Raw genomic sequence first — 143,755 nt, forward strand, 5'->3', positions numbered from 1 at the left:
GGCTGATACAAAGAAAATAAAGATAGCAAAATTTCTTGGACACCTAGAAATGATGGGTTATGGTAGAATCTGTTCCATGCATAAATAACTGGGACAGAAAGGCAGAATATGACAAGGGCTTTAGTGAGAGCTAAACAATGAAGTATACCTTTACTAAATCATGACATATTTTTTTGCTTTTTGGGAACATTCCATTCTCTTTTACACAACCTTTTTTCTGATTTTGACTGAGGGTAAGAACTGAAGGGCAGTTAATTAGAGAAGGTAGAAGGAATGGTTTTTCCTCTTTCTCTTCTTACTTTCTTCCATTTCAGAGTAGAAAAGCACAGCAACAAATAATTATACATGTAGTAAATACTTATGTACTACTTGATATTAAGACCATCTGTTACTTCCTTCTATCTTCTCTAGTCATTTGTTGTACTTGGGCGTACTCTGTGCAATCCATATTGACCATCTTCTGGATTGTGGAGACAGAAGAATATGGCCAGGTCTGCATGGCACATGACTCAGATTCTTTTGCTTACTTTCTCCAACTGACTGATACCTTCATTGACCAGCAACTTTCCCTTAGTTATTCCATAGGTGTCATAATAGAGACCTTTATGCAATTTCTGTTCTTTTCTGGAAAAAAATTATGGCAAACAATTAGCTAGGCTTAGAGACATTTTCTACATGCAGTCTTTGTTTCCTTGATTTTAAAACATTTGAAGAAAACAGAGTTTTAATGTTTTGGACTTCAGAATGTCTTATAATCTATGTCTAAAGAAATCTATCCATTTCCAGAGAATCTTAAATTATTCTGTTTGTTATTGTACACAAGCATGTTTAGTATTTCATGGAAGATCTTTTTACATCTGATTTCCAGTACACATGTTATTTGTTACGTTACTCGATACAGGTGAATTTTAATTTTTCTAAACTCTGGCTTGCTTTTAAAGTCTTTTTAAAGATTACAAGATAATTCAACAAAAACTAAACTATTTTTTAATGTGGAAGATTTTCTACTATATGCCAAGCAATGAATTTTAAAACAATAGAAATTATCATATACTTTGGACTGCATTGGAAAATTTTTAGTTTCAAGAGACTATGACCAATTCATGTGCTTAGAAAAGGTTTTACTGGAGAATGGTATACCTATCAAAAGATTCTGACTGAACTTTTTTCCTAAAAAAAATTTTTAATATGATTAATGTTTAGTAGAAACATAAAAATATAAAGAAAATGTTTATGAATCCTTTCCCACCCCTCCATTTGCATTCTCTTGCTCCTTTAAAGAAGATTCTTACCCATCCTCTTTAATGCTCATGCATGAAGTGCACATATAGGTTTTTGTTGAAAAGATAGCAATGATATTATACTAATTACAAGGCTACCTATCACAAATTTGTCAGTGCTGCATCTGCACCTCCCAGATCTCTTTATTGTGACTGTGAATATTATTTCCTGGTGTAGTTGCCCTCCTAGTAACCTGACTCTGAATCACTTTGTGAGCACATTGTCCCTCAAGTTACTGGAACATGTTTTACTTTTGCATACAGGGGACCAGATGCCTGAGAATTTATGCTCCCAGCCTCCATCTCTTGACCAATGACTGATAAGAAAAAAATATAAACTTCCGCTCTCTTCATGCCCACCCCTGTATAATTTAATTAGCCATTCCAGGTAATTTCCTGACTTTATTGTGTTTTTGACACTAAAAACAATGCTGTGTATGCAACTTTGTGGATATATCCCATGCATTTACCAAAAATGGTGTTTCTGCATGAAAGATATCATCTACTTGAGTCTACTGAAGTCAAACTAAGTCACTTTTTATAATATTCAGATAAAGTGGTGGATCAAGAAATATAAAATGGGACTTAAGAAAGGGACTAGGTGAAATAATTTGGTTCTTTATTTCCACAAATATTTATGATCTCCAATGTACAGGTTCTGTGTAGGATTTAGTTCTCAATGGAGAATAGAACAGAAGTGGTTCCTGTTTTCAGAACCCCACTTATCTAGTGGGGAATAGGATTTTAAGCCATGATCTCATAAGTGAATCTTTGTAAACTGGATAAGTGCTGTGTAGAACAAATAGAGGGCTCTCTGCAAGGGTTGCCTAGTTTGAAAATGAAACAACTTTTCTGGAGAAAGTGATAGTTATTAGGAAATAAAAATCTAAGAAAATTTCTGGTGTTAAGATTGTGTATATAATCCTAAAAGTCTGAAGAATTTTATTTTGTGTTATTGGAATTCAATAGACATGAAATTGAGTTTTATTCAAACTCATAATGACAGAACATCATTTTTTTGTTGTTGAATTTCTGACCCTTTTCTCTATCTTGTCCTTCTTCTTCTCCCTTATCTCATTTAAAAAACTTGTGATGACATTTTTTGACCTCCCAGCCTCACCTCTTTCCTGGCCCCATGTCCAGTCTAAGGTGCTAGGAGGTGGTCTTAGGTCTGGTAATGACAAAGTGATGAGGACTCTTTGGATAAAACAACAGGAGATCTGTGGGAGCTGGTCATGTAGGTCATCGAGAGAAATGTTCAACTTATAAGTGTGTCATGCTGAAGTATCTGAATCCCACCACCATCACCATTCTGTAAAAGGAAGATCTGGTGGAAATAATTAAAAGTGGGCCAGCACTTCTAGGGTAAGGTCAAAGGGAAGAGAGGGAAAAGGAAGGAGACTAGGAGTCGGTCCTTACCCAGAAAAGTCCTAGGCCATGGTAGATGTTCAGTAAATGTTTGTTAGGTTAATGAATGCCTGAATGATGCTCAACAGGGGAAGCTTGCACAGAGAGAAAAACATGGCGTTTTTTTGCATCAGCCCCTGAGATCTCTGTGTAACCCTGGTAGTCTAATGATTGAAATTTTTTTCTGGTCATGTCCTGTGCCTTCCTAGATTTCCAGATACTAAGGGATCAGCTTAGATTACATACCACCCTTACCCAAGATGGGGGAAGTTCAGAAAGTATGAACGTAGGCAAACCCAGGACCAAAACAGAGATAAAGAAAACCAAGGCTGGGGTTGAGCATGTAGGACTGGGCAGCATGTGCTTGACCAGAAGTTATTTTCAGAGGTTTAGATACCATCACTTTCCTGCATCAAAGTAAGAAGCAGCAAGCAGTCAGATGGGAGCCAAAGAGTTGTGTATTACCAGTGTCAAGAAAGGCAAAATTGGTTGGGAACATGCACAACTCTGTGAGTGAAAGGGATAATACCTATTTATTCTCATCTCCAACCAAGACTCACTATACGTGGACTTGACATAATCATGATGAGTAGTTAGCCAGAAGAGTAAGATCTGATTTATATTTAATTATTCTTAATGGCAATTTCAGGGAGGTCACAATAGCCAATAAAGACCAGATGTTTATTAAGTACATATATAAAACACTGAGATAGGTGCTGTGGAATAGGGGAGGGCTTGGGTGAGGAGGAGAGAAAAAGAATTTGCACTCTAATGCAAGAATTTCAAGTTACTCTCTGAATTGTATAAATGGCACATATACTTATAAGAAGCTAGCGACACAAGGCATTGGGCTGGTTCCAAGTTGTTGACACCTGAGAGAAGCTAAGTATGCTTTTAGAATTTGAAGGATACTTGGGATAATTTTAAAGATTTAAGGTTTGAACCAGACCTTGAAGGATAAATTGGGAGAACCATGTAGGCTAAGTAATAAGAGGTCTGAAAGTCTATAGGCTAAATCTTAAAAGTCAGAAATTATATAATATTTTCTTGCTCCCCTGTTTCTTCAGGCTCTACTGGTCAGCAGTGCACAAAGGGCCTCATGTACAGAAGAATAGGAGGCCTGATTTTGGCATTGTCTCAATGGTTTGTCACCCCTGGCTGCAAGGTGGAGACATTAACAGTAACATACAAGCTTCCTGCTATAGACTGGTCTGGGATTATGGGATACTATTGTCTTCAGAATCTGGGTGTGTGAACCAAGCTGTTAAGGTCATCAGCATATAAGACTCTAGGGACCATGTGTTCCTCAAAAATTTCCACTACCTCCTAGGACCAGGACTGTTCAGAAATAGAAGACAAATCTCTACCCTTTGGAATCTTGATTACTTTGAAAGGACAATTCCAGAGGCAATTAGGGTCAGTTAGTGTGGCAAACTTTGCTTAGCAGGATTTTTCTCTGAGAGAGCTACTTTAAATTCTCTGGCAATGTTCCTATATAAGGGTGGCCCTGTCTAGAGAAGCCTAGGCCTTTTCCTTCCTTTTGTTATTTTTTTTTTTCAAGTGTTGGAACCAGCAGTCTCTACTTCTTCCTGCCCTCCCCTGGCCCCACAGTTTCTGACTTCTCTACAGTAATACTCATTTGGAAACTTTTTTTGAGTCAGTGGAGAATCAACTTTGAAACTTTTTTCTTCTTTTTTTTCCCTGACCAATGGAAATATTACATGTCATGATGGAAAAGATTTGAAAAGATATGCTACTATCAAACCCAGTATAACAAGGCTATTTGAGTGTGGAGTGTGTTGGCACACAGCCCAAGTTAACTTTGCTTTGCTGAATATGGTTACAGTGAATTCTGTTTAAGCAAGAAATCATGTATAACCAATGCTTTCGTAAAACCATGTTGATTTTGCAGTTTAATAAAGATGTATTTAAACAAAGGATTTCAATACAACAGCTACATTTAAACACCTCTACAATGTTAAATTCAATGTATTTTTAAAAATAAACATTTCATTTTAGAATAGTTTTCAATTTACAGAAATATTGACCCAGAGTAAGGGACTGCCACAGAGTTGAAGCAGCCAAGGCAGTTGTCATATCATGCCAGAAAGATTGCAGATAGGTCACTCAGAAGTAGCAGGCATGAGTTTTTTAGAAAGGACAGGAAAGGGGGAAAGGGGAAACTTTCAAAGGAGAGAGAGGATCTTCTCAGAGAGAACAGTATGCCCCTCCTGACCTCCAGTTTTATTGGGGAACCCAGGAAGTTTCCAGAGTCCTGCCCAGGTCCACCTCTTGACTTTTGACTAATCCAGGATTGCTTCAGACTTTCACGTCCCCAGTACATAAGGTGGTCCAACTCTGGGTTACTTTGACCCATGTTGACCAGTTCTAATTGGAACATTTTCTTACAAATTTTATGGTTGGGGGAATTATCCTTATCTCCCTGAGTTCTGGAATCTAGTCAGTGTAAAGGTCACAAAAGTCCCCCACTTTGAGGTAACTTGTGTTTTTCTTATCAGTCTTTTGGACCTTCATTTCTCCTAAAGATAATAGACTGTTACTGAGGAATATATCCTATGATTTAAGCCAGGCAGGGCTGTAGGTATATTGCTTTTTTTTTTTTTTTTTTTGATGCTGGGGATCGAACCCAGGGCCTTGTGCTTACAAGGCAAGCACTCTACTGACTGAGCTATCTCCCCAGCCCCGGTATATTGCTTTTTAAAAGAAAACTTATGGGCTCAACAAAGTGGGCCCAGTTATAGAATTATGCCCTTAACCTCATGTTCCCACCACTTTACCTCTGTTACCTATCATTGTGAGAATTGTATAGCAAATTCTCATATACTTTATACCCATGCCTCCTATTATTAATATCTTACATTAGTATATTTGGTAAAATTAATGAACCAATATTGGTACATCATTATTAACTACAGTTCATTACTTTCTTGAGATTTCCTTACTTTTTACCTAATGTCCTTTTCTTTTCCAAGATACCACATTGCATTTAATTCTCATAATATCCTGAGCCTCCTCTTGGCTGTGACAATTTCTCAGACTTTATTTTTGATTACCTGGATAATGCTGAGAAATACTAGTCAGAATATTTTATAGAATGTCCCTCAGTTGAAATTTATCTGATATCTCTCTCTTCTCTCTCTCTCTCTCTCTCTCTCTTTCTTTTGTACTGGAGATTGAACCCAGGGGCTCTTAACCACTGACCTACATCTCCAGCCCTTTTTATATTTTATTTTGCGACAGGGTCTTGCTAAATTTAGATTCTTGCTAAGTCACTGAGGCTGGCTTTGAACTTGTCTTTCTCATGATTAAGCCAAGGATAATTTATTTTTTGGAGGAAGATCACAGAGGTAAAGTGCCATTTTCATTACATTATACCATGAGTATGCATTATAAACATGATTTATCACTGCTGATGTTGATCTTGGTCACCTTGTTGAGGTGGTATTTGTCAGATTTTTTCACTCTAAAGTCCTGCTTTCTTATTTCCTTTCTATATTGTACTTCTTGGAAAGAAGTTAGGGTTGCAGGCTGCACTTAAGGATTGGGGAGTTGTGCTTCATCTCCTAGAGGGCAGAGTATCTACACAAAGTATTTGGCATTCTTCTGTATAAGAATTTATTATCTTCCATGTATTTATTTGACAATTAGCCTATTTAATAAATTAATAGTCTACATCTGCATATATTCATAGTTTTTTTTAATACCCTGGGGTTGGGTTATATGTTTACCTGTAGCTCAAGATCTTCATTTCAATTCTGCAAATTCTTATTTCAGTTCAGTATTGCTTAAAGTCACTGTACTGTGTGTGGCTTTCTTCTGGGGCTACTGTTTAGTCACAGGGTTTCCTGTAGGGGTTCTGCAACATGTGAGGGGTTCTCCTAGTTGAGAGTTCAAGGGAACTCAACACTTGCTGTGTGCTTGCTGTATGTCAGGGCCTCTGCTGGGATTTCTCACATATTATCTCCCCATATGCAGTGGCTCTGTGAGGTAAATTTTTAAAAATCTTTATAGATAAAGAACTTGAGGTTCATAGGAACTTACTAGCTTGTTTAAAATCACATTAATGACTTGAATCTAGATCTCCCTAACTCTAAAGCCCTGGCACTGCATTAAAACTATCTTGACCCTTAAAAAAAAAAGAAAAGAAAAGAAAAGAAAAGCTGTGGGACTACTACCCCCATTTGAATGTAACACCAATCTCTGAAGGTGATGAATATTTGCATTTTTTGGTAAGTATTTCCAGTGATTATAATGTGCAGCCATGGCTGAGAACTATGGCTCTACTCTAAGAGAGAATGCCTTTCTTTCTACTATGCAAGGAAAGGATGGGCATTTTCTAAACCAGTGTGCATTCTAACTACCCTCAGAGCAGTTTTAGGTCCACCCCATTGCTTATTTCCTACCCCGCCCCACAGGGGTCCTTATCATCTCTGAATACCTGTCAGCAGGCAGGCAGAGTGAAGGAATAGGTTAGGATGGTAAACAAGTAGAGATTAAATTGAATTAATTAATTAGTGCTTCTTTTTGGGGAAAAAAATGTGTATTTAGTGTTGATATACTATCAAAGCATGGTGTCCAGTAGTGTCAAAATTGTATACAATTTTCAAAGTATGTTGGCAAATTTGTTTTGTTGAGTGTTCATATACCTACACCAAATGGTGCTGACTTGGTATATAGGGAGTATAAGAAGATGGAACTTGGGTCTATTGCTGGTGGGAAAAAATTATGAATTCCTGAAATTAGATTGGTTGATTATTATACTACATATAATATCACTCTCAAGATTCTGGAAGTGCTGGAATTTAAAAATCTATCTTTAAATTCTTTTAACTTTGAAACCGATCATGCTGTTTAAAAAATATCAAAAGGACATAACAGTTTGAATATTGTGTCAAATATTATGAAGAACATTTGGTATATTCACTTGTCATAAAAGCTGAATGGAAAAGTACAACTGAATAGATGGATTTTTGGAATTGGCAAAGCATGTCATTTTGTACAGTAGTTACCTTGGCATTTATTATACATAAAAACATTTTTATCTATAGCCTTTCATGAGTGTTATCAATAGACTTATTTATTTATTTCCTTTTGAAATGGGGTCTTGTCATGTTTTCCAGGTTCGACTGCAACTCACAATCCTATTTCAACTTCCCTAGCTGGGATAACAGGCCTGGGGCCAGGCACCTGGCTAGACTTGTTTTAATTAAGAATTAGAAAAAATGTGGTGACCGGAGTGCCTGCCCTCCACTCCATCTAACCAGCTGCCCTCCTGTTAGAAATAACTAGATGCTGCAGGAAACCAAACACATGCTTGAAAGTGGGTGGACATGGCAGACCTTCACTTCTGTTAGAAGGGCTTCCTACCAGAAATTGGCTAACAAGCTCACCTCTGCGGGCAGTCTGTATGCTTCTCTCTCTAAACTAACACAGTGATGCCCTTCACTCTGATTGGAGAGCTCAAGTTACAATCTACATAATTGGCTAATTTTAGAATTAGGGTGGGCAAAAGGGAAGGGCTACTACAATTAGATCCAATTAAGACTGAATACTATATTTTGAAAATGGACTACCAAACTTTTTATTTCTCACACTCTCTCTTCTGGTCTCCAGTGATGGAGACTATCATCACTACTAAGTCTGTATGGTTCCTGCTTGTTCACTATTGGGTGTATGTAATGTTCCTTAAACTGTCAAGTCATGCTGTGGCATATTGAACACTGGACAGAGTATATGATCGTTCCTGATTCTTACACCACCAGATGTTAGGTTTCACAAAGAAATCCAAGGAAATTTTAATGTTGCTGCTTGGTTATTACACTACAGACAAACTGCACAGTAAATATAATTTCTTGCTTATGCTGATGCAAGAGTTCCTTAGCTTTGATCAGTTTTTTTGCTCGATTACTTTCATTTTTCTTGCAAATGACCTCCTTAATCTATTTGCTCCTACAATGAAATACTTAGCTTATTTTGTGATGTTCATCTTGCCTGATTACAACAATTTTTTAAACTGAAACTTATCATCCATCAACCCTAGTCAGTTTTGCATATGACTACTGGCTCAGTAAATAGTGGGATTCCCAAAATTCCTGTAATTATTCTCCCATTAAGGCACTGCATGTCACCAGATCATCTCCTACTTTTTCATCTAAAGTTTTTTTACCCTTTTACTGCAGAAAATTTCAAACATATAGATTAGAATAATAAAACAAACTCCCATGTACTTATCGCCCAACTTCAATTGTTATTAATTTATCCCTAATCTGGTTAAATCTATACCTCACCCACTCCTCCTTTTCTGAAGCTAAGTCAGATTTTGTCTGTACATATTTCCGCATATATCTCCAAAAGATAAGGACTTCTAAAAAATTATAGCCTTAATAACATTCCCTCACCTTAAAAATGAAGTTCCTTATTTTATAAAATATTTTGTTAGTGTTTACATTTCTTTGATTTTCTTCAAATTTCTTTTAAACTGGTTTGAATTCAAATTTCAAGATTATGATATTGAATTTCAAGATTATGATATTTAATTGTTTTATCTTCTTGAATCTCTTTTTTAATTTATAGGTACCTCATTCTCAGTTTTCTTCTCTAAATTAAGTTGTTTTATGTATCTTCTACAGTAGTTGAGATTTACTGATTGCATTTCTATACTGTCTTTTAACATGTTCATCTCTGTCCTGTATTATTGCCTATAAACTGACAGATTTAGAAACTTACTTTCTTTCCTTCTTTCTTTCTTTTTCTTTTTTCTTTTTTGCCAAACAACTTCAGAGGTTTGTGTATGCTTCTTTTTTTAATTTTTTTAATTTTTTTAAATTTATTTTTATTGTAAACAAATGGGATACATGTTGTTTCTGTTTGTACATGGAGTAACAACATACCATTTGCATAATCATACATTCACATAGGGTAATGAGGTTTGAATCATTGTTATTTTTTTCCTTCCCCCCCACCCCTCCCACCCCTCTTTTCCCTCTATACAGTCCCTCCTTCCTCCATTCTTGCCCCTCTCCCACCCCCCATTATGTGTCATCATCCGCTTATCAGTGGGATCATTCGTCTTCTGAATTTTTGAGATTGGCTTATCTCACTTAGCATGATATTCTCCAATTTTATCCATTTGCCTGCAAATGCCATAATTTTATTATTCTTTATAGCTGAGTAATATTCCATTGTATATATATACCACGTTTCTTTATCCATTCATCAATTGAAGGACATCTAGGTTGGTTCCACAGTCTGGCTATTGTGAATTGAGCAGCTATGAACATTGATGTGGCTGCATCTCGGTAGTATGCTGATTTTAAGTCCTTTGGGTATAGGCCAAGGAGTGGGATAGCTGGGTCAAATGGTGGTTCCATTCCAAGTTTTCTAAGGAATCTCCACACTGCTTTCCAGAGTGGCTGCACTAATTTGCAGCCCCACCAGCAATGTATGAGTGTACCTTTTTCCCCACATCCTCTCCAACACCTGTTGTTGCTTGTGTTCTTGATAATCGCCGTTCTAATTGGGGTGAGATGGAATCTTAGTGTAGTTTTGATTTGCATTTCTCTTATTACTAAAGATGTTGAACATTTTTCCATATGTTTGTTGATTGCTTGTAGATCTTCTGTGAAGTGTCTGTTCATATCCTTAGCCCATTTGTTGATTGGGTTATTCGTATTCTTCATGTAGAGTTTTTTGAGTTCTTTATATATTCTGGAAATTAGCGCTCTATCTGAAGTATGAGTGGCAAAGATATTCTCCCACTCTGTAGGCTCTCTTCGCATTGCTGATAGTTTCCTTTGCTGAGAGAAAACTATTTAGTTTGAATCTATCCCAGTTATTGATTCTTGCTTTTATTTCTTGTGCTATGGGAGTCCTGTTAAGGAAGTCTGATCCTAAGCCAACAAGTTGAAAATTTGGACCTACTTTTTCTTCTATAAGATGCAGGGTCTCTGGTCTGATTTCAAGGTCCTTAATCCATTGTGAGTTGAGTTTTGTGCAGGGTAAGAGATAGGGGTTTAGTTTCATTCTGTTGCATATGGATTTCCAGTTTTCCCAGCACCATTTGTTGAAGAGGCTATCTTTTCTCCATTGAATATTTTTGGCACCTTTGTCTAGTATTAGAAAATTGTATTTATTTGGGTTTATGTCCATGTCCGCTATTCTGTACCATTGATTCTACCTGCCTATTTTGGTGCCAATACCATGCCTTGTGTATGCTTCTATCAGAAGTCACATAATGAATATTTAGACCTTCTTTGTAATATAAACAGTCACTGTTTATATTATTACTTAGATTTATTACTTTTTTCGGTGTTTGCAAAATGACAATGCTCAAATTCTACCAATTTTATTCTTTTATTATCTGGAATATTTTAAAGTGAACTTTTCCTCATGAACCATTTAGTTCTTGCAGTACAATTGGGATAGCAAAGGCAGGTGGAATGTTGATATTCCTCCCCCTCCTCATTTACTTGTTTTCAGAATAATGAATTAGTTGCAAAGGTGAAAAGTGATTTCTACATAGTATTATATTAACATATGGATATCAGGTTATCTGATGTGTTTCAAACCATTGTGTTTATTATTTTAATTATGGCTTATATAATTACTACTTTGACTAGTGGGATTCACTTGAGATTGGCTCTTGAGGCCTTTTAATATGACCCTAGCTGTTTTAAATAGTGTCCCTTGTGTCTTGTATAACAAAATATTTCAAGCTTATTTTATACATTTCCTGCTTCAGTCTTGGAATCAGTCATTTTCCCAAAGAGCCCTGGTTGATTTTAGTGGAAAAGAGTAGTGGGAAATCACAATCTAGGTACTAGAGTAGACAGTAATTATTCAGTAAAAACCTATGGGGGATGAGAGAATGAGCCATGTAGATATTTGGGAGAACAGTATTCCAGGCAGAAGGAATAGCAGGTACAAAGAGTCCAAGCCTGGAGTAATAGGAAGGAAAGTCAGGTGGTAGAGTATAGGCCAGGTAGGGCCCAGTAGGACTTTGGATTTTCTTGGAGTAAGATGGAGCCATTGGAGGGTTTCAAGCAGAGAAGTAGAATAAAAAGAGGTAATAAAAAGAAGTCAGGTTCTGGATATGTTTTGAAGGCAGAAACAACAGAATTTGCTAAAGGATGAGATTTGGGTTGTGAGAAAAGAGGATTCAAATCAAAGTTTATGACCTGAGATATAAATGAAATTATAAATCACCATGACAATACAAGTCACATCTCTCTGTGGGTCAGTGCAGTGTTTGTGTGCATGTGAGGGTGGGTAAATATTCACAGGGAGCTACACAGTTGAATCTACATAGTTGAACAAAATGTGAGAGTGGGCCACGTGGGCAAGAGGGAAAAGTGAATTCTGAGCAGAGGGAACAATAGCTTATATATATGCAGAGTTGTGAAAAGATAATAGGTAGAATTGTAGTTTTTGAAATATAGAAGCCTATGGTAGGAAATGAGACCAGAGAGGTAGAGACTCCTTACATATTCCATGGTAAGAATTTGATTTTTTTTTTTTTTTATAGATGACAAGGAGTTTGGAATTTTTTTTAAAGTCTGGGAATGACATTATCAGATATTCATTTTAGAAAGATCAACTGGGTGTGTACAATCAGAAGAATGGAGTTATGTATGATGTGTCAAAATGCATTCTACTGTCATGTACAACTAATTAGAACAAATAAAAAAAAGAAAGATCGTCTGGGTGGTGGTGTGAAAAATAATTTAAAGGGAAAAATTTGACAGTCTCAACCTGTTGATACTACTGAAAGGTAACCAGGGAACAAGTCTGAAGCATGTAGTGTTATGGACAAACACAAACGTACTGAAGTCAGGCTAACTTGGGTTTGACTACCAGTTCTACAACTTACTGGCTGTGTAAATTTGGCCAAACTACTTAATGTTTCTGAGCTTCTTTTTCCTCATCTGTAAATTGAGGATAATAATAGTACCTAATTCATTGGGTTAGTGTGATGCTTGTGGGAAACCACCCATGACTTGTATGAGAACCAAGCATAGCTGAGCCATTAACCAGGAGGATCTGGCCTCAGAAACTCACAGCTCCTAATGACTGTTCGAGAACACCTGAGTTAAGTGGTTATTCTGCGTTAGTTCACTGCTGAAGTTCAAATATAAACATTGGATGAGGGAGTGACCTGCTAGAGCCAAATGGCTTGCTTACCTCCACCCTCCATCCTGTTTTCACAGAAGCAGCTCCTACTGGTCCCTTTTGATCTGTACTGATATAAATAAAGCAAGTGCAGGCTCCTTCCCTTGTTAGAGCCAGGCCCTTCTGGACAGCTCCATTGGTTATGCCCCTGCTCTTAAGATAATTCTGTCTTATGTCGTTATTTCTGATAAATACATTTCATAGCTTTTATTTTGCAGCCAGCCCATTCCTCCTACAGGAACCATTTCCCACACCCATGCAGGATGCGTGCGTGGTGAGAGATCATAAATGAATATGTGTTAAAATTTTGTTCATTATAAATTTTAGTTATTTAAGCTTCATTTTAAAATTATTTATTTTTTTATTTATACAAATTGCATTTTGATTCATTGTACACAAATGGGGTACATCTTTTCGTTTCTATGGTTGTAATCATACATGTACATAGGGTAATGATGTCAGTCTCATTCCACCATCTTTCATACCCCCGCCCACTCCTCCCTCTCATTTCCCTCTACGTAAAGTGCCTAAATTCTTCTCTTACCCCCATCCCCGACCCCCATTATGTATCATCATCCACTTAAGCTTCATTTTTTAAAAAATATTTTTTACTTGTACATGTATACAAATGCCTCTTTTTTTTTATTTATGTGTTTTTATGTGGTGCTGAGGATCAAATCCAATGCCTCAAATGTGTTAGGCAAGCGCAGTACTACTGAGCCACAACCACAGCCCCTAAGCTTCATTTTTTTATTTTATTGAGAGATCAGCCATTAGGAGAGTTATAGCTCCCACTCACTTGGGGGATGCTATTTAACATGGATACAATTTTATAGGCTTGAAATGTTGTATAGACTCTATCAGGGCATAACAGGAAATAGAAGATACCTTTGAAATAAGGTATGTCAAGCAGAGTTTTTTTTTTTTTTAATAAAAGGACTATTTAAAATGATGTGGGTGTAGGGGAACCATGAAACACTGTAGAAATGAGAAATGTAGTGGGGAGATTGCTAGTAGCAGCTTAGATATTTTTACCTCTAGGCTTAAAGGGACAAGAAGAGAAAAATTACCAGATCTTGAGGGGAAGGATTAATTAAAGTCAGGGGCTTTGAGAGTAGCAGATGTCTTCCATGGAGGGACTTAGCCAACTCAAGGTGATCTAAGAAGAGTAAAGAACCTAGCCTTCTTGTCCTCTACTCCCCATCTCCTGCCAAACTCCCCACTCCTGAACACCAGAAGTCAGAGGAGCTGGAAAACCTATGTATGATCCAGAGAGAAGCCTTCTGGTGTAGAGAGCAGGTAGAAGGGAAGAGAGTAGATCTGGAGGGGCAAACCAAAGTTGTCCAGCACAACGACTATCATGATTGCTTTGTTGACTGAACTCAGCCTGTAGTTAGATTTTGGAGATTTAAGGAGCAAAGTTATACTCACTTGGGGTAAATCTGTAGAAGAAGATAGATTCTGAGAACAGTGAGAGGCAGATTTCTGAAACTCTCCTGATCCTGTGCCCTGAAGCAGTAATAGCTGCTGAGATTGTGGCTAACTCATTTGAATTAAGTAAGATCATAGGGTTCTTGAGCTCATTTTTGGAAAGGCACCCAGCTGGAAAAGACATCTCTGCAGAAGGGTGAATGGGTTGTCTGAGTCATATTTAATTTAAAGATTAAAAGACTTAAAACCTTGTTTCCCACTTGGGGATAATAGGACTTATTAATTAAGGGAGATCGTTGCTGTAAACCAGGCAAAGATGAGGAGAGTATGTACTATGGCAGAACTCATGGAAATGGAGAGGAGGAGATGGATTTGAAAGATCTTAAGGTACAGAAGCAACAAGATTTGATAAACATTATGATGTCGAGGTAGGGAAGGGGTCTAAGAGAGTCCTGAGGTGACTGGGTTGTGTGACTAAGAGGTTGGTGGTGTCATTAACTCATGTAGGGGAGCAGATTCAGAAGTAAAGATAAAAAGTTCAGTTTGAATACTGAGTTTGAGCTCTTGTGGGATATTCTGGTGATGGTAATTCCCCAAAATGACATGGTCTGGATGGAGCTTATGTGAGTGACTGAACAGGAATGTAAAGGCATTAATAGGAGTTATGAACTAGGTAGAATAAGTGAAGTAAGGAAATAAACTAAGGGAAGTTGTAGGAATACCAAAAACTTATAAAGTATACAAGTTGACTGAGAAGGAGCAATCATATACAATTGGAGGAAGAAAAACAGACATGTGATAGTTTCTGGAAAATAAGGATAGAGAAAATGTCAAGAAAGAAGGCAAAACAACAGTGGTTCTTGCTATACAGATAAAAAAAAGATGATAAGACACAAAAATTAATCTTTGGTTAGAGGTCAGTGGTGATCTTGGAAAGTGTAATTTCCCTGGAGTGCTAGATGAGAAACTGGAATGCAATGGAATGAGGAGTGAAAGGAGGCAGTGAAGGGAAGGCAAAGTGTATTCCATGGTTTAAGTAGGTTGTGAAGGAAAGAGAGGCATAGACTGATGGAATGCATTTGTTGATTTTTAAAATTCTTTTAAATTTTAAAAAATTGTGGTAGAAATATACATAACATAAAATTTACCCTATGAATTATTTTTGACTATATAGTTTGTGCAACCAATCTCCAGAACATTTCCATCTTGCAAAACTGAAACGCTATACTCATTAAACACCAGAATTTGTTTTTAAGAATGATAATTATTTAAGTATTTTATATGCTAGGGGGAAGAATCAGTACAGTGAGAGAGGCTGAAGATACAAGAAAAATGAAATTTCTATCATCCTAAGAATTTACAAAATTCATCCTATGAATTTTCACTTCATCATGAAAAAAAGATAAATATCCTTTTGTAACCCTAACAACTCCTTCTATCCTCCTTGAGTGCAATTTTTATTTTCTATAATAAAATTGATGATGATAATAATCATTTGTTCAGAAACAAGATTTATTTTTTAAGACAAATTCTCAGCTTTTTAAACAGACTCACACAACCAACATCTCTTTTGTAATTACTCTCATATGAATGGGAGATAATAGATACTTAACAGTAATAGTTTCATGATGGTGTACACTAGACAATATGATTAAATTGTAGCATAGAGCACATTACCATAAAGGCATTAAATTATGTCAGAAGGTTCATGTAATACAAGTTGGCACTAAAACTATATTTCTATTTTCTGTATATTCAGTTCAGATAAACTTTAATTTCTCTATGAAGTACTAGTTATTATAGTCATATTTTACCCTTACTGGTTGAAACAGAAGTCAGGTACTTAAACGCTTTACTTTCAAAAAAATTTTTTTTCGTAGTTGTAGATGAACAGCATGTCTTTATTTTATTTGCTTATTTTTGTATGCCCGTGATAAGGATTGAACCCAGTGCCTCACACATGCTAGGCAAGTGCTCTGCCACTGAACCCTAGCCCCAGCCCTAGAACACTTTACTTTTGATTCTCTCTCTTTCTTCTGATAAAATCAAAGGAGACTGAAAGAGAATCAATTACTGAAGTAAGCTTTATTTGACAGTTTCCAAGTAGAATAGGATAGGAGGGGTTTTGAATTTTAATTTTTTAAAAAACTTTAATTTTTGTTTGAAATACAGAACTGTTGCCATAGTGCCCAAAGTGGGGCAGTCATTGACAGGTTCAGGTAGGTGCCTGACCCCTCACTCATTCTGGATCGTCCCTTAGAACAGTCTTTTCTCTTTCTAGCTCTGATAGTTTGGTTTCCATTCTGTTTTGCACAGACTCTTTTGTGGGCATGCTCTTTTCTAATTTTCCCCAAACAGTAGTACAAAAGCAGTCATCATTAGATACAGTCTTAACTCGCTTTGGAGAAGACATTCATTGGATTTTCATTTAGTATAATTAGTTATTGTAAATGCAAAATTCTGTAACTATGTGCCATTTAGTGAGGTAAAGAAAGCCCCAGATTTATTAAGCATCCAAAATTTACTGAGCCCATATGATGTGCCAGGCACTGTGCAAGGTAACAGATAACGCTATACTAAAAAAAAAAAAAAAATTCTTGTCCTTAAAGAATGAACAAAAGTTTAATGGAGAATTATTTTCTTTGTAGATTCAAAAACAATCCTTAGTGGTTAGAAACTTAATGGTTTATACGCAAAAAAAAAAATGCCTTATGGTATAATTAACTTTAAACACAAATTCTTGTACTGAAAAGACAATGTAGAAAAAGCATGACTGAGGAATCAGGAAACCATATTCAGTGCTATTCATTCACTAATTCAACCATTCATCAAATATTTACTGAATGCCCACACTGGGGAGAAGCTGTACTGGTGGTCGGGAGCATGATGGCAAATAACAAAGGCCAGCTGCCTGCTGGCGGGATGAATAGGAGCAGGTGGCTTCCCTTCTCTAACCTTGGGTTAGGCTAGATGTCTGAGGTCTGTTTCAAACCTCAAATGCAAAAGTAAGGTTTGCAATAGCCTCCTGGAGGAACAAGCTGCCAAGTAACTTTGGCGCTTGAGGACTTACCTTCCTCTCAGAGGGTTAGCTCTTCTCTTGATTTTAGATTAATTTCATGTACACAGTTCAAAAATAATTTGGTCAGTCTCTTTTTATTTGCATTTGGGTTATTTGGCAAGTTGGGGTGTAGCAACCCATGCTTATTTATAGGACTTTGGAGGGCAGAAGTCAAAGTTGGGAAAAGGTGAATGACTTAGTCATAGCTAGACAGAGGTTCCCAGTGAGCAGCTTCCTCTGCAGTCCTATCTGGCCTTCCAGCCAATAACACAGCTTCTGCAGTGGCACCCATTGCTTGGGTGACCCAATTGCTCTTCTGCTCTAGTGAGCCTTGAAAAGGACTGTTGATCACAAGACCAGACACGATCAGCTTTATGAAGCAGGAAGGACTGTTCTTACCTCTCACAGGTTTTCCAGTTGGTATTAAAGTAACAAGTTTCTTGTTATCTGACTTCATAATTGAAATACATAACTCGCTTTTTTGCTTGCAGCCAATATGACTTTTCAAGGGAGAAAAATAGACTTGTAACAGAGAGGGAGAGAACGTGGAAGGAGGGAAAGAAGGAAGGAGGGAGAGACGGAGAGAATTTTCAACATACATTGTTTCAAGAATAGAGTAAGTTACAACCCAGGGAAGCCTTCGAGTAACTGTAGGTAAATGAGCTGCTGGACTCCTCAGCCAATCTGTCCTCTCTAGTCTACAAAAAAGACATAGTTTGAGGTTGAGGTTCCTTCCGAAATGGGGCTGGCTAACTTAGCCCCTCCCACAAGCCCAAGGGTCTGTTATATCTCTGATCCTTGAGTACCTCTCTCACTGAGACGGACCACAGCAAGCAGACTGGGAAAACAAAAAACAAACACATACAAAAAAAACAAAACGAGGAAAGAGGAAGAAAACAAAAGCTGCTACTTATGGAAGATATAAAGGGTAAGACCCGAACTGATTTGATCTGAATCCTTAGGAAAAAACAAAAGCCCCTACGAAAAGCAAATACTTGAAAGAGCAAGAAGCGAAAAGCCCCAAATGAACTTTCCCACCCTCTTCCTTCTGAGAGGAGGCAGAGAAAGAACTTTGGAAAACTTTTTTAGGAAGCAGAGCTCAGTGTTGTCGTCAAGGGTGGCTCTTGAGCAAGCTGGAGGAGCTCATGAATATTAATTATCAATTTGTATGCAGATCTGGTTTTTTAGAGGCAAATGACATTTTTCAGCCCCCTTGCTGTTTAAGAGACAGCTGCTTCATCTGCAGTCGGGAGTCATCTAGCCTCAGTCTGTACCTCACGGTGTGTGCTTGAAGATGCTGGGCTTTGTGTGTAGATTTGTTTTGTTCTCGAATTTCCTGTGTACTTACCCGTTGTGAAACTAGCAAAGGCTTCTCTGCTGGAAGTTAGACAAGTTAATGTGGCAAGAGGCTGTCACAACAGGACCCTGGAGTATGTCTTGCAAAAGGCTGGAAGTGTCTTGAGATGCGTGGGAGAGTGTGCATGTGGGTGGTGAGGGGCCCCGGGGGAGTGGGGGCGGTGCGGAGGGAGCGATAAGAGTTCTGTCTTAAAGTAGCAGATCATATCTGACTGACTACATTTAGATGTTGTCTGAAAACTACAAGAGCAGCCTGGTTTGCACGAATGGTGTGCAGTCTCTGTCTTTTTCCTCTTTTGGGCATTTTCTGCCAAGACAGAGAGCCAGCTGCTTGCCAGCCCTTGGGAGTCAGGAAGAATTTCTGCAACACCGAGGGAATGTAGGGTCCCAAACCTTCTTCATCATCTTTAACTTCTAATATCCCCATTTGCTTTGATCACAAAGAACACAGAGGAGTAGGATAAGTAGGCAGTGGATTTCTTAATAATTATAAGATAGCTATTAAGGTTTGTTAAATCTTTATGCTGTGCTGGGAACTGTTCTAACCTTATTATGTATGCTATTTATTCTTCACATCAACCATATAAGGTAAGTACTATCATTGTCATCCCCATTTTCCAGATGACAAAGTTGAGGGGCTGAGAGGGTAACTTGCCTTGGGATAATATAGTTAGGTAGTGATGAATGTGGACTCAGATAGACAGAGGCAGGGCCTGAGGGTTTGTCCACCACCCCACCCCCTACACCTCCCCCTGTACTGTTCTGCTCAGAAGACACTCTCTGGTGCTTGATGCTTTGGATTCTGGGTTTGCAAATCCCTGGAGCTATTGGGGAAATGATTCTAATGAAATCTCAAGTCTGTGAAGGAACTTGTACTTTGCAATCCAACTCATATACATTTTTCTCATTTGGTGTTTACGGCCATTCTTTATGGTAGAAAAGCAGGTATTGTTATTGTGGTATTTTTATAAAAGGGAGAAACTGAGGCTTTGAGGAGTTAGGTGACATGAATCATGAAGCTAGCTGTCAAAAGTTCAGACCAGACCAGAAATCCCCAGCTTCTGGTTTCTTTTCTAACCTGCACAGTGAGTCCAGTCATCTCTGAACTTGTGTCTCCACCCCCAGCTAGTCCTCACTGAGCCACTTTCAGTTCCCCAAGGAAACTGCTCCTTTCCTCCTTCTCATACTGTTGCAAGGTACTTTCTTCTACTGTGAAGGCCTATCTGAACCTCTTTCCTTATTTTGTAGCCATCTCGCGTGTATTTGAATCCTTGTTCCACCATTTACTGTGTGCCTCAGTTTACTCATCTGTAAAACGAGAATAATAATGTCTGCCTTCAGAGGGTTGTTGTAAGGATTGAATGAGGCCATGCAAGGTTTTTAGAATTTACCTGATGTATAGTATATGCTTAATAAATATTAGCTGTTGCTATTACTCCTTCCAGTCTCATGTTAAGCATTACTCTCCCCTTTAAGCCTTCTCCAACTCTTTGAGCCTAGATTATTACCCACTTTGGATATTTCTATAATACATCACTTTTTTTTTTTTTTTTTTCTTTTCAGTACCAGGGATTGAACTCAGGGACACTCAGTCCACATCCCCAGCCCTATTTTGTATTTTATTTAGATACAGGGTCTCATTGAGTTGCTTAGAGTCTCAGTTTTGCTGAGGCTGGCTTTGAATTTACGATCCTCCTATCTCAGCCTCCTGAGCCTCTGGGATTACAGACATATGCCACTGCGCCCAGCTAATCCCTCACTCTTCATGTCTAAGGCAGCCCTCATCATATTATTTATGTTATTGCCCTCTGTATCACATTCCTCCTTCCCCAGTTTATAATTTTATTGTTAATCTCTGAATACACAGTGTCTAATATTTTTTTTTTTCAGTCTCCAAACTCATGGCAGGATTGTTGTTATTGTGGGCAGGGTTGTGGGAGAGAGGCCTGTTATGACAGAGACACAGGAGGCAGCTATAGGGGGTGCCCATGTAGTTGTCCTAAAGGGCTTTGTGTCAAAAGTCATCTAGGAAGTGGGTAGATGCTGAATACCTAAGTGTGTCATATTGGTACACAAAGTTTAATGGCCAGTGGTTGGAATGGCAGTTCCCCAAACTTCTGTATGAGGTCCACAGCTGACCTTTGACATTCGTATTGTATCAACATGATGGTCACATTCACCAGTGCTCAGGACAGATTGTAGAAGTTGATATCCATCTCAGAAAAAAAAATGCTAAGTTTTTCCAGAGAGTTGTGCACACCAGGCTCTTATACAAGTATAGGAAGTCATTGCCAGCCACTAGCACCTTAAGCTCTTTAATGGGCACTCAATAAGGAGCTAATAAACTATATTATTATTTTAGCTGATATTCACTCAAGAGTTAGGAGACCAGTTTAAAATGGGATTTCAAGTTTGTAATAGGGTTTCTTCCCTGCTGGTGCATACAACTATTCTACATGATCAGTGGACATCCCTCTAGGTGAATATTTTGAAAAACAAAATGTGACCCTTTGAGGTGGATGATATTATTTGTGGATGTACCCCATGCCAGGACATCCAGTTGGCCAGTGCAGCTCTGGCTGAACTTAAATCCCCACTCCCCACTCAGCCAGCAGCTAAACTGGGGATTTCAGATGTCCCATAGCACAACTCTGTTATCTCTGAAAGAACATCTAGTTCTGTAAATGGTGGCTCCCCAACCCCACTTTATAACAACCTTGCTTCTGAGACAATGAACTCTGGTAATGAAAGAAAAACAAATACTACAGAAATTGGCTCTGAGTAAAATCATAAAGTACAGTAAGTTTGTTTCCAGTATCCTCCCTTTCCTTTTCCTGGAATAACTTCAAATCAATCTACAGATATGATTGTATGTTCACCATTTGTAAGTTTCTATGCCAGCTGCTTAGTATATAAACAATTTGCTCATGATTTAGTAGGGGAGGGGGATACTTATACATCCAACTCTAATCAAAGCCAGACTCTGAAGTACCAATAGTCAACTAACATTGATTATTTATTATGTGCCCAACAGTATAATATTGTATGTTACAATAATTCTGTGGTACAGGTTTCTGTATTTTACAGTTGTAGAAGGGGGTTATATGGCCAAGGTCACACAGCTAGTAGTAGGTAGAGTGGGAATTTTGATCCAAGTGGTTAGGCTGCAAAGCCTGGGTTCCTAAGTTTCACCTTCCTTGAAGCCATAATAGAAGCCTAAAGAGTACGCCATGAGAAACAGAATTTGAAGAAGAACCTCTCAAGAATGGGACACTTCAGTTGAACCTAGATCCATGAGTAGAGTCTGGTGCCCTCAACAGGAACCCCCACTCACAGCAATGCTTAAAGAATTCTCTTACCAAAACTGCAACCTAGACTGAAGAGTAGAATCTCCTTTCCAAGTTCTGAGCAGGCATCTATTCTGGAGATTTAAAGGCAGAAGTTCAGATGGTTAGCCTTGAACATGAATTTGGGATTATTAGTCATGTAATCAAATACACCTTTACAAAGTATTTGGCTGCACATTAAATGATTTCCTTAATCATGATTTTCTTGCATGTTAATGAGGGACATCTGTCAAACTGTATTTACAAATGATTATGATTGGTGTTGCCTTTACTTGGCCAAACCGCATTTTCAGTATTTTTTCCCTTGTGTCATCTTTCTGTTTACTTTTCTACCCTCTTTAACCAGTAACTATGTCTAAGGACAGTAGTGTTTAATCCCACGTGCTATTGTTTAGATGTGTTGGACTCAGCTTATGTAGACTAAAGGTGAGGCCTGGGGAAAATCACATAGAGTTTATTCTTTGAAACATTTTGGAGGGAGACCAAAATCAAGGGCAGGCCCCATGGTAAAGAATCATCAAACATTTAAAAAAAATTTTTTTGTAGTTATAGATGGACAGCATGCCTTTTATCTGTCTATTTATCTATATTTTTTATGCAGTGCTAAGGATCAAACCCAGTGCCTCACAGATGCTAGGCAAGTGCTCTGCCAGTGAGCTACAGCCCCATCCCTTCATTAAACATTTTGATGGTTTGATGGAAGTGCAGAAGAGAGGAGGCACTAGCTTTGTTTTGGTGGTTGTGTTTGTGTGTTTTTGAAACTTAATATGCATGTATCTCATTGGAGATCTTAAAATGCAAAATTTGATCCAAAAGAATTTGGGATGGGTTCAGAGGTTCTGCATTTCTGGCAAACTCCCAGGTGACGATAATGCTGACCTCCAAAGGCCACACTTCAACTAGCAATGTTATGGCATCATTATGTACCTTAGTTTCAGGGTTTATTTTGGTAGCAACTGATCAAGCCCTCCCCAACCCTCATCCCTATCTGAGATACTTCTTTGAGTAACTGATCAGCTATGCAATTGGAGGATGATGGGAAGCATAGTTCATGGGTTCCCTCAGCTAATATATGCACTAGGACAAGAAATCAAGGCCCCCATTTTGCCATATCCTAGAAACAAGTCTGAATCTTCAGTGTGCAAACTATTGTTAACCAAAAGAACTTGTTGGATTTCCTAAATATTTCCACCTTCTCCCCATGGTCTCAAGATCCCCTAAGCTTCTCTTTTTCTCTGCCTCCCACTTGAGAAATACTGAAGTAGAATGTGTGGTTGCCTCCAGAACCCTGTTGTGGGTGTTGGAGTCCCAAGGAACTGGGGTCTCAGGATTCTGAAGTTGGGAGTAGTGAGTTGGGGCATATTCTGCTCCTGCAGAATCAAGGTGGGAATAATCCTAGGTTTTAAGGTAGGAAAGTGAATGCAGAAAGGACTGCTGGAATGTTCTTCAGGTTTGCAAAATTGAGGGTATTGTGAAAAGAAAAGAAGTTGTTGGAGAAAAGAAACGAGGGGAGATGTTGTCTTAGGGGCATGCAAATTGAAGTTTTTTGCTTGAATATCAAAGTGACTTTAGAGAATCAGGAACAATGGGAGGACATACCCTCCATAAAGAGGTATTTTCTTTTCTAAAATTTAATTTCATTCTTTTCAAGTAAAACTTTTGATGTAGACAAATGCTTTGTTGAAAGAAGACAATAAAACACAATTCTCAAAATAAAATCTAGTAACTAATAAATGATAATGACATTTCAAAACCAAATCAATGAGAAATGCATTTGAAATATGATACAAGAAAGTATAAAGAAATGTGAAAGAATTTAAGGAATTATTTTTTGTAGTCCATATTCAAATAATAATTTCATTTAAGAGTCTAGCGGTGTTTCCTTTTGAGTCATAGGAAGGATAAGAGCAATTCCTTTGTGTCCAGAAGAATATAAATAATATAATACATGCCCATTAAAGAAAACATGATAATATAGAATAGGGAAGAGAAGAAAAATAATACCTCATGATATTTTGGTGTATTTCTTTGAAGTCTCTTTTTACTATGCCTGGGTTGTTTCTTTTGTGTAACATTTACTGGAGTAGGACCTTGAAAAATTATGAGATGGCACCATGATCATTAGGCTGTATATACAATTTTAAAGCCTGGCTTTTAGAGTAGTAGTGAATCAGCCTTATTTTCCGTTTTATAGCACAGTCTTTGTTAGTTTAATTTTTATAGTTGCAATTTGTTTAACAATTCCCCTGTTATTGAACCATTCATTTTTTTTTTCATTTCTAATAAATGTCTTTGGGCAGGAACTTTTTCCTTATGTAGGGGTGTGCTCTGAAGATAGAATCCCATTAGTAGAATTGCTGGTTTAAAACTTATAAATATGTTCTAAAGTTCTTGATCAGTGCTGCCAAATTACATTCCTAAGGGGTGGATGGACCCTTCAAGTTCCCATAGGCAGTTTCTGTTTTCCTGCATCCCTCATAACTTTGGTGATTTAAAAAATTAATCTTATTCACTCATATTTTAGTTTGTATTTCTTGGATTATTCTACATTTGATAGTTTTACATAATATGCTTCATCTTTTGCATCCTTTGCCTGTTTATTACTTATTTGTATTTTATGTTTTTAAATCAATTTATATGAAAGCTTCATCACATAAAATATTCAACTTTTTATGCCATATGTGCAATAGTTTTTCTAAATATGTTCTTAGTGTTTTTCTAAAGAGAATAACAACTATGACTAGATGCAATGTATTTTTATATGCAGTTGTGTAGTTTTCTAAGTATCGATATTGCATTCTATTGTCTCTGATTCATGATTTAAGTTCTAAATGATTTTTATTTTATTTTGGAATAGGTAATTTGAATTTGTAATTTCTAAAGTTTCCTTGTAACTAAGTATATGGTGAATTTTTATAAAACTATTGTGAATACTTGTGAGTAGATATATTTTTAAGATATAAAATTGACTATTAATTCAATCTTTTCAATTATGTTATAATCCATTCCCAAATATTATTTTGTCCTATGTGAAATTATAGTATATATGCATTCACTTTTATATACTTTATTGATGATACCTGTGAGAATTTTGGTTCTAGGGGGGGAAAAGATGTGAACATCTTTTGGGGGAGTAGCAGGGATTGATATCAGGGGCCCTCAACCACTGAGCCACATATCCAGCCTTATTTTGTATTTTATTTAGATTCAGGGTATCACTGAGTTGCCTAGCTCCTTGCTTTTGCTGAGGCTGACTTTGAACTGGTGATCCTCCTGCTTCAACCTCCTGAGCCACTGGGGTTACAGGTGTGTGCCACCATGCTGGCAAGATGTGAACATTTTTTATTGTGGCTTATTAAAAGAGAAGGTTGGACAATAGAGACTTGAGAATATGTAAGGAAGGTAAAGTAAATGCAGAGAAGTAATTAGTGTTTTGAGAAGTATAAGGGAAGATGTCTCAAAAGACATCTTAGAGATCTGAGCCTTGAGTGGCTGTGTAACATAAGGTAGTATTAAGTCAGTGAAATATTAGAATAGAATAGATGCGAGCAAAAATTACTAAGCCTTTCCCATTGGCACATATGCTTATGGAGCATTTGTGTATCTTCTTTGAAGAAATGTCTATTTGGATCCTGTGTTAGTCAGTGTTTTTGCCGCTGGAACTAAAAGGACCGAACCAGAACAACTGTAGAGGAGGAAAAGTTTATTTGAGGGCTCACAGTTTCAGAGGTCTTAGTCCATGGAAGGCCAGTTCCATTCCACATGGCTCCAGGTGGGGCAGACCATCATGGTGGAAGAGTGGCAGAGGGAAGCAGCTCACACAGTGGTCAGGAAGCAGAGAGAGAGAATCTCCACTCTAGAAATACAAAATATATACCCCATAGCCAGGTCCCCAATGAACTACTTCCTCCAGCCACACCCTACCTGCCTCCAGTTATCACTCAGTTAATCCCACTAGGGATTAATTCACTGATTATATCAAGACTGTAATCCAATCATTTCTTCTCCAAACATTCTTGCACTGTCTCACACAGAAGCTTTTGGGGAACACCTCACATCCAAACCATAAGAGAGCCTTTGTCCATTTTTAATCAGTTTTTTTTTTATTATTGAGTAGTAATGATTTTCCATATGTTCCTTTTTTCAGATATATGATTTTTAAAAATTTCACATTTCATGAGATTTTTCATTTTCTTGTTTACAAAAGGTTCTTTTTTTCAGCACAGAAACCTTACATTTTTTATATTTTTTACATTTTTAACATTTTAATGATGTCCCCCTTTGGCTGATTATGTTTTTAATGTCATAGGTAGGAAACCATTGCCTAATTCAAAGTCATGAAATCATTTTACCTAAGTTTTCTTCATAGAGTTTTATCTACACATTTAAGCTTTGGATTCAAAGTGGGGTGGGAAGTGTGTGTGGAGATGGAACATATATGAATATATATGCACAAGTCTGGAATGCAGGGGAGAACACTGAACTGAAGGTGTAAATGTGAGTTATCAGGTTATGTTTAAACTCAGTGATACTTGATTTCAAGGCAACCAGACTAGATGAAGTCTGTCACCAAGGGAATGAATATAGATAGAAGTTTGAAGGAGTGAGCTTTGGGATATTCTAACTTCAAAGACAGGAGGAAAAACCATCCAAGAAGATAATCTGTGTATGGGGGGGGGGGGTTACATGTGTTGGGATTGGAGAGGGGATAAACTAGAAGAGTATGTAGTCCCAAGGGTAAGAAAAGTTTTTTCAAGAGGAGGAAGTGGTCAGCTGGGTCTGATGCTGCAAATGGGTCAAATAAGGTGAATTGATTATGGCGTTAATCACAGTGGAGGTTAATAGTGACCTCAATAAGATATTTTGTACAGTGTTGGGAGAAAAATTCTCCCTGAAGTTGTTCCTAGCGCTCTCCCTTCTTTTCTTGTCCATTCCCTGCCTCCATCGTAAGGAAGAATCAGTGATATCTAAAGAACAAATGTGGTTGAGAGGGAAGGAGGCATGGTTTCTTAAAGGAAATCAAGAGCTCTGGTACCAGAAGAAGGGGAAATGAACCCTTGGCAGACAATAACAACAAATGTTCAGAAATATCCTGTTTCTGTCATGTGAATCCTATTTATGCCTCTACCATCAATTACATTTGAAATCTTTTCGAAATGGAAACATTTATGGAGAGGTGTGTAACTTTCTGATGCTGACCACCCAGATTATAAACATTTTTTGTGAAAGAAAAACCGGCTAGTCCTCCAGTTCATCTGTGGGCATTAATTCTGTAAACAATTACCAGTGCCCTTTTTCATGAGATAAGATGATGCTCCTTAGATATATTTCTTCTTTTTAAAATTTTATTCTTGTAATTTTATTAATAATGCATAAATGGTTAATGGAGAGGGATACATTTCTTCTTTAGGATCACAAATGTTCCCTCCTTAGTCAAGAGCCACTACCACTGACATTCCTGTATATATCTGCCAAATTTCTGGGTTTTCCCTGACTTATTTTTAATCTTATTGGACTGGTTATATATTTTCTTTCCAAAATCTTGCTACACTATTGTGCTTCTTTACAGGAAGACTGTCTTTCAATAGCCTCCAGTGATTAATACACACCTTCATACTTATGTTACCCCAGTCCTGATTTACTTTGACTCAACCTAACCCATTCAGCCAGGTTGGCCAATACACACAAAGGTCTACACATTAGAGCAGCTTGTACTAATGGCTCTTCTGTAACTGAGAAATTTTAAAAGGCAATGACAATTTGGCCAATTCTTAACCTATACTACCTTACCCTATTTTAAAAATATATTTATTGACTTGAACCATTTAAAACTAGTGGTTTTGTGGGGCCAAACCCTCAAGTATTCTCAAGTTCTTATGATTCATTCTATTATGTAAAATTCTTGTTAATGTCAAGAACATGATATAGAAAAATCTCAATTTATAGCCGAGAGAAATTCTAAAAGTACTTTTCATGACTCCCAGGTGTCTAACCAGGGTTACTACATACAACTGATATGTTGTCCATGTTGCAATCAAGGGGTACCTGAATGGTCCTGGTGTAAGTAGCACCTACTGGGAGTTGTGCAGTATACAACCTACACAGATATTCATTGCAACCCTGAAAACCCGTTCTTATTACATCCCAAAGCAATAATAATAATAATAAAAGTGCTAAATCAAATTAAATTACTCAGATGCTTCCTAACTACTCAGTGGTATAAATAGGCCTTTCTCCATCCAATTGCTGGATTTTCATATGACAGTGTTCCAGAGGTATATAAAAAGTTAAATATGTTTGGGAGCCTTTATATATTTCTACCTCATACTTGTTCCCAAATCCTTCATCATGTATTGTATCTGCATTATTCCAAGATATTTCTAATGACTGACAAGGAAAAGGAAACCAACAATAATTAGGCAGAACACTAATACAAAGAGAGAAGAAACTCATTTCAAACCAGAAGATCAAAGGAAACTGTGTTATGGTATATTACCTCTATCATCTATTGGTTAAAATAGATTAGAACCCAGACTCTATTCCAGCAAGCAAACTACCTGCTCACATGTGGGCAGACTCAACTCTTATTAGGGCTCAGCAGGGGTTTGTAGGTGAGGAAGTGTCCGTAGTTAAAAAACATGAGAAAACGTTCAATCTCACTGGCAAACAAACAAAGCAAACTAAAATAATGATGTACTATTTTCCACAAACCCAAAGCCAAAAAACTTTTTAATGGCAAGTGTTGTTAAATACATGGGGAAATGAATGTTCTTAAACTGTTGGTCAGAGTGCAATGGATTAACTTTTCTGAATGGTAGAGTGGCTATAAATATTTAAAGTTTGAAAAAAAATGTGAGTATCATGACCCATTCAACTAATACAAAAAATTATCCTAAGTAAACCATTCTGGATATGGATATGGTGCACAAATTTATCTACGAGGATGTTTACATATTGTAATAGTGAACAATGTGAAATAACCTAAAGTTGTATATAGTCATATGCAAAACAATAATAAAATGATGTGAAAGGATTTGTAATGAACTGGAAAAGGTAAGAGAAACCTCCCCCAAACCTCAAACTATAAAGTTGAACAGTCAAGATCCATTTTATTAAAATTTAATTACTTTAGATATTATGTACAGATGAAAGACTGGGAAGATTTATATTGGAATATTAAAAGGGATTGCTTATGAGCAAAGAGACTAATTTTATTTGCCTTTTTAATATTTTTCTAATGTTTCCAATTCTTTAACAAATGTGTATTTTTTGTGGGCATAACAATAATTAATGCCATTTAGACAAATCTATCATTTAAAGTAAAATGGAAAGTAACTAATTGACTAGTAAAAAAATGAAGCAGTTTTAGAAAAAAATATGCAAAACTTATTTTCAAATAGAATTTTATTTTCCAATAGAATTTTGTGTTAATTATCCACAAATATATTTTAAAAAAAAGAAGTTTTCTGGCTTTCTGAAAGCCAGTACTGTAGTAAAAGATTAAGAAATGAGAGGGAGGGGGGTATGAAAGATGGTGGAATGAGATAGACATCATTGCCCTGTGTAGATGTATGATTGCATAAATGGTATGAGTCTACTTTGTGTATAACCATGGAGACAAAATGATGTACCCCGTTTGTGTATAATGAATCAAAATGCAGTCTGTAAAAAATTTAAAAATAAATAAATAAGATAGACAAAAAAAAAGGAAATGAGACACAAATACCTCAGAAAAACAAATTTTAAAAAAGAAATACATCTGAATTTGAATTAAGAAAAGCAGGTGAAAGCAAGAATGAAACCAAAATGAGAGAATTAGTTTGGATTAAAAAGGGAGCTTGTGTTTGAAAAACTGAACACTGTTAAACACTTATCAGCATCGTAAGACTGGCAACACATCTCCTTTGCTTTCTAAATGGAAGTTTCCCAGTCCAGAACAACAGCTCCACTAGGGGAGGAAGAAACCAAAGAAAAGTTCTAGCCAGAGCAGACCTTGATGATTACCTGGTTCGGTGGCTCCTGGATTTAAAAATTTTTATGGACTGGTGAGATTTGTTTTGAAAAGCACTATTAATTTTTATCAAGCAATACATGTATGTAATTTGAAATGAAGTTTAATAAGTCATAAAAAAAAAGTGCAGTCACCTGCCCTATGTTCCCTTCCCTCTCCATCCCCAGTTCTGTTTGTCCAGGATAGCTGCTTTTAACCTCCTGAGAATTCCTTCTGGTATTTGTGTTTATATTGCTAATTCAGATATCTAATGCTTCCCTGATGTGGCAGCTGAATTATTTGCTCCCTTGTATTCCCCTATTGTTGCTCTCTCCACAAACCTTCCCTATATGGTGATAACACAATTTTGGGTTAAATCAGAATTCACTGTTTACATTAATATTTCTCTGTAAGTTGCACTTTAGATTTCCTTTCCTATTCAGCCTTTTACTTTTACTGGTATTTTAAGTGCTCATTTCTTCATCATCCTAGTTTTCTGCGTTCCTGTCATTCTTCCTTCCAAACCTGATTGAATTCAATATCAATTTAATTTCCACAGTCAACAATCTAACAAATGTTTCTCTTCTCTTTTACTTCATCATCTTCTTTTCTTGTCTCTTCCTTTTTTAAACCTGCCTATGAATCTTTTGCCCTGTTCTAGTCTCTGGGAGTTGCCCACTTATTATCCTGGGCTTCTCTTGACCTCTCCCCTGTGTTGATTCTCAAATTTTACTGCATCTATTCCTCTTTCAGGTTCACAACCTCATCTAAGTGGAGCACATCCTTCAGTAAGTTCCTGATAAAAGGTGCAAAGGAGGAAAACGGTTGAGGCCTTTGTGTCTTTTAGAAATTAAAAAATTTCTAAAAGAAATTGATGCCTCTTATTCCTAAGTATTTTTAATAAGTTGCTCTCACCTCAATTTATCTCTTTATTTTTTCTTCAGGAAATATTTTTGGGGCTGGAGATGTGGCTTAGTGGTAGAGTGTTTGCCTAGCATGCGTGAGGCCCTGGGTTCTATCCTCAGCAGCACAAAAAAAAAAAAAAAAAGAAAGAAAAAAGAAAAAAAAGAATTTTCCATCTTTTCTTTTTCCCTTACATACTAAAACATTATGGTAACATGTTCTGGCATGTGTTTTATTTTTGTCCATTATGATCCATTTGTTTTATACCTTGTGTGGGCCTTTGGCCACTCCCATCCAGCAACTGAACTTTCAGTTCTGGAAAAATTTCTCATATGATTTCTTTGATAATTTCTTCCCATGGGTTTCTCTGCTTTTTCTTTCTGTAAGCCCATTCATTCAATGTTGTTTCTCCTGTATTAGTAATTTCTGATTTTTTATTACCATACTCTTTGACATTTGATTCCACTTTCTACAATATTTCCTCAGTTTTATCTTTCAAACTTTTTGTTAAAATTTCTTGATTATTACAGCTTAAGTTTATAAAAACTTATTTTTATTTCTTTTATTTTTCTTATTAGAGCTTTATACTTCCACATAATAGATGGGTTCTTTCTGGCAAACTCATGCATGGAAATTGATTTTAGTTTATGATCTGCACCCCCCGCCCCCCAATTCTCCTTCCTCTACTCCATTTGACTTCCTTTTGCTCATTGTTTTAGTCAGCTTTTTCACTGCTATGACTGAAAGACTCAACCAGAACAACTGTAGAGTAAAAAAAGTTTATTTTGGGGCTCACCGTTTCAGAGGTCTCAATCCATAGACAGCAGGCTCCATTCCTCAGGGCATCATGGTGGAAGAGTGTGGCAGAGGGAAGCAGCTCACATGGTGATCAGAAAGCAGAGACTCCATTCTCCAGATACAAATATATACCCCAAAGCTACACCACCAATGCCCCACCTTCTCCAGTCACACCTCACCTTCCTCCAGTTGCCAGTTAATCCCATTAGGGATTAATTCACAGATTAGTTTAAGACTCTCACAACCTAATCATTTCTCGCCCAAACCTTTTTGTATTGTCTCACGTGAGCTTTTGGGGAACACTTCACATCTGAACCATATTAATTTATATTTTACTAGTTCTTTATATTATCCTATCCTTCCCTCCACCTTTCCTTTATTTTACTGTAGCTTCTGCATATGAGAGAAAACATTAACCTTTGACTTTCTGAGTTTGACTTATTTCTCTTATGATATTCTTCATTTCCATCCATTTACTGGCAAATGCTGTGATTTCATTTGTGTGTGTGTCTGTGTGAGTGTATCATGATTTTTTAATCCATTCATCTATTAATAGGCATCTGGGTAGATTCCATAATTTATTGTAAATTGTGCTTCTATAAACATTGAGGTGGCTGTATTACTGTAGTATGCTTATTTTAGATTTTTTGGGAAAAGATTAAAGAGTGGGTTAGCTGGGTCATATGGTGGTTCCATCCCTGATTTTTTGAGGAATCTCCATACTGATTTCCAGATTGGTACTAGTCTGCAGTCCCACCAACAATGTACAAGTGTACCTTTTCCCCCACAACCTCACCATTATTTACTGTTGTTCATATATATTATTTTTGGTACCGAGGATTTAACTCAGGAGGGCTTAACCACTGAGTGACATTCCTAGCCCTTTTTATGTTTTTATTTTGAGACAGGGTCTAAGTTGCTTAGGTCCTCACTAAGTTACAGAAGCTGCTTTGAACTAGTGATCCTCCTGTCTCAGCCTCCTGAGACATCAAAATGACAGGCATGAGACACCCAGTGGGCTTGTTCATATTCTTGATCATTGCTATTCTGACTGAAGTGAGATTAATCTTAGTAGAGTTTTGATTTGCTTTTTCCTGATTTCTAGAGTTGTTGAACATTTTTTCATGTTTTTGGCCATTTGTGTTTCTTCTTTTTTTGGGATGGGGTACCAGGGATTGAACTTAGAGGCACTCAACCACTGAGCCACATCCCGCAGCCCTATATTGCCTTTCATTTAGAGACAGGGCCTCACTGAGTTACTTAGTGCCTCACTGTTGCTGAGGCTGGCTTTGAATTCAGGACACTCCTATCTCAGACTCCTGAGCCACTGGGATTATAGGCATGCGCCACTGTGCCCAACTTGTATTTTTTCTTTTGAGAAGTTTCTGTTTAGTTCTTTTGTTCATTTATTGATTGCGTTATTTGTGTTTTTGGTGGTATGTTTTTTGAGTTCTTTGTATATTCTGCATATTAATCCCCTATTGGAGGGGTAGCTGGCCAAGATTTTCTCCCATTCTGTAGGCTGCTTTTCATGCTCTTAATCATTTAGTTCTCTATGTGCAGCTTATCTTTGAGTATTCTTTGTAGTACTAGCTTGGTGCTCATGAATTCTTTTAGCTTATTCTTGTGGAAAGTTTTTATTTCCTCCTTAAATTTGAAACCGAGCTTTGCTGGGTTCAGCAAACTTGGCTGGCAGTTGTTTTCTTTTAGGGCTTGGAATATCTCATTCCAGGCCCTCCTTGATTTTAGTGTCTGATCTGAGAAATCAGAAGTGAACCTTATTTGTTTGCCTCTAAATGTGAGCTGATATTTCTCTCTTGAAACTTTTAATATTCTTTCCTTATTTTCTATGTTAGGCATTTTGATTATAATATGTCTTGGTGAACTTCTTATTTGGCTAGGTCCATTTAGGGTCCTGGAAGCCTCCTGTATGTGGATGTCTGTCTCATTTCTGATATGGGAAAAGTTTTCTGTAACTATCTCATTGAAAATGTTCTTTACACTTTTAGTGTGTGTTTCTATATTCTCATCTATCCCAGTGATTCTCAAATTTGATCTTTCAAAGTTGTCTCAGAATTCTTATATATTCTGATCATATTCTATAATTTCTTTCCTTATTGCCTTCTGTATAATCAAGATCATTTAGCCTGTTTTCAGTGCTTCAAGGGCTAAGGTTCTATTTTCTCCCCAACATAATCTGTTAGTGATATCTTCAAGTGATTTTATAATTTGATTGATTCTTTCTTTTCTCAAAGTTCTGCTTGGTTTCTTTTCATTATTTCTATTTCTTTATTAAAGTGGTCTTTCATCCCCTGTAATTGCTCTCTTAATTTCTTTGATCTTCTTTTGATCTTCTTTTCGTTCATTGAACATTTTAATAATTCAGTTTTTTATAATCTTTCTCTGGGCTTTTGTCTACCTTTCTGTCAGTGGGATCCTTAGCAGAGGAATTGTGGATTTTGGGGGGAGATTTGTTTGCCTGTTTTCTCATGTTTTCAGAGGTCTTGGACTTGCACATTGATTGAGGTGAATTCTCATATAATTTTTGCTCGTGTCCTTTTGTGTGTAATCTTATTTGTTCTGGGGCTTCTCTCTATTGTTGATGTATGCTTAGATGCAATGCGTGGCACCTGAGTTCTCTCTGGTTGTTCCTGTATGGGTCCTTGTTCACTTGGGGCTTCTTTGTCTTAACTTCTTTGAGTTGGAGTAATGTTAGGGAATAGTTTAGCATAAGTCTCTAACCCATGAACTTTAGTGTCGCTGTAGGTTCCCAGCACCTCAAAGAATGGGGCAAAATAAACCATAGTAACAACCATTGCAAACAACAAATACCACGTTAAATTGCCACCAATAAGGAGGAGTGGTGGGTTCGGCATTTGTCAACAGTAAGGACTATAAGCATGAACTAGATCTGGTGTTAAAGTGAGCAGCTGGTGTCAACTATATCATCCACAATAGTAATGACTGTATTAGCATCAATGGTGAGGCAGGAGTTATATAGACTAATTAGTTCTGAAAGATAGTAAAAATGCAGTTATTTAGGGGGAAAAGGAAATGTGTTAGGAAGCTAGAAAAAAACTTCACCATTTCAAAAACTGAACAGAAAATGTAGAAAAGATGTATCAAGTGATGCTTATATGGAAGGAGGGGAAAAATAGAAGAAGCAAGGTATTGAGGAAGAGGTAGAGAGAACAATAGATTTTGACTTTTAGTAGAAGATGAGAAAGAGAAACAAGAATAGTAAACAAAGGAAAATAATACAAAACAAAACCAGAATACATAACTCTCAAAACCTGAATCCTTAAAAAACAATGGTAGGAAAAAAGAATTACATTAAAAATGCTACAAATGAGAGAAAAAGAAAAAAACTGTAATATACATTTTTCTGAATGAATCAGCACAGCCAGAATTCACATACATTCTCTCTCTCTCTCTCTCTCTCTGTCACATGCAAACACACACACACACACACACATACACACACACACACGGAAAGAATAAAAATTTAAATTTAATTTAAAAATTTAAAAGCAATTTAAAAATTCAAAATTCTAGTGAGGAATGAAGGAAACTTCTCCACTGAGGTGATCAAAACAGATGACCAAATTGGATGGACAGTAACCACAGTGTCCAACACTCTTTCTTTCCAATTCTTCTTGAGTTATGTACTGATAGAGCAAGGGATGGGGGTTGTTAACCCCTTCCTATTTTTGTGTTGCTCTCTGAGCAGCCTAAGATTGAAGTTTTTGGTATAAATCTTAGCTTCCCTTCTCACCGATATGAGGTGGGATGGATTAGGATGTACTGTCAGTTGGTGTCTTGTTCATTCAGAACAGTTGGTGCACACCCCATGTACTACTTTGAATTTTTATGTGAGGGGAGTTCCAGCAGGTGATGCTAAGATCTAATCAGATATCAGGAGTTTTGTTGGGTGGGGCCCTCTTGGAAAAAACTAGATTGACCCCCCCTAAGGCTGGACAGTAGCTGATCTCTTCTGCAGGTGTGGTTCTGAGAAGCCTTCCAAGAAATCCAGTTGTGGGGCAAGAGGGACAGTCCTCTACTCGCTGCTGCTCAGGATCACAGCCTTCCCAGGAGTAGTCCCTGAGGGTATTCACCCCTGCCTGCTCAGACTCCTAGTCCACTTCAGCTGGTCTCATGAGCTGCTGACACAAAGAAGTGAGTCTTGCTCCCTCCAATTTGAATCTTCTTGGGTACAATGTACTTTGCACCTGTTTCTCTTGAGTTCTATAAGGCCTAGCTTAGGTCCCTTAATAGGCACCTGCCAGGATATTGTGGCAGTGTGTGTGTGTGTGTGTGTGTGTGTGTGTGTGTGTGTTTCTGATCTCCCAGGTCCTGCAGTCACTGTGGTGGTACACTTGCCCCGAGATAAGTTTCATGTCAGCTCTCGTGACCAGTTGAGATATAGAGCACACTTTTCTAGCACTAGCATGCATACAGTGACTGGATCACTTGAGATTAAGCAGCATTTTTAATCTCAGTTTTCTCTGTACCAAGACTAATTTCCCCCTCTCTCGGTCTGTGGTGAATCCTCACTGGCGGTGGAGCTGCTGGGTTGGCTCTGATATATTCTTTCTTCTTTGTCTGTTGTACCCAAATTTCTAAGTCCCTAAGCCACTTTGAGTGTCTGGTATTAAAATTTAGTGAAATCCTTCATTCATTCAACTTGCTGGGAAGCTGTACATCCACTGCTTTTGTTCCATGTCACAGCACTGCTTGGGATATAGCTTTCCTTTAACTCCTCCATATTCCTAGGCTTTCTTCCTTTTTCTGATTTTTTTTTAACAAAAATACACTCTTTTGGTATCATAGATATAATATTTTCTCACCTTTGAAGATAGTGATTGACTTTTTTCCTTTCTGTCATTATTTGTTTTGTTTTGTTTCCATAGTTCTTCTGTCTTTTATGGTGAAGACTTTTCCAAATATCATAAAACGTCACCCAATTCTATCAGGTTGATATTATTATCATTGTTTTATAGTTAGTTGATCTTAGAGAGTGTACCATTGTTTTATTTTTCTTAACATGTATGTCTAAACAATTTGTCATGTACCAGTTACTCCGTAGCCAACTTCTTGATCTAGTCAGATTCTCTATTGACTCCTTAAAATCTCTCTTCATCTTTCAACACTTTAACCCTTTCCCCCCATAGTTGTCTTACTATACTAGACAGCTCTTTTCTTTTTCAGGTTGAATTAAAATATTTCTCCCATCCTTCATCTTTCTTCTATCATTAGTACTAGTTCTTTCCTCTGCACTATAGAGATCCTTTCTTATATACAAATCCTCTTTTGTAGGATCTATCCCTCAGATATTTGACTGGCATTGTCATGACTCTTCCACATCTGCATTCCCCAGCTGGAAGAAGCCTAGATCTCTTACTCTTATGTCAAGGTCTGGTTGGCTAACACTTTTGGAAAGCTTTGGACCATCACCTGACTGTGCAGGTCTCACTTTTAGTGTGTGTCTATACCTTAATGCAGAGTATGTTTTGAAAGACAATTTAGGGATACTGTTATTTTATTCATGTTTCAGCCGGAAGTTTCTTACATTATATCTTCGTTCCTTATTTTGATACACTTCTCGCAAATTATTATTTCTAGGACTGCTTACTTCTACTTACTTGCTTTTTAAATTTAAATTAGGAGTATATGTGTGTTGTACTTCTGTTGGTTAAAGCTTTTGCTTCTTACTTTTTGCTTACTTTTTTTTTTTGCCTTGTCAAGGCCAGTGGCACTTGACCTGTATTAACCCCAAGTGAAAGTGATAAGGTAATTTGAAAAATGGAAATAAACTGAGAATTTGAGGTGCATAAACAAAAACTATCATTTGTATTTTTGAGAAGGAAAATACGACATATATGGAGTTTTCTGAACCCCATCTTAAGCACTTTGTACTCATTATTTCTTTTGACCTTTACAACAAACTTATGGGATGACAGCTATTGTTATTTTCATTTTAGAGGTGAAGAATGGAGGCTAGTGTCATAGGCCTAGGAGGGCAAAAGGTATGATGATGGCCTAGAAATGCCAGACCCAAGGGATTACTGTTGTAAGCTAGAGAAATGCACTCACTTACATTCTATGCTAAATATAGCTTATGTTGTTGGATGGAATGATTTTATATAATCTATGGAGTGTACTGCACAGTCACTTTCTTTAACAGAGCATACAAAAGGTAAATTTTTTTATTTCATAGGTTGACATGACATTGACATTCTGAGCTTTAATTTGTATGATCTTTTCAATATTAATAAATATGTAGCTCTATAAATATGAGTAATACCTAGCAGGTATATCCAGCACCAAGCATATTTCAAACATTCCAGTGTCATTCAAATCATTACAAGTGTGCATATTATGAATTAATACATGAATAAATAAATGGAATGACATAGTCATTAATGAAGTTATAAAACAGCAATGACCTCACGGTCTATTAAAGTATTTGGAGCTGTTTGTCCCTAGAGTAAATCTTCCACAGACTGTTATACTTTACAGGTTCATGTGTCTTCTCTTTGTAATTGTTTTCCTTCCTATCAGTATTCTGAATGAAATATTTATCCACATGAGATGTAACAAAGTTCTTTGCAAATGGGAATGGATAAAAAGTTGATCTGGTCAATTCATATCATTCTATTTAATGAAACAAATTCAAGTTTGATTCAGGTCATGACTGTATTCAAAGACTTTGATCTAAGGTGTGGGATCCAGCTGTAAGGGCCTCTGAGGAATACATTCCTGGTCTACGTCCATATCTTTGAGCAGTGAAGTCTTTCTCTGTGAGCACCAGAGAGATGCCAAACACTGAATACCCTTGTGAAAAGACTGACCAGTACAAGGAGTCAGCTGCCTATCAATTTGGTCCACATTCAAGTTCAGTCCCTAGTTCTAGGCTAGAAATAGAAGCACCAGCATGTCAGTCAAATAGATTATTACAAACTGGAATGAATTTAAGCAAGGACGTTTGCCCAGATTCTGCCAAGGGGAGATGAAATTCCAGGCACTTGACTCCAGGCATGGAGAAATAGAGGATTTTTAGTTTTCCCAGTGGAGTGCCTAAGTCACAATTAACACTCCAGAAATTGGGTGGGACTGAGCCTTAGGAGACAAACTTATTGTGTCTTCACTAGGGCAAGGCAGAGCTGGGTAGGGGTAAATAGGACTAGTCACTGATAGAAGTTTTAAAGTAGGGGCTCCCTTCTCTTCTTTAGACCTTCTGTGCTCCTGTTTGTTAATGTCACTCTCAAAATACACTTCTCTGAACTGAAGATACTGCAGACCTAGTGAGAAGTGTTTTTACAGTCATCTATAAAGGATTAATGTTGTGCCAGGTCCTAGCTAAGGGGGTGAATTTCCCCACTTTGTTTACCCCTACAACAACCATTTTTTGTTCCATATGGAAGAGTTCCATCATCCCAGATGTTCTGTCATAAGTTGATACATGTTTATTTAGTTTGGGTGATTTATTGAGTGGAGAACTGGAAGTCACTGTTTGGGTAGTACTTTTCCTTTTTGTTTCATATTAGGAGTGAGATATTGACAAGCTCTGGAGGAAGTCATTGCCTGTTCTTGTGTGTTGGAATGTTTCCCAAGTTTCCTTCTAGTAGTTCTAGAATTTCTTTACTAATTCCTAAGTTTTTCATCCATTTTGAGTTGACTCTTGTATAGGGTGAGAGTAAACTAGTTTTATTCTTCTACATTTGGATATCCAGTTTTCCTAGCACCATTTGTTTAAAAGGCTGTCTTATCTCTGATTTATGTTTTTGGTGCCTTTGTCAAGGATCAGATGACTGTGTCTGTGTTGGTTTGTCTTATGTCTTCTATTCCATTGGTCTACATGTCTATTTTTATGGCAGTACCATGCTGTTTTAGTTACTGTAACTCTGAGGTATAACTTGAAATCAAGTAGCATAATGCATGCAGTGTTACTGTTGTTTCTTAGAATTGCTTTCCCTTTTCTGGGTCTTTTGTTCTTCCATATGAATTTTAGAATTTTAGGACTACTTTTTCTAGATCTGTGAAGAACATCACTGGCATTTTGATGGGAATTGCACTGAATCTGTAGATTGCTTTTGGTAATATTGCCATTTTAACAATATTAATTTTGCCTATTCAAGAGCATGGGAGCTCTTTCCGTCTTCTAGTGTCTTCTTCTATTTCTTTTTCCAGCTGTAATTTTCATTGTAGAGGTCTTTCACCTCTTTGATTAAATTTATTCCTAGTTTTTTTTTTTTGGGGGGGGGTTGGGTGCCTATTGTGAAAACTATTTTCCTGATTTCTTTTTTATTTATTAATTTTTTATTTGTTCTAATTAGTTGTACATCACAATAGAATGCATTTATACATTTTGATAGACTATACAGCAGATTCATTATTAGTGTATAGAAAAGCTATTGATTTTTGTATGCTGATTGTATACTGAAGTTTACTGTATTTATTAACTCTGTAAGTGTTCTGGTGGAGCTTTGGGAACCTAAGCTTAGGATTGTATCATTTGCAAGAGTCTTAACTTGACTTATTCCTTTCCTATTGTTGTTTCTTTTCCTTCTCTTCCCTAATTGCTGTGGCCAAACATTCAAGTATTATATTGAATAGGAGAGATGAAATTGGACATCTTGTCTTGCTCCAGATTGTAGAGGAAATGCTTTCAGTTTTTTCCCATTCAGTATGATATTGGCTTTGGGTTTGTCATACATACTTTTCATAATGTTGTTGTAAGTTCTTTGTATCCCTAGTTTCTTACGGGTTTTTATCATGAATGGGTGCTAACTTTTGTCCAAAATTTTATCTGCATCTGCTGAAATGATCATGTGATTTTTTTTTTGTCCTTGGTTCTATTTATGTGATATATTTATTGATTGGCAGATTTTGAACTATTCCTGTGTCCCTGGCATGAAGCCAACTTAATCATGGTATATAATCTTTGTAATGTTATTGAATTTGATTTATTAATATTTCATTAAGGATTTTTGCAAATGAACTATACAGGGGTTTCTCAAAAGAAGTACAAATATGTGAGAAAAAAATGTTCAATATCTTTAGTCATCAGGGAAATGCAAAACAAAGCTACACAAATTTCACTTTACTCCAATTAGAATACAGTCATCAAGATGAATGGATAAAGAAACTGTGGCATATATATACAATGGAATATTACTCCGCCATAAAGAATGATAAAATTATGGCATTTGTAGGCAAATGGATGAAATTGGAGAATATCATGCTAAGTGAGATAAGCCAATCTCAAAAAACTAAAGGATGAATGATCTCACTGATAAGCAGATGAGGACTTATAATGGGGGGTGGGAGGGGTTAGCGTTAGGGTTAGGGTTAGGTTTAGGGTTAGGATTAAGGAGGGTGGTAAGAATGGAGGAAGGAAGGACTGTATAGAGGGAAAAGAGGGGTGGGAGGGGTAGGGGGAAGGGAAAAAAATAACAGAATGAATCAAACAACATTACCCTATGTAAAGTTATGATTACACAAATGGTATGCCTTGACTCCATGTACAAACAGAAAAACAACATGTATCCCATTTGTTTACAATAAAAAAAAAGAATACAGTCATGAAGAATACAAATAATAATAAATTCTGGTAAGGATGTGGGGAAGAATAAACTCTTATACACTGTTGGTATTGTATATTAGTACAACCACTATGGAAATCAGCATGGAGTTTCCTCAAAAAATTAGAAATGAAACCACCTGATGTATCCTAGCTATAGCATTCCTCCATTTTTAGCCAAAAGAATTAAAGTCAGCGTGCTGTAGTGAACATGTACACCATGTTTATAGCAGTACAACTCACAATAACTAGGCTATGGAATCATCCTAGGTGTTTATCAGCAGATTTTTGGAGGAAGAGAATGTGGTATAATCAGATTTTACTCAGCCATAAAGAAAAAAATGAAATCATAACATTTGCAGGAAAATGGATGGAACTTAAGAGCATCATGCTAAGTGAAATAATTTAGAATCAGAAAGTCAAGAATTGTGTGTTTTGAAATCATGTGTTTTTTCACATGAGAAAAAGTGCTCTCATGAAAATAGAAAGGAGATCAGTAGGTAGAGGAAGGGAACTGGGGAATAGAGGAAGGAATAGAGGAAGGGATAGAAAGGAAAGCGCTGGGGAGTGAAATTGATCAAATTATGTAATTATGTAAGGCTCATGTGTAAATATGTCACAGTGAGTCCCACCATTATGTATGAATATTATGCACCAATAATAATTTTTTAAAAATAAGAGGGAAATTCAGACATAGACACACATAGAGAAGAATGTCAGGTGAAAACACAGAGAAAATGGCATGTAAGGACATAGGCAGACATCGCTATGTTACCACAAGTCAAGGACTGGGACGAGGGCTGCCAGAAGCTGAGTAAAGCAAAGAAGAATTCTCCCCTAGAAACTTTGGAGGGAGTAAAGCCCTGTAACACCTTGATTTTGGACTTCTAGTTTTCACAACTGTATGACAATATATTTAGCCATTCAGTTGTGGTATTTTGTTATGGTAGCCTTAGCAAACTAATACACTCAGCATATAACCCAGAACTTCTATGCCAAGGTATTGAACCAAGTAAAAGGAAAATGTACAGTTTTACAAAAGACTTGTTTACATATGACCAAGGAAGCTCTATTCATCTCAACCCCAAACGGGAAACAAGCTGAATGTCCAATAGCAAGTAAAGGAATATGCAAATTGTGGTGTACTTGGAATATTATCCAGCAATTAAAAGATATAGATGATAGATACACACAGCAACAAAAATGAACTTCAAAAATATCATTCCCAATGAAAGAGACCTAACAAAAAAGACTACATATAGAATAATTCCATCTGTATGAAATTATAAAAAATAATCAGAGCTCTAGTGACGAAACACAGAAAATGGCACTTTGAGGGTAATGACAATATTTTTATCTGGATTGTGGCAACGGTGCTTACTAAAAAAAATATTGACAAACTGGAGTGGGTCTGCCCAGAATGAGGAAAGATCCAGAGACCTTATCGTACCTTATAATATAGGAAACATGTATCAAAAGAGATAGTGACTGGTTAACATTAATATGGTAGTTCTAAGAAAAAAATGTAAACTTGTTCCTGGTTAGTTAGGAAGTTTAGCCAAATTATTTAAGGAGACTGTTACGTGAACCTGGCAAAGCAATTCAATACTGGGGGAAAGGACCATTTGGAGAGTTTTATGTTTAGGAGAGGTGGTCATGAACAGGGAAGTTGCGAGGGAGGAAGAAAAAAATCTCCCTGTTGCCTAGTGATTCCATCCATTCTGCATTAGTTCAGTTCAGCTCTTCTTGTTTTTTTTTTTTTTTTACCATAGTCTTTCCATTCTTTTTTTCTATTTCTGAGTTGATTCTCCAAAAGCTATAAGGCTGCTTTTCAACCACTGATCCTCTAGACCATATATCTTATTGGTTTTAGGATTCTTTGGTGATTGCGGGGATGGTGGCACAGATCTGGTAGTAGAACTTTGAATCTGATGATCAGCCACATGTCAGTTAGACAAGTCCTCTTTAGCCTCAGCTTTTGCACACCTGTGAAATGAGAGTATATGGGTGTTGTGTGTGTGTGTGTGTGAGTATCCTCTGACCTAGGGAGTTTCTTTGAGGATGGAAAAAGAATATACAAAAATGCATTTTTAAATCATTGTTGAGACTATCAAAATGCAAAGTTTTGTGAGTTTCACTGTTGCCTTTACCAGACTTCCATTTACTGAACCTAATTTAATAGGGAAGCTCCCCAATTCACAATGATTTGTTAAGTGTGGTCATCACTGTGTCAGAGGCTTAAGTGATTTCCCAAAGTCATCTGCCACAGAGTCACATGAAACCAGTAAAGAAATCCTGTTTGTTAATTGGTTTCAAGTAGTCAGCTTCACATGGAGGTCTCTTGTGTGGGGGCTGGGGTGGGGACGGTGTCCTTGACTGACACATCAAGGGGGCATTTCAAAGAAAGGGTGCTAAGTCTTAACTAGACCTCAGAGCAAACATACGCTCTTCTCTTTACTATACCCTTTTTAAAAAAGGTTAAGATCATCTGCTTGTTTGGGGTTGTGTGCACATGTGTATATTGGCTTGTTCTAATAGTCATATACCAAATCCTCCTTTGCTTGTCACATATGAAGACAGAATAATCTAACCCCTGGGTTTTCATGTTATCTTCTATTTTAGGAGTTTGACAGTATTCCTAGAAATATTGACTAAGTAGCATTAGGACTTTTCTATTTCACAGGTATGCAGAAAAAAATAATATCCACTTGTGGGCTTGCTGGCATTTTGATGGTAGGAAAAGTATTTGAACTAATTTTTAGGGCAAGTCACATGGCAGAAAGAATAGCAAATATTTGTGGTTGCCTTGGGAACTCAGCTTTTAGATATTACTGATTTTGGAAAGGAGGAACAGAGTCAAGATGGAGCAAGTTGATGAGCAACTAATAGAATAGCAGAAGGCCTTAGAAGAGGGTTGGAAGGACTCTTAGCTGACCTATTAAAAATACAGATTCCTACTCATTTTTTGTTCCATTTATGATGACTATGTCTTGCCTTCCTGAGGGAGGAATGTAGCTGGATGCTTTGTAAAACTATGTGCTTTTATTTATTGTTATTAGTTGTAGGAAAAATCAGGGATATAAGTCACCATTTGCCAAATTTGTCCATAAGGCAATGTAGGTATTACAAGTACAAGAAACCAAGGCCAGGAAATCCAGCTTCTTGTATTCCTGGATCTTTCTTGGAACAGCCTGTCACATGTGGCATCAAATGAGACAGCATCAGCTACTCCCAAGTACAAGTTCCTCAGCATAAACAGACTTTATGGAGATACTAAAAATATCTTATGTGGCTCACTTCCAGCATTTCCATCTCTGACTCTCCCCATCGGCTCTTTGTCCCAGCCAACCTCAGAGTCCTGGGACTCCCATGAGTGCTGCTATCTTGTGTAGAGAATGGGACTCTCTGTAGGTTGGGAAGGACTGGGGGAAACTGTCCCCCCCCCCCCCCCGAGTTCCTTGATGGACCTGGGAAGTGGCAGTTCTGGAGGCCAATAGCTATATGGCTTTCTAGGTTGCACACTGTCTCTGTCCTGCTGTTCCTTCAGGAAACATTTGACGTACACCCAGAGCACCCAGGCCTATTAGAAAGCATCTCCAGACCTCAGTTCTCTTTCCCCTGGAGTTGACAGACAATGAAGAAGAGGAGTGAGTTTCCTGTTGTTGAGGAAGCAAAGCTGGAGCTGGGGTAGTGTCAAAATGTGAGCACTACGGTCTGCAGAGCTCCCAGTTCTTCCTACTGGACTCCAGCAGTCATGACTGTGATGGGGATATTGCAGAGAGCACAGGTCCCTGGGGACATGTGTGAGAGGCACCAGGTGACAAGAATGGGGCAAGGTCCCCTGAAGTTATGGTGGTGACAGACCCACCTGAGTCAGGAAATTCAGGAAGTAGGCTCTAGGTTGCTTATCAGAGACTCATGGAGCTGGGCCCTCTTTGATGAGGGTGTAGCAACCAACCAAATGACCAGAAAGCCACTTTGGCATTCATTCCCTTTCATCAGTCTTTCATTCTAAAAATTCAGTTCTTCTCTAGTCTATTACTCTATCTGCATCTCTGCTACATTGGCTTCAACCAATGTAGCGACAACTTCAATCAGTTTTGATTTGCATTCAAGAAGATCCCTTCATCCAAACTAACTTCTGATGACTTCTGATGAAAAATGTTGGAGGCTGTGCCATGCGGATGGCGCCAGAACGGCGCCTGATCACATCGGCAGCAAGGAGGTTAATTGACATAAGCACACTCAGGTGATTTATCGTCCACGCACACAATGCATGCGCATGTGTTCTTGAGCACTCCTAATCGTGCCTGCTTGGACATCTAGCTTCTTGCCTAATCTTTGCATAAGAGGCGTGGCCCTACTCTCTGCCTCCTGGAGGTGATATAAGCAGGCCATAGGCGGAAGGCGGGGCACGACAGTAAGGAGCAGCAGCAAGCAGAGAAAAGCGGCAAGCAGAAAGAGAAGCAGCGAGTAGTGGCAGTGGCAAGTAGAGAGAAGCAGCGCACCTTTAGCACATACTCCTAGCATGCACCTTTAGTTCACAGGATGCAGGATGCACCTTTAAGAAGAAGCTGCAGAAGCCTAAGAAGAAATAGATCTCTGATAAGCATAGAAACCTTTCTTTCTCTATCTTTCTCTCAGTCTCTCTCCCCTCAAAGACTCTTTCTTATGCAAAGCCTCTCTCTCTCTCCCTAAGAAAAGCCTTTCTTCCTCTATAGCCCAGGGAACAAGCGAATAAGCGAGAAAGCAGCCCACTAAAGAAAGATAGTAAAAATAGTTAGTTTCCAGTCCACCACCCATAAAGACCTGTGCAAATTGTTGCTGCAGGCGGTGACAAATATCCGCAGATTTGGTACCGCAGAGAGACAGTGACAGAAAAAAAAGCAGGTAGTGCATCCAACCCTAGTTTTGCTTCTTCTGGGCAGGCAATTTAACTTCTTTGAGTTTTTGTTTTCCTATGTATAAAATGGTATTGATGTTAATTCTTTTTTTTTTTTTTTTTTTTGCGGTACTGGGGATTGAACTCAGGGCCTTGTGCTTGTGAGGCAAGCACTCTACCAGCTGAGCTATCTCCCCAGCCCTGATGTTAATTCTTAGTGTAAAGTTTTAAGCCAAGTAATACAAGTAATGCAAACCCAGTCTACAGTTTGAATTCAAGCAGCAGTTGGTGGAATTATCTATTTTGGCCAAGATCATAAGGTCACAGAATGCAGGGTTGACCACAAAATCAAACTAGAAGCTTATGAGGCAGAAACCACCTATGACCACTTTTCTCAGGATGTTGCTCTATCATCTACTTCCCTTTGCTGAAGTAAGTTGGCAGGTGAGCCAGTGAGAGGAATGGGTGTCATTTTTTCCTAGTGACTAAAAGTATAGAATTTCCAGAATCAGACAATCTTTCATTCAAATTCCTGCTCTGTGTTTACCATCTATGTCACCATGGATGTCTTACTAATCTTTTTGACCCCCATTTCCTCAAGTGCAATGTAGACTGACAGTATCTACACTGTGGTGAGGAGTTCATGAACATTACACGTGAAGATCTTAGCAGGTGCCTGTACCCAGCAAGCACACAACACATGATGAGGAGGAAGATGGTGAGGGTAATGGGAGGTTTTCTTGGTCTGGAGTTCTGTGGTGCTGCTCCTCCTCTCTAAGGAGGTAGGAAGGAGGCAGGGTGGGACTTGCTACTACTGGATACTGGTGAAGTAGGTGCTCATCTGAGGGTCTCATTTTGAGCCTCTCTTCTACTTCCTGATCCCTAATGTCATCCTGCTGGGGGGAATGCCTGAGTGTTGCCTAGAACCCTTTGTTCCCAACTCTGTAGGAATGGTTTGCCCTTCCCTTTCCATAATGACTCCAAAGTCCTGTTTTGTTCTTGGTTCAGTTTTGGTGAGAGGACCGACCCTACAGTTCCCCTCTACCTTAAAGCCAACAGTAGTATTTCTTTTAAATTTCACCAAATTGGTAATTAGAGTAGCAAGAAACAGTGGAGGATTGAGGATAATTGGGACCCAAGGATTTCCATATTTCCTTGAAAAGAAGCCCGAAGACAAGCATGGAGGAGGAGGCAAGGATGATCAAGGCTGGGGAGGTTGTGCATATCCTCAACCCCCAGCTCCATCTTCCTCCTTTGTCTGAGAAAGTGAAACTGATTTTAGAACCAGAGGCTAATGCAGTTCTCCAAAGAAGATGGTGACTCAGGACTGGTCCTTACCAAGCTGAAGTCAGTCCTCTATGCTGCTTCCAATTCTTACTGTCAGGATGAAAAGCTGGTTCCTAAAACACTCCAGAGCATTCACTTGACTGTATGCTTTATCTCTACAACAATCCTTTTCACTTGGCATTCTCACCCAAGTCAAATTCCTCTGTATTTTCATACAAACAAACAAACAATATCTTTAGCATTCCCTCTCTCTCCAAAAACATCTATATCCTCTTTGGAGAGCTACATTAGCCTCTGGTTCTAAAACGAGGTTCATTTTCTCAGGCCAAGGAGGAAGATGCAGCTGGGAGTTGGGGATATGCACAGGAGTCGCCTCTCTCCTTCCCCACCCTGCCTCCTACTCCAGACTTCTCACTTCATCAGCAAATGTTGAAGTAACAGGAAAAACTTCATCCAATCTAGACTTCAAAGGAAAAAGATGAAACCTGGAAATTCTGGAATCTTAAAAAATTTCTAAAACCATTTAGAATTATAAAAGCCTCTTGGATATTGCACAGTTCATATTCAGTATTCTCTATTGATTAAAACTGCAGTATGGCTTTGTGAACCATAAATGTCATCATCATGTTCATCATGATCATTGAATTTATGGTTCATATGGCAGTTTCTTATACATTATTTGATTTAGTTTAATCCCATTAACAACTCTGTCAAGTAGGTATTATCATTAATCCTCATTTTACAACTGAAGACACAAAGATGGATAAAGTGATTAAAGATTCCAGAGTTAGTAACTTCTAGGTTGGGATTTTCTTCCTCCTGTTCTCCTTTTCCTCCTCCTCCTCCTCCTCCTCCTCCTCCTTTTTCAATTTAGATAGTAAAGTACTGGCATTTAGGTGATACATAGAAATGTGATAGACTATGGACTTTGTAGATTTTGGTATCTTCCAGTGAAACATAAAAAGATGTATTAAATTCCAGGAAACAAAGCAGAGAGAGAAAAAGGGAAAATATATCTTTGGTTCATTGATACAACTTGTAGAGAAATTTGATCACTGTGGTGTTCCAACCTTTGATCATCTTCATGTTTCTCAAACCAAGCTTTGATCTGTTAAAACAGACATGTTTCTTGTAGCCTATGTAAACATGAAGCTGTGTGCTTCATAAAGGATGTGGAAGGATGGGCCTCCTAATTGGTAGAAGACAGTGAAACCTGTTTTTTTATTCAAAGACACATATGTTTTAGGAGGTATTGTTTGTATTTAAAAATATTGTTTGCATGAAAATACAGAAGCAGGAATTTGTCAGCTCTGTTGAGAGCTTTGGGTGAAAATACAAAGTGAAAAGGATTATTTATAAGGTAAAGCACCCAGTCAAGTGAATGCTCTGGATGCAGTGTTTCTTTTGCAAATTTCAAAGCTGAGAGAGAAACAAAATAGACTATCCAAGGTGTATTTCAACTAAAGGAAATTGTGTACACTGATTATGAAGATTATTATTATTTCAAAGTTATTTTCCCATTTTGGTCTTGTGGATAGTATTTAACCTACATGATTTGTGTAGAGGACCCGGGATTATTAAATGAAGAAAATTATGTGAAGTGCATGGTACAGAACCTGGCACACAAAAACTCACAATAGATGTTGGTAGCACTTTCTTCCATTACTCTGAGACTACTTTCAGTTATGAATATTGTGAATCTTAGTAACTTTATCTGGATATTGATTGTAAATTTAATTTTCCAAAAGTAGAATATGGAAAAAAAATCCTTGACTCTCTGCAGAGTTAGAAGAAGATATTATTGCCCTTCTTTCTTGATTTAATATTAATTCAAAAGAAAGATATGGTTTAAAATGTAGAAGTTACTAGTTCATTTAGACATTCCTAATCCTAAAGGAAATAAACATAGTGTAACCAAACATATGGCCTGAAGTTTGAAGAAAGCAGATTTAGGAAAAAAAAAAAAAAAAAAGATAGGTAAACTCTCATGTTCAGATTTGCTAAAAAGATTATGACTTAGAAAAAGATGAGTCTAAAAAGAAATAACTAGATTAGAAACTGGATTGTATACTCATTGATAATCTTAAGGTATAATGTTAAAAGCATTTAAAACACTTATTTGACTAGAGGGACTTTGATGAGGTGCCCAGAAGTAAGTTTAATTTTTATATATGGTTTTATTTTCTAGAATTTCTATTGTGACTGTATTAGTCAGCTTTTCATTGGTATACTGAAATGCCTGATGTGGCAAACTTTATTCAGAAAAAGGTATGTTTATGTTTTGTAGGTTCAAGGGCATGGCAACTGTATTAGCTCAGTTCCGCTGAGGTCCTTCTCAGCTGTGTCACTTCATGTTGGAATACAATGGTGGGAATTCAAGTGGAAGCAAATGATAACATTTCCATATACAAATAAAAGAACTGGATGGATCAGGACCAGGCTTTTATAACAACTCTCCCCTGAAAACTACCTTAATACTTTCCAAGAATAGGAACCCCAGTAAGCTAAGGTCCTCCCACAGGCCCCAGCTGTCCAAGATTCCAATAGTTTCCACATCACCGTACTATAGACCAAGCTCCCAATGCGTGGATCCTTGGAGAATAAATCAAATCAAACTGTAGCAGTCACTATGAATTTTAATAAACTGTTTTCCCTCAGGATTTGTATAATAGTGAAAGGTGATGGCAAACAACTGAGAAAAATGTTTAAAAGCTAGAAGAATTCTTTCAAAGGTATCACTCAGGCTAAATTATCCTTTGGTGATGAGGTATGCAAGAAAAAATGCTAAAGATAACAAGTTGTTTTGGTTATGATTCATTGCATGAACAGGAAGAGGGATGTACTATGATAATAAAGGATGCAAAGGAATTGGAATTAATTTTCTTTCACTTAGGAAAATGTATTTCAGTCAGTACAAAGTAAGCATGCATAATTAAGAAATCATTGAAACTTTGAGAAGTAATTAAGAGAGCTCTTGACTTTTCTAAGGGAGTTTAAGGAACTTTACATAGATTAAATTCTCAGAATTGATAATTTGAATCTTAAAGATGAAAGGGTATAGACTCAGAAAACTCCTTGTGAGGTTTATACTTGGCAACACAATAAAATAAATGTGGAAGATTTGTTACCACCTAGACAATAAAACCCTAATTACTAGAAATTGTCAGGGATTTACTAAATCAACTAGTAACCACAGTTTGGAAGATATGAAGGAGTAGGCTTAAGAAATTCAGTAGTCTTTCAAATTCATGGAAATAGTATATTTTACTTCAGCAAGAGATTTAAATTTTTTTGGTTATAAAATTTTTTCAAACAAGAAACCAGGCATAGTGGTACATGTCTGTAATCCCAGTGACCTGGGAGGATAAGGCAGAAGGATCACAGGTTTGAGGCCAGCCTTAACAATTTAGCAAGATCCTAAGCAGCTTAGTAAGACCCTGTCTCAAAATTAAAAAAAAAAAAAAATGGCTGCAGATGTAGCTCAGTGGTAAAGTACTCCTGGGTTCAGTCCAGGTACCAGAACAAAACAAAACTAAACTAAAAAAGAAAGAAAAAATTTTCAATTAAGAACAAGAGAGAATAGTGTGATAAACTTCTATGTACCCATTACCCATCTTTCAATGGTTGTCAGTATTCTGAGATTTTTTTTTTTATTTCTTCTGTTAGTCCTTCTCCCACCATGCATAGTTATTATTAGTTTTGGAATATTTTAAGCAAATCCCAAATATATTAAACTTGTATTTAAAATATTTCAATATGAGAAGTATGAATAGCAAAATCTTTCATGCTATGCTTAACGAGGAGTTGGAGAAATACAGATTGTGTAGAATGAACTAAGAGTATTGGTTCTAGCACAAATGATGCTCAAATCATTTTCATTGTCTTCTGTGGACCATTTTATCAATGATTTAGATGAAAACCTAGAAAGTATTCTTAGTAAATTTGTCAATAATACATTGCCTTTAGTGAGACCACAAAGTATTATATAAAGGTATCAATTACCAACAGGCTGGAAAGATGTCTGAAACCATAAGGTTGACATTTAAGTGATAAACAGGGTGAGAATCCTGATTTGGAAATAGTTCATGGGGGAAAGATCTGTAAGTTTTTATTGAATCACAATTCTCATCTGAGTATTTAAAATGACTAGCCATATTAGAAAAATGTTAAAGTTTTGTTTCCAGGTGATGGTATGTCATAATTCCACTATATATGCAGGATTATCTTCAGTTTTGAGCAGTGTATTTTGAGAGGCACATTAACAAACTGGAAGGCATGTAGTGGGAGGGTAATTAGGGTTTCATAAAATCTGAAATCCTGATATGTGAGGAATGGTTAATGGAACTGGGATTGTTTGGCCTGGGTGACAAGAGATTTGAGGGTGAGGTTTATATACTGGCTACCTTTGAGGTTAAGAAAAAATTTTTAATGAAGAAGAAGTGAACAGAGTAAAATACTTCATAACCTAGAGCAGGATCAGTGGGTGGAACTTAGAATGAAACTAAATTTGGGTGGAGATAAGAGCTTCCAAACAATGACAGATGTCTGACCAATGGCTAAGATGGACTACTGTGAAATGTATGGTGTTCCATTATGGAGACTTTTACTACAGAGGTTCAAACCCATCTTCTGAGAGTTCCATAGAAGCAGATTTGCCCCTTGGAAGGAACTGAACTAAGTGAGTTTCACAGCCTTGCCATATGCTAGAATCACCTGGAGATGTGGAAAATGACCAATACCTGGGCCCTACTCTCAAAAATTCTGATGCATTTGCTCTGGATAGGACTGGGAAAAGTCCACAGGTGAATCTCCTGTGAAATTGGTGCTGGAAACTGCTCTAGTGAGCACTCTCTAAGGATCCTATCAATTTTGAAAAAAAAAAAAAATACCATTCATGGGCTATTTACAAGGTCAGAATGGTGGAAAGCTGATGATGTCAGAGAAATCAGGCATAAAACTGAGCTCTGGAGAAAAGAAAATTAAGAGAGAGACTTAAAGTGACAGTGCTTACTGGGAGCAAACCCAGCTTAGAGAAGTACCAGTATAGTAGAGTGTAGAAGTAAGACTGTCTGGGAATGGTATGAGGGGGAGAGAGTGTGTGATTGAGGAAGATGGACTTGTCTGCTTGACAGCTAGAGTTTCTATTCTGGTTTTTCTCGGACTGAGAGGTTTGTTGGGATGCAAGACTAGCAATGTTACATTTAGGTCAGTCCTGGGTAAAGTGAGATGGTTGGTCATCCTAAGATTGCTCCATAGGCTCTGATATAAGGGCAGCACAGGAAGCTTTTTCTCTCTCCTAGTGACTTCCTTTGCAGAGTAAAGATAGGTTGTATATACATCTGACTGCATCACTTGGTTGTAAAGGGAAACTGCACAGGCTAAAATGTCATGTTAACTCTAGCTGTTTATTCCAATCACAGTGGTTGGCTTGGCTTGCTTGTCTAATGACCTTCCAGGATGCTTGTCTTGGACTTTGTTTGGGATGCCTTGGAATTCCTAACTGCATCCTTCTCCCTCTTAACCCCAGTTGAAACATCCTTAAGTGATTTTGAAGTTGGTTTCTTTGAAGAGCTTCTGGCAACTCCTTTCCTGCTATTTCAGTCCGTCTCCCACCATTGTCTGAAATCCCAAATTGATTTCACTAAGCCAGCTGGCTTCATGGATGGTGAGCAAGGGCTGCTTTTAAAAAGTAGGCTAGCAATGACTGAAGGAGTTGCCTAAAAAGGAATTGACTAGAGGCTTATGACCCTTACATACCTTCACACTGCTTCTTCTAAAAGGAGAAGCATGGGTGGAATATGTTGGTTGTTTACAAAAGTAGTACAGAAAAAAAACCCTTTGAAAACATGAGGGGAAAAGTCTATTGTTGTGCTTTAAAATATAAAGAATAAGTTGGGAAGTTTTCATTCACTATACCCTTAAAAAGGCCTTGCAGAAGAGCAATATATCACCTAGTCCCTTATTAGAAAAGCAAGTTATTGGCCTGGGATTTTAGCTCAGTGGTAGAGTACTTGCCCAGCATGTGTGAGGCACTGGGTTCAATTTTCAACACTGCATATAAATAAATAAAAGTCCATCAACAACTAAAAAGATATTTAGGGGGAAAATGCAAGTTGTCTGACTTTACCTCAGACTTATGAAATCAGTAACTCTGAGGGGTCCAGCAATTTCTGTTTTAATACTCCTCCCAAATGATTCTGATGCAGGCTTATGGTTGAGAACTAGATTGGAGAAACTGTCTGAAGAAGGTGTTTTCCAGGGCCTGCCCTCTGACACAGGGCTGAACAGAAAACTGTAGGCAAAGAAACTTCAGTTGGGACCACTGAGCCTGGGTTGGGAGTGGGGTTGACATTTGCTTGGTAAGATATAGTTCATGTGACAGGAGAGAAAAACTAACAGAAAATAGTGAAATCAAATAGAATCAGAATAACAAAGCACTTCCCAGTCCACTTAATTAATGTCATTGAAAAATAAGAATATCACTATAAAAATGTCTATAACTACTAATATAGACCAACATAAAGAGGAATTGTATAGTGTGAGTTGAATTTTTAAATATGTTGTATTTTGTTTCACATTGAAGTTGTGACATGGTATGAAAACATGTCCAGAGGTAGTAGATTGTCAAGAGTCAAGGTGGATACAGAGAACCAGCTAAGAACCTGCTAATGAAAGGAGGTGGTGGTTGGACTAAAGGCAGCAGAGTGATGGAAAAGGATACCTGGGTGTTGTGAGTCTTTGGGACATAGAATCCCAGAACTTAGCGCAAGGTCCCAGGAACATTTGCTGAATGACAGAGTTGCTTGGATGTGAAGGGCAAAGATGAAGAAGGAACAGAGGATCTATTGTCATTCTTGGCTTCGATAACTGGGTGAGTGGTGGAGATGTTCAAACGAATGTTGAGCTGTGGGAAGCTGGAGAGGAACAGGTTTGTCTGGGAGGGGAGAAGCATGAATTCTCTTTGGGCAGAATAAGTTTGAGGTGTCTGAGACACCAAGCTAAAAGTGGAAGGAGGCAACTGAAAGGTCACTAATATCTATCCTTGGACTTGATAAAAGGACTTTCCCACATATGGTCTGTAACAGGCCTTGGGACTGGACTGGGCAGGATAACTATAAGCACTTTTTTCATAAAACTTCATTATCTTCACATCAATTTAACAAAGTAAATTATGTTTTTAAAATTTCAGTATAAAAAATGAAGATTTAGGAAGATTGAGTAACTTATTCAAGTCACATAGGTAGTAAGAAGCAAGGTGATATTCCACCTCACATCATTACGTAGATAAATAAGGTGAGGCATTATTACCTAATCATATTGCTTCTCCTTAATCAGAATGACTGATTCACAGATACAATGGAGAATTAACAATCTTAGCTAAGGAATGAGCAGCCAAGTGTGTAGTTCCTTCAATTATAAGCAAGCCATTTGAGTCTATTATTCTTACTAATTCAGTGAAAAAAAAATCCCATGGAGTTTATGACTAAACTCTGGGATCCAGTTTTGGGATTTACTGCACAAACATCTGTCCCCTTGCTTCCGACAAAATACACAAACTAAAGTTAAGGTTGCCTGGCAGCTCACTAAAAATAGAACCATGGAATTGAGAAGTAAAACCTATTTGAAATTGCCAAATAAATCCCCCACCCTTGGTGGAAAACATTGTGTACTAAAAATCCAAATCAATCTCATCTTTTATTTATTCAGCAGACATGTGGAACACTGCTATAGGCTAGACCTTCTGCTGGGTACTGGATAGATGAAAGATTCTCAAAGTGTTCCATCTCATGAAGGAGATTGACACAGGTTAAGAACTATTGTAGCACTGTGGGAGGGGTACTCTGAGAGGGATGTAAAGGAGGGTATTGAATCCATCATTAGAGAAGGGGTCAGAGCACCTTCAGGAAGAGTTCCTGGAAACAATGACATACAGTGTGATTATCTTGAGCCTCAATTTTGTCATTAAAGAGATTTAGCTAAAGAAGATAGGAAAGAAGTGTTTTAGGCAGAAGATAGAAGCAGGAACATTTTGCAAAGCATAAGGATATGACAAAGAAGCACCAGTTTAGAAATTAGTACAATAATACACCTAGATTCTGTGACTGGCTAGTAGCATGGCCTTAAAATTATTGTTAAAGAGTTTGACTTTTATTTTCAGGGACATGGGCAGCATTGGAGAACTTCACAGTGTTAGGGCTACATAATGAGGTTTGCATTTGGAGGATGATCACTCTAGCTTCAAAGTAAGGATGGGTGGAAGAGAAAGAGCATAGAGGTGGGAGGGCACCCAAAAAGCATGTAGGAATCTAAGTAAGAAATAGAGAAAGGTGAATGGAGTTGAGAGATATTTAGTGGATAGAAGAAAACAGAACTTGGAGGGAGAAGAGGGAATCTAGGGAAATGGGGGTGGTAGGTAGCCTTTACTGAACAGATTAAACAGAAAGATTAGTGGGGGAAGGAATTAAATTTTCAATATGGTAAGTTTGACTATAGAATATCAAAGCAGATATATCCTATAGGTGACTGGCATTATGAATCTGGAGCTTAAGAGAAAGGCTTGGGCTAGAAATACAGATCAGGGAATCATGTCCATAAATATGAGAGTTAGTGGGGCATGGTGGCACACATCTGTAATCCCTGTGACCAGGGAGGCTGAGGCAGGAGGATTGCAAGTTCAAGGCTAGCTTTGGCAACTTAGTGAGACCCTGTCTCAAATAAAAACAAAACCAAAGAAAGCCAACAACAAAGGATTGGGACTGCAACTAACCCAGTCAGTGGTAGAGCCTCTGAATTCAATTCCCGGTGCCTCCCAACAAAGAAAATAAAGGTTAGAGAGTTTTTCTCACAGAAAGTAGGGAGTTGTTACTGTTCAGTTGCATGTATACATATAGAGAGAATCAGATGAAGCAAAGTCCCAAGATGGAATGCTGTGAAACATCCACATATAAAGGGTATGGAATAAAAAAAGGAGTTAGCAAAGTAGGGGTCAGATAATTAGGAGGTTACTAAAAGAGCCTAGTGTCATGGAGCCTAGAAAAGAGAGATTTTAAGTAGTAGGAAGTCCACAGGGAATGTGAACCCTGAAATATGTCCACTGGATTTAGCACTAGAAGATAATTGGTGAGCAACTTTAGGGGAACAGTGGGTCTGGGATGGAGTGGTCTCTAGGGAGGTGGAGTTTTGGAATGTACATAGTGTGAGGAGAACCAAAAAAAAATCAAGTTATGGGAAGTCAAGTTATAAGAAGTGATGTGGCAGGGATAAGCACCCTGGAGATGCCAGAAGGGGAGAGGTGATGGTGAGAGACCTGGAGTAAACCAGCACCATATAAAGCTCTAAGAGGATGTGGCTTTGCCCCACCCATCTTGAGAGAATAGATACGGTGTGGGTTCAGTACTGTTTTTGATATCCAAGTATTGTCCTTGCTAGCTATCCCATCCCTGAGGATGTCTCCACTGGCATCATTCCCAAAGGTTAGTCTGTGGCAACAAAGACTTTCCGAAAAGGTGGAGTAAAATTTTCCTCTCCAACTCATATGTTCCTCAGACTTTTTCAGGAATTTTTATAAAGAATCCCAACTGTTTTGGCAGTCATTTCCTAATACCACAATATTTGCTTCCCTTGGTGTGTTATCTTGAGCTTTTACTAAGGTGGAGTCACTTTTCCCTGTCCTCAGAACATTATTGAATTCCAAAGGAAGGAAAGCATAGGGAATCATTCAGGGTTGGCCCTCCCAAATTGGCTTCCTTGTCTGGCTGCACCCTCTTGCCTCAGTAGGCCTGAGTGAATGGGAAAGCAGGCAGTGGGGGTGTGAGCAACAGGAAGAGACTGTGCTTTCCATGCCATTCCTGTGGGCTCCCATTGCCTCTACAGTCTGTAGGTAGCGTAGGTTTCATAGGGACCATCTATCACATTTCAGTGATAAAAGTATGAGAATTCCATGAAACCCAAAGTGTAAAAGATGGCTGTATAAGGCACAATACTCATTTATTTATTAACAATACCAGCTCATCATTTAGCTTATAGAAAAACTGATATGGCAAGACAGCTTGGTGAATATGAAATCAGAGGGTGAGGAGTTCATTTGACTATTTTAGAGGGGGTGTTCTTCATCACTGTGGAGAAAGAACTTTCAGGGAAATGGCTTACTTAAGCCCATCGTCCAAGGCAACTTCTCCTTTAAGAGAAGTGTTAGAGATTCACTGACAGATTCCTTTTATTCCATGCATCTGATCCCACTCCAACCATATTTCTATATCCTTTCTTCATTCAGCATATAATATTGAAAAGGACACTACTTTCTTAATTACATTATGAATTTGATGGAATACTCAACCAGAAGATTGAACATGATTTTTTAAAGTATGGGCAATTATTTGTTTGTTGGTTGGTTTATTTATTTATTTTACCAGGGATTGAACCCAGGGATGCTTAACCACTGAGCAACATCCCCAGCCCTTTTTATTTTTTATTTTGAGGCAGGGTCTTGTGAAGTTGCTTAGGGCCTTGCTAAGTTGCTGAGGCTGGCCTTGAACTTATGATCCTCCTGCCTCAGCCTCCAGAGCTGCTGGGATTACAGGCATGTGCCACCGTGCCCGGCTAGTGGCTCATTTTTGTAGGAGCTACTTTCATGTGTTATGCATTAGTCTTTCTAGTTTTACTTTTGGAGGACACTCCTATCTCTGGTGTCAAGGGAATTTTCTCTCACCCTTTTGCCTTCCTCCTCATCACATGAGTACAGAAAAAAATTCAGGTGACTTTTATATTGTCCCTCTGTATTATCAGTCAAACCTGTTACATTCTTGACAGGAAATAGATACAAATCCATTTAAGATTGAGTTTCATTTATATAAAGCACAGATACTCTGGGTTGAAAGTTTGAGAGCCAGCTGCTTAGATATTAGGTGATCTGTGATGAAGTTACCTTAGACATTTGGAAGCTTGACTTTATCTAGAAGACCATGTCCTCTTATACTGATACATGACACCAGAGGTGCCAGAGGGGAAGTACCAAGTTTCTCTCAAAATAAAGCTTTGAATTCTGCCCAAATAGTACAGATGGAATGACATTGATCTGAATAGAATGACTAAATAGGACACCATGCAGAGGTGGTTGCTTGAGTTAATCAGATTGGAACGTGGCTGACAGGGTGCTAGAATGGGCAGTCAGCAAACCACCATTGGACAGCTGGAAACCCCCTGTAAAATTTTCCTCTTCAAGTCAAAGCCTTTGACTTTCACAAATTTCTCTTAAGAATTTTTAATTGTTTGGGGCCTGGTGCAATGGTGCATACCTGTAATTCCAGTGGCTCAAGAGGCTGAGGCAGGATAGCAAGTTCAAAGCTGCCTCAGCAATTTATTGAGGCCATAAGCAACTTACTGAAATCCTGTCCCAAAATTTAAAAGTAGAAATACAAAGGACGGGGTTGTAGACCAGTGGTAAAGTGCCCCTGGGTTTATTCCCGAGTACAAAAAAATAAAAATAAAAATAAAAAAGGACAAAGAAAAAAAGAATTTCAAATTGCTTGGGGAATTAAGGAAGGAAGGGAGGGAAGAGGAAGGGGGAAGATAAGGGGGAAAAAAAGAATGGAGAGAGGAAGGTAAGGAAGATCATAATTATTGTTCTTTGTCGAAGGGAGTTGACATGCAGGCCTGAGACTGCTGTCCCGAGGGGACCTGCTAACACAGTTGGTTCTTAGCTGGTGTCTGGGAGTTTGGATTTTAGAGAGTTCCTAACATTCTCAGAACTGATGGAGCTGGCTTGTTGTGCTTGATTTTCAAGCAGTATGATTTGTGCTGAGAATCTGCTTTCCTTCTGGGAGTCTGACATATTGGTGTGTACTGGCCTCAGTGAAAGTCCTAGACATTGGATCCTTGGTAAGCTTCCCTGGTAGACTTTTCACACATGTCACAACATTGCTGGAGAAATTAAACATGTCCTGTGTGTTACTCCATGGGGAAAAGTCCCTTGGAAGCTTGTATCTGGTTTCCCTAGTCTTGGTCCAATGTGTCTATTCGCTACTGATTTTGCTTCATATCTTTTCATTGTAGCAAATCATAGCCATTAGTATGGTGATATGTTGATTCCTGTAAGTTCTAGCAGATCATGAAATCTGCAGTGTTTTTGGAAACTTCTGACACATATTCCCACAGCAGAACCCCAGACCCATTCTTCAAAAGCTAATTCTATTTATCCATCCATCCGTACGCAGACAGACAGACAGACAGACAGACACACACACACACACACACACACACAGACACAGACACACAGATTTAGAACATGTTTGTCTCATCTTCCTCAGCAGGAAGAAGGAGAGATGCAGAAAATCAGGAAGTTGCTTTTAATTTCAAAGAGGTTCTGTTTCACTATTAGAAATATTAAGTACAGGTTTTTATGTGGATATATGTAAACACTGAAGAGTGGAATTGCCTGGTTTTATGATAATTATATGTAGTTATCCTTCAGTATCCTTCAGGAATTGGTTTCAGCACACCCTGCAGATACCAAAATCTATGGATAGTATAAAATGGCATAGTATTTGCATATAACCTGTGCACATCCTCCCATATACTTTGCATCATCTCTAGATTACTTATAATACTTAATCCAATGTAAGTATTATGTAATTAGTTGTAATACTATGCTTTTAGGGAATAATAACAAGGAAAAAAGTTTGTATATATTTAGAATAGATGCGATTTTTTCCCCATTGTTTTTCTTTTTCTATTTCAGTATCCCAAATACTTTTGATCTGCAGTTGGTTGAAACTGCAGATGCAGAACCCACATATGGAGGACCAACTATTTTTAACTTCATAACAAGCTGCCAGTTTTCCAGAGCGGCTGTGCCATTTTGTATCCCCATACAATATGTGAGAGTTCAGTTTCATCCTGACCAAAAATCGATATTATCCACATTTTGTAAAATTTGGCCATTCTTAATAAGTATGTAATAAATGTTTATCAAATTTTTTAAAAATGCTATTCTTATAAAAAGTATCTCATTATTTTTTAATTTACATTTATTTAACTAAGGGCAATTACAATGTATTTAAAATGTTGAGAATATTTGTTTTCTTTGAATTATCTATTCATATTCTTTTCTATTCTATTCTATTCATATGCTCATTTTTCTATTGGTTGGTTGATGATTTTATTAATGACTTTAAATGACATATATTAAGGAAACCAAGTATTTTATAGTTGTTGAAAACATTTTCTCTATCACTTTTATTTTGTTTATAGTATTTTTTCTGCATGAATCTTTTCATGTAGTTTCTGAATTTTGTACCTCATGGAAATAAAAATTAGGAAATAGAAATGAAGGAATTTATGCAGGCAAGATGTAGAAGACAAGGGACTATAAGGCTAGGCAATCTGAGTGAGTCAGTTCATGCTGTTTCCATTATCACCCCACACTAGTGATGCAAGACACTTCAGATTTTCTGACTATCTGAAAATATACACAGCTCGTTGACAAATGCAACTGCTTTTAAGAAAGGGTAGAGTCCCCAGGGCACAATTTGATTTCAGATGTGGAAGAAAATTCATTTAGTAGAAGCAATGTGTTTATTTCAGAGACCATCAATACACCAGATTGTTATGCCTTTTGGCAGGAACATAGGGAATTCCTGTCTGCAGACTCAGTGACATCACTTTGCCGGAAACAGCCCTCCTCCCTGCCAGCCCTATGCTTAAACACGGGATTCCTTGCTGACCACAAAGGCCTTTTATGTGCATTGCAATCTATGGGCAGAAGAATTCAGGGGAAGCCAACGGGATCTGGGTGAAAGGAGTGGGTGGTGTGATGGGAGGAAGTGAGAAGAGCGAGGGAGGAGAACTCTTTTGTTTCCTTATTTCTCATATACAGAGCCTCTATTGGCATTTGGTTGTTGCAATAATCAACATTTTTATAGTGACACACAACCAATTGGCTGATAATCTGAGAAGAGCATACCAAACAAGAATTGTGGGGTAGTCATCCTGGGGTTGGTAGAATCCGATTTGCAGGAAAAGCTTTTTTTGTACCTAAACCCCATTTCCTCTGGTTGTTCCCTAGCTAACTCTTCCCAGCCAAAGCTAAATTTCTGAGGCGTCCATTTAATATCAGTTAGGCTATGTTAAGATAAATGTGCTCCTTTTCTAACTAAAGAACTGTGAATAGAGAATAACCAGCTAATTTAAATTTCAAAGTCTAGAAATAAATGATCATAAATGAAAACCATTAACTCCTCTGAGCTTTCTGGTTCAAGAGCTCTGTGGAACAGAATGTGGATTATTTATTCAATTGCATTTCTACTTCTCTCCCTGTTCTCACCCCCGACACTCCCCTTCACCTGTAATCCCTGGCTCTGTTTTCTTGCCTGTGTCTCCTAACCTTATGTCCACCTTTCCTATCTTTTACCCTTGTCCTTTAATTTACTGGTCATAATTGAGACCTTGACATTCATTTTTAGCTTTTGTTTTTGTTGACATTTGTACTACTTTCCTTAAAAAAAAAAAAAAAAAAAAAAGCAGGGAAAACACCACTAAGTTAAACTGTTTTATCCTTAACCTTGACTTTGGATAGATTAATTAAAGGAATAGAATGAGATCTTTCCTCTTGAAGAGAATTCGGTCAACTGAGAAGAAATGAAGCTGAGTAACTTCTACATGTCTCTAGTGCAGGACATACATGAAGGCAATGGAGTGGTGTTGAAAGAGTTGAATCAAATCTCTCCTCTGCCACTTATAAGATGTATAACTGGGCAAGTCCCTTAATTTTCCCAAGACTCACAATCCCAGCCTTCTGCTATTTGACTCTAAGCTTCTGACTATCAGAAATCAAACACTCCATGATTTATAAGGTATAACATTGATGGTATCACTGGTGAGAACATTCTAGACCACTCCTCAGCCAGATCCTCAATGCCAGTCACTTTTCATTTGTGGAAGATAGAACTGGCTGCTATATATGGTACCATGCCCCAAGTACTGTGTAAGACTCAGAGTCAGTGTAGGGTAGTATGGTGGTTAAAGCCTGGACTCTGGAGCCAGGATGCCTGTGTTTAATTCCTAGCCCAACATTTATATAAGTGTAACTTTGGAGAAGTTATTCAACTTCTCTGCGACACAGTTTTCTCATCTATAAAGTGATGATAATGATGACCTCATTTGGAAATAGGGTCTTTGTAGATATATTTAAGTTAAAAATCTTAAGATGAGATCATCCTGGATTTAAAGTGGGCCAATGATTGATGTTTGTTGAAAAGAGAAGGAAATTTGACACAAAGAGACTTAAGGGGTAAGGCCACATGAAGAAAGAGGCAGAGACTGCAGTGAGGCAGCCAAAAGTCAAGGAGTGCCGAGAGTCCCCACAAGCTCAAAACTGCAAGAAAAGAATCCTCCAGAGCTTTCAAAGGGAGCATTGTCCTGCCAACACCTTGGTTTTGCACTATGGCTACCAAAATTGTGAGAATATATCTCTGGTGTTTAAGCCACCTGTTTGTGGTGATTTGTTGAGGCAGGCCTAGAAAACTGAGGCAGATGTTGGCAGCTGGTAATCATACCTCTACTTCATAGACTTGAAGTGAGTTAAATTAGCGATAGTCCCTGAGGATTATGGCTAGGGTTAAATTCACTTAACCCTCATCATCATCTTTTGAGGTAGATACACTATTATTTAAAGTGCTAAGAGTAGAATCAGTACTACAGTAAGAGCTCTTTAAGTATTGTTAGCTCACTGAATCTTACATAGCGACCATATGCAGGGAATACTATCATGACTCTCATTTTGCACATGAGAAAATAGAGACTTACCAAAAAGGTGAGTGTTTCGGTCAGCTGTTACCAGAAGACCTATAAGAACAAGAGAGGAGGAAGTTTATTTGGGGCTCAGGGTTTCAGAGGCCTCAGTCCATAGATGGCAGACTCTAAAGCTCTGGGACTGAAGTGAGGTAGAACATCATGGTGGAAGGGCATGACAGAGAAAGTAGCATATGACTTGGCCTCTAGGAAGCAGAGACAGCTCTGCTCACCAGGGACAAAATATAAACCCCAAAGACATGCTTTCACCTCCTCCAGCCACTTCCTCTCTGCATACAATTACTATGCAATTAATCCATACCAATGGATTAACACACTGATTAGACTAAAGTTCTCTTAACCCAATCATTTTACCTCTAAACTTTCTCACATTGTCTAATACATGAGCTTTTTGGAGACACCTGATCTAAACCATGACAGTAAGCTTGTCTAGACTCTGCTGCAGCCTTAACCATGCACCAGAAGTCTTTGTAGTTGGGCTTTCTGCTGATGGATCCTGGTGACTATTGGCTTAGTGACCTTTCCTGATAATGTTCCTTCAGGATATACTCCCAATGGTGAACCACTAGAAAGTTGAGAAGGTATTGCAATGATTGTCCCACATTACGGTGTTTAACTCTCCTGGATGTGTCTCCCTGGCCTTGTTCTTAGCATAAACTCTCTCTGGTTCTTGACTACTGGCTGTATGATCATTCTATGACCTGATCTCATGGGGACTAACCTTAGTACCTCATTACCAAAAGAAGCAGGGGTATGATGTCCTAAAAATCTACTTGGTTACTTTCCAGTGATTTCAGTAGCCCATGATGTGGTTTCTTATTCAAAGTTGCTGAACATAGATTATACAAATTCTCTAGAATAAGTATTATCAATCAAAATAAGTCCACATCTTCATGAGACCTTCAAAGCCCTATGAGCAAGCCTACTACCTCTCTGACCATTGTTTACTACTGTCCCTCTCTTTACCCTTCTGGCCACACTGGCCTCCTGCCCAGGAGGGAGAAGGCAAGGCCATATTAGGACCAGTTCCCCTGAGCTTTGGCCATGGAGCTGTCACTGGGCTGTGTGACCACAGGAAGGACCACAGTCTTCTCTGGTGTTTACTTGCCAGTGCTCATGCACACTTACTGCTTTGATCACTATGGTCTGCATGTGGCCCATTGGAAGTTGGAAACCGTTTGGATCTAGTTAGTTGCATTGGATCTGTGGAACTGAATTTTTGTTGCTTTTGTCTGAAACTCACCATCTGTCAGCGTTACAAAGATGTTACGAAGACAAGTTTTAAGATATTATGTTTTTGATATCTTGAAGAAGAGATGCTAGGATTTCTCTATACAGCAAGATTTTGACTAAGGATGCAATGAAATAATTTTGAGTTTCGCTGTAATGGGAATCTACCTGGACTTCATGATGGATTTTTCGATAAGAATCAAAAGAACCAGTTTTTCTTTTTCCTGTCACAGCCAGTTGTCTTGAATTTAGTCCAGGTTTGTAAGAGAAACCTCAGTTTGGGTTTCTTTAAGTTTTGTCTGTCAAAAAGTAGTTGAAGTTATTGCCTGACTCTCTTGCTTTGAACAGAAAAATCCTCTCACTTGTCTCATGAGAGGAAAAATGGGAAGGGGAGGGAAACTGAGTTATCTAGTATAGTGAGCCAATTCAAAGAAAAAAACCCGTATCACTGTGCTTTTGGATATTTTTGGTGAAATTGTTTCATGAAGGTATTTTCTGAAATACCATTTTTCATTGTCTGATAGAAATCATATTTTGGTTATCCACAACACAAATGGAGGGCTTTTCAGGAGGAAGACAGTTAATGTGAATTTTCTGTAGTAGAACTTGACTGTATCAGTTGGCAGATCTGAAGGATCTCTAGGGGCCTAGGAGAAGGGCACAGGGACCAGAGTCCTTGCACATGCTAGGCAAGCACTCCACCACTCAGCCACTCCCCAGCCCAGTGGTTCCTTCTAGGAGCACATCCCACCTTGTCAATTGGATCTTGATATCTAGCACCACTTTCTGAAAAGGGTCTGGCTTCCTGCATGTGAAAACTGCTGCCACACGGCCCATGAAAGACAGCATTTCGGTTACTCCTCTCTGGATAATCTGACTAGTTACGTGAAAAACAAACTTAGTCATTGGGTTTTTTCTTTGGTACTACAGCTTTTGAAAATCATGGATGGAAAATTCCTAAACTTTCTCTCTGACTTAATTTCTTAGATCTTGGATATGAAATAAGTATGTGATGAAAAGCTTTAATATATCCTAATAGTGTGGACAACCTTACAAAATCTGAGCAAATGTGGAAACATTGATATGCAACTGGTCAGTGAATATAAGGAGTTAGCAAATAATCACTAGGTAAAGGAAGAAACAATGAAAGCTACATCAAGCTGGCCCCTGCCTCAGGGCTTTTGCAGTTGTTGTTCCCTGTTCCTTATTCCTGCTCATCCAGTCTTCAGCTCAAATGTTACCATCACAGAGAAGTTTCCTTGACTCTCAACCTAATACCTTCCCTCCCACCCAACTCGGCTGCAATCACTTTATCACATTCCTTGGTTTTAATCTCTTCTTAGGGTCTATCATGACCTGAAGTCACTTACTTATGTGTTCCTTTTCAGTTTTATCTGTCTCCCTAACTGGAGTATAAACTTCCAAGAGCAGAGACCTTGTCAGTTTTTTTCACTGTAGTAATTTGGATGATAAGAATAATGCCTGAGTAGACTTGGAAGGCAAATGAGATAACAAAGCTGTCTTTTACAAAAATAAAAACTTAATAGGTAGAACTTTTTGAATGCTTGAGAGGGAATGAAGCATTCAACATCCTGTTATAGGAGAAACAATGCTAAAACCTGCTGCACATAGTTCACCTAAAGCACATGTTTGTTAGAGCTCTATTTGTCTATATCACTATATCGCAGCTTAAGGAATTAAGTTGGGGAATATTTAGGGTACTTTTTCCAGATCCCAGAACCTTGACATCAAAGAGGACATTTCTGCTACACCAGTTCTAACAGGGTGTTTTGGCTTCTAGTAATTCAGATTCTGTCTTATGGGAGGATGGGTTCAAGGTTGTTGATTTTCAGCCTTACATGCCACATGGGCTCAGGTTCTTTCATTTTCCTCTACTGCTGTCATTACATAGTATTCCACCCAGCCAGGACAATGGAAAGAAGAGAAACACTTCTTCTCCACTCCCACTTGCCCCAGCAGAGTCCTTCCAGGTTCTCATGGGTCATAATTAGTAACATACCCACTGTGGAACCAATCACTGGTGAGGGAATGAGATTACTCAGACTGATCAGGTCCATCCCTGACCTTGGGGGAGAGGCAGGTATGTGAACAAAAGGGAAGTTCTTTTGGGAACTGGGGTAAGGGAGAAGTGCTGTGCCTTGTTTGGAAGCAGTAGATAATGATGTTTGTAAAACTTTTTATTCTATGTTTTGTAGTGTTGGAACCGGTGGGTAAAGACTTTTTAAGGATTCTGGGGATTGATACAGACCAGAGACCCATACAGTTACAGATCTTTGGATTAAGTCCAAGTTTCTTCTCAAGAGTATGAGGGAGAATTCCCATTTCAGTGTCCAGAGAGCTGCCTCTCACCAAGAGAGGAAGGGTAGAAAGAAACTTGGGCTCCTTATTCAGCTGTCTGGATCCCACCCTGTCCTTAGAGAAGTGCAGACTGTTCTGGAGAACCCATCTCATTTGCATATGCTCTTTTCTTTCTTTTTTTTTTTTTTTAAATCACATCCTTCCCCAAAGCCTAAGAACAAAATTGAAGTATAGTTTGGGGAGTTGAGGGAGGTAGAAGTTAAATTGCCAGAATGGAAGGAATGGTACAACCATACCATTTCCTATTCACTTTCTCTAACTGATCTGTTTATATCCCATTAACTTTTATATTATTCTTCTCTTGGAACTTTTTATGTTTTGTCTCTTGATTGGATGAAATTAAGAACACAATAAATAAGGTGAATGGTGGCCCAAAATGTTCAGAACTCCTCAGCCTCTAGGTCATTACTGATTGCTTGCCGTCAAAGGGTGGTTGAAATACAAAGGGCATGTCAAGCTGGGAAATGTCATGGAGAGGTGGAATTTGATGGTGATATATAGTTAATATTTTGAAGATATTAAACATCTTGTGATAAACTTTTTAAATGAGGTCTATCCTTGTTTTTCATTGTCACTTATATTTTAATAGACACATAGGGACTGTTAAACTGCCAATTTGAGACTCTTCCCTCTCCTTGTACCATATCTGATCATTGACCTAGTTTTCTCCATTCTCTGTTTCATAACAACTAACTTGGTCTTGGCCCTTGTCACAATACAGACACGTATATGTGTGCATGAATTATTTCTCAGTTAGTTTTCAAGTACCTCATTGCTAAAAATAGACTTTTTCTTCTTTTTTAATGTCTCTGGTGTCTTCTGATAACCATCAAAAGACCAGACAGAAAAGTGAGTAAAATCATTGTTTATTGATTTCATATTGATATTTTCTCTTCTGATTTTGGTTTTAGATTCTAATGCAAAGAGATTTTGCACCAGAAACATTCTAGTCATCCTTGGCTTCTCCTGTGTCATAGCCGTGATAGCTTTGATCGCTGTGGGGATTTCCCAGAACAAAGCATTGCCACAAAATGTTAAGGCAAGTCAAATCCATGTGTATTTGTGTGTGGGGGTAGTGGGGTGGGGAGAGAGAGAAACAGACAGAGAAAGAGAAGACAGTAGGGCCCTGAGTGGAAGGGGATGTGAGGATAAATTAGAACATACAGGAGGAATTTAGGCTCTGGAAACCCAGGAACAAATCAAAATCCATTGGATTAGGGAAGTAAAATGGAAACAGATGCTCATTTTTTAAGAAAAAATTCCTTGAATAAATTAGCGGTGGGAAGATAATTGCCTTTATGATTGTTCACCAACTCAGTTGGTCAATGCTACTACACAGATGAATACTTCATTAACCTCATCCATGCCTTTGTTGTACCATGCTCATATTCTATGATGTAGTACTATCTCTACTTCTTACTCATTTTTCATCATAGGTCAATCACAACACTGCACTCTGTTCTTTTTACACTGTTATTATCACTGTAACAATATATTATCACTATAGTGATAACAATATTATCACTATAACAATAAAATTTATTAACTCCATATAAAGCACATCAGAAGCCAAAGATTATAGAGGGGGTGTGTTTATTATCTTCAAAAATATTATAGAAAACAGGAAAATTAATACAAAAAGGTGAGAGGATGTAGGCATGTGTCAAGCAGTCTTTAAAAATGAATCAAAATGCAGTCTGTAAAAATAAAAAATAAAAATGAATTCTTGGGAAATTTTCTTGTGAAATTTCTACATTTAAAGAGTTAGTTAATGTCATTAAAATCATTAGGGTCAATTACATTCTGTGTTGTATTTCTGCTTCCTTTTCAGATCATTAAAGTTTTGGATGTGAATATTTCCCAAATATGTTTTAATATGTTTGTTATTTAATCTGTTCATTAAAATCATGTAGTAAATTTATATCTGTATTGCAAATACACCACTTCAAACTTGCACTGAAATGACAGTAAACAAATCTATAAAGGCCCAGCTGATACAAACATACTAACAAACAACGCACACATGGGCAATGACAGATCCAGAGGTTCATTTGACTGCCTAGGTCCTTGAATGTATGTGTTGAAGTACTTTCTCTGGTACTTAAGGTGATGACCTGTGAGGCTGGCTGGCTGGATGCACATGCCAGCCTTCTGAAACTTAGGCGTCCCACCCAAAGCTCTTGTGGTGTAGAAGAGCAGTGGGTGTTACATTGGTGTCCTTTGGTCACACAAGTTCGCCCCAGTGGGTTGTGTACAGCAGCTGCTTTGTCTGGACAGAAGGCTGAGGCTATCTCACTGCCCATGGTCTCTTGCCTTTTAATATTGAGTGATACTGGGTTTCTTGGCAAAACCTCACTCACAGTTGAAGCCTCATGACATCTTGGTTCTGCTATTTGTTTACCAGCTCCAAAAGAGCATGGTTGCCCTCTCAATTTGACCTTTTAGCATGTTCAATAATGCATCACTGGAGAGAAAGACTGCCTAGAAGGCAAAATCCATGACAGACTGGGGCTCTGTGCTCCCAGTGAATACTTGTGGTCATGGATGACTTTCCTTCATTCACTCTGGTCCTCAAGGCCATTGTGCTTCTGTTGTTATGTTGGCCTGGCAAATGGAGCAAGGGCTTTGGCATCCTTTCAGTCCAAGGTATGGGTATTTGAAGAGCGGGCACTGGCATTGAAATGAATCTTTATGTAATACCGCTGATTTCACACAAATATAATTTGATGTATGAAGACTAGCCATCTGTTGAAGTCGTACATTAATTTTAGTGATTTCTGCCACATACGAGGGAAAAAAAACTGGACAATGCAGACTATAGTATGTCACTGCAGAAAGTTCTATTGGACATTGCAATTTAGAGTAAACTCTTTGAAATATCTGTGAAACCATTAAGTTGAATAAGGTATGTGATAAAATGTTGTATAAAATCTAAAATAAGGGAAAAAACCAAAATATTTTTTATTGTGTGGTTTGTAAACTAGTACCAAGGATCATTCCAGATATCATGGCTACTGAAGTATTTTATGTAGTTGGTTGGAATAATGTACAGTTGTCTCTCAGTATCTCTGAGGGACTGGTTCCAGGACTTCCCAACAGATTCCTAAATCTGTGGATGCTCAAGTCCTTTATATAAAATGGGATGTTATTTGCATAAAATGGCTGTACATCCTCCAACATACTTTAAATCATCTCTAGATTTCTTATATATCTTATACAATGTAAATTGTATAAGCAGTGGTTATACTGTATTGTTCAGAGAATAAAGACAGGAAAAGTAGTCTGTATGTCTTCAGTATAGATGGAATTTTTTTCTGAAAAAAAATTTGTTTTGGTATGGATATTGAACTCAGGGGATCTCAACCACTGTGCCACATCCCTAGTACTTTTTTGTATGTTATTTAGAAACAGGGTCTCACTGAGCTGCTTTGGGCTTCACTAGGTTTCTGAGGCTGGCTTTCAACTTGTGATCCTCCTGCCTCAGCCTCCTGAGCTGCTGGGATTATAGTCCGGCCTTTCTGAATATTTTTGTTCCTCAGTTGATTGGATCCATTGATGTGGAATCCACAGAGATAAGAAGGCTGTTTTTGCTTCTACAAATTACCACTTAAAAAATAACACTTATAGGGCTGGGGAGATAGCTCAGTTGGTAAAGTGCTTGCCTTGCAAGCACAGGGCCCTGGGTTCGATCCCCAGCACCGCAAAAAAAAAAAAAAAAAAAAAAAACACTTATTTGGACATTTGGATCTGGAATATTTGTTTTGTGCTGATGATCCAGTATTATGTTATATCTGCTAACCCTGTCTGGCTTCAGCCTTGCAGAGGAAGCAGGGGCCTCATGCCTGGGACACATCTGGCACAGCACTGCCACAACTCCTTGTTGTACTGATGTTTTTACTTGCCCAGCTACTGCTAGGGTGTGAGGGTATTGAAGACAGGCCTAGGTTTCATTTGTCTTCACATTTTTTTGTTCGTTGATTTAACAAAAAGTCTTTGAATATCTGCTATATTTTCGGTTTGAGGCTATAGTAATGAACAAGATTGGCAAAGTCCATACTTTCTAGTCTAGTGAGGGAAATAATCATTAATCAAACAATCACAAAATAAATGTTTAAATGCAAAGAACAACACATATGGATTGGGTGGTTTCTCCTAGAAATTTGTTGACTTGGTGGGTAAAGTCAACATCTTGAGTAGATGAAACTACTCCCTTCTTGGATGTGTGGAGCACAGGACCTGTCTTACTGCAGGGGGCATCAGTGTGGGAAGCAGACCCCTGCTTCTGGATCCTCTAGAGATCCTGGTCACCCACTGCACCCCCAGTGCCTTCTCAGGGCCTGGGCATCTACTCCTTAATTGCCTGCTCCACATTGCATACTGGCAGTTAGTGTACAGTCACATTAGCACAAACATTGCACATTTTGTCACACAGACTGGCCAATATGAAATCACACGCCTTCGTTAAAAGTTGCCACTTCCATGGAATAGAGCCTCAATGACTGGACTGTTTTCATTTCCAGCTCTACTTCTTTGTAGTTGAGACGTTGGGTAATTAAATTCCTCCCTCTCAGCCTCAGTTTTCCCCAATGTAGAGATAATAACAGTACCTATTTGGAGGATGGTTGTGGACATTAAGTGGGATAAAATATGTGAATGGCTTTTCAGAGTGCTCAGCACATCAAGCCCTCAGTAGAAACCAAATGTCAACATTGCTTTACTGCAAATGTAATCTATGAAAGGACTCAAGCTGTTAGCGTGGTAAGGTTACTGAGCTAGTACTCCACAGGTGTTCTGACTGCTGCTAAAAGGCAATTGCTCTTCCCCATGCCTTTTTTTTTTTTTTCCAAATGAACTAAAGTGCTACTCTTTGATTAGCATTTCTGATTTTATGTTTTTATTAAGAATTTGGAAGTATTTCTTTTGCTTTTAAAATGCTCTTTGAAAATACATATATTAATTTTATTCTACTAGGCTTTAACATTATCTGCATTAAAAAATAACATCTGGTAATGGATTAAGGTGACAGTTTTAGAACAATGTGAATGTACTTAATATCATAGAACTGTATATTTTAAAATGGTTAAAATGCTGAATTTTTTATTTACATGTATTTTACCACTGTTTATAAAACAAATGACAAAGCAAAGGAGTAGTTTATATTAAAGAGCTAGCAACTCATTTAAATACAAAGAGAAAAGAGAAAGGAAGAAAATGATTTGTAAATGTTTATAGACCCTGCTTGCATCTCTATTTTGTTTATAGAGTACTAAAGTGACATTCAAAGGATAAGCTTTGTTTATAAACCAGTCTCACTAAGCCAGACTGATGAGGTGGATGAAGTTATTGTTAAAGGTCAGGAATTTTGAAGAAAATGTTTAAAGAAACAATATGTCTAAAGGAAGGTGTAAAATTAGTGATCACACTGTTGCCTGTGTTGCCTGCTGTTATAGTTCATTTGAGTTGCTGTAACAGAATGCTACAGACAAGGTAATTTATAAAATACAGAAATTAATTTTCTCACTAATCTGGAGAGTGAGAGGTCCAAGATCAAGCCCCCAGCATGTTTGGTATCTTGTAAAGTCCGAGTCTCTTTCCAAGATAGCAGTTTAAATACTATATCCTCAGGAAAGGAGAAACACTGTTCCTTCCATAAAAGTGAAGAAGCAGAAGGCAGATGCACTTCCACTAAGTCATTAATGCCATTAATCCATTCATTGGAGCAGAGCTTTCAGATCCTAAATACTCAAAGTAGGCCTCGCTTCCCAACACTATTGCATGGCTGATTATGTTTCCAAACATGAATATTGGAGGGGAAACATTGCCCTGGCTTATAAGGTGTTTGGAGGGTTGTATAGAACCATTCCAATACCACTTCTTTATATTAGATTGTAAGTGTTAACCTCTTTTAGGACTGTAAGGAATTTAGAAAACGTATAATTCCACCTCATTCATTCATATGATTTGGCAATTATCTGTTGAATTCCTTCTTTCTGTCAAGTGTGTAGTAGCATATACCATGGAGGATGCTGGCTATACCATGGAAAGTAAAGTAGGGTTGAAATCTAATGGGAAAAACAGACATTAATCAAATAGCCACATAATTACAAATTGTGCTCAATGCTGTCTTTAGAAGAAAAAGTCAAGCATTCTGATTAACATGAGAGAACCTAATCAGAGGAGATCAGAGAAGGCTGTGATCTCAGGTGAGGGGCTTTCTGGGTAATGGCACTGGAGCAGAAACAGTGCAACCTGTGGACATCTGTGCAGGCCAGTGCAACTGTGGGTGGTAAATGAGGACACTTAGACAAGAACGTTAAATGTCCCACTTCTGTAGAGCCAAAAAACAGAACAGTTTTCTCTTTCTTCCCACCTAAAGAGATTACCCAGAAGCCTGAAACCAGGATATTCGTGCAGGTAGAATTTTTTCCATCCCAGGGAGTGGTCTGTTCTACCCCCACATGGCCTCCAGTCTCAGTAAGCTCAGGGTTTGTTGCTACCCACATTTACTTGTCTTCACAAGGCTTTGAGGCCACTGGTGGCCCTGTCCACCAGGAAAGGTAATTTCTACAGTTCTGCTTCTTAAGTCATCACTTCTGTTCATGAGGCATAGCTCATGAAGATCAGTTATGCTCACTAAAATCATGTGAGTGATCAAATTAGCTTCAGACAAAATTGTATGCACAGGAAGATTGCAACTATATTAAAATATGCATTGAAACAATACTACAGGGACAAATTAACACTTTCTTTTTTCGAATAATAAAAATATCTAGATGGAATCTTTTAAAAATTTTCTTATATGTTGACAGACCTCTATTATTATTCACTTATTTTTATGTGGTGCTGAGAATCAAACCCAGTGCCTCACACATGCTAGGCAAGCACTCTACCACTCAGTCACAACCCCAGCCCTAGATGGAATCTTAAATATTGTTTTTCTGTTCATTTTCTAGGTGATTAATTTTCAGTACTCTTAAAATAGAAAAAATATTGAAAGAATAATAAGGGAATGTCACCATTTGAATCTTTGATTCTTTTTCTATTATGAGGACATACTCACAGGGGATTTTAGAAATGTTTTAAGTGTGAGCCATAGAGAAACGCTGGGTTCCTCCGCTGCCAGGCTTCTCTAGACATCCACTAGAGAATGGGCTTGTTAGCCTAGGAGGGAGAGAGAGCACGAACATTTCCTAAGCTTCTGGGAAGCTTTCTGTGCTGAGATCCTTGCAGGCCTCCTGCTTGCTGGAATGTGCACTGAAAAATGTCATGGTGATGGAAAGAGAACAGAAGGTGGTGGCTACCTGGGCAGTATGTGGACACTGTAACCATGAAAGGCATACTACCCAAATGCTCAAACTGAGAACTTCCAGAAAAACAAGCTTTAGCTATCTCAAGAAAAATGCAATTTTTTATTTCTGCAAAACATTTCAGAAGGAAGGAAAACAGTCTGGTGTAGCTCAACAGGTTAGCATTCCTGTATGCTGTAAACACTAGATGAAATATCCTTGATTCCTGCGTAAAAATGCACTCTTCCCCCTTCTCAAATGCTTGCAAACAGAATGTAGTAAACGCTTTCTTTTCTCAACTACCTCATTGAGTAGGACCTTAGAGAAGCAGACTGAGAGAAACAAGGACGGGCCCTTGGCTCTACTGGAAGGGTGACTATCCTGTCTACGGTTGGAATAGAATGTCCAGATTCCAGATAAAAGTGGCTTGCTGTTGCTGCCTCGCCACCTTCCATCATATGCCACTGTGGTTGGAAAAACTTTTGGCAGGAAGAATTCAGGAACTCTGCCAGGAAACAACAGAATTTCCTCCTATGTGACCCCTGGCGCCTCTTTCTCCACCCTGGGAAGTTTCCCGCAGTTCTAGAGGCTCTGGTCCCAGTGAGTGTCCCTCTCTGCCCACAGAGCCTGCTAAAGCCATTTCTGGGATTCCTTTGACTACACCCTAGCTGCAAGGGAGTCTGTCCAGCTTGCTTGTTTTCCCTGAACCACTAGGGAGGCCTCATCTTGTCTTAGTTTCTCCCTGGAGGTTCTTAAGTCTTACTCCATGAAAACAATGTGAGGAGGTGTGTGTGTGTGTAGCAGGGAGGCTCTGTCACCTATTGGCTTTGTATATTGAGCAAATGACTTAACTTTTCGTATTTTAACTTCTTACCTATACAGAAGAAATAAAAATAGCACCTACTTAATCGGACTGTTCTGCTTCACATTTAAAGTACTCCTGAAATGCAGTGTGGTAGTTTTGTTCTTCTCCCTCTCTTCTCTGACCATCAGGTTCTTCTTCAAGCTGTCTCCTTTCCTCTTCTCCCCATTTTCTTTCTTCCTTTACTCTCCCCTACTTTTCATGAAGATTGAGCATGAATCTTCTGAATATAATTTCATAGTTAATGACATAATTAAAAAGCAAGTATATTTAGTATTTTCTATGCCTCTCTTTTAAATGAAGTTCACATTCACTGAACTAAAATTAGAAGAAGGTGTTGATTATTGGCTTTGAAGCCTTCAATGGATTAACAATGGTTCCAAAAATTTTCTGCACATTAGAATCCACAAGGGATTGCATAAAAATTTCCAAGCCCAGACCACATACCAAACCCATTAGATCACAATATCTGGTGGTGAGACAAAGGCATCATGGTCTGTGCAGCTCTTCAGGTGGTTTTAGTGTGCAGACACGTTTGGGAACTACTGCATTACTTGCTTTCTGTTCATTTCACAGTGTCTCAGGTACGTCAGGACATGGATCTGAATTTTGGCTGCACCTTAGAATGACCTAGGAAGTTTCTAACTAATATTTCCACTCAGGTTCTGACCTGGGTGAGGCATGACATTTCTGATATGCAGCCAGCATAAAGAGCTTTTCTACAGAAAGACAGGTGTCCTGGTAACTCTAGTGATCCAGGCAACTCCAGCCCTCCAACCTGGCCTAGGGTTCTCTCAAATCAAAATGCTTTCTCCTTGTGGTTTTGAAAACCCCATCCTTGTCCCTTTCTTGTTGAAAGCTGAATGTGGAGAAAATGATATGATTCTGATAAGTTTTTGTCTGGTTTTGTCTTCAGTATGGGATTGTGCTGGATGCAGGCTCTTCTCACACAAGTTTGTACATCTATAGCTGGCCAGCTGAAAAGGAGAATGACACAGGCATTGTACAACAGATAGAAGAATGCAAAGTGGCCGGTAAGGTGAAGAAAAGGGATGGAGAGATGGTGGGACATGAGAACATGAGAGGCTATGCAAGCAGAGCAGAAGAGGAAAAGGAGTCCAAATACAGGACACCAGATGAAGAACACTCTTTATCTGGTTACTCTTTATCATTATAAAAATAATATGGAAGTCGGTCCCTAATGATCAAGCCCTTGAAGAATCAGCAAATCTATAAGTAACTGAGGGGCTGATGGTGTAGCTCAGTGCTAGAATACCATATTTAGTATGCACAAGGCTCTGGCAACCACCCCCCACTCACCCAATAGAAATATTTGAGTAAAGGCAGTTCCCCACCAACAGGACATTTCTGTGTTTTGTGCATTCACGAAGAACTAAACACGTTCATCCTGTACCCTCCCACGAAGGTAGGTATTATTTCCCATTTTTTAAAAATGAGGGCACAGAGATTTAGAGAGGTCACATACTACTTGTTTAAGGTTACTTGAATTAGTAAGAAGCTGGGATTCAAACTAAAAGGACTGCCTGACTTCAAACCAACATCTTAGTGGTTCTCAGATTTGAAAGTGTATCAGTACATCCTGAAGGCTTTTAAAAGAGAGATGCATAGTACCATCCCCAGAGTTTCAGTGTCAGCAGATCTGGGAGAAAGCCTGAGAATTTGCATTTGTAACAAGTTACCAGGTGATGCTTTCAATGAATTAACAGTGGTGCTGGTCCAAAGAATTGCTGCTCTGTTAATATTTGTACTCTAATCTACAGCTTGAGGGAAATATTCAAAAGCCTTCAGGGCAGGAACGACAAGATCATAGACTTTTATGGCTCAAGGAGGACCTCATGGATCTTTAAAATCTTGTTTTATAGAGAAGGAAACAAACCCCCAGAAGATTAGTTCCTTGTAATTAGCAACAGAACCAGGACGGGAATCCAGGCCTAACTGTGCTCCAGGCTTTCTGCTGCTCTGAACCACTACATTACATATTGATTTTTTTTTTCTAGTCAGTTTCTCTTACATTCCAATCCAAAGAGGGTTGTTGACTGACTCTTCGCATTCCCTCCACCTAGTACCCCACCATGCACCAGACATTAGCACATCACACCAGAATCTCTATGACTTTTATCTCTTAGGCCTTTCAAGACAGGAACCTACTATTAATATTCAGTCAGACAGGTATCCTGGATCCAAGAAGATACTTGAGTTTTAGTCTGATCAGTTGCGATGTCCACTAATTTTTATAATTTGTCAAGAAAGTAATAGGAGGTGTTTCCAGGAAAGGAAATCATTATATATACCCAGTGGCTAAATGTCCTAAGACATTGGCCCCATCAATACTGGGGTCAGTACTTCCTTGCATTTTTAAAAAAAATTTTTTAGTTGTCAAGGGATCTTTATTTTATTTATTTATATGTGGTACTGAGTATTGAACCCAGGGTCTCATATATGGTGGGCAAGTGCTGTACCACTGAGCCACAACCCCAGCCCCTTCCTTGCATTTCTTAAAGTCCAGATTCCTCATTTTGCTGGCTTTTAATTCACTGCCTTCCATTCTTACAAAAGTTTTTTAAAATAAATCTAATAGATATCTGTCTTCTGAGGCTCATCACATGATGCATAAGTATTTGCCCAAAAGTATTTGTCCACATCAAATTCTGAGACAATGTTATGCAATTACATGAAATTGTGCCATCCAGTGGTAAAATTACCAAACACCAGACAGACTCCCTGCCAGCTATGAAAATTAAATCATAACAGTGCTAGTGAGTTACCATCTGTGTATAGCAACCTAATATATATAACATCAGGAAATTGAGTGTTACATTTTACCAGCAATATTATATTTTGCTCTGATATTGTCAAGGTATGTCCTATACCTTTATAAAAAAATGATTATCATCTTCTATATCTTTCCCTAGGTCCTGGAATCTCAAAATATGCTCAAAAAACAAATGAAATAGGTGCATACCTGACTGGATGCATGGAAAGGTCCAGTGAAGTGATTCCAGTGTCCCAGCACCAAGAGACACCTGTTTACCTGGGAGCCACAGCAGGGATGCGGTTACTCAGGTATAGCAACATGTAGAGTTCAGAGAGGCAGCACCAGAGACCCTGAAATTATAAGAGAAAGCCATTCTTTCCTAGCACCCCAAATGCTACACATCTCAAAGTCCACACCTAAAAAAGAAAATTTCAATAAATGAGTAAAACTCCCCAACTTACTCTATATTTAATATTAAGATTTTGAGAATGTAAAAAAGCTTTGCATGAGACATGTGATATGTACCTGAAATCCAAGCTACTAAGGATGCTGACGGAGAATGTGTGAGATCAGCCTGGGGAACTTAGAGACACCACTTCTCAAAAAAAAAAAAAAAAAAAAAAAAAAGCCTTTTCCATCTGCCCATGGTAAACCCAAGCAGGAAGAAACACACAGAGAGAAAGATTGAGCCTGTCTGCTCTGAGATTTGAGGATTTAGAATTAGTCAACCAGTATCTGGGAGCAGGAAAACTAGAGGAGACCCCCAGATGTCCCAAGACAGTCATAACAAGCTCATCTTTATTGGTCACCACTTGTTACCTATTTGCATTATTTGTTTACTTGTTCCTTCCTTGTTCATGAGTGCCTCCTTTGTCCAGAACATACATGAAGGTGACTCAGCCCCAAGGAAATTAGTTCCATGCCACACGATGAGCTCTTTTGAAGAGGAATGCTTAGAGCTCCTATGGGAGCACTTGTCCTGCCCAGGATGAAAGGCCCTCAGAAAGACTTGTGCAAGAAGGGATACATGAGCTGTCACAAAGGAGGAGTTGGAGGTGAGGGAAGGGTGTTACAGGCAAAGCCGATAGCACATGCTCAGTAATGCACTGTTATTCAGCACCTACTGTGTGTCAGGCACATTCTAAGAGCTGTGATAAGCAGTGAAGAGGCAGGACAAAGTCCCTGACTTGATGGAGTTGGCATGGAGCTTGTGTTCTACTGATGTGCAAAGGCAGGGTAATAAGGGCATGTTCAGAGGTCTATAAGTAGCTCTGCAAAGACAGGAGACAGGGTGCATGTTGTAAAATGACAGTAATAGTAAAAGCTTTTATTTATTGAGCACTTGCTGTATTCTTAGAATTGTAGTAAATTCAAAACACACCTTGTTTAATTTAATCGTCAAAACAACTATATGAAGTAGAGGAAATGATTAACTATTATTAACCAGATAAGGAAACTGTGGCTTACAAATGTTAAGTAATTCACCCTAGGTCACAAGTCCACCTGGTAAGGGACAGAGCTAGGGTTTGGAGTGGGATTCTGAGAAGGTCTTGTGGACCACACCAAGTTTAGAGTTTATCTTGAAGACAGTGGGAAGTCACTTAAAGAAGTTACACATCTGGTGCTGCTGGCAGAGGAGATGGATTGCAGTGGAGGAAAGCAAGGTAAAGGAAGGCAGGTGGTGGCTATGGAAGCCATTCTGCTGAGAGGTTAGAGTTGGAAGGTGCATCCTCTCACCCAGAGGCTCTCAGAGTTCCTTAGCCCAGATTTTGAAAACTGCTGCATCCCAAATTCATTATGACAACCCTGGAAAACTCCTTCTTCAGGTCTCAAAGTCTCAACAAGCCCAAGAAAAACTGATAGTATGAAGAAGGTATTTTCCAGTCTGGAAGCAGGAGAGGTTGGCTGTGTCCTGGGTGGCTTGCCACCTACTTTCTGTCACCGCCCTAATTGAAAAGCTCAAGCACAGACTAACTTGTGCAACCAACTAGGAGTCACCATAATTGCTAATATCACAAACATCAGCTCTAGGCATGGAGATGACAAAATATCCAGCTACCACCACCACACTCGTTTTAGAGCATTTGATTTTTTTTGAGCCAGGAAACAGCAGAGCAAAAATGTAATTTTAGGAAGACTAACCTACTCAAGGACTGGAAAGATTTGAATTGGGTAGGAAGGGATGAAAGTGTTAGATTTGCCTCATTCCAAAGGAGGGTTCCTCTGCAAACCATGTATGGGTGTTCCCTGTATCTCCATTTATTCCAGCATGTTTTGGTTTGTTTCTTTGCAGAATTGTGTGGAAACTATAGCCAAAATGGGTAGGTGTAGTTATTAAGACCAAGATGGTAACCTCACCTCTTCTTTGGTGTAGGATGGAAAGTGAACAACTGGCAGACAGGGTCATGGCTGCAGTGATAAGGAGCCTCAGCGACTACCCCTTTAACTTCCAGGGTGCCACGATCATCACTGGTCAAGAGGAAGGTGCCTATGGCTGGATTACTATCAACTATCTGCTTGGCAATTTCATTCAGGTGATCACTTCACACCACCCATGGAAGACGCTCCCTGGGGGTCAATGGCATTGCTCTCTCAGGCAATATTCGGGTCACTGGCCAGAGCGAATGATGGATGAATGAGTGCCATGAATTTACTCCCACATTTGTAAGGATCCCTCGAGGTACAGATATCTGTCAAGAACTTCCTTAGGGAAGTCTTCATCTTAGGGAGATACAGAGGAAAAGAAAGTCTATCATTAAAAGTAAGAGGAGCTAATACTTGCTGTGCTAACACTTACCTGTGCTCAGAGAATTCATCCTCAGAACAACAGTGTGAGGCGCTAGCTACTATCATCCCCATTTTAGGGGTATGTAGTGATGCCTGATGAGAGTAATGATTCTGCTCAAGGTCACGCAGTAATGACTGACTGAGTGGGGGTTGAACTTGAGTCTGCCCGGTCCCAGGCCTCTTGTTTGTAGCACTTGGTACATTGCTTCTATGTCACAGCAGTGTGAGCTATATCCTCAAAGCCCTCTTTTCTTGCTGTTGATCTGATGCAGACCCAGGAACCTCCATTGACCTTTGCCTCACCTTTCTGCCCTGCTTCTCTGCTTTAGGAAGTCCCTGACTCTAAGAAACATGGTGAAAAGTTGGATGTCCAAACACCTTTAGCACTGGTGATTGTCTTCTCTTTCAGAAATCAAATTGGCTCAGCCTGATCTCAGAAGGAATCAATGATGAGAAAACATTTGGCGCTTTGGACCTTGGGGGAGCCTCTACACAAATCACTTTTGTGAATGAAAACCACACTGTGGAGTCCCCAGAAAACTCTCTGCAATTTCGCCTGTATGGCAAGGACTACAATGTATACACACACAGCTTCTTGTGCTATGGGAAGGATCAAGCACTCTGGCAGAAACTGGCCAAGGACATTCAGGCAAGTGTAACTGAATTCAGACCTGCCCTTCCCACATCTGGTCCTCCAGCCCTTACATCCTGTTATTTTCCCTTTCTAATTCTGTAATTGGTCTGAAGTTGGTTATTGTTCTTTCCAAACCCTTTCAGGCAGGATACCAAGCTACATCTGGTCGACCCCTATGAATTCTTTCCTCCAGTCATCCCCTCCTGTGTTTGTTTACTACACTATCTCCAAGGAAACCACTCATTTTTTCTTAGCAATTAATTTCTCCCTGAAGTGTTGGTAATAAAAGTTGCATGCTAGTGTTTCATTCAGGGATAGGTTGTTGCAATTTATAAGCAAATGGTCTTCTATGCCATTTTTAATTTCCCTTTCCTACAAAGTATAGAAAACAGTGTTGTTTGGAATGACCTGGAGAGGAGGAGGAAAAAACACATCAGGGGAAACACAGAATTTTTATCAGTCAACACTTCAAATTTTATCCCCCTATGCTTTTTGCATTTTGAAGGCAAGAAAAGTTAAACACTCCACATCATGAGAGTACCAGGCACACCCTGACAAATAAACACAGAGCAAGGTTGTCACAGCCAGCTGTTCTCTGTCTCTGCTTAAAGGACAACCAGTTCTCTCTTCTCCCCCACGTCACCCTCTTTGATTCTCAAAACCACTATCAATAAGAAGACCATCATGGAGTTAAGTGCCGCTGAGAATGGCCCACTGAGCCTCAGAGTTCTGCTAAATTTCGCATACCCAGCTACTCCATTTCTGCTCTGTGGGGTTGAGGGTTAAAAATCACTGGGCTCTACTGGTTTAAAAGACCTAATACATGTTCCAGCTCTTGGAGTTTCTGATTCTCTGCTTGGGGAGGTGGGGAGCCTCAGGCTCCAATTTTTGAAAGGCTTTGAGATTTTTCCTTGTGAATCTGTGTGATTTAGGCTTAGGAACGTGAGGACATTCCCAACTAATGACATTTTTGGGTCCAGCTTTAACTATATCTGCATCCTGTAAATAGCCTGGTACACTCATATCTGGTACCACTTCTGGTGCCTGTTGTAGAAACTGTTTTGTAAACCTATTTCCAATGGTGAAGAAGTCAGGGAGGGACACAATGATGCCAGTGCTACGTGCTGTCATTTTGTACTATGCCTACACAATGATGAAGTCAGACTGTGGCTTTGGTACTCCAACATTCACAAGTTTTCCTTAAAGTGATTTTTTCCATTCAGGTGTCAAGTGATGGAACCCTCAGTGACCCATGCTTTCACAGTGGGTATGAGAAGGTAGTGAATGTAAGTGACCTTTATAAGACCCCGTGCACCAAGAGATTTGAGAGGACTCTGCCATTTGATCAGTTCAAAATCCAGGGTACTGGAAACTATGAACAATGCCAGCAAAGCATTCTTGAGCTCTTCAACACCAGTTACTGCCCTTACTCCCAGTGTGCCTTCAATGGCATTTTCTTGCCACCGCTCCAAGGAAGTTTTGGGGTAAGTTTGTGAAATGATGAGATATATTGGTTGGGATGATTTGGGTTGAAGATTATAGAATATGTGTCTATAGAGATTTTAAATAATGGGATTTCTTTTTATTTCACATAATAATGTCTTGAGATAAATCAAGGTTAGTTTTTTGGCTCAACCATGTAGGGACTTGGGATCTGTTTCTCCTCCATCTTCTTGACCTTCTCGTGGTGCAAAGATAGCAGCTAGTGCTCCAAGCATCACATCAAAGCCAAAGCAGGGTCGAAGTTAAGAGGTTCCTCTGGTATATATCCCTCTCCCATTCTGCATATGTGTCTACAGACATCTTTTCAGATCACGTTGGCCAGAACTTGGTGAAATGCATATATGAAAACACTGCAAAAAAGAGAAATGTATCAATAACATGACTGGTTTAGACTAATTATTGTTCATTCCCTGGGGAGTCTTTCCTGAGGATATTGCTGCCTTTATCTGGATAATATTAGGATTCTATAACCAAGGAGAAGGGGGCTGGCACCCACTAGAGTCTGCTACAAGTGGCTCCCAAGTGTCTATAGAAGGAGAAGCAGCAGCTGGATGAGTTGGCTGAAAGATTTTCTTATATAGACATTTTACAAGTAGAAACTCAGGAAATCCCAAGGAAGCATTGAAGATACCATCATTCTGATTACATTTTGAAGAGTTGGGAGATCATTTAAATCCCAAATTCCTTCCTTTCTGAATTATCCCAGAAGAAGATGAAGAAAGTGATCAGAAGCAGAAGAGATTACATGTCATGTTCCTGGATACCAAGTATTGTTGCAATCACAGTTTAGGAGAAAATTAGCTATCATTTATTAAGTGGCAGTTATGGACCAAGCACTATGTACACATTATTCATTTGAGGTACCAGCCAAAGAAACAAGGGTTTTTATCTGCCTTTACTACTCCTTCTCCCTTTCAGAAAACAGATCACCATGTGAGAAGGGAGGTTCAATCCCCCTTGAAGACCCAGCAAGGGACTTTCTTGCAAGTGTCACAGAAAGAGCTCCTGGAGACAGCACAGGATCAAGAGTACTCAGACCTGACTTAACTCTGGCTTCTTGTGAATCTTATGAGCTCTTCATTCTTTTGGTCTGTGGGAAAGCAGCAGGAGGTAGTGCCCCTCAAGGTTCCTGAGAAAAGTACATCACAGGACAAGCACTGGCAGAGTAATAGCTTTGGTTATTATTTGGCTCCAACCCCAAATTCAAGCAAACTAGAACCTCACTTGGACTCTCCATAGCTGAGCTGCATTGATTTCCCACCATGGGCTTTTTTGGGCCAGGGTCCTTTCTTTCCCTGAATCAAACTTCTAGAGGAGGAAGGAGGGCACCTCAAAAGGAAGGCAAGTGGCCACAGCAGCTGGAGACAGCCAAGGACCTTTTTAACTCCAGTTGCTGCTAGGAAGTAAATGTGAGTGAAAATGAACATACCCTTGTTAAAGAGTTGACGTTTTAATTTCTCTGAACGCTTTGCCTCCTGGGAAACGTGGCCTAATTCCTGCCTTCAAGACAGAGCAAACCCTTCCTCCTTGAGGGATTTCTTGCCTTTGTGAATTTCTTGCCTTGAATGTGATTCATGCACCCAAGTTAGGGAGTGGTAATGGTTGGAAAAGGTGGTGGGGCCTTGAGCTCCCCCTAGCGGCTTTTCTGTTTGTTTTCTTAGTCTCTTGTGAGATTGTTCTCAGTCTTCTAAACCTCAATTTGGTAGTCCCCTTAGATTAGCTCATCATCTCCCTCTGAATAGCATCTTTCTTCTCTGGATACATCCCTCAGGGTCACTGTCTGGTATTTACCCCTGTTTTCTAAAATTTTTTCCACTTAGGATTTTTTTTTTTTTTTTTGGTCTTCTTAGTAATTTCTTCCCAAAATCTGAAAATAATTTTTTGCTTGTTTTTTCCCTATAAATTAGGGACTAAAATACCTACTTCACTGGCAATTGATTATGAGCAATGGATATACTGGACAAGTGGCTATATTGAACTGGCAAATATCTATCAACCAGTTCTTTAGGGATGGGGAGCTGATCTGTAGTATTTCCCAATTTCCAGAGTATAAATATTCCCACCACAGTCTATTTCAGCCTATCCAATTGACATCAACTACACCACAAAAATCCTGAAATTTTAATGTTTAGCTCGCATAGTGTGTCAGAGTCAGCTCCAGCATACTACTGCAGCAAGCATCAAATAGGCCCTAGCACCATGTAGGCACTTACAAAATTTACTTCTTTCTCCTACTGGTCCTCTTTCCACGCTGTCAGTTCTTTAGAAGTTCTGAGGACTGAATTGGAACAAATATTCCATGCATTTATAAAGTGTCAAAATGTATGCTAATTTTATGTACAACCATTATGAACCAATTAATATATAATGAAAAGGAAAAAAAGAAGTTCCCATTCCCAAGACCAGGAACTTGAAACATAACTTTTTGAAACACAAAATCCAGTTGCATTCCCATTATTTCCAGAACCAGTCACCCTATTGTGTTCTCAAGCCACACAGCATTTGTGGGAGAGAGAGTTTGTGCTACAATTGTATGAGGCCCTGATGATCTAACCTTAGTCTGTAAATACAGTATTAAAAACCGTTAGTGGCCTTTACGCCATGTACAGAGAAACAACATGTATCCCATTTGTTTACAATTAAAAAAAAAAAAAAAGTTAGTGGTCTGTCTGCCTACACTGTGGCCTTGTCACAAGGTTGAATCCAATGTGATAGGCAAAGTAGAAACATCAATAAGAGGGAACATCTCTGGGAATTACTTTTGAGGTAATTGGGGAAATGCTTTTGAGATCATATGGTGCCATTTGTATAAACAAGAAAAGATAAAATCAAATTCAGTGGGGAACTGGAAATAAAAAAATATTTAAAATGTCTTTGTGCATGCACGCACACACATACACACACACACACACACACACACACTACACACCAACAGAGTTCACCATTGAACAGTACAGGGATTAGGGGCACTGTTCTCCCCTTGCAGTCAAGTTTCCCTGTGTAACTTTTTTTTTTTTTTTTTTGATTCTGGGTATTGAACCCAGGGCCTTATGCTTGTGTGTGTAAGTTTTGTTAAATTTCATTTTTATAGTATATTTATATATATTTTATGGTAGTAAATTATAAAACACACTATTATCTATATAAATTTTATTCATGTATAACATACTTAACTTTTCCTTACATTTTTCAATTTATCTAGATGATGCAGTTTATGGGTGCTTTCAAATTGTCTCAATACCAAAAAAATTTATTTATGATTGGATTGATGTAGTTTAAACTTATGTTATTCAAGGGTCAACTGTATACATGTGTGTGTGTACATAGCTAAACCTCTTAGAAGTAAATGAGAAAAATAAGGCAGCAGTTCCTTCAAGAATTAGCGTTAAGTCCATTCCGGCAAAAGATTTTGGCTTGAGTCCCCAAAGTCTTAGCCTAAGAGTAGGATCAGGTTGATTTTTCATTATACAAGATACATTTAAGAAGGAAAAAGTACCCTAAACCCTGCAATCCCATCCCATCAGCACATTATTTGGGGGGGGAGCAGGCATTAGTGCCAACTTATGTTTGTATATGCAATAATTGATTATTGAAGATACTTTTCCCAGGCATTGATAAGACTGTCTTAGATATTAATGCAGGATCTAGTGTATTTCTGAAGAATATATACAAAAAAGAAAAATACCATTCAGGTCCCATCACATGAAGACTTTTCAGTGAAGGTTGTCAGGTAGATGGAATGAAAAAGCAAATTAACATGAATGTAAACGAATTGGTCCCACCCAGAGCAAAGGAAGAGAATAAGTTCTGCTGCACAACTGCCTAAATGAACACATCCCACTTCACCAATAGGATTTGCTCTTGATCCAAAGACTGAATTTCTACTGTGACTACAGGAAATGGTCTAGTTCCATACCTTATTGGTTTTGGGGGGAAATACAAAAGTAACATAATTATCACAGAACATTTAAAAATATATAGAAAGAAGCAATTTAAACATTGGTTTAAATTTGATTCAGGTATTTGTAGTCATGAGACTATGTTATTTCCAGAATCCCAGAGTGCTGGGGACTCGAACCCGGGCCTCCAGCATGAGAGGCTGAGACTATGTTTTTTGTATTTTCTATTCCCTTATAATGGCATTATTATATGATTATATATTGCACATTTGATTCTATAATCTGCACATCCAAGGCAGGACCTAGAAGCAAAATAATGAGACTCTCTAGACAGTCATTTTTCCCCTTTACTTTTATTTTGTGTGTGTGTATGTGTGTGTGTGTGTGTGTGTGTGTGTGTGTGTGGTGAAATATCCATGATGTAACATTTACCATTTTAACTATTTTAAGTGTATAATTCTGTGGCATTAAGCACTTACACATTATTGTACAATCATCTCCACTACCTAGCACCAGAACTTTTTCATCTTCTCAAACTGAAGCTCTACACCCATTAAATAAAGCATTAACTCCCCCTTCATCATTACACTCAGCCTCTGCTGTTGCCACCATTCTACTTTTGGAATGAATTTCACTGTGCCAAGTGCCACCATGTAAGTGGAATCATGCAATATCTGTACATTTGTGACTTTTTTTTCACTTAGCATAATGTCTTCAAAATACCAGTCATTCTTAACCCTTCAAGGGATCACAGGACTGTTTGAGAATTGTCTGATGAAAGCTAAGTCTCTTTTAAGCAGAAAAATAGACATGTAAGGGTAGACCAATAATTTTGAATACAATTTAAAATACATCTTTAAAGATAAAAAAATATCTGGGTGTGGTGATTCACACTTGTAATCATAGTGGCCTGGGAGGCGGAGGCAGGAGGATCACAAGTTCAAAGCCATCTTCAGCAACTTAGCAAGGCCCTAAGCAACTTGGTGAGACCCTGGTTGGGGATGTGGCTCAGTGGTTAAGCACCCCTGGGTTCAAACCCTGGTATGAAAAGATTAAAAATAAAAATAATAATAAATACATCTTAATCTTTTGAGGTAGATCTCAAAACAAGTGGTTTCCTGTTTATAACCCCTTAACATACATCGAAAACCACATAGAAAATGTATATTAAAATCAAACTGTGGGCTGGGCTTGTGGCTCAGTGGTAGAGTACTCACTTGCCTAGCATGTATGAGGCACTGGGTTCAATTCTCAGCACCACATATAAATAAATAAATAAAATAATGGTCCATCGACAACTTAAAGAACTTTTAAAAAAATAAAACTGTGAGTCTTAGGAAGACTGTGGCTGGGAGTGACTGCTCTCACCCATATGAGGAGCCAAATCTGTGTAGAAGTATGCAAGACAGGTTCATACACATATATGAGAGACAGATAACCTGAAATTGATATTGCCCCTACCTCTAAAATTATTCCTGCCAGGGCAGAGCCAACCTCCTACTCAGTAATGCAAGCATATATGCTATACTGTCAATATGTTTTGATTTGACCTTTGGAAAATGATTTAACAAAACCCCTTTTATTCCTTTGTGGATAAATTTGACTTTCTGTTAACTTTCTGATTTGTTAGAGAAGGCAAGTTAAGAGTGAGTAATCAAGTTAGAATGAGGAAGGGAGTGGGGACATGGCAAATAGTTTGGGACAGGGTTTGATATAAAATTGTAAGGCCTGTTTCTGGTTTTGACTAAAAATGCATCATGTAATTTATATTTAAAAGTACTCTCAATATGTTTTCATTTGATCATTGGAAAATGATTTAACAAAACCTTTTTTTATTTTTTCATGGACAAATTTGGCTTTGTGTTAACGTTCTCATTTTGTTTCCCTGGAAACCTGATAACAGTGGAATGTTATTACATTAGTAGACTACTGTTTAGACTAGAAAGGGAAGCAAAATCAAACTAAAAAAAAAGAAAGAAGGAAAAGAAAAGGAGAATTCTTAAAAAGGGTTAATATGCCCACAGTTATTTTTGTTAAATTAGATGAATATTATACATGTATATGAATTTTTAAAAATATTCATCTTAGGAAACTGCCATTGGGTTTATTGGGTTTATTTTAGCTGGAATTGAAGCTTATGGCTTGTTTGCAGCAGGAATTTGCCTGGTAGAGGGTATCTTTGCTTTTCTCTGAACCAAAAATGAGCTCCCAAAGGGATTGAGTCAGTGTTCCTATGTGTTGGGCACAGCCTAAAACTGCAATTTTCTCTTATAGGCATTTTCAGCTTTCTACTTTGTGATGGATTTTTTAAACTTGACATCAGAAAAAGTCTCTCAGGAAGAGGCGATCAGGAGAATAGGAAACTTCTGCTCTCAACCTTGGAAAGTGGTAAGTAACTAGAGACAGTAGCCATCATGGTTGCACTGTGCCCTCGGCAGCTTGGAGGATGTCTGTCTGCTCCTGGCCTTGTGCCGGCTTGACCAGGATCCGGAAAATGTGTCAGATGAGCCAAGATGGTAGGCTCAGGAGTAAATTTGCCAACATTCCTTGATAACTTGATATACAACATCTTATGTCAGGTCTTATGTTTCTCACCTACTGTGAGATCTGGCAGCAAGTGGCTATGGGCATGGGGTTAGCAGTTCATCTATGTCTCAACCATTGCACCTGCAGTTCTGTTGACATGTCTATGTCCTCATGGACACAGGGTGGCTGCTATGGCATCTCTGTTCAAGCTCAGAAGAAGGTAGAACCAGAAGCAGCTGTTCCTTTTCACAGTAAAAGAAAGGCTATTGCAGAAGGCCTTCAGCCGTCTTTCCCTTATTTTTAAAATTTTTTCTATTATTGTTTTATTTTTTATTGATTGTAACTATACACTTTATGAGGTACAATGTGATACTTCAATATGTATGCAACATATATACATTGTACACTGATCAGGAAAATGAGTGTATCTTTCCCCTTAAACTTTATCACTTGCTGGGGTGATAACTTTCAAAATACTCTTTTCTGGCTTTTTTGCAATACACACTACATTATTCTTAACTGTAGTAACCTGTGTATAGCAACAACACATCAGAACTTATTCCTTCTAACTGCAATAAGGTACCCATTTACAAACTTCTCCCTGTCCCTCCCTGCCCACTACATCCCTCAGGCTCTGATAACCACTGTTCTTTGCCTCAACTCAGTGTGACTGGTTTTTTTATATTTCAAATAGGATTGAGATTATGCAGTATTTATCTTTTTGTGTCTTATTTATTTAACTTGACATAATATACTCCAGATTCATTCACATTGTCCACAATGACAGAATTTCATGCTTAAATCTCAATTTCATATAAATATCTTACATTGCTTTATACATTCATCCATTAATGAATACTTAAGTTGATTCCCTATCTTGGATATGGTGAATAATACTGCAATAAGCACTGGGAATGAAGGTGTCTTTTTGATGTACTGATTTCATTTTCTTTGAATATACACTCAGTAGTAGAATTGCTGTATCAGATAGTACTTCTGTTTTTAATATTTTGAGGAATCTCTGTTTTTCATAATTGCTGTGACAAATTTATATTACCAGCAGTTTGTATGAGTTACTTTTATACACATCTTTGCCAATATTAGTTATCTTTTTTGGGGGGGTGGGCAATGCTGGGACTCACCCAGGGCCTTGTGCATGCCAGGCAAGCACTCTATTTTTGAACTACAACCCAGTGTACTTTTGTCTTTTTGATGATAGTCATTCCAAGAAGAGTGAAGTGGTATCTCACTGTGTTTGTTTTGTTTTAACTGGTGCCATGTTCCACTCTCAGATATTCTGATTTAACTGATGTAAGAGTACCTTCCTCATGTGCTATAGTATGATAATATGATAAATGTATACAGTGTGTAATGATCAAATCAGGGTAACAAGCATTTCCATCTCCTCAAACATTAATCATTTCTATGTGCCAGAAACCTTTATATTTTTTTCTTGTTATTTTGAAATGTATCATACATTATTTTAAACTAGTTACCCTATTAGCTATGGAACACCAGAACTATTGCTCCTATCTGTTTTGAAGCCCCAAATCTAAGCTCTCTCTGTCCACCCTACCCCTACTATTCCCAGCCTCCAGTGACTACTATTCCATTCTCTTTTTCTATGTGACAGTTTTTTTTTAATTTCCACAAATGGGTAAGAACATGTGGTATTTGTTTTTCTTTACCTGACTTATTTCTCTTTACATAATATCTTCAATTTTCATTTGCTGTGATAGGATTTCATACTTTTTTTTTGACTGAGTAATATCCAATTGTATACACACACACACATCACATATTCTTTATCCTTTTATCAGTTTATAGATGCTTTGGTTGATTCCATATCCTGGCTATCGTGAGTAGTCCTGCAAGAAACTTGGGAGTTGTTTTAGTCAGGTTATTTGTTGCTGTGACCAAAAGACATGACAAGAACAATTTGGAGGGAGAAAAGTTTATTCAGGGTTCACAGTGTCAGAGATCAAAGTCCAAAGACAGCTGGCTCCATTGCTTTGGGCCCAAGGTGAAACAGAACATTATGGTAGAAGTGTGGGTTGGGGGAAAGCAACTAAGGACATGGCCTCAAAGAAGCAGAGAGAGTGAGTTCTGCTCACCAGGAAAAAATATATACCCCAAGGGCACACCCCACTGACCTACCTCCTCTAGCTACATCTGTCTACAGTTACCACCCAGTTAATCCATTCTGGATTAGGGCACTGATTATGTTAAGGCTATCACAATCCAATCATTTTACCTCTAAACTTTCTTGCACTGGCACCTAAGCTTTGATCTTTGGGGGGATACCTCATATCTAAATTACAGTGTTTTACCCCTGGACTCCAAACCTCATGGCCATTTCACAATGTGAAATACATTTAGATCATTTCCAAGAGTCTCCATAGTCTTAATGGTTCCAACATTGTCCAAAAATTCATATCCAAAGTCTCCTCTGAGACTAAAGTAAACTCTTAGATATTTGTAAAAGTCAAAAGTAAGTTACATATATCCAATATATTAAGGCAGAGTAAACATTTCCATTCCACAAGAGAGAAGTTGGCACATAGAATGAAGGAATGGGACCAAAGCAAGACTAAAATCCAGCTGGGCAAACAGGTCCTTTATCTTCATGTCCAGCATGAGGTACATTGCATAATGATGTTCTCTCCAAAGAGATTGTGTAGCTCTACCCCTATGGCCCTGCTGGTTGCAGCCCGCATGGCCTCTTTCTTGGTTTGTTGCTCAATTCCTATAGTTTTACTTGGCAGACTTTCCATGTTACTGGTATCTCTTAATTTTGGGGGTCTGGAATGCAGCTTTGGCTTCCATCTTGTATCTTCATTGCCCTTTCAGAGGCTACCCACAGGGAATCTGACCCTGCTGTGCTTTGTCTGGTTTCCCAAACTATCCGTTGACATCTTAGTGGAAGCCTTCATGACCCCTAACTCCAGCATCCTGCACTTCTGCAGAACTCACACCATGTGGTTGATACCCAGGTCTGTTACAATCTCAAACAGTAGCCATGCCTCCTGGTGTTATGGGGTGCAACTTAATAACAGACTGATCACCACTGAGAAGTCCAAATTTGAGAGTCTTTATTAAGCTGGCTGCTGACTGTCTCACACAATACCCCAAAAAATGGCTATTGGGAGAACAGCCCTGACCACAGGGTTGTAGGGGTTCTTATACCAAAAATTACATTAATCCTAAGTGTCTGTTGCTATGATTCGAAATTACACATTAACAACATGAGATCCTCAACAGAGGGGGATGTGGGTCAAAATGACCCTTACCTAGATACAAACTAAAGAATGGTTGCTAACATCCGCACAATCAATGTTCCCATGGTACATTGTTTAGGAGCAATAGAGATCAAAAGAGAGCAATTTTTCTTTACATAGGAATTATCATTCTGTATTGTTAAACATGTCACACTAAGTAATTGATGATGGATACAGAGGCGGGGTATTCCCATGGGAGAAGCTTATTTCCTACATAATATGGAGTCTCAGAGCACAATGGAGCCTGCTTAGTCATTTCCCTTAGAGTCTGGCCTATAACATTCTCATGGAGCCAGATCTGTCAACCCATCACACTGGGACCATGGCTACAGCAGTCTCAGAGTACGAGTACCTGCATTGCTGAATATAGTGAAACATATCTTCCTAGGTGCCCCTGTGCAAATAAGGTGCCTCAGTCTCTTCACAAAGGAATTTTTAATTTTATACCCTGAGATGGGTGTGGTCTTGCCATTTTCTGAGATGCTCTTGAGCTATCTTTTCTATGTCACTGGTTAAAATATTCACATTTTCTTTTGTGGCTGAAATCTCTTGAACAACCACAGCTTCCTTAGCCAGAGTTTGAGTCACCTTTTTCTCACCAAACTGCAGATCTTCAAATCTTCCTGCTCTGCTTTCTGCTCCTGATTATCATGGTAAAATTGACTAAAAGCCTCTAGCAATATCCATGCCACTGCCTGAATGCTGTGCTCCTTTGAAATTTCCTCCACCAGAGTCATTGGCTCTTCACATTTAAATTCAGTGTCACAGAAAGTCTCAGTATATGGGCAGAATGTAGAAAACATCTTTGCCACAAGGTAACATGAATGGCCTCCAGTCCAATTTCCAATGAAGTTCTACTTCTCCTCTAAAATCTCATGAGCTCAGTCTTTACTGTCCATTTGCATTTTGGTCTTCTGAACTCCCACCAGAATCACCCATCAAGTTTACTTACAGCTAACACACTTCCAGCTTACATCTCTAAACTTTTCAAAGAGTTCCAAAAACCCCTGCACAAAATGATCAGGATAGTCAAAGCAATGACCCCACTTCTCAGTACCAGTTTCTGTTTTAGTTAGCATCTCTGTTGCTGTGACCAAAAGACCTGACAAGAACAACGTAAAGGAGGAAAATTTTATTTTGGGGTACATGGTTTTAGAGGTTCAGTTCAGGGCTATTTGACTCAATATCTTTTGGCCTAAAGCAAAGCAGAACATCATGGCAGAAGGGCATGGGGGAGAAAAGTAGGTCAGGACATGGCACCAAGAAGCAGAGAGAGCTCTACTCACCAGGGACAACATATAAGTTCCAAAGGCATGCCCCCAGTGATCCACCTCCTTCAACCACTCTCCACCTGCCTGTAGTTACTACCCAGTTAATTCATATCAGTGATTAATGCACTGATTAAGCTGAAACTCTCATAACTCAATCATTTGACTCTAAACTTTCTTGCATTGTCTTATACATGAGCTTTTGGGGGACACCTCATATCTAACCATAATAGGAGTACTACAGGGCTGGACTGAAGATCAGTTGTAGAATGCTTGCCTAGCACATGTGAGGCTCTGGGTTCAATCATCAGCACCTCATAAAAGTAAATAAATAAAGATATTGTATTTATCTGCAACTAAAAAAATATTTTTTAAAAATAGGAGTACTACAGGTATCTCTTAGATGTAATGATTTCATTCCCTGTGGATATTTTCTCAGGTGTGATATTGCTACATCATATGATAATTCAAATTTTAATTTTCTAAACACACTCCATACTGTTTTCCATAATAACTGAACTAATTTATATTTCCACTAATAGTACATAAGACTTCCCCTTCTTCTGCATCTTCACCATTATTTATTTTTTGTCTTTTTGATAATAGTCATTAAAACTGGAGTGAAATGATATCTCATTGTGATATTGATTTGCATTTCCCTCGTTAGAAAATTGAGCATTTTTTCATACACATATTCACCCTTTGATGTTTTCCTTTAAGGATTCAGGTCATTTACTAATTTTTTAGATTGATTATTTGGGACTTTTTGTTGTTTGAGATCCTTGTATATTCTGCTTATTAACCCCTTGTCAGATTAATAATTTATAAATAATTTATACTATTGTTTTCTTTTTACTGGGCCTTACTGACTTTATTTTTATTTATTTTATTTTTCATACATGCATATAGGGTAATAATGTCTGTCTCAATGTACCATCCTTCCCATCCCCACCTGCCCCACCTCTCCCTCACTCCCCTCCATACAATTCAAAGTTCCTTCATTCTTCTCTACCCACCCCCCACTATGGATCAGCATCTACTTATCAGAGGAAACATTTGACCTTTGGTTATTTGGGATTGGCTTATTTTACTTAGTATGATCTTCTCCAGTTCCATCCATTTACCTGCAAATGACATAATTTCATTCTTCTTTAAGGCTAAGTAATATTCCATTGTGTATATGTACCACATTTTGTTTATGAATTCGTCTGTTGAAGGGTTGGTTCCATGGTTCAGCTATTGTGAGTTGAGCTGCTATAAACATTGATGTGGCTTTGTCACTGTAGTATGCTGATTTTAAGTCCTGTGTGTATAAACTGAGGAGTGGGATAGCTGGGTCAAATGGTGGTTCCATTCCAAGTTTTCTTAGGAATCTCCGTACTGCTTTCCAAAGTGGTTGCACCAATCTGCAGTCCCACCAACAATGAATGAGTGTACCTTTTTCCCCCCATCCTCACCAACACTTATTATTGCTTGTAATTTTGGTAATTGCCATTCCAACTGGAGTGAGATGAAGTCTTAGAGCAGTATTGATTTGCATTTCTCTAATTGCAAGAGATGAACAGTTTTTCATGTTTGTTGATAGATTGTACTTCTTCTTCTGTGAAGTGTTTGTTCAGTTACTTAGCCCATTTATTGATTGGGTTTTTTTTTTTTTTTTGGTGTTAAGTTTTTTGAGTTCTTTATATATCTTGGAGATTGGTGCTCTGAGATGAGTGGTAAAGATTTTTTCCCATTCTGTACGCTCTCTTTTCAAATTGTTGATTATTTCCTTTGCTGACAAGAAGCTTTAGTCTGAATCCATCACATTTAGTGATTCTTTTTTTTTTAATTAATTAATTAATTTATTTTTATTATTGTACACAAATGGGATACATGTTGTTTCTCTGTTTGTACATGGCGTAAAGGCATACCATTTGTGTAATCATAAATTTACATAGGGCAATGTTTGATTCATTCTGTTATTTTTTCCCTTCCCCCCACCCCTCCGACCCCTCTTTTCCCTCTATACAGTCCTTCCTTCCGCCATTCTTGCCCCCCTCCCTAAACCTAACTCTAACCCTAACACTAACTCTTCCCACCCCCCATTATATGTCCTCATCCACTTATTAGCGATATCATTCGTCCATTGGATTTTTGAGATTGGCTTATCTCACTTAGCATGATATTCTCCAATTTCATCCATTTGCCTGCAAATGCCATAATTTTATCATTCTTTATGGCAGAGTAATATTCCATTGTATATATATACCACACTTTCTTTATCCATTCATCAATTGAAGGACATCTAGGTTGGTTCCACAATCTGGCTATTGTGAACTGAGCAGCTATGAACATTGATGTGGCTGTATCTCTGTAATATGCTGATTTTAAGTCCTTTGGGTATAGGCCAAGGAGTGGGATAGCTGGGTCAAATGGTGGTTCCATTCCAAGTTTTCTAAGGAGTCTCCACACTGCTTTCCAGAGTGGCTGCACTAATTTGCAGCCCCACCAGCAATGTATGAGTGTACCTTTCTCCCCACATCCTCGCCAACACCTGTTGTTGCTTGTGTTCTTGATAATCACCATTCTAATTGGGGTGAGATGGAATCTTAGGGTGGTTTTGATTTGCATTTCTCTTATTACTAGAGATGTTGAACATTTTTCCATATGTTTGTTGATTGCTTGTAGATCTTCTTCTGTGAAGTGTCTATTCATTTCCTTATCCCATTTGTCGATTGGATTATTTGCATTCTTGGTGTAGAGTTTTTTGAGTTCTTTATAGATTCTGGAGATTAGTGCTCTATCTGAAGTATGATTGGCAAATATTTTCTCCCACTCTGTAGGCTCTTTCTTCGCATTGCTGATAGTTTACTTTGCTGAGAGAAAGCTTTTTAGTTTGAATCTATCCCAGTTATTAATTCTTGCTTTTATTTCTTGTGCTATGGGAGTCCTGTTGAGGAAGTCTGGTCCTAAGCCAACATGTTGAAGCTCTGGACCTACTTTTTCTTCTATAAGATGCAAGGTCTCTGGTCTGATTCCGAGATCCTTAATCCATTTTGAGTTTAGTCTCGTGCATGGTGAGAGATATGGGTTTAGTTTCATTCTGTTGCATATGGATTTCCAATTCTCCCAGCACCATTTGTTGAAGAGGCTATCTTTTCTCCATTGCATATTTTTGGCCCCTTTGTCTAGTATGAGAAAATTGTATTTATTTGGGTTTGTGTCTGGGTCCTCTATTCTGTACCATTGATCCACCTTTCTATTTTGGTACCAATACCATGCCGTTTTTGTTACTATTGCTTTGTAGTAGAGTTGAAGATCTGATATTGCGATACCCCCTGCTTCACTCTTTCTGCCAAGGATTGCTTTAGCTATTCTGGGTTTTTTATTCTTCCAGATGAATTTCATAATTTCTTGCTCTATTTCTGTAAGGTACATCATTGGGATTTTAATTGGAATTGCATTGAATCTGTATAGCACTTTTGGTAGTATGGCCATTTTGACAATATTAATTCTTCCTATCCAAGAACATGGGAGATCTTTCCATCTTCTGAGGTTTTCTTTAATTTCTTTCTTTAGTGTTCTGTAGTTCTCATTGTAGAGGTCTTTCACCTCTTTTGTGAGATTGATTCCCAAGTATTTTATTTTTATCGAAGCTATTGTGAATGGGGTAGTTTTCCTAATTTCTCTTTCTGAAGATTCATCGCTAATGTATAGAAATGCCTTAGATTTATGTGCATTGATCTTATATCCCGCTACTTTACTGAATTCACTTATGAGATCTAAAAGTTTTCTGGTGGAATTTCCTGGTTCCTCTAAGTATATAATCATATCATCAGCAAATAGGGATAGTTTGAGTTCTTCTTTTCCTATTCATATCCCTTTAATTTCTTTGGTCTGTCTAATTGCTCTGGCTAGAGTTTCAAGGACGATATTGAATAGAAGTGGTGAAAGAGGGCATCCCTGCCTTGTTCCAGTTTTTAGAGGGAATGCTTTCAGTTTTTCACCATTTAGAATAATATTAGCCATGGGCTTAGTGTAGATGGCCTTTACAATGTTAAGGAATGTTCCCACTATCCCTATTTTTTCTAGTGTTTTGAGCATGAAGGGGTCCTGTATTTTATCAAATGCTTTTTCTGCATCTATCGAAATAATCATGTGATTCTTGACTTTAAGTCTATTGATATGGTGAATGACATTTATTGATTTCCTGATGTTGAACCAACCTTGCATCCCTGGGATGAAACCCACTTGATCATGGTGCACTATCTTTTTAATATGTTTTTGTATGCGATTTGCTAAAATTTTGTTGAGAATTTTTGCGTCGATGTTCATTAAGGATATTGGTCTGAAATTTTCTTTCCTCGATGTGTCTCTGTCTGGTTTAGGTATCAGGGTAATATTGACTTCAAATGAGTTTGGGAGGGTTCCCTCCTCTTCTATTTTATGGAATACTTTGAGAAGTATTGGAATGAGCTCTTCTTTAAAAGTTTTGTAGAACTCGGCTGAGAACCCATCTGGTCCTGGACTTTTCTTTGTTGGTAGGCTTTTGATGACTTCTTCTATTTCATTACGTGAAATTGGTCTATTTAAATTGTGTATGTCCTCCTCGTTCAGTTTAGGCAATTCATATGTCTCTAGAAACCTGTTGATGTCTTCGAAATTTTCTATTTTGTTGGAGTATAGATTTTCAAAATAGCTTCTAATTATGTTTTGTATTTCATTCGTGTCTGTTGTGATATTTCCTTGTTCATTCCGAATTTTAGTGATTTGGGTTTTCTCTCGTCTTCTCTTTGTTAGTGTGGCTAAAGGTTTATCAATTTTGTTTATTTTTTCGAAGAACCAACTATTTATTTTGTCAATTTTTTGTATTGTTTCTTTCGTTTCAATTTCATTGATTTCAGCTCTGAGTTTAACTATTTCCTGTCTTCTACTACTTTTGGTGTTGGTCTGTTCTTCTTTTTCTAGGGCTTTGAGCTGTAGTGTTAGGTCATTTATTTTTTGAGTTTTACTTCTTTTATTAAATGCGCTCCATGAAATAAATCTTCCTCTAAGTACTGCTTTCATAGTGTCCCAGAGATTTTGATATGATGTTTCTTTGTTCTCGTTTACCTCTAAGAATTTTTTAATTTCCTTCCTAATATCTTGTTATCCATTCATCATATAATAGCATATTGTTTAATCTCCAGGTGTTGGAGTAGTTTCTGTTTTTTACTCTTTCATTAATTTGTAACTTCAATCCATTATGATCTGATAGAATACAAGGTAGTGTCTCTGTCTTCTTGTATTTGCGGATATTAGCTTTGTGGCATAATATATGGTCTATTTTAGAGAAGGATCCATGTGCTGCTGAGAAGAAAGTGTATTCGCTCTTGGTTGGATGGTATATTCTATAAATGTCTGTTAAGTCTAAATTATTGATTGTGTTATTGAGATCTATGGTTTCTTTGTTCAATTTTTGTTTGGAAGATCTGTCCAGTGATGAGAGAGGCGTGTTAAAATCACCAAGTATTATTGTGTTATGGTCTATTTGGTTTGTAAAATTGAGAAGGATTTGTTTAACATACATGGATGAGCCACTGTTTGGGGCATAGATGTTTATGATTGTTATATCTTGCTGATTTATGCTTCCCTTAAGCAGTATGAAATGTCCTTCCTTATCCCTTCTGACTAACATTGGCTTGAAGTCCACATTATCTGAAATGAGTATGGATACTCCAGCTTTTTTGCTGAGTCCACGTGCATGGTATGTTTTTCCCCATCCTTTCACCTTTAGTCTATGGGTATCTCTTTCTATGAGGTGACTCTCTTGCAGGCAACATATTGTTGGATCTTTCTTTTAATCCAATCTGCCAGTCTATGTCTTTTGATTGATGAATTCAGGCCATTAACATTCAGGGTTATTATTGAGATATGATTTGTATTCCCGGTCATTTGGTTCATATTTAAAATTTTATTTATTTATTTATTTATTTTTGACACATCTTGGTTCCTCTTTTATTTGACAGTTCCTTTAGGATAATTCCTCCCTTTGCTGATTTGCTTCTTTGTTTTTTATTTCTTCCTCATGAAATATTTTGCTGAGAATGTTCTGTAATGCTGGCTTTCTTTTGTAAATTCTTTTAGCTTTTGTTTATCATGGAAAGATTTTATTTCATCGTCAAATTTGAAGGTAAGTTTTGCTGGGTATAAGATTCTTGGTTGGCATCCATTTTCTTTCAGAGCTTGAAAAATGTTGTTCCAGGCCCTTCTAGCTTTTAGGGTCTGGATTGAAAAATCTGCTGATATCTGTATTGGTTTCCCCCTGAATGTAATTTGGTTCTTTCTCTCACAGCCTTTAAAATTCTGTCTTTATTTTGTGTGTTAGGTATTTTCATTATAATGTGCCTTGGTGTGGGTCTGTTGTAATTTTGTGTATTTGGAGTCCTATAAGCCTCTTGGACTTGATTTTCCATTTCATTCTTCAGATTTGGGAAATTTTCTGATATTATTTCATTGAATAGTTTGTTCATTCCTTTGGTTTGTTTCTCTAAGCCTTCCTCAATCCCAATAATTCTCAAATTTGGCCTTTTCATGATATCCCATAGTTCTTGCAGATTCTGTTCATGATTTCTTACCATCTTCTCTGTTTGTTCAACTTTGTTTTCAAGGTTAAATATTTTGTCTTCAATATCTGAAGTTCTGTCTTCCAGCTGTTCTATCCTATTGGTTATGCTTTCTATGGAGTTCTTAATTTGGTTTATTGTTTCCTTCATTTCAAGGATTTCTGTTTGTTTTTTTTTTCAGTATCTCTAACTCTTTATTGAAATGATCTTTTGCTTCCTGAATTTGCTCTGTTAACTGTCGATTGGTGCGATCATTCAATGCCTGCATTTGCTCTTTCATCTCATCATTCAATGCCTGCATTTGCTCTTTCATCTCATCGTTTGCTTCCCTGATCATTTTAATTATGTACATTCTGAACTCCCTTTCTGTCATTTCTTCTGCCATGCTGCTGTTGGATTCTATTGATGTAACATCTAGATTTGTTTGGGGCATTTTCTTCCCTTGTTTTCTCATATTGTTCATTAATCAGTGGGTCATTAAGATATTGCAGATTTCCTCTATCAACTTATAATGTCCCTGAAGATTGCTAGTATATCCCCTCTTATCCTTCAGTAGCCTGAAGTCTTGGAGGAAGTTGATAATGCGGAGCTCCACAAGGAAGCTGCCTCTCTAGGGGTGGTGACCCTCAGGTGGGGTATATTCCCTGATAGTGGGCAGAGGCGCCTCCACTTGTTGACCAATGGTCATCCAAAGGGGAACTAGGCTGCGGGCTGAGGCAAGGCCTGTTTGTGCCTGTGTCTCTGGTTTTACCGTCCTTGTGGGAAAACCTCACCTGGCAGGGAAGACTCACCCTGTGGGGAGGTCTCGCTGGTCAGTTGCCCTCCTAGAGGTTCCCCTCAATCTACAACTACTGCCTGGGCTGGGCTGTCTTCCTCTGTAACGTTCCCAACGGCCCCGACCTACCTCCTGGGCCTGGGAGCCTCACCCTCTGCAGGCGGGTCTCCTTAGGCTGCCTCTCCCAGAGAATCCACCCGCAGTCCTGGAAACTTCGCTCCGCCCCTAGGCGTGTCTCTGTGCGGCTCTTCCAGCAAGAAGCCACCTAGCTCCTGGGACCCTGCTCTGCACCTAATCGCCTGGCTATGCGGCCCCTCCTCTGAGCCGCCACCTGGAGCCCCGTACAATAGCTCCGATACCCAGAGACCCGCCACACACCTCCTCCTCCAGACAGCGGCCCAGTTTCCGACGCAGTCACTAGGAGTCCAAGCAACTCACTTCGCGTCTACTCCTCCCGCCAACCGCCCCGTAGCCCTAGGCAGTCACTCCAAGCCCAAGTGTCCCGCCCTGTTCCTCCTCCTCCTCCTCGGGGTAGCCCCCCGGGTGTTCAGGAGCGGTGGCTCCGAGACCAAGCGACCCACCACGCTCCTCCTCCAGGCAGGCCACCGGTGTTCAGGAGCAGTCGCTTTGAGTGCAATCAACTCACCACTCGCCTCCTCCTCTGGCAACCACCAGTTGTTCACCCCCAGGTGTTCAGAAGTGGTTGTTCTGAGTCCAAACAGCTCGTGATTCAGCTCCTCCTCTGGCAACCACCTGTGGCTCTGATGCAGTCACTCCTAGACCAAGCGACCCGCCGCGCTTCTCCTCTTCCTCCGGGCAACCCCCCGGTGTTCATAAGTGATCGTTCTGCATCCAAACAGCTCGCCACGCAGCTCCTCCTCAGGCAGCCGCCCGGAGCCCCAGTGGTTGCTCCGAGTCCAAGCGCTGTGCTGAGCCGCCTCCTCTACGATGATCCCAGTTGTCCGTGTTTACCGCTCCAGCGGGGGGAGGGGCGTCTCGCCGAGCAACTCTACTTCACAAAGTTCCCTGCTTTCTGGGGCTACCACCCCATCCGGGACGCCTCCCCAACGGGAGAGACTCACCCGGCGGCCTTGAGCTGGTCCCAAGTCTCTCACTATCTCCTCTTTTGAATCCTGCGTCCTGGAGCAACATGAAATGCAGCCGCCCTCTAGGCCGCCATCTTGAAACTCCCCACATTTAGTGATTCTTAATTTTACTTCTTGTGCTTTAGGAGTCCTGTTAAGGAAGTCAGGTCCTAAGCTGATATGATGAAGATTTGGGCCTACTTTTTCTTCTATTAGGCACAGGGTCTGTGTTTTAGTGCCTAAGTCTTTGATCTGCTTTGAGTTAATTTTTGTGCAGGGTGAGAGATAGCAGTTTAATTTTATTTTGTTACATGTGAATTGTTACATGTGAATTTCCAGTTTTCCCAGCACCATTTGTTGAATAGGCTATCTTTTCTCCAACATGTTTCTGGCACCTTCGTCTAGTATGAGATAATCGTATTTATGTAGGTTTGTCTCCGTGTCTTCTATTTTGTACCATTGGTCTACATGTCTATTTTGGTGCCAATATCATGCTGTTTTTGTTACTATTGCTCTGTAATATAATTTGAGGTCTGGTAGTATGTTGCCTCCTGCTTCAGTCTTCTTGCTAAGGATTGCCTTCGCTATTCTGGGTCTCATTTCTCCAAATGAATTTCATGATTGCTTTTTCTATTTCTATGAAGAATGTCATTGGGATTTTAATAGGAATTGCATTGAATCTGTATAACACTTTTGGTAGTATGGCCATTTTGACAATATCAATTCTGCCAATCCAAGAGTGTGGGAGATTTTTCCATCTTCTAAGGTCATCTTTAATTTCCTCCTTTAGTGTTCTGTAGTTTTCATTGTAGAGATCTTTCACCTCTTTTGTTAGATTGATTCTCAAATATTTTATTTTTATTGAAGCTATGGTGAATGGGGTAGTTTTCCTAATTCTCTTGCAGTGGTTTCATCACTTATGTATAGAAATGCATATGATTTATGGGTATTGATTTTATATTCTGCTACCTTGCCAAATTCATTTATGAGTTCTAGGCGTTTTCTGGTGGAATTTTTCGGATCTTCTAAATCATGTCGTTGGCAAATAGTGATAGTTTGAGTCCTTCTTTTCCTATTTGTATCCCTTTAATTTCTTTGGTCTAATTACTCTGGCTAAAGTTTCAAGGACAATGTTGAATAGAAGTGGTGAAAGAGGGCATCCCTTTCTTGTTCCAGTTTTTAGGAGGAGTACTTTAAATTTTTCTCCATTTAGAATGAGATTGGCCATGGGCTGAGCATAGATAGCTTATACAATGTTGAGGTATGTTCCTATTACCCCTAGTTTTTCTAGTGTTTTGAACATGAAGAGGTACTGTATTTTGTCAAATTCTTTCTCTGCCTCTATGGACATAATCATATGATTCTTGTCTTTAAGTCTATGATGTGATGTATTACGTTTATTGATTTCCATATGTTGAAACAACATTGCATTCCAGGGATGAACCCCACTTGATCATGGTGCACTCTCTTTTTAATATATTTTGTATGCGATTTGCCAGAATTTTATTGAGAATTTTTGCATCTATGTTCATGAGGGATATTGGTCTGAAGTTTTCTTTCCTTGATGTGTCTTTGTCTGGTTTTGGTATAAGGGTGATACTAGCCTCTCATACAATGAGTTTGGAAGGGATCTCTCCTTTTCTAGTTCATGGAATAATTTGAGGGGTACTGGTGTTAATTCTTCTTTGAAGGTCTTGTAGAACTCAGCTGAGAATCTCTGGTCCTGGGCTTTTCCTGGCTGGTAGGTTTTTGATGGCATCTTCTATTTATTTGCTTGAAATTAATTTGTTTAAATTTTGAATGTCCTCTTGAATCAGTTTGGGTAGATCATATGTCTCCATAAATTTGTCATTGTCGTCAATATTTTCTATTTTATTGGAGCATAAATTTTCAAAATAGTTTCTAATATCTTCTGTATGTCAGTAGTATCCATTGTGGTATTTACTTTTTCATTATGAATTTTAGTAATTTGAGTTTTCTCTCTTTCTCTTTGTTAGTGTGGCTAAGGGTTTATTGATTTTATTTATTTTTTCAAAGAACCAACTTTTCATTTTATCAATTTTTTGAATTTTTTTTTGTTTCAATTTCATTGATTTCAGCTCTGGATTTTAATTATTTCCTATCTTCTGCTGCTTTGGATGTTGATTTGTTCTTCTTTTTCTAGGGCTTTGAGATGTAATGTTAGGTCATTTATTTGTTGAATTTTTATTCTTTTAATGTGTAAGCCCAATGCAATGAACTTTCCTCTTAGCACTGCCTTCCTTGCATCCTAGAGATTTAGATATGTTGTATCAGTATTCTCATTTACCTCTAAGTATATTTTTATTTCCTCCTTGACTTCTTCTTTTATCCGTTCATCATTCAATAACATGCTACTTAGTCTTCAGGTATTGGAGTAGCTTCTATTTATTATTTTATCATTGATTTCTAATTTAATTTCATTATGAATAGAATGCAGGATAGGATTTCTATTTTTTTTGTATTTTTTGAGAGTTGCTTTGTGGCATAACATATGGTCTATTTTAGAGAAGGATCCATGTGCTGCTGAGAAGAAAGTGTATTTGCTTGATGATGGATGAAACATGTCTGTTAAGTCTAAATCATTGATTATCTCATTTAATTCAATAGTTTGTTTAGTTTTTGTTTGGAAGATCTGTCTTCCAGTGGTGAGAGAGGTGTGTTAAAGTCACTCAGTATTACTGTGTTGTGGTCTATTTGCATCTTGGAATTGAGAAGGGTTTGTCTGATGTACGTAGATGCTGCATTGTTTGGGGCATATATATTTTCGATTATTATATCTTGTTGTATATGATTCCGTTACGCAATATGAAATGTCCTTCTTCATCCCTTCTAACTTTGATTTGAAGTCCACTTTGTCTGATATGAGAATGGAAAGCCCTGCTTGTTTACACAGTCCATGTAAGTGATATTTTTTTTTCCCAACCTTTCCCCTTCAGTCTGTGGATGTCTTTTCCTAGGTAAGTCTCTTGAAGACAGCATATTATTGGGTCTTTTTTTAAAAATCCAGTCTGTCAGTCTATGTCTTTTGATTGATGAGCTTAGGTCATTAACAATTCAGGGTTATTATTGAGATATTATTTGTATTCCTGGTCATTTTGGTTTAAAACTTGACTTAGTTTCTCCTTTGATTGACCTTTCTTTTAGTGTAGTTCCTCCCTTTGCTGGTTTTCCTTGTTTTTTTTAATTCCCTCCTCATGGAATATTTTGCTGAGAATGTTCTGTAGTGCAGGCTTTCTAGTTGTGAATTCTTTTAACTTTTGTTTATCATGGAAGATTTTTATCTCTTCAAATCTGAAGCTTAATTTTGCTGGATATAAAATTCTCGGTTGGCATCCATTTTCTTTCAGAGCTTGATATATGTTATTCCAGGATCTCCTGGCATTGAGGGTCTAGTTGAGAAATCAGCTGAGATCCAAATTGGTTTCCCCCTATATGTAATTTGATTTTTTTTCTCTCACAGCCTTTAAAATTCTATTCTTATTCTATATGTCTGTCATTCTCATTATAATGTGTCTTGGTGTGGATCTGCTGTAATTTTGTATGTTTGGGGTCCTGTATGCCTCTTGTACTTGATTTTCCATTTCATTCTTTAGATTTGGGAAGTTTTCTGATATTATATAATTGAAAAGATTGTGCATTCTTTGGTTTGTATCTCCATGCCTTCATCTATTCCAATAAATCTTAAATTTGGTCTTTTCATGTTGTCCCATATTTCTTTTTTTTTTATTGTAAACAAATGGGATACATGATGTTTCTCTGTTTGTACATGGCATAAAGGCATACCATTTGTGTAATCATAAATTTACATAGGGTAATGTTGTTTGATTCATTCTGTTATTTTTTCCCTTCCCCCCCACCCCCCACCCCTCTTTTCCCTCTATACAGTCCTTCCTTCCTCCATTCTTGCCCCCCTCCCTAACCCTAACTCTAACCCTAACGCTAACCCCTCCCACCCCCCCCATTATGTGTCATCATCCACTTATTAGCGATATCATTCGTCCATTGGATTTTTGAGATTGGCTTATCTCACTTAGCATGATATTCTCCAATTTCATCCATTTGCCTGCAGATGCCATAATTTTATCATTCTTTATGGCTGAGTAATATTCCATTATATATATATACCACAGTTTCTTTATCCATTCATCAATTGAAGGACATCTAGGTTGGTTCCACAATCTGGCTATTGTGAACTGAGCAGCTATGAACATTGATGTGGCTGTATCTCTGTAATATGCTGATTTTAAGTCCTTTGGGTATAAGCCAAGGAGTGGGATAGCTGGGTCAAATGGTGGTTCCATTCCAAGTTTTCTAAGGAGTCTCCACACTGCTTTCCAGAGTGGCTGCACTAATTTGCAGCCCCACCAGCAATGTATGAGTGTACCTTTCTCCCCACATCCTCGCCAACACCTGTTGTTGCTTGTGTTCTTGATAATCACCATTCTAATTGGGGTGAGATGGAATCTTAGGGTGGTTTTGATTTGCATTTCTCTTATTACTAGAGATGTTGAACATTTTTCCATATGTTTGTTGATTGCTTGTAGATCTTCTTCTGTGAAGTGTCTATTCATTTCCTTATCCCATTTGTCGATTGGATTATTTGCATTCTTGGTGTAGAGTTTTTTGAGTTCTTTATAGATTCTGGAGATTAGTGCTCTATCTGAAGTATGATTGGCAAATATTTTCTCCCACTCTGTAGGCTCTTTCTTCGCATTGCTGATAGTTTACTTTGCTGAGAGAAAGCTTTTTAGTTTGAATCTATCCCAGTTATTAATTCTTGCTTTTATTTCTTGTGCTATGGGAGTCCTGTTGAGAAAGTCTGGTCCTAAGCTGACAAGTTGAAGCTCTGGACCTACTTTTTCTTCTATAAGATGCAAGGTCTCTGGTCTGATTCCGAGATCCTTAATCCATTTTGAGTTTAGTTTCGTGCATGGTGAGAGATATGGGTTTAGTTTCATTCTGTTGCATATGGATTTTGTCCCATATTTCTTGGAAATTCTGTTCATGGTTTCTTACCATCTTCTCTGTGTGTCAACTTTATTTTCAAGAGTATATATTTGTCTTCATTGTCTGAGGTTCTGTCTTCCAAGTGGTCTAGTCTGCTGGTGATACTTTCCATTAACTTTTTAATTTGATTATTGTTTCCTTCATTTTGAGGATTTCTGTTTGATTCCTTTTTTATAATCTCTGCCTCTTTATTGAAGTGATTTTTCACTTCCTGTATTTTCTCTCCAATACCATCCTTTATTTCAAAGATCAGTCTAACTATATATTTTCCAAACTCCTTCTCTGACATTTCTTCTACTGTGTTTTCTCTCGATTCTATTGTTGGAACATCTTGTTTGTTTGAGGCACTTCATTCCCTTGTTTTTTTATGTTGTTTGTGGGTCTTCTCATCTGCCAGTATGGAGCTGAGGCAGTACAGATTCTACCCTGTAGTCTTTTAGTGTCCCTGAAGGCTTCCAGTTCCTCACCTTTAAGGGGGAGACCAATATTAACAGTACCCAAAGCAAATGATATACCACCTTAAACCAAATAACTCCTCTTAAGGCTTCTAAAGTTTTGTCACAATAGATGAAATGAAGTGTTCAATTATTGTCTACAACATAAACATTAAGTTTGCTAAAAGGGTTTACTGTTTTAAATGATGGACAGTGAGGGAACAGAAATAGTGTAAGATGTGATGTTTATGAGGGAGAGGGAGAGAAGATAAAGGTAAAATTTTATAATAAGAGTGAGGGAGGATTTAACAGAGGATGGCTGATAGTATGAGAGAAGTGAGACAGATAATCTAGGGAGATAGGGAGGTGAGAAAAAAATATGTACAGATTTTAAAAAATAAATAAAAATGTAGAAATATACAACAAAACTGTCATATACTATTCAGACATCCCATACCTCTACCAATTAATGTATGAAAAATATTTGGATTCAAAGATGGTAGAGATGTGAGATAGAAGGCAAAAAAGAAAAAAAAAAAAGAGGAAAGTCTCAGTGGAAAACTGAATGACTGCTTCCCTTGGCTTTCAGTAATGTTCACAGCTATAGGTGGGGTCTTCTGAAGTTTGATGTTAGCTCCAGTCCAGTGGGTGCTGAACCAGTTGGGTGGGTGAGCTGATAGCAAGATGCCCTCACACCCTCTTACAGTCTTCCCACCTGTTGTAGCTGGCCCCATCTGTTTCATCCCTATACACTTCAGGACTCACTGAGCTGGAGAGAGCCCAGTTCTCCAGTTCCTTCAACTTGTGCTCTCCCCCAGGGAACTTTCCCTAGTCTCTGGCTTTCCACAGGCTTGCCAGACCCAGACTGGCCCATGCAAACTAAGCTGCAATCTGATGGACCTGGGCTTCAGCTTCCCCAGACCCTGTCTTGCTGCAGTCCCAATACCTCAGTGCCCTTTCAACTTGAAGAGAGACCACCAGGCATGTGCTCACACAAAGGGATGACCCTGCAAAGAGGCAGCCAGATGGCAGCTACTACCATACCAAGCAGAAAGACCTCAGGTGCAACCAGACCTGCAGGTTCCCCAATGTATCTCCTAGGCCCTGGCTTGAGTCCCCAGACCAAGGTGGCAAACCTGCAGGCCCTGATTGTTGCCCCAAAATGGCAGCAGTCATGTGTAACCAAACCTGTGGGTACTGTGTCAATAGACTTCCAGGCAACAGCAGGCAGCAGGTGATCTGCTGGTGGTCTGCAGGTGGACAATTGGGTGGTGGACATTGGGCAGTGGTCAATGGGTAGGTGAAAGGCGGGTGATGGTCAGGCAAGACATGGGCAGATGGGGAAATGGCAGATGATAGGTGGCAGTCAGTGAGCAATCTGCACTCAAAAAGTAGACCATTTGCTGGTAGACAGCGGTGATTACAGTGGATGAATGGGGTAAACAGCAGGGGATCAGTGAGCAGGTAGGACTCACAGAGAAACAGGATTTCCTCTACTTGAATCCCTAGTTATGGAGCGACAAGGAAGGCAGCCTCCCCCAAGTCCACCATTGTTTCCTTTTTAATGTTGGTGGCTTCCTTTGCTATGCAGAAGATTCTTTGAGATAATCCTATTAGTCTATTTTTACTTTTGTCCAAGTTTTTGCGGCCTTATCCAAAAAGTCTTTGCCTACACCAATGTCTTGAAGTACGTCCCATATGTTTTACCTAGTTATTTCATAGTTTCAGGTCTTACATTAGATCTTTGATCCATTTCGAATTGATTTTTCCAAGTGGTGAGAGCTAGAAACCTAGTTTCATTCTTCTGCATATGCATACCCGGCACCATGCAGTTTGGGCTACTGTAGCTTTGTATAGTTATATTTTGAAGTGAGGTATTGTGAGGACTTCAACTTTTTGTTGTTGTTGGTAGTGGTAGTTTGTTTTTCTCATTATTGCTTGGCTATTCTATATATGGGGGGGCGAATTCCATATGAATTTCAAGGGTTTTTTTTTTCATATTTCTGTAATGATGACCCTTAGTTTTTGGATGGGGATGGCATTGAATCTGTAGTTATTTTAGGTAATATTTTATATTAACATATATATTTTAACAATATTAATTCTTCCCATCCATGCACATAGTCTGTTTTACATTTCTGATTGTCTTCTTGCATTTCTTTCATTAATATTTTCTTATCTTAACCAACTTCCTTGGTTAAATTTATTCCTATGGTATTTTATTATTTTTTGAAAGTTCTTCTGAATGACATTTCTCTCTTTATTTCTTTTTCGCCAAATTCATTGTTGGAATATAAAATGCTACTGTTATTTATATGCTGATTTTGTGTTCTGTAACATTAAATTTGTTAAATTAAATTTGTTCTGTTACTTCATTTATTAGTTCTGACAGACTTTTAATGGAGTAGTTTTGCTGTGCAGAAAATCATGTCTGCAAACAGGGATAATTTGATTTATTACTTTGCAATTTGTATGCTAATTATTTATCTCTCTTCTCTACTTGTTCTTGCTAAGGATTCCAGTACTACTTAGAGTATTAGTGCTAAAAATGAACATCCTTGTCTTTCTCCAGATCTTAGAAGGAAATGCTTTCAATCATTTCCCATGCAGTATGATGTTGGCCATGGGCTTGTCTTAAATAACATTTATTGTTTTGGGATTCCTTCTGTACCTAATTTGTTGAGAATTTTTATCATGAAGGGAAATTGAATTTTATAGAATGCTTTTTCCGCATCTTTGGAAACCCCAATCAGAAGATAGGATTTACACATGACATGTTTTTTAGGAGGTGCAAGAAATTTGGGAAAAGACAGGGAAGAGAGGTACTACTTATAAAATATTTGGCATGTTTCTGAGTACATGATATACATTTAAAACGCTCATTCTTTCTCTGTCTGTGGTTTCCAGGAGGGAATGCAAACAGAATTTTATGCTGACCAAGAGATGTCCTAACCTGTTGTCCTCTAATTAAGGCAGGAAGGAGAGAGCAGACTGTGGGTCTGGTTATATAGTCACAACAGCTAGATGGATAAGGGCAAAGAGTGGCAGGAAGCTCTTAATATCTTCATAGAGAGTGGGATTGAAAAGCAAGGACTCAACAAGATGAGTGAGAGCTCTATGTGAATCAGATGTGTTTAAAAAGATTCAATAAGGAGAGAATAAGGTAAGATGCTGGCACAGGCTCCAAGAGGATGCTGACACTGTCAGTTCAGGGTCTAAGCTGAGTGGTGAAGGATTTTTGGACATTCTTATCTTGTTCTATCTTTTTTTTTTTTAACTCAGGGGCACTTAATCACTGAGCCACATTCCCAGTCCCTTTCTGTATTTTATTTGAGACAGGGTCTCACTGAGTTCCTTAGGGCCTCCATAAGTTGCTGAGGCTGGCTTTCAACTCCCAATCCTCCTGCCTCAGCCTCCTAAACCGTTAGGATTAAAGGCGTGTGCCATTGCACACACCTGTATGTTATTGTCTTAAGATGCTTACAGGGGCACTGAGCACAAGCCTCTGCTCAGGAGCATATAGGACACTCCAATTAAACAAAGGTTAATGGATTTCTTATGTGCAATATTTTATACAGATATTAATATGCTAATGTGACTGCAAAACTCCAGATTATGGGAAAAGGAAAAGATACTGAAATTAACTCTTTCTGATCCTCCTAGATCACAGAAACTGCTATTTTTCTGGAGCATCTATTAATATTATACGTAACCCTATGGAGGAATAGAAAGCCTCCTTAAAAAGACTAAACTAAACATTTCTGCACCTACTAAAGGAGAGCAGCACCAATCCCAAAGCCACTGGGAGATCCTAGCCTCAGGCTCACATGGGTTGGGACTTTCTCCTTGCTCCATCAATTCTAGTAATAAGGAAGAGAGACATGGATAGGTGACATTGGACAACATATCTATTTTGCTTCATTTCTAGGTGAAGACATCTTTTCCTGGAATAAAGGAGAAGTATCTGAGTGAATACTGCTTTTCTGGTACATACATCCTCTCCCTCCTTCTGCATGGTTATCATTTCACGAGCAATTCCTGGGAAACATTCATTCATGGGCAAGGTAATTTGGCTATGTGTTGGTTATGGCTATGTGTTGGATCCAGGGGAAGTTGGGTGTTAGCTACTAAAGAAGCTTTGGCCTTGAAAATGGAGGGAGTCAACCTGATTTGTTTTGACCTGATGTTCTGTTCTGCCATTTCACCTCTAACACAGCTGCCGTACTGGGTCAAGTCCTGCTGGGAATATCAACCACATATGGGCATCTCCCTAATGAACTCCACCTCAACTTCTCAGTTGTACCTGTCTGCCCACAGAACAGTGACTAATTCACATAAAACAAAAAATGAGAGGATAATGTGACAGCATTTTAGGAGTCACAGTGATTGTGTGTGCTAACTTAAAAATCCCTTCCTTTCCACAAACCTGGAAAGGATGATCATGGTTTCTTGTAGGAACGGAGGCCTTGTTGGTTGGTGCTTCAGTGCTGACCATTCTGAAAGCTCTGTGTGAGGAAGGGGACTGAGAGGCTGGGAATGGGGCTGTTGCTTAGAAGCCAGGCTTAGCCTGAGCCTTAAGGCAACCTCACTGCTGTGCTTTGCCATAGCGCCACCTGCAGGTAATCAGGAGTAGAGAAACACTGACCTCAGCTGTGTGTAGTGCTTGATGAAAAATACCAAGAGCAGTGTTGCTGGAGGTTTTAAACACCTGTCCACTAAGGGAAAACACATTTCACCCCACTTTAAAATACAGTGATTTCACGCAAACCAAAGCATTAAAGCAGAGGCTGTAGCAGCTCCAAAGACACTAGTATGAGTATACTCTTTTCAGTATGAACCTTGCTAATTCAAACTCAGAACTTTTCCTTAATTTAATATCCCAGACTTCCTTCCATCCCATCACAGTCTATTTGGTTTGTCTGGAAACTAGTTAACATTTTTGAGTGACACACAGGACAGCCCTGATTTATATTATTAGAACTTCACTGCATGATCTGGTGTTTCTAAAGCCTGGGTGATAACTCCTCTAACTCTAGAGCGTTCCTTGACACATGCAGTCAGATGAGGTTTCCATTCCCCACAGGGAAGTGGATGTTTTACAAATTATTAATTCCCAATATTAGTAAGGGTTTTGGGGAGAAGGGACCCATGCTCTTATGACAATATGTGCTAAAAGCCTTAAAAATGGGCACATCATGGAGTCCAACTACTCCATTTTTAGGATTTAGAAATGATTGGGTAAGGTGAGTAAGACTGTGTAAGGCAGTTTGTGCTAGGGACGATGATGTATGTCGATGATGTATGTAGGGACGATGATGGTATCTTAAATGAATTATTCTACATAAAATTTAACTCCCCTTCTTTGTAATTAAAAAATTCTCAGAGAGAACTGGAATACTATGCCACAAAATGTGTAGCGATTTCTGAGTGGTGAAGTGTGGGTGGTTTAATTTTCTTCTTTCCTTCTACCTGTATCTCCTGCACTTATACTGGGGCCATGCACAACTGATGTAATAAAAACATTTCCACAATTAATATTCAAAGCTCCCCTATATTCCAATAAGTTCTGAGCTGACTGGATATTATTCCTAGGCATACAAGAGGATCAGAACATGTTTTATCATTGAATCCTTTCTCATGCTTGGTGAGGTTGATTTACTGGGATTAGTCCAGTTTTTCCCTAAGTGAATCATGTACAAGGTCTGGTTATTAGCAGATGTTTCCTGGCTTGACAAAGGTTGTAAAAGGCCAGAGACATTCATTATTTCCCCACTCTTTTGCCTGCTTCCTCTCATCTCCCCTTGTCCCTCTTCTCCAGCCCATACATTCATATAAGCTGGAGAATAAGAATGCCAAGTTCCAAAAGTCTGTTGGAATTAAGTTCTTCCAGTCAGGAGAATTGGTCAGTCATGTATCAACGTCCTTTCTGAACTATGGGGCTACAGTAGTGAGGCTCCAAATCCTTTACTTCTACTTTCCCCAGAACCATATTCCCAATAGAACATAAAATCAATCCATTTAGAAAATTACATGGGATGCTGTCAATCTGTTGCTGCAGTGTCCTGGATGGGGTTGGAAGAAACTTATAAAGTATCTCCTTGGACAATAAACAACATATTTTTCCCACTGTTGCAGATCCAGGGCGCCAGCGCCGGGTGGACATTGGGCTACATGCTGAACCTGACCAACATGATCCCAGCTGAGCAGCCATTCTCTCCACCTCTCTCCCACTCCACATACGTATTCCTTATGGTCCTCTTCTCCCTCATCTTAGCTGCCTTGATCATCACAGCCTTGTTTTTCTTTAAGAAACCTTCATATTTCTGGAAAGAAATGGTATAGCAGCAGAACCTGAAATCTGCTTGGTGGACTCAGAAAAAAACTTCCCCTAGGAGAACTTTCCTCCATGCAGCCGTGTACGATGTACAACATCCTCCTTCAGTGCTTGCCAGGGTGAGTCTTGACCAGCATGATGCTTCCTTGGCTTTTGCTGAGGCATTTCCTTGGGAGCTATTCACCACCCTCTGCCTCGAGAACCTTCCGACAGATGCCATCTTTTGTGAGTCTTTCCCACCTACCCCATTCCTCCTTTGTACTGTGTGCTTGTGCAGGTCTTTAAGACCTGCCACCTTTCATGATTTGTGCTTTATGAAAGAACAATATTGACTCTGTCTGGGAGAACTGAGAGTCCTGAGTCCTGTGCTGGGCAGTGGAGTGGCTAAAAGAAGACTCTCAGGAACTGGTTCAGTCATATTTTTTAAGGATCCCTGTTTCCCTGCTGCTTCCCAATCATTAAGAAAGCCATATGGTGCCTTTGGGGAGAGCAGACATTTATCCCATTCTCAGTCTGCCCCTTGGATCAGGTGAATTTTCTAAAATAAGCAAATATGTGCTAAGACCAAAGAGTTTTTCAAGGGAATCTGTGTGCCCATGCAGTTAATAAAATTCTCAATCCCCAATCCACTTGACATAGGGATGTGAATTTGTCACATATTCTTGGATGATGTCAAATGCTACCAAGGGGAATGCTCACACAAGAGATTTTTAAAAAGCAGATACACATATAGGCATTCATGTATCAAGGCAAACTATGAGGTAGTGTACACATGCTAGGAAGAAAAATGCAGTTACAACTCAGTGTCAGAAAAGTGCACCCTCCAATGCATCTTTTGGAGTTTTGTGATCACTATGTTAAAATACATATAGCGTAAAGTTCACCATCTTAACACTCAGTTTAGCGCAGTTTAGTGGCATTCAGAACATTTACAATGTTGTGCAATTACCACCATTATTAGTTAAATAACATTTCATCACCAAGAAGTTGCAGAGACAAGACCATCCCTGGGTAGACTCAAACCACACACCCCTCAGCCAGCAGCTCAATGTGTTAACCAACTGCACCACAAAGAGGACTGGTGGAACATTAAAGGTGGGCCAATTGTTATTGTCTAGAGGTCTCATTTTGAGATAGGGTGGTATCAGAATGGAGTGGCATGCTTTTGCCCTGTCAAAGTATTTACATATCAAAATGTACCAGGAACCCCGCAGAAAGTGTTGTTACCACCTGTCTCCCAAATTTGGGCTTCATGTACTTATTCCACGGAGTATTTTGTGAAAGATGTAGCTATGGGCCTTATCGTGGAGACATGAAGAGACCCCGTGCCTCTTTCCTTTAAGGATTGTTGAGTGGGACTGAGTGGTGATGTCTTAGTCTCATCTATTACCAAACTAACTGCCCATCTCTTGATCTGGGGACTGACTGTTGAGCTGATGCGGGAAGAAAGGCTCTCCCAGAAACAAGAAGCAAACTGTCCCTAAATCTTTTGAATTAATCATTGGGACATTTTTATAACAAGCAAATATAAATTTAATAAAACTGTGGACAGGAACCTTTCTTTTCTGTCACTCACAATTAAAGTTACTGAACCTTGATTAGGAATCAGGGACCCAACTGGAACAAGTTCAAACTCTTTCCAGTGGCAGTTGCCTCTATTATCATGGCTGCTACTGACTGAATTTCTGGTGTACTGTGTTCTGTGCCCAAAGGCATTATCTTCATTTTCTCATTTCATTCTCACAGCGACCCAAGGAAGGTTGGTATTGACTCTCCTAATGCCCACAGTGGCGCTTAAGCTCAAACTCACATCCACTGCCCAGGTCTATTGCTTTTTCTTCTCTAAATACTTACCCTCAGCGAGTTAGAATTAGAATTTACAAGTTTCCTTCAGACAACACAAATCTTATTCCGTTTCTGTTTTGTTGCCAAAAACGAAACAAAACACCTCTTAGGTCTTTGGTAGCCAAATTCCACTTGTACAAGTAAAATTATGGAGATAACCTGACAATTAGCAGGTACAATCTAATCTTAATTCTATTCAAGGAAAAGTTTGTTTATTTTGTTGTTGTTGTTGTTGTTTTTGAGGTAGATCCAAGATTTGCTGTGGGCCATTCTGGGTGGATCTGACCAAATAAATGGATCCCTTTCAACTAATTTTAATATTGGATTGGCCACTGGTTATAATTGATTACAATTTTTCTCTGGACTTTCACCCGGGACTCAAAACTTGGTTCTATGAAACCTGCTGCTTTATAATGTGAGAATTTTTTTCTATGAACCCACAGTGGAATGAAATAAGCATAAGTGGTTTCCTATGTAGAGAAAAAATGAAGCTACTTAATTAGGCTGTGTGTGTGTATTTCAGAGGAGTCAGGGGGAGGGGGCCAGGCGAAATGTTCCAACTATTATAATTCTTAAATTGGTAATAAATATGCTCAGTATATACATAACCAGTGGTTACCAAGTTGGTCAGTGTATGACTAACAACACACTTAGAGATAAAAAGACAGTTAATGCCAGGCCTCATATTGCATGCCTCTCATCTGTGTGGCTCAGGAGGCTGAGGCAGGAGGATTTTGAGTCCAAGGCCAGCCTTAGCAACTTAGCGAGGCCCTAAGCAACTTTGCAAGACCCTGACTCTAAATAAAATATGAAAAAAGGGCTGGGGAGGTTTCTCAGTAGATAAGCACCCCTGGATTCAATCCTTGGCACCAAATTAAGTAAAACCCTCATCTTTCTATAGCTGTGGTTATATAGGTATAGGTGCTATACCGTTCTTACTATTATATTTATTATAAGCAAAGGTTTGTATTATTATTAAATGAGCTTTTAAGATCTTAGCTGAGAATTTTACTTTATTCCTAATGTTTCTCTGCTATCCTATGAACACAGAGATGCATGTTATTTGGTCTACCATGCCTGATGAGTAATCTTGGGAAAATTTCACCTGGATTTAAAGATAACACGAGATAATTCACAATGCTTGCATTTCTCAAAATGTAATATGAATGTCAAAATAAACATCAGTTTTTTAATAGCCCACAGAACAGCTTTCACATTATAGGCAAATTACTATTAAAATTTATTCCCATTTGTTCTCAATAAGCTGAATTTCACCCAAATTGGTCTGGCCCCTCTGATTCAAATTTTGGTATATTTTATCTTGTTAGAGCATGCTAGTTGCTCATAATTAGCTAAACTCACTAACCATATGATTCTTTCAGTTGGCATTAGGTTTGATTTTTCATCACAAGCTCACAGTTTTCATGTTTAGGGGTCTGCAAGTCAGCTGAGAAGCTCTACTCCCGTTGGTGAGTCTGGATCAGGCCCATCACGTGTATCTCTTATTTTCCTTGCCCAGTGGCTTCTTGGGACACATTCCCATGATGAATGGAGAGGCTCATGAGAGTGAAAGAGTGAAACTAGGATGTCTCTTAAGGCCTCAGCCAGGACAGACCCCTTGTCACTTCCTCTACATCCCATTGACAAAATCAAGCCATTTGACCAAGCTCATTGTCAGCAGTCAGAGAAATGCTTGGAGGAATGGCAAAGTCGTGCAGCAAAGGACTGGACGATTAATTCTACACAGGAAAGGAGTGAGGCATTGGGTGCGATGATTCAATATGCCAGTGTCTCCTTTACTGAAATGTAGAGGTGGTTTCCTGTAATTTAGAAACCACTGAACTTGTGTAGGAATAGGCTCCTGCAAAGACCACTACTTCCCAGTCCGCTTCAGTCTGCAGCTTCTTTCTGCAGCCTTCCTCAGGATGCTCTCACAACTTTGGAGTTTTGGAATTAGACTTATCTTCTCAGCTGGTAGATTGCCTAAGAGACCATGTGTCTATTGATTTTTCTTACTTCACATGACAATATATGGCTAATTATCCAACTTTTATTTGCACTCGAGACTAACATAACTGAACACAGGGTTTGTTCACAGGCATAACTGGTAAGAGTCATTCCAGATTGTTTGTGGGATGAAGGCATTGCCATAGCTTTTGCATTTCTCTAAGTAGAGAAATTAATTTTCAAATTTAAATTGACACGATAATGGCATCACCCTCATCAGCAACAGAGTTGACTTTTGGTTTGTATATCCCTTTTGTATGTATGTTGAATAGCATGCATAGCACCAGAGACCATGGATGTGGCAATGGCAAGTGAGATATATTCATCTAATAAACCTCACCCTTATAGTGAAGTTCTATGAAGGGAGGGGAGGGGAGTCTTGGGAGCTCGGCAGGGGAGGGGGTATATTTGGGATGTCTTAAACTGAACTCTACCTTTACCCCCAACCCTGATCCTCCCCCTATATTTTATCACGATTAATGCCATCACTGCCTCATCTCACCAAGATCAGAATCAACTTCATCAATGGGAGGTGCCCATTCTGCCTTTGTAACATTTTCTATTTTGATCCCCGCTTCCAAACTCACTGTGCTGTCCTAGCAAAGATCTGTACTACGTTTCACCTGCACTCCTACCTCTTGCCTCCCATCTATTGTGGCTGGGTTAATCTCTGTAAAGAGGAGGTTGAATCCCATTGTTCCCCAACTGCAATCATTCCTGGCTTTCTAAGACCTGCAAAATATAGCCAAACTCACCAGCTTATGTTCCAGGTTTTCAACAATCCTGGCTGTCAGCTCTCTCAAGCTCACATCCATTTCACTCTTCTGATTTCCCTTATGTTCCAGCAAGCTGCACTGATTCTTCCCCAATGCTATTCGAGTTGTCATCTCAACTTGGAATACCCTTGTCCCACTATACCTTCAAAGCTCAGCTCTAATTCCACTCCTTTCACAAAGCCTTCTCCTAACCTCCAAGTCAGAATGCTTCTTGTGCTACCACAACACTGCCCTTGAGCCTCTGTTACAGAACTCGGACCATTCTGTCCAGCGTCTGGATTATGTTCCTTGGAGCAACATGTGTCACCTATTTCTTTCGGAAAAGTAAGAGTCAGGACTTATGATAATAGCCCTAGCAAACCTCCCTACCCACTACCAGGCCAACTCCAAACCATCTGTTCCCGATAGGCTGCTCAGTATCACTGTGTCTGCCTCACTGCCTTCATTTATGTTATCTCTTGACATGACCATCTCTCCCCTCCAGTCCTTAAGGACCGACTCAACTTTGGATTCCTCAATGAAGTTTTCTTTGATTATTCTAGCAACATGGAGATTCTCCTGCTTGGAATGTGCAGCACTTTGATTGTACATATTCTTAAGGTAGAATTTTAAGAATAAGAATGGACCTTAAAAGACCACGCTAACCAATGTTTAATGTGTATGCAAATCACTCAGGGGTCTTGTTAAAATAAAAACTGATTTCATTAATTAATTTCAATTGCTTAAAAATGATTGGGACCGAGGGTGAGAGCCAAGGCCCACATTTCAAACAATGCTCATACTGTTGTCCGTGGACCAGACTTTGGGTATCAAAGAAACAGACCACTTTACCATTCCAGGGAGTTTCTTTCACTGCCTCTCATCTGTACCTCACTACTGTCCTTCATAAGCAGTTTTTCCCACAATGGGCCAGCTCAAGGGCTCCTTGTAAAGCTCACCCCTCTTTCCCAACAGTCCAAGTGTTTCAGGTTTTCTGTGCCCCAGGAGATTCTTCCCTGCTTTGTCCCGTGTCCTGGGGAACCCACTGCCTTAGGCTCAGTGATGACCTGGTGTCCCTCAAGGTATTACTCCCAGCTCTCTTTGGCTGATCCCTTTGGCGTCCTACACCCTGCTCCCTGCCACTCATCCTTGGAGGCTGGTGACAAAGAGTTGGCAGGAATACATTATGCCAGTCCACATGCAATCTTTAAATGTTTTTTTAAAAGCCTAGCTGGTTTCTTCTTCTTCCTGTCTGTCTGTGGTAGATTTTTCCTTCTCAGGTCACTGTACTAGAGATGAAAGAGCTAGTCACTCTCAGAAATTTAGTTCTGCTCAGTCTTAACAAACTATGATTTTGTTCCTTAATCAGCTGATTAGAAGCTATATATACATGATAATTATTTGTAAAACGAGTAAAAAAATCATAAGGAAATTATTTTTTAATTTTATGGAATATTTTATTTTTAAATTTTAATGGACAAATATTATATATACTTATGGGATACAATGTGATGTTCTGATCTGCTTCTACACTGAAGAAAAATTCCATCAAATTAATTCATATAGTACCTCACCAACCATCAATTTTCTTTTGTGATGAGGACAAAAAATCTATTGCCTTATCAGCAAATTGATATTTACAGTTTGCAAGGAGAAATGCAATTCATGGTGCTGGGGATATAGCTCAGTGGGTAGAGTGCTTGCCTTGCAAGCCCAAGGCCTTGGGTTCAATCCCCAGCACCACAAAAAAAAAAAAAAAAGAAATGCAATTCATGATGTAATTAAGGATAGAGTCTCACCAAATCATATAGATTTCCAGTTTTGGAAAGGCAACAACTTTTTGTATTTCACCTTGTCAAATTCGTTAGGTATACTACACTCTATAGTTTCGAAGGAAAGACAACATGGATCACTACTTTTATAATATTACAAGCTGTGTTTAAAAATTATCTACTCAATGCTAATTCTGTCTTTGTTTTGGTAGTAAAACTATAATGCTCTTTCCTTCAGCCCTGCAATATACAAACATACCATAATTTTAATGAAAAGCTTAAAAATCAGACCTTTTGTGCTGTTCCATATCCATTGAATTTTTAGCTCTATAGGAGTCAACTGAAACATCTTGGGATACAATGAAGATGGGACTTCAGGTGAAGAATATGGCATCAATCTGCTCTGTGCCCTGCAGCTAAATCCGTTTGAAGAATGTATTCACTGACTTTCTTCTGGAAAAGCCACTCTATTGATAAAATGTAAACAAGTTGCTTTTTAAGTTTTTTTGTCAGAACTTTCAAATATTAAACAAAGGAGAATATTGTCCTTATCCATGTCCCTATTGTGGAGCTTCATGAATTATTCTCATTTTGCCAATCCTGTAAAAATCAGTGCTATGCATCATCTCAAATGGAACAAGATTAAAATTTCATGAAGATCACTGTTCTAAATGAAGAAATGAGTACCTATATTCTTTTACTGACAGTCGAATGGGGAAGGTGGGCAGACTCATTCCATGCTGCACCATTGTGAACTAGACAGGGAGTACAGGAATCTAGTCTAGTGGATGCACTTTACTGACCGAAAAGAATGGAAGTAGGAGATATTTTGTAGGTCCCTCTTCATCTTGCAGGGAGAACCAGGACCATGGCAGGTCTGTTTGCCTCCTTAAATGATGAAGTTAGAGAGAGTAACAGAATCATTTTGGTGTGAACAGCAAATCAGTGGGTCGTATTATATAAAGACAAAGAACATTTCTTTGATATTGAAGATGGACAAGGCTAATGAATTGCCCATGTAAAATTGCAACTTTTGCTTTTTGCATGAGCTTTCCTTATAAAACTCTACTGAAATATACATTTATGGGATGATTCAAGGTTTTAAATATTAAGGTTTCTTAGTGTTTATAGAAACTCTACTTTTTCAAATGATGTTTCTTTCTTACCCAAATTTCTAATATGCTATGTTACATAAGCCTATTCAAGCCTTTTATAAGAGGACTGGCTCTCAGATGCCTCGATTTTTCTCAGAGCACGATTTTTTGTTTTTGTTTTCCCCCCTCCTCCTGCCCCTTTTCCTTTTCTTGCTCCTCTTTCTCCTCCATCCTCCTTCTGCCCCTTGTCCTTCTCTTAACTTTTATTTTAGGTCTGTCCACTTGATTAGAATACCTTTGAGTAATTTTATTCCTGTATGTGGTAGCTGAAGAATTGAGGGAAGTAAGAAAAAAAGATAATTTATAACAAAAACTGAAATTGATTTTAAAGTTCTTCAATTCTGCATGGAATTAAACTTGGTTATAAGTTCAAACAGAAATTTATACTCTTTCATATAGTATGATTGTTATCCTGATCCCACATTTGGTACTGAGTGACAGGAGGGGGTAAAATAGGAAGCCAAGAGAAGTAGTTTTCTTTTACATGCCCTTTTTTGAATACTATACTGCTACTAACTCAACCCAATATTAGTAATAGAGAAGATTTCCTAAGGGAAATAAGGGATTTTACTCTCCAATCTTGTCCTAAATCTAAATCTACTCCAATGGAAGATAATGGGCTGAGGTTAGGGTACAGATTTATAAATCATGAAAGTTATCATGTTATAAGTTATCTTAAGGGAAAAGGTATTTAAATTTCTGGCTTAGCTGGTACCAGATGCTGGTCACTGGAAACCTAGGTACAGATGATTAATGAAACCTAGATATAGTTTGATTAATAAGCTTTGCAACTCTAAGCCACATGGGAGAAAGAAAAAGTGATAGTTGTTTCAAAATGTCATGGCAGAAGTATGTAAATCCTGAATATGTGTGAATTCATGAAACATTTGTTTTCTAACAAGTTCATATCTCATTGATGGTCTTTGAGGGATGAAAAAGATGGTCCCAGAGTCAAATCAATACTTACCTTTGACTTCTGCCTTTGCACTTATGCGTGCCAAAATTTCTGTGAAGTAAAAAAAGTAAGAAACACAGATGAAGTGTTGGTAGAAGTTATGAAAGAAAAACAATTTTCTAAAGAAAAACAAGATAAGCCTACTAGGTTCAGGTAAGAATCTGCCTCTAACCAGATATGTGTAGAATGATGTTTTATAACTAGAGAAAACATCTTCTAAATTGGAGGAAATCATATCACGATTTTCTCTTTATATAACTCCTCATATCCCTCAACCTCTCTTCTATGGTCTTATTTTCCTGGCTTCCCTTTTAACTTTCAACACACTTTCTTCCTTATCTGTTCTTTCCTTTAGGATATCTTGTTTTACTTTTTTCCCTCTTTGCCTTGTTTTTCAATTGCCAGAGCCATTACCCTCCTTATGTTTTCACCTAAGTGGTATACATAAAAATTATTAGATGACGTAAAAAGAGGACTTCTGGGTTGTGTACATTTAGAATATTTTTGTAGCACATCTATAAGGAATATTTTTTAAATACTCATCTAAAAATTATATTCTTTCTTTGAAATTTTTGTTTATACCATTCTTTACAGTCAAGAGTTAAACCACTTTACAAGACTAAAGATACATTTACTTCAATCCTTTGACGTAACTAAGGGAAATTTCCAATGTACAGCAACCAGAAATTAACCTGGGTTATCTATTGAATATACTGACAACAAATATGAATTTCAGTTTTGAGTGATAATTTGTACCACTTCTGAATGTTTATAAAATACCCTAATTTGAAAGAAGCTTAAGTATTTTGTTGAAATCAATCACCACTCCTTACAGTACACTCATCAGAATAACAGTCAGGATCTATGTTATTAGGAAGTGGGTTGTCCTGAAAAAATCTTAGTCTTTGTAAGGACATTTAAAGTCCAATGCCATTTGTTCTAATAGTTCATGAGACGGGTGGTCATTTTAAGATATTGGCCTGCGGGCAGTTTCATTGTTGAAATCAAAATATCTTAATTTTATTTGTTTTTAAAACTTTAGAAAGGGTGATAGTCTTTGTCCAAAATTTGTATTAACACATTTTTTTCCAGTGGAATTTTCTCTAAGAAATCATTATTGGAATGATCACAAATAGGTTCCAGAGTATGCTTCATTAGTGTATGTCCTTAATCTTTCAAGTTCATTTGATCATGAGAATGGTGCTGGTAGAAAAATCTCTGCCTTTGAAAACAGTCTCTGCGGAGGAATGAAAACTTTGTACAAGTCCTGAAAATCATCATCAGGTGTTAGGAAAAGGTGATTGTTTTTTGCTTTGGGTTTACAAAACCAGCATCATTCATGGGAACTTGTTCCTGAAAACTATGATGTTCATGACAGTTATGAACAGTATGCATTCTCTGTCCACAAACTTTGCTAACAGAATGCAAATTATCTTCAGGGGCTGGGTTCACAGAAGTCCCTGTGAGAGTGGTGATCATAAAATGGTCTTAGAGGTGCCTTGTATTTGAAATCCATCTCCTCTTGGGAAACATTCTAACACTGACTGGTGATTAGCAAAAAAAAAAATGAACATCTTGGTCCCGGTCCCTTGTCAAAATCCCAGTCTCTCAGGTATCTCTCTTCTGGCATGCTGTCACTATAGTGGTGGTGATAAAAGCCCCCTTGCCTTTGGACAGGTCACTGTAGACATTTTCTTGATCTTTATTCTGTACATCATTTTGAGGGTACTGAACATTGATAAGCTTTGACTATTCCCCAAACCCATGTGTGATCTGGGGGGATATGCTATAAATCCTTTATTTGTTTAAGAACAAATGAAGGATAAATGTCATTCCATCAGTAAAATCTCCCTTTATCAAATTCAGTGGAACACAAGATAATTTGGTGGGGTGTCACCTAAGTTGGGATGTGCCTCATTTTCATTTTTCTCCTTTGTATTTGCTTATGCGCCCCAAACTCTCTCCTGTAACTGTTAGCTTGTAAATTTTTAAACACAGATGTATTGGTATTAAATAGAATACATTTGGGGTGGGGGTAAAAACTGGTTGAGCAATACGTTTTGCAATTATATTTTCACTTATAGGAATATGTCATAAACACCTCAATTTCACCATATCTTATCTTGTGTTAAAAAAGTAATTTTACTTGAAAACTGATGCAATCAACTTTCTTAATCTAAAAAAAGACGTAATCTTACAAACATGGCTTATGACATGCTTATTTATTATATTGACTTCATATCAGAAGAGACAAAAATGTGATTAAAAACTTGCTAGAGCTTGTAGCAAAATATTTATAATATAAATAACACATTTGGACTGTTATTCATTCTGACTTTTATTAATAAAGTTGCTATGAGCATTCATGTCACATTTTTGCATAAACAAAAGTTTTCATTTCTCTGGGAAAAATGCCTGAGTGCAACTGTTGGATCATATTGTAAATCTACTCCTAGTTTTATAAGGAACAGCTGAACTGTTTTACAATATTAAAAAACACCAATTTGAAATAGAAATAAAAGAAGAATAGATAGCATTTGGAGTGAGGAAAAGGTAACTATTGAAATCAGGGTTAGGTACTTAAAATTGACCACAAAGTTCAAACAGTATTTCTCAGCAACAAGAACAAAAGGGAAGTTTCCTCTAAAAGACAAAACCAAATCCCAAACTCAACATAAATAAAATAAATAACAGCAAAACCAATCATCTGAAAACAAACAAAACCGTTTCTGGCACTAACTTCTAAGAGGGGGTTTCAGAAGGATTTTATAAGGAACACTAAACAGCAGTTATTTTCAACTTTGAAGATAAACAAATGCTTCCTTAGAATGGGAGAGCAGAGATGGTGTGAGGGAAAGAGGCTGAGTCAAGGGCCGTATAAAGGGTGGGTATGCTGAAGGCTCCAGCACCCTGCGTGTGTTCACATGGATCCTGGTGCTAATGCTGCCCTGCCTGGCACTTCTCAAGGCCCACTCCTCCCTAGCAAGAGAAAGATCAGAAATATTCTATTGGCAAAATGCCACATATTTTGAGGTATAAGAATTGAGGCTGAAAGAAAAAGTAGGAAGATCAGCCCATTAATATCTATTCTAATCTGTAATAAGTTAAATCACAGCAGATAATCTGAATTCATTGAAAATAAGTTAAATGAGTTCGTTTTTTTCTAAAAAAAAATCAAACCAAATACACATTTTTTTCCTCATAATTTACAGTAGTGATGTGTAACCTGAGATTTGTCTTATAGTACAAAAAAGAAGAGTGCAAAAAATTTTAGACAAAAGATTTCAAGATATTTTTTCAATTGTCTCTTTCAACTGATAAATAGATATGTAAGTCATAGAAGAGATTTTAGAGATTTCTGAAATATTGGTTAAATAAATACTAATTACTACTACTAATTACTATTACTAATTACATTAATTTGAGATTTTTAAGAGATCATAGAGGTCACCTATCTCAGTATTTTCCAGATAATTTAGAAAATATTACTCCTATGTCATTATAATGCTTGTTTGGGGGGTTAAAAGAGTACTAGATGCTCTGTGTTGGTGAAATGCTGGGTTAAATAAAATTTAATAAAGGACTTCTGCAGCTTCTACCGTGATGACAGGCTGCATTTCTCAAACTCATTGGACTTAAGTATTTTATTACTCCTAAGAAACTAATAATAGCTCAGGATATACTATGTCCTGGGGAGGAAGAAGGCAGAGCCAAGCTAGGCAGTGATCCTCGCTCTCTCCATAGCAGAGAAAGTAGGCATTAAAGTAAAAACTGCCTGGAGTGTGGGTGACAGAATAAATATTCTAAGACTCAGTATTTGGCAGTTTGAGACCTGGAGAGACTTGAAGTTCAGTTACTGGAGCAGAAAATAAGGGCAGAGTTTCTTAACACTGAACCCAGACAAGGGTGGGAGGAAGGGGGAAAGGAAGAGCACATAAGTTCACCCCCTTAACAATAGTTGGAAATAAAAGTAGACCAAATTAAGTTGCTAAGACTGGCCTTGAACTTGAGATCCTCCTGCCTCGCCTCCCACGTTGCTGGGATTATAGGCGTGTGCCACTGCATCTGGCTGCAAAGCAGACCAAATTAAAACACAACAAGTGAGTGCAGTGGAATCAATGAAGGATATCAATACTTTAACCCAAATTGTGAACAGAAAGTCACACTGGGCACAGCAGCCATTTTGTAGAGCCCATAGCCGACCAGCCACAGTCAAAGAAATTAAATCAGCATCTTCCCACCTCAAGATGGAATGCATTAAACCAGAGGGATTACCCTTGCAGTAGAATGTCTCAAGTCATCTAAAAGAACTTGTAGAGGGATCATTACTAGCCAAAAGTTGCTGAAACCCCCTCCATCTCACCACCAACAAGGGGAGTGGAGTGGAGCAGACTCACCCAGAGAAGTGCTAGCTTAATCCAGTACTCTGTATAGCCTCTGCAGGAGTCCAAGCAGAGGCGGAGCAGACTCCTGCAATTCATGGAGGCAGAAAGTGAGAGCTCAGATTCAGTTGGGAGCACAGTCTTGGTCCTGGGCAGTGGAGAGGGAAGGCATTCTGGATTGTAGCTGCAGTAGAGCAAGTGTTTGAACACAGGCAGGATATTGCCTCAGTTTTAGTCAGAGATGGAAGCAGCACCCATGGTTCACAACCTTGGACAGTGGAAGTTAGAACCCAGGTAAACTGGTTGAGACTCTTTACCTAGTAGTAGGGATAGTATCCCAGCAAATTGTGTTCATCAGGGTGGAGGCTTCTGCATCACAGACCATCCACAGATAATCAACATGACCTGTGCTTGCAGACAACCACCAGGTTCTAGGCTACTTTGAAAAGGATCCTGTGGAGGAGAGCAGGTGTATGGTGACCCACAGAAATCAAAGTGAAAGTCCAGAGTCCTGCATCTTGAGTTCCCACACACAATAGAAACAGAAAATAGACACAACCTTTCATGCTCCTAGCAGTCTGCCTCAGGCCTCTGGACTGACAAGTGAGAACAGGCTGGTGGGAGGTTCATAGAAAAGAGGGAAGTGGTTCCTGTGCCCCAATACCTCTGGAGGGGTTCAAAGCCAAAGAATCATGAACATCTGAAGGTCCCAAATCCTGATGAAATTCAAACCAGATTCCATACAGAATTTTCTTCACCTTGGTATGGTTTACTATAAATAGCTCTAATGTCATATATATATGAAGTGATATACATATTTTATATATATATATATATATATATATATATTATATATATCACTCTTCATTGTGATTTAATAATTGTAACCCTAATAGCCAACATTGTGCCCTCCACCCATTTGGCTGTATTTCTTCTAATGTTCTAAAACATTAACTGGAAATCATACTATCTTTGTTTTCCTCTCTCAGGTTTATACTTGCTCCTCTTACCCTCTTTTCCCTCTTACATTACCTGTTACTGCCCCACCCTTTCCATATTTTTCTTCTTTTTATCTTGGTGTCTATTATTCTTTGCCATCTTTTCTTTCTCTTTTTCTCTCTTTTGCCTAATTTTTCTCTCCTCCATCTTTCAGACCCTGTATGATGTTATAGCAAATTTACTATTTAATAACTAACTTTTCCACCCACTCCAGAACTTACCCAAGTTTATACCTGAATTAGAGGAATCATGAAGATCAACAAGTTTTTCATTTTTTTCATAAGATTGAATAGTATGTGGCTTTGCTCTGAAGTGATTGTACTAAATAGGGTTCAGTGACTTCTCTTGAAGTGGTGCTGACACTGGGAACAGCAGAGGACACACACTGAATTAAAGTATCAAAACCTGAATATTCACCCAGCTCAGTGTTCTTAAAAAAAAGAAGCTCATGAAATAGTTCCTTGCATAAAAGAAGAAGGGATTACATCCCAATAGATGAGTAGACATACAAGCAGTATGAAAAAGGAAGAGAACAAACCACCCCAAACAGACCATGGCACTTTAACAACTGACTCCATCGACACCACAGTGGAGAAAATGTCAAAGAAAGGATTTAGAAAGTTCATAGTTAAAATGTTCAGTGAGCTAATAGAAGATGCAAGTCATGAACTTGGAGAGAAAATACAGTGAGTGATAAATCACTTCAATAAAGATATAGAGATTCTGAAAAAGAACCAAACAGAAATTCTGGAAATGACTCAATAAATGAAATTAAAAATTCAATGGAAAGCATCACCAACAGATTAGACCACTTGAAAGATAGATTTTTCAGGCCTTGAAGACAAAGTATATACTCTTGAAAATGAAGTTGACAATAAAAATATTAAATGATCATGACCAGAATATTCAAGAAATCTGGGATAACAGTAAGTAAACAAATTTAAGAATCACTGACATAGAAGAAGGTTCTGAAATACAAACTAAAGGAATGCACAACCTTTTCAATGAAACAATATCAGGAAAACTTCCATATCTTAGGAAGGAGATGAAAACCTAAATACAAGAGGCTATATATGACAAACCTAAAGCCAACACCATACTGAACAGAGAAAAATTGATAGCATTTCATCTAAAACCAGGAAAAACACAAGGATGGTCACTCTTACCACTTCTATTCAATATAGTTCTCAAAACTCTAGGCAGAGCAATCAGGAAAGAGAGGAAAATTAAAGTACTACAAATAGAAAAAGAAGTCAAAGTATCTCTCTTTGTGGATAACATGATATTGAATTTAGAGCACCCCAAAATTCCACCAGAAGACTTTTAAAATTGATAAAATGAATAAAGAAGTAGGATACAACATCAATGTACATAAATCAACCACTTTCCTATACTTCAGTAAAGAATCTGCTGAAAAGAAATTAGGAAAACTAACCTAAAGAAAAAAGAACAGTGTGGGAATTAATCTAATGAATGAGGTGAAAGATCTTTACAATGAAACTATAAAATCCTGAAGAAAGAAACTGAAGAAGATCAAAGATAATAGAAAGACCTCTCTTATTCTTGGATAGACAGAATTAATATTTTCCAAACAGCCATAGTACCAAAGCGTTATACAGATTCAATGAAATCCCCATAAAATATCAGTGATATTCTTCACAGAACTAGAAAAAACAGTTCTAAAATTCATTTGGAAGAATAAGAAACCCAGAATAGTCAAAGAAATCCTGAAGAAGAAGAGTGATGCTAGAGGTATCACAATACCAGACCTCAAATTATACTACAGAGCTATAGTAATAAAAACAGCATTGTATTGGCACCAAAACAGACATGAAGGTCCATGGGGTAGAATAGAAGACACAGAAACAAATCCACATAGATAGTCATCTGATGCTCAACAAAGTTGCCAAAAACATGTTGGAGAAAAGAACATTTTTAATGGTGCTGGGAAAACTGAATATACACATGTAGAAGAATGAAACTTGATCTTTATCTCTACGCTGCACAAAAGTCAGCACAAGGTGGATCAAAGACTTAGGAATTAGACCAGAAACTCTGCAACTGCTTGATAAAAATGTAGGCCCAACACTTCAACATATGGATGTATGTATCAACTTCCTTAATAAGACTCCTAAAGGCAAGAAATAAAACCAAGAATCAATAAGCAAGCGGATGGCATCAAATTACAAAGCAAAGAAACAAGAGTGTGAAGAGAGAGCCTACAGAATGGGAGATTCTTTGCCACCTGCTCCTGAAGGGATTAATATCTAGAATAAAGAACTCAAAAAACTTAACACACACACACACACACACACACACACACACAAACACACAAATCCCAAATAACCCAATAAATAAATGGCCAAAAGAGCTAAACAGACACTTCTGAAAAGAAGAAATACAAATAGCCAAAAAATAAGTGAAAAAAATTATTCAACAACTCTAGCCATCAGGGAAATGCAAATCAAAACTACATTAAGATTTCATCTCACTCCAGTCAGAATGACAGTTATCGAGAATATAAATAATAATAAATGTTGGTGAGAATGTGGGAGAAAAGGGTACACTAATTCATTGTTGGTGGGATTTCAAATTAGTGCGACTACTCTGAGAAGCAGTATGGAGATTCCTCAGAAAATTAGGAATGGAACCACCATATGACCCAGGTATCCAACTCCTTGGTATATATCCAAAAGATCTAAACTCAGGATACTTCAGTGATGCAGCCACATCAATGTTTATAGCAGAGCAATTCACAATAGCCAAGCTATGGAACCAACCTAGGTGCCCATCAGCAGATGAATAGAAAAATAAAATGTCACACACACACACACACACACACACACACACACACACACGGAGGTTTAACTATAAAGAAGAATGAGATTATGGCATTTGCTGGTACATGAATGGAACTGAAGACCATCATGGTAAGTTAAATAAGCCATACTCATACAGTCAAATATTTTTCTCTGATATGAGGAAACTAGACCAAAATAAGGGTTGGATAAGAGAAGAATAGAAAAGGAAAAAAAAAAAGGGATTGTAGGGTTCATGAAAATAGAAGAGATACCAACAGAATATAGGCAGGAGATTGAAGGAAAGGGGGGAGGGATGGGGAAAGGAAAGAACAGTGGAATTAATCTGACCAAATTTTTCTATGTAGCCATGTGAATATACAACAGTGAATCTCACCTTTATGTGTATTCGCAAAACACCATTAAAAATAACTTTCATAATAGAAGAAAGATCAGCAGAGTAGAGGAAAGGGAACAGGGGTTGGGGGAGGGAGGTACTGGGGACTGAATTAGAGCAAAATATGGTTCATGCTTGTATGATTACTTCAGAATGAACCCTAATATTATGTACAACTAAAATGAACTAATACAATATACAAAGAAGAAAAGAAATATTATGTTCTTAGAATATACCTTAAGAATAGCTAATATATCTGGTCCAACAGCCTGAAATACAAATTAAACAGCTATGAACTGAAAAGTTGTCACGTATTCTAGCTTACATACAATCCATAAGGTGTAGAGCTAAGATGTGATTCCCAGTCCTTATCCCACCATTATAAAAGTCTGTGTTTCACAATTAGAAATGTGAAGAGAGAGGCTACAGATTGAGAGAAAATCTTTGCTAGCAACTTTTCTGACAGAGGATTAATCTAAAATACACAAAGAGCTCAAAAAACTTTACACTAAAAAAGTTAAATAACCCAATTAATAAGTGGGCAAATGAATTAAACAGAAACTTCTCAAAAGAAGAAATACAAATGGCCAAAGAGACATGAAAAAATGTTCAACATTATTAGCAATTAGTGAAACACAAATCAAAACTACATTAAAATTCCATCTCACACTGATCAGAATGGCCACCATCAAGAATATGAATAATAATAAGTGCTGGAGAGGATACGGAGAAAAAGGATCACTTTTGTACTGTTGGTGGGATTGTAAATTATGGAAATCAGTATGGACAGTCCTAAAAGACTAGACATGGAACCAGCAGGTGACACAGCTATACTACCTTTCAGTATTTATCCTGAAGAATTAAAGTCACCTTACTACAATGACACATGCATACCCATGTTTTTAGCAGCATGATTCACAAGATCCAAACTATGGAACCAGCCTAAGTGTCCATCAATGGATTCATGGATAAATAAAATACTACAAATAAAACACACTGCAGTTTTATTAATCCATAAAACAAAATTATGTCATTTACAGGAAAATGGATGGAACTTGTGGCCATCATGTTAAGTGAAATAAGTCAAACTCAGAAGGTCAAAGATCATATATAGAATCTAGAGAGGAAAAAAGAAAAGACAGGTGGGGGTGGATCTCCTAAAAATCAAGGGAAGGGTGGGAGAGGGGCAAGAATGGAGGAAGGAGGGACTGCATAGAGGGAAAAGAGGGGTGAGGGGGAGGAAAAAATAACAGAATGAATGAAACACCATTATCCTATGTAAATGTATGATTACACAAACGATACACCTCTACTTCATGTACAGAGAAACAAGATATATCCCATTGGTTTACAATAAAAATAAATTTTAAAAAATCAAGGGAAGATTGATAGAGGAAAGGGACCTAGCGGTGGGAAGTTTGGAAGGAGGGGAAGTGCTGGGGGGAGAGATTGTCAAATTATATTGTGTGCATTTACAAATATGTAACAATCCCATCATTATGTACAACTTTATAAAGCACAACTAAAAATAAAAATTTGGAAAAAAGTCTTTTATAATTTTCATAAAATATTCGTCTAAAAATCACGTTATTGAATTTACCCATGTGCATCTTCATTTGGGGGCCAATCCCTGGATTCTTCCATAGGATTTGATAGAGGAGTTAGATTTTCATCAGAAGCCCAGACATCCATTCCAAGATTACTAGAAGAAATATATTAATAAACAGAAACTTAAAATTCAGTCAGAAATAGTCATAACCTTTTAGAAATAGAGTTTGAATAAGAAAAAGAGCAAATCTGTACACTATTTTTATCAAAGGAAAATCTATGGATATTTTACAGTTTGCCATAGTGGAAATTATTAAACTTAAAACAATGACGTAAATATCGTCAGTAAGCAAAGTTTTAGAGAGTATTTTCAACTGTTAGAATGTTTAATCTCCTGTGGCCAAAAGATCATAAAATGATTAAGAGTGGGCACTATGAGGAAAGAGAGGGAAAGTGGGGGACCACTTTAGGTAGAGGGAAAATCAGGGTACCAAACGTTTCTAATGGTTTAGATAAGAAGTGTACCCAAAAGCTCATGTATGAGACAATGCAAGAAAATTTGGAGATGAAATGATTGGATTATGAGTCTTAACCTAATCAGTACATTAATCCAATCCCCTGATAGAGATTAACTGGATGGTAACTGAATGCTTGTGGCATTCTTAAAAGATCAGTTTCTTTGATGCAATTCTTCACCTGTGGAATGAGATGCCTTGAAACACTTCTGACACTTCAGTGCCTCGAAGACACATCTAATCCCACTAGTATAAATGACATTCAGTTAAGACTATGATAATTCTATAAGCATGCCCATCTTTGGTTTTAATACAGAAGGCAACTGCTACTTTGGCAGTAACAAGGTCATTGCAGGGAAACAGCTTTAGATCATTTGCTAATACTGCCAACAGTAGTATGATGTGCACTTTTTTCAATCCATATGTTTTCACAGTGTTTATACAATTGTATAGATAAATGGTATGTAAATGAACTGGTGCTCTTTCATATGCATTATCATCTTCAGATAAATCTCAACCCTGGCTTCAGGAATGCAATTCTTTTGGGGTTCTGCTTTTCACAGAGGTGAAATTTTAGTAACCCTTTAGGGAAGGTAGACATTTTAAGAGTACAATATTCATAAACTGTCGGGGTCTTAAGCCCCCTTGCCCTTCTCCACCAGCTGCAAGGGAAGGGGACACTCCCCAACAAGGTCAGATCAGGATAGGTAGGGCCGACTGATCAGCCGCTTCCAGCCCTCCAGGCGGAGGACAATCAGACACGTCAGGGAGACCCGTTACAGCAGGAACTTGTTTATTGAGGAAATCCCACAGCTTTTATGTAGGGTGGGGGCTAGGCGGGAACCAATCAGCTTAAAGGTCAGCAAGGCAGGGGAGTTCATGCAGGTGAGAGTCCCATTGGACTATATGGCAAGCACGAGCTGATCACGTTCGTGGAACTGTCATTAACCAATCCCTGAGGGTGTCCGGTTTATCTCATGAACCTTTGAAACCGCCTTTGAGCCTTGATCCTGCTCACTCACCAGGAAGTAAGGAGTCAGCCTGAGTTAGTTAATGTATCATTAGTCCCAACAATAAACTGAAACAATTTCTTTATAAAACTCTTGGACACCGTGTAAGAGAAAATGCAATTACCAATACATATTAAACAAATAATAGGCACAGATTGTATGGAGAAAACCCATAATGTACAACAAAGAACATCAGTAAGTTTGTTATGCTATCAGTCATTCCAGAATGTGAATGGATGAACATGCTCATTTAGAATTGTCACAAATAGGGACAGAAGGATGAAATAAACAGTGTGTATAGGAAAAATCCTCTCTCCACCTATTCAGATACTACCTGTTAGATAAAAATGCCACTCTCATGAAGTCTTCTTTTATTGAAAAATTCCTCCATGACTCTGCAAAGAATTGTTAACAGGCAGAAGTTTCCTTTGTTCTTGTGTTCTTTAAAAAAAAAAAAAAAAAAAAAAAAAGATTTCATAACACACAGAGCAGTGTGTTGTGTGACCAAGGAGATTTATTTATTTTTTGGTGCAGGGAGGTGTACTGGGGAATAAATGCAGGGCCACTTGACCACTGAGCCACATCCCCAGCCCTATTTTGTGTTTTATTCAAAGACAAGGTCTCACTGAGTTGCTTAGCGCCTGGCTTTTGATGAGGCTGACTTTGAACTTGCAATCCTCCTGACTCAGACTCCAGAGCCACTGGAATTACAGTGCACCACCATACCCGGCTCAAAGAGATTTATTAAGCAAAAGGTGCAGATACACGCCCAGGACCGGAGAACAGGTCATCCTGATCAGGAGCATCATCCTGTTGTGCCCAAAGGCTGGAGACCCCGCAAAGACCACCAGAGACCACAATCAATGCAAGCAACAAAGAGTCATTTATTAGCAAGCTCGAGCCTGGTCCTCTGCGTCCTTAACCGGTGACGCTAAGAGGCCCTGAGCCCTCGTTAGCAGGGTTTATATAATGAAAGGTGTTAGTTAGATGTAGGGGGCAGTTTTGGTTCGTATTGGAATTTCGCGGACTGGGAGGAACCAATCGCGGAGGAGAATTATTACAGACTGACTGATGGACCAATGACATATTGGAACATAATGTGGGAGGCAGGAAGGTTACAGCGACGTAAGCGGGAAATTCCTGTAAAGGGAGAGGCGGTCTTAACGGCAGATTGACAGGTGGTTTGGGAGGCTGGGTTCCTGTAGCGGGAGAGGAAGGTTGCTTTATACCTAACAAAAGGCAAGCAGTTATACAGTGTTCTTCCTAATTGGTTAACATACACAATTGTAAAGCATGTTATCTTAAGTTCTGAGTTACCCTGACCTCCTAGAGGAGGGTTGTCGTTAGCAAGGTTTGCTCTTGGGTCAGCCCCCTGGCCTTCACAGATAAGATGAGAGACGGAAAATTCTTTACCACTTTCAGGAGGCTGGGGGCAGTTTGGGGAAGCCTGTGTTTATACAGGTGCGGGCTCCCTCTATCTTTCAATCCCACACTGGATTTGGGTTCATACAGTCTTTATGTCCCAATATTGTCTGAATTTTGTTCTTCCCCTTTCCCTATCTCATGATTGATTGGCAGTGTCATATAACGTACGCTGTCCCAGCATACCCCAAAAAAGCCCACAAAGAGGGTGGATGCAAAACTGTAATGCTTGGTAATTTGCCAAACAGTACCTTAGGACATATTTCAGCTTAGTGTGCATGCACTGGGAGAGTGGTTGGGACCAGTTTGACTGAACGAGTGTGTTACTTCCAGATAAAACCCACAGTTATTACTGGAACTGGGCATGGGCTTCTTGTCACCTGGTCTTGGGACCCCTTCTCTTGGTCTACCCCTTTATCCTCTTCCTTCCTGTGGTCTTGCTCAGGTCTGTACTAACTACCTAACAAATTGACCTCATGTGTTTCCTGATGTAGTGTACTGAGAAGAATATAACATCACCAATGTAGTATTGCTGCAAAAGAGAATGTTTAACCTGAATCTAACCACGTTAGATGTCTGAGTTTCTTAGAATTGTCTTCATTTTTAAGTGGTTTTGGTCACTATATTTAAAAGAATGAAGACAATTCTAAGTAACTCAGGCATGAATCTCAGAATAAAAAGATTGATGTTTATGTTCTAATATGTAAGTCAGAAAATAAAAATCAAAGTTTAAAAACTCATAAAAGGGACATTTAAGATGACTGAAAATTTTAAAGGGGAATGGTATAAGTAGGTTCTGAATATAGAGAAAGAGGCCTCAGCTTAAATTTGCCCTACGCCTGGTAAGAATCACATATCACAGTACTCTGTTCTCCATTCCAGGATGCAGGGACTTTGCCTGTGCCCCTAATCTGCTACACAGCTACAGCTGGCTGTTTCATGGGAAAATCTCTGGGTTCATAAATTGGAAGCTCTGAAAAACAGGCCGAAGTTTGGAGTGGCAGAAGGACATAGGATGGCACTGGGTAGTCTAACTGCTCTGGGCATGAATATAATATAATGAGCAGTAAAAATCCTCAGTGTGGTTACACTGTCAGAACAAATACAATACCCATTATTATCCACATAGAGTAATACACAAAATTTTACTTGGGTCACCAGGATCCTCAGAGAAATTTCTTGGGGAAAAAATAAAGCAGAGAACTTAATAAAAGTCACCCAAATGAGTCAAATAAATTGAGAATGTCTGTGAGGTACATTTCTAAAACTTTAGAAATGCATAGAAAATTAATTTCTAGTTTACAAAATAAAGGACCATTGTTCTAAGAGCAAATAACTATATTAATTCTGATCTTATTTGTTCAATTTGTTTGTTAAGCAGAGGGTTTAACTGATCATTTCCCCTTCTGTTCATGTCTTTTTTCTTTCACTATCATTTCCCCTTCTCTAAAACTATTCTATTATTTCAAAGAGAAATGTGTATATTTTTTATTCTTTTCTAAATTTATTTCAGTCAGGGTATCTCTCATCTGTGGGTCATATACTTTTTTTTCTCCTTTTTAATTTTGGTGAGAGATGTCATTGGGAGGGAGAAGTAAATCTATGTTCCAGGTGAGAAAATTTCTGCCATAGTTATTACAGTTAGTCTGCTTAGTGTCCTTAAGTTTATAATACACTTGCATAGATCACTGTTGCATTTTACCATAAACCCAGAAAGAATGTAGGACAGGGAAGAGTATGGCCATCCAGATCACCCAGGTCATTCAGGTGACAAAACTGAAGGTCACTAAGTTGAGGGACCTATGGATATCTGAGATGGATACATCTTCTGAAGCTGCAGTCATCGAAAGTTAACATGCTTTTTGATAAAACTGTCCATGGCACTGATTGGTTGGACTCAATATGATGTTTCCATTTTTGAAACAAGTAATATTGTAAATTAAGGTCCTTCCTCTTACTAACCTTCTATAACTGGAGTTGCAAATTCAAATGTCAGGAAGATTAACATATTAAATGAGAGATATCCAAAATAAAGAAAATTATAAAAATTGACAATAAGTCTTAGTGCTGCAGAGTCTAGGAAGGGATGGTGAACTGCCTCCAGACAACTGGAGAGGCTTTCTTTATGTAGAGAAAACAACCAAATTGATTACAATTGACTATTGCTTTGTATGACTGTGTACCTGTACAAATCTGTTTTTTTCCAAATCTGATTTTTCAAGAAATCTGTATTGTATGTGATATCTGACCTTCAGTTAAAGCAATTTAAAAAAATGGACTCAATCAAAAAACTTTTTTAAATTTTAATTTATTTTTATTATAAATGAATGGGATACATGTTGTTTCTGATTGTACATGGGAGTAACAGCATACCATTTGTGTAGTCATACATTTACATAGGGTAATGATGTTTGATTCATTGTTATTTTTTCCTTCCCCTCACCCCTCCCACCCCTCTTTTCCCTCTATACAGTCCCTCCTTCCTCCATTCTTGCCCTCCTCCTACCCCCCATTATGTGTCATTATCCGCTTATCAGTGAGATCATTCACCTTTTGGATTTTTGAGATTGACTTATCTCACTTAGCATGATATTCTCCAATTTCATCCATTTGCCTGCAAATGCCATAATTTTATTATTCTTTATAGCTGAGTAATATTCCATTGTGTATATATATATATATATATATATATATATATATACACCACAGTTTCTTTATCCATTCATCAATTGAAGGACATCTAGGTTGGTTCCACAGTCTGGCTATTGTGAATTGAGCAGCTATTAACATTGATGTGGCTGTATCTCTGTAGTATGCTGATTTTAAGTCCTTTGGGTCAAAACACTTCTGTATGTGAGATTTGGCCACTAGTTTGAGATATCTACTGGTCTGATAATTCCCCTCCCCAAACACCAGATGCCCTTTAACCCCTACCCCCAACTCCAAACTCTAGAACTATTATCTCAAGTCCTATACTTCCTCAATTTAGTTATTTGGATGTATATATTTTTTAACACTTAGGTATAGTTATAATAATACATCATTTTATATATATATATATATATATATATATGCTATTATATTTTTAAAAAAGTGTACCACTGTATAATTTCAGAAGTTAGGTGGTGTTAAAGTACATCACAGATTCTATAATGTTTGTAAGATGTGGGCTGGGATTGTGGATCAGTGGTAGAGCGGCTTGCCTAGCATGTGTGAGGCACTGGGTTCATCCCCAGCACCACATAAATCAAAAACCTAATATTTGTAAGATGTGCATATATTTGATTTGGTCCATAACATCACTATTTAAGGAAACAGTTCTTGACTTTTTTTTTTTTCCTTCTCTTTGTTCCTACATTACCTATCAGATGAGCCCCAGGAAATAAAGATGGGTGAACCATCAATGATTTTATTCAAAATGACAATTTGGCCAAATGATTTTGAAGCTTCAACTTATTTAACGATAACTGGTTATTTCAGATTGTTGAGTCAGTGGAACCTCTGAGTTTCCACTTAAGCTAGAGTGTAGCCACCTAACCTGGAACATTACTTTGGCAGCAGTTTATTTTTACATCTTCTTTTTCCCAAATGCAAGCCTGTTTTGTTTTAAAGATCTAGGTTTCTTCACAACTGCGTTGCCAAGCACTATCCCAGACACGGAAAGCGGCCAATAAACATCTGTCGAGTGTTTGAATGAATGCAAGCATACAGAGCACGTCTATGCAGTGCTCCATTCTAGTCACTTCCCTAACTTCATCTTCCCACGTTTCCCAGAACAAGTTCAAACCACATACGTTTATTAAACTAGTTATTTTCACTCGGGGCGCGGTATTGGGGAAATAAAAAACAAATGCAAGTTGTTCCATTTATTTGGCATGTCCGGCATGCTCTAAGGCTCTTTTAAAAACATTAAAGTAGCAAGGCCCGTTTGCATACTTGGAGGGCTCTCACGGACCCCACACTCAAGACACCTGAAATCTCAGCTTCCCTCTCTGCTCCGCAAGGCAGATAAGACTCCAAGCAGCCACAGGGCGGGAGGACGCCGGGCCCCGCGCCGCAGGAAAATTACGCCGGTGCCCGGGTGGTCACACAGGCCTCGGGTGACCACAGTACACGGCTCCGCAAGGCGTGCGAACAGGAGCCACAGACTCGCGCCTGGATCCTAGGCACCACCCAGGAAAGCCTAGGAACAGTCCCAGGCGGCACCCGTCATTCCCGAAAGCAGGCGCTGGGGGCGCGCTCCCGGCCAAGGCCCGCACTGCGCGCGCTCCTGGGTCGCCGAGCGCGGGCGCGAGAGGGCGGGCGGAGGAGGCCTGTGGGCGGTTGGTGGTGTCTCGGCTGCCGGGAGGGTCGTGAGCTCCGTTTTCGCTGCCCAGGCGCGACAGAAGCGCTCTGTCCCTCCAGGTGAATGTCGTGTTGCCCGTTAGGGCTCCCAGGACGCTTTCCTGCCAGACACTCCCGTGCTTGGGTTGCAGCCCTGCTCTGTGGGAAAACCCGCGGGGGCGGCATAAGGCGGGCGAAGTTTGGGGTGGCCCAAGGTCGTGGAGCCGCTCGGGACGCTGGGACTTGTAGTCTCCAAGGGCCTGTCCCATCGGCCTACCCTCCCGTGTGGGGAAGTGGTGGGGTTGAAACCACTTCACTGTGGAGCTGGGAGACCAGCGCTTGACTGGCATCAAGGCGAGTTGGCCTGTTCGCGTGCCTGCGGGACCGATTGCTGGACCCCTTTCTAGGTTTGGGGCGATGAAAACAAGTCCTGACCCAGCCTTCGTCTTCACTTCAGAATAAGCAGAAAGATGAAGTTGCAAGGCAGGGTGCAGCGAACAGAAATTAACCCTGCAAACCAAGTGCCTTTGGAGGTCAAGGATCAGAGCGTGGGGGTGGGGAGGCGGGGAACCAAAATGAAAAAAGAAAAAAAAAAAAAAAAATCTGTAAGATGTAGAGTTTGTCAGACTTTGAAACTGGAATGCTCCTGGTTACCAGAAGTTGCAAAAAGCAAAGGCTGGAGCTGGCAGGGAATGTAAAGTTGAATCTTATTTGGAGGTTTATGTTGGAGACCTCATTAGAGGGCACTAAGGCCTTCTGGCCTCACTTCTGGCCTTTTGAGAAAGGACCTCTGGGCTGACTTTCTCTCCAGTTACGACCACTTGCAGACACAGAGATACCCCTTGAGGTTCAAATAAAAGACGGCATCACAGACTTCCTCCAATCGAATTTCTGGACCTCTTGCTATGGTTGCGCTATGACTTAATACACTTTAATCTTGTAATTAACTTGTGGGTAGCATAATTAGAGTTGTGTACATTTTAGATATAAACTTTCAAAATACACCACGGTTTTCCTGTTTCCTCATTTATTTCATTTGTATGTACCAGAAGTCCCCACATAAGGGAGGTGGGCCCAAATGGTTCTGGACTTACAGTACCATCTTATGATTTAGGACTTGGTCTTGAGAGCAGTAGGTAATTTAAATTTGATGTCTTTCAAAAACACATGTGAATTCACAGATCAGAAAATCCTCCTTCAGGCCACTTATTTCTGTTTTTGATTTTGGAAAGTAAGATCACACTAAACTAAAAGATGTTAATTTTTGAACTCACCAGGTAATGGAATTCCTGAAAATCATGATGCTTTTCACAGAATGCTGTGACATGCTGCTGTATCACACTTACCTAAGTGTGTATTATTTTTGTTAATCTATTTTTTCATACCTTCATACCAGTAGAAAAAGGGTAGCTGATTCCATATGTTAAATACATTTTTTTATTTTGATAACATGTAATCCATTGTCTTGATTTTATCATAACTTTGAGTGAGGCTTTAATACTTTTTCATAGTAATCTAATTCAGATCTAAGAAGTCTAAAAGAACATGATTTATACTGCTAAAGGAGAGTTCAGAACTGTCTTCAGAGTATGTGACAATAGATTAACCCACATAAAGACAAAATTGAATCTTGAACTGAATTTAGTTGTGCTGTAAAAGGAAAGGGCATTGGCAGATTTAGAAAGATTTCCAACAAGAGTTGGGAGGGAAATGAAATTTTTGTGATCATTGATAAACTGGGTGGGTCTGTCCAGAATGAGGGGGAAAATCAGAACATGTTTCAAAAGTGATAGTGACTAGTGTTTATATGGTGTGGCAGTTCTGGAGGCCAATAGCTATATGACCTTCTAGGTTGCACACTGTCTCTGTCTTGCTGTTCCCTCAGGAAACAATTGATGTACACCCAGAGCACCCAGGTCTATTAGGTCGTTCTAAGGAAAAACTAGAAACTTGCACCTAGTCAGTCAGGAAGTTTAGCCAAAATATTTAAGGAGACTATTGTGTGAACCTGAGAAAACAATCCAATACAGGGGTAAATTATTATAGGGCTTTTGGGGAAATTTTGTGTTGTAGGCTAGATGGTCATGAACAGGGAAGATGTGAAGAAAGGGAAAAAAAATCCCTTTTTTGTGATTCCAACCTTTCTGCATTAGTTCATTTCCACTCTTCCTGTTTTTTGCTGGTTTTCTACCACAGTCTTTCCATTCTTTTTTTTCTATTTCTGAGTTGATTCTCCAAAAGCTATAAGGCTGCTTTTCAACCACTGATCCTCTAGATCATATATCTTATTGGTTTTAGGATTCTTTGGTGATTGTGGGGATGGTGTCACAGAGCTGGTAGTAGAACTTTGAATCTGATGCTCAGCCACATGTCAGTTAGAAAAGTCCCCTTTAGCCTCAGCTTTTGTACACCTGTGAAATGAGAGTATATGGGTATTGTGTGTGTTGTGTGTGTGTGTGTGTGTGTGTGTGTATCCTCTGACCTAGGGAGTTTCTTTGAGGATGGAAAAAGAATATACAAAAATGCATTTTTAAATCATTGTTGAGACTATCAGAATACATAGTTTTGTGAGTTTCACTGTTGCCTTTACCAGACTTCCATTTACTGAACCTAGTTTAATGGGGAAGCTCCCCAATTCACAATGATTTGTTAAGTGTGGTCATCACTGTGTCAGAGGCTTAAGTGAAGACCTTGTCCATGATTTCCAAAAGTCCTCTGCCACAGAGTCACATGAAACCAGTAAAGGAATCCTGTTTGTTAATTGGTTTCAAGTAGTCAGCTTCACATGGAGGTCTCTTGTGTGGGGGCGGGGTGGGGGATGGTGTCTTGACTGACACATCAAGGGGGCATTTCAAAGGAAGGGTGCTAAGTCTTAACTAGAACTCAGAGCAAACATACACTCTTCTTTTTGCTACACCCTTTTTAAAAAGGTTAAGAAATTCTGCTTGTTTGGGGGGGTGTGCACATGTGTGTATTGGCTTGTTCTGATAGTCACATACCAAGTCCTCCTTTGCTTATCACATATGAAGACAGAATAATCTAACCCCCAGGTTCTAAAAAAAAGTAGGTAGAGCATAGTGTTCAAGCAATCAGCTTAACCTACCTTCCAGTTGTCTTCTTTTGGAGAAGCAACTTAACTTCTCTGTGCATTGGTTTTCCCATATGTAAAATGTTGTTGATATTAGTACTTCACTTAAAGCTAAAAGCCTGTATTGCCCTTGCTAGTTATCCCATCCCTAAGGATAGCTCCACTGGCATCATTCCCAAAGGTCAGTTTTTGACAAAAAAGACTTTCCCAGAAGGTGGAATAAAATTTTTCTTTCCAACTCATATGTTCCTCCGAGTCTTTGGGTTTTCAGGAATTCCCATAAAGAACCCCAACTGTTTTGGCAGTTATTTCCTAGTACCATAATATTTGCTACCCTTGGCGTGGTATCTTGAACTTTTACTAAGGCGGAGACCCTTTTCCCTGTCCTCAGAACATTATTGAATTCCAAAGGAAGGCAAGCATAGGGAATCATTCAGGGTTGGCCCTCCCAAATTGGCTTCCTTGTCTGACTGCACCCTCTTGCCTCAGTAGGCCTGAGTGAATGGGAAAGCAGGCAGTGGGGGTGTGAGCAACAGGAAGAGACTGTGCTGTCCATGCCATTCCTGTGGGCTCCCATTGCCTCTACAGTCTGTAGCCATCACAACTCAGGGATAAAAAGTATTGAGACTCCTGTGAAGCCCAGAGTATGAAAGATGGGTGTATAAGTCATAAGACCCATTTACTGATTAACAATACCAGCTCATTTTTTACCTTGCAGAAAAACTGATATGGCAAGACAGTTTGGAGAATATGAACCCAGAGAGTGAGGAGTTAGTTTGGCTATTTTAGAGGTGGCA

General features: G+C 38.5%; 1 protein-coding gene across 1 annotated transcript; it reads left to right on the plus strand.

Annotated features, from left to right (window-relative positions):
• Positions 1-18,187: 18,187 nt before the first annotated feature.
• On the plus strand, positions 18,188-120,411 carry Entpd1 (ectonucleoside triphosphate diphosphohydrolase 1). The gene is made up of 10 exons (XM_047553154.1): positions 18,188-18,292; positions 67,838-67,965; positions 75,991-76,108; positions 78,008-78,158; positions 80,225-80,384; positions 81,047-81,286; positions 82,495-82,755; positions 88,948-89,061; positions 111,583-111,718; positions 113,790-120,411. Exons 1-10 carry the CDS (start codon positions 18,277-18,279, stop codon positions 113,855-113,857), a joined length of 1,392 nt encoding a protein of 463 aa, XP_047409110.1. The 5' UTR covers positions 18,188-18,276; the 3' UTR covers positions 113,858-120,411.
• The last annotated feature ends 23,344 nt before the right edge of the window (positions 120,412-143,755 follow it).

This window comes from Sciurus carolinensis, chromosome 5, assembly GCF_902686445.1.
Source record: "Sciurus carolinensis chromosome 5, mSciCar1.2, whole genome shotgun sequence".
Classification (NCBI taxonomy): domain Eukaryota; kingdom Metazoa; phylum Chordata; class Mammalia; order Rodentia; family Sciuridae; genus Sciurus; species Sciurus carolinensis.

Bases quoted from the DNA above. Each gene is read 5' to 3' on its own strand.
- Entpd1 (XM_047553154.1), top strand. The intron at 78,159-80,224 runs GTATAGCAACAT...TCTTTGGTGTAG, and splicing joins GCAGGGATGCGGTTACTCAG to GATGGAAAGTGAACAACTGG. The intron at 111,719-113,789 runs GTAATTTGGCTA...CCACTGTTGCAG, and splicing joins AACATTCATTCATGGGCAAG to ATCCAGGGCGCCAGCGCCGG.